General features: G+C 38.7%; 3 protein-coding genes across 7 annotated transcripts in view; 2 read left to right on the top strand and 1 right to left on the bottom strand.

The window, feature by feature from the left end:
- The window catches only part of GLRA2 (glycine receptor alpha 2), a 130921-nt gene extending 73633 nt beyond the window's left edge, over window positions 1-57288 (top strand). For 4 of the 5 annotated variants that reach the window (XM_035328615.1, XM_035328698.1, XM_035328547.1 and 1 more), the window contains 2 exons: window positions 27328-27477; window positions 55747-57288. In XM_035328615.1, the coding sequence (XP_035184506.1) occupies window positions 27328-27477; window positions 55747-56025 (429 nt within the window). In that variant the 3' untranslated portion in view covers window positions 56026-57288. Of the gene's footprint in view, window positions 1-27327; window positions 27478-29326; window positions 29447-55746 lie in introns of all 5 variants that reach the window. The other variant, XM_035328843.1, reaches the window with a different exon arrangement.
- A 33389-nt stretch (window positions 57289-90677) lies between these two features.
- On the bottom strand, window positions 90678-104743 carry FANCB (FA complementation group B). The gene is made up of 8 exons (XM_035328426.1): window positions 103919-104743; window positions 102747-102899; window positions 102143-102235; window positions 97607-97735; window positions 96556-96722; window positions 94081-94532; window positions 93000-93237; window positions 90678-91900 (listed from the first exon to the last, which is right to left on the bottom strand). Exons 1-8 carry the CDS (start codon window positions 104720-104722, stop codon window positions 91480-91482), a joined length of 2457 nt encoding a protein of 818 aa, XP_035184317.1. The 5' UTR covers window positions 104723-104743; the 3' UTR covers window positions 90678-91479.
- A 329-nt stretch (window positions 104744-105072) lies between these two features.
- On the top strand, window positions 105073-139567 carry MOSPD2 (motile sperm domain containing 2). The gene is made up of 15 exons (XM_035328315.1): window positions 105073-105156; window positions 105312-105375; window positions 113264-113419; window positions 114153-114239; window positions 116669-116823; window positions 120166-120226; window positions 121572-121610; window positions 122658-122782; window positions 127469-127639; window positions 130434-130546; window positions 134043-134139; window positions 134965-135061; window positions 135709-135838; window positions 137054-137156; window positions 137654-139567. The coding sequence occupies exons 1-15, from the start codon at window positions 105148-105150 to the stop codon at window positions 137798-137800; spliced, it is 1554 nt and encodes a 517-aa protein (XP_035184206.1). The 5' UTR covers window positions 105073-105147; the 3' UTR covers window positions 137801-139567.
- Window positions 139568-144179: the final 4612 nt, after the last annotated feature.

The following is a 144179-nucleotide window of genomic DNA, read 5'->3' as shown; positions in this document are numbered from 1 at the left end:
TTTGCATGTACACCTTTCTAGAATCTGTCTGTCTGCAAGGGACTCAGAAATCATGCCAGAAAAAGGCAATGAGCAAAAGTGATAACCAGAAAAATTACAGCAGATTATTATATGCATTTGCTTAGGTTGTTTTATTTTAAATTCAGTATTAGGGTAAAAATGTCATGATTTAAACTAGGATTCCAGCTAGACATGTTTCAGAGAGTAAAAAACCAATGAATCAGACATGTAAAGAGTAAATAAGCTGTTCTTCTCGCCCTTCTCAAGATATGAGTAACTAGTATTGGCCTGTTACTCTTATTTCTGTATGGGGATTATGGAGCTCACATACTCATCCTCTTCCCACAGCTCACCCACATGGAGAACATGGGTCATGCAAAAATACTTACACCAAATGTAATAAACATCTCACAAAGCAATATGCAAATTATGCAGTAATGCCATCACCATTGATCTTATATTCCAGCATGCGTTCCTGTAAAAAAAACTAAAGGAATAGAAGGCCTGCTGTGAATCTTAATGTGATTACCCTTTTGTTAAAGAAACTGGAAGAATGCTTTTATTTTCCCAGTGAACCTTGGTATTTCAGAGGTACTTTAACGTGAATGCTGTAAATTTACAAGACTCTTTTTTAACACTACAGCAAGGGCACTTCTCATTCTATTGTCCTCATAATAACATGATGTTTGCTTCTTCAGGAGAATCCTTCCAAATGTGAGTTTAATGATAGTGACAGAGAAAATTTAAATGAGGAACTGTCTGCTACACTTTCCTCCAGAAAACAAAGTGGCTGATATCACTGATGTGCAAGTTTGTCCTGCAGCACAGAGGAGTAAAAGGGAAGGAATTTTCCAGACTTCCATCATGAACCCACTAAAAAGTATGGATTTTTTTTCTAAAACATTGCTGGATGCAAAGAAGAGTCCCTCAAAATAAATCCCTCTCGGTCAGACATGTGGCACAGAGCAGCAGCTTTGCCCGTTTCCAGCTGACACCATTGCTCTCTGGTTTGCCTGACTGGTTTGGCACTGCCTGAATGGGAAAGGCTGAAAGCTGAGATGGGGCAGCCACAGCTCTCTCTACACACATTAATGTTTGGGTGCTCAGACTAAAGCTCTGTCTTGTCATGAGGGTAAGCACCACAGAACTGTTTTTGGCTTGACATGTTGCTGTGCATCACGCTGATGCAGATGGCAGGGAACTTCCTAGTTTTTCCAGAGAGCTCCCCCCATCACTTCCAGCTATCCCCCCAATAAACTGTTGGCATATTTCCCTGATGTGAAAATGAGGAGGATAAACACAAAACAAATGCGCTTCAAGTATTTTAAAATCACTGTCCCCAAGGGAAAATACAGGTTCCTGAAGCTTGCTAGTGTGATACTGTGACATGGTGTAGGTGCTTGTGCTTGCTACACCAGGCAGACCTGGGCTGGAAGGGGATTTTACAGGCAGTTTGACACACTGCCTTTGCCTGCTACACCTCCAGGGGCTGAAGAGTCTAGAGGATCACAGCTTACAAACAACTTAATTTACTGCCATTTTCTTGAGCTATGTGTCACAGAAAAGAGTCAACAATGTGTTCATAGTCAGTAGCTACTAGTGAGAATGAAATGTTGCTTGTAGCCTTGCATATAAATGGAGGACACTGAGCGTGTAACTGCTCAGACCATGTACCCTGACTACCCTTTCTGCCCAGACAGAACAAACCTGTGTGACAGTAACCTAGTCTGAGGTGCTGACATGTGCTTTCAGTGCATCAGAGCAAATCATTGGATTTCATTTCTGAAGTGAGCAGAAGGCCTTTGAAGATGGGCACAGAGATTCTACTTTACTTGGTTGAGCAAGTTTGGGAATGGCCAAACACCCATCGAGTTAATTTCCCAAGACCAGGTGTTCTCTGTGTCCCCATCCATCTGGGTCTCAGTGCAAGGAGTATAAGGAGGAACAAAGCTTTCTGATAGCCCAGGAGGTCATAATTCATACGAGCATTGTATAATGACTTTGAATGGGACCTGTGGTCCTGGTAAAACACAAAATGTGATTAAGGGGTTTATCATGTACTGATGCTCCACAAATATAAATTAAGAGGGATTCAAACTGATCATAATTTATTTTGGCAGAGTAATTACATATTTTACAAGGAAAATATAATGGTTTGAGGTTACATACATACAATTGTGAAATAAAAATCTCAGAATGTCATTTCTTATTTAAAAAAAAAAAAAAAAGATAAAATAAAACATGGGGAAAACTGTAGTTATGTCCACTTTTTAGAAGTCACCATGCTGGCTCTGTTAGAAATCTCTTCTGTCAGGTACTGAGTACTCCTCCTTTGTCCAGATTTAACCACATGTTTTGTTTTGGAGCTTGTGAACAGTGGAGCTGAAGTCCTGCATTACAGCTGGGCACTGACTCAAGATTTCAGTGAACGTTCATGTGGAAAATGCATGTTACTGGAGACTTCAGTTGGTTCCCATCTGCTGCAGACAAGGAGGCTTCCTAGGGATGCTTCATGTGGTAGGTTACTGTAGCATCAGGCTTTCTCAGATGCCGGGGTAGCATTATATTCTTTCGTTGTCTTGGCAGGACCAAAGAAGTGATGTGCATATTACATTGCATTTGTCCATGCAGGCAATTGTAGTCTGGTATAAAACATTCACTACACACAAATCATGGGTATCATGCCATTACCTAAGAGTATAAATGGAGAGAGGAGATTCTGACATTATTCATGAATGAAGATAAGCCTAAAAATGGCAGTTACTGGAAAACAGAAATAAGGATTGAAAATAGTCTTATTTTGGGACTACTAATATTCTACCCTAGATTCATGACAGACAAGTACTTTTAGAAAGATGGTGTTCGTATTCCTAACATACTGCCAATGTTCCGATTTTGTGTTATTGCTGAACACACCAATAAAAGCAAAGACTAAAAATGATATAAATATTCACGACTACTCCTTGTATGTTTTATTTTAGGAGAATTCAAAATTATGTCATCCTTACTTTCATTCTTTTTTTGCTTCTCTTGAATTTCATACTGATTTCAATATATTTCATCCCAAAGACCACCAAAACCGATTAATTATACCATATAATGGTTTGGATATCCTTGTTTTGAACAACTTAATATGTGAATCTATGACTAGTGGTTCTTAATTTGAAGATAGGAATCGCTAAAGTGGCATGGAAGACTAGGATAAAATTCCTCAAACAGTAAAGCTATTTTCAACTTTAAGTTTTCAGGTGTTTGTTCTGGATCATAGAGTGGCTGGGATTGAAAGGTACTTTAAGGATCATCTAGTTCCACCCCCCTTGCCATGGGCAGGGATACCACCCACTAGACCCAGGGCCTCATCCAACCTGCTCCTCAACACCTCCACAGATGGGGCATCCAAAACTTCTCTGGACAGCCTGTGCCGGCACCTCACCACCCTCTGAGTGAAGAATTTCCTCCTAACATCCATTCTAAACTTCCTCTCTTTTAGTTTAAAACCATTCCCCCTTGTCATGTCACTGTCTGCCCAAGCAAAAACTTGCCCTGCACCTTTTATAGAAGCCACCTTTAAGTATTGAAAAACTGCAATAAGGTCACCTCTGAGCCTTCTCTTCTTCAGGCTGAACATCTCCATCTCTCTCAGCCTTTCTTTATAGGAGAGGTGCTCCAGCCCTCTGAGCACTCTCGTGGCTGTCCTCTGGTCCTGCTTTAGCAGCCCCACATCCTTCTTGTGCTGGGGGTTCCAGACCTGGATGCAGCACTCCAGGTGGGGCTTCACAAGGGCAGAGCAGATGGGGACAATCACCTTCTCGACATGTTGGCCACTCCTCTGGTGATGCAGCCTGGGATGCAGTTAGCCTTCTGGGCTGTGAGTGTGCACTGCTGGCTCATGTCAAGAATCACTGAAAAACATGTGTTCCAAACAACAACAACAACAACAAATAAAAATAAGAATTAGAAGCAGAGAAGACCGTTCTTCCAGTAAGTGGGGAATCATTCACTCATTGTTTGCAACTGTAGAAAAGAAGGGCATGTGTGTAGAGTAATGGAACCACCTATGGAAGGGAAAATCAGAAATTTTCCCAAAGAAGCTTTCTGCCATCTCTCATTCATACCTGTGAAGAAAGACCAGAGAGGCCTCAAGAAAAATTGATCCATTACCAGAAGTCTTAGCAGCACAAAAGTTTGACTGCCTGAGCTCTTTCTGTTGTAGAGCATTTGTAAGTCCTGTGAAGCCTGGTGTTTCTGTGTAGATCTGGAGTGGGAAGAATGTCTTGAAGCTTCGTAAAGTTACATCAACTTTTAGCCACCCTGTCTTGAATTATTATGTATTTATTACTTTTGCATCTTTCCTCATCAGGTTTGATAAGCCAAAGCAAGATCATGCATAAATTAACATCTTAAATTAAGTTTTCAGTGGACTTGAGATTCCCCAGGATAACTATTGGAAAGACCCACAAAAAATGAAGTAAATCATAAATGACTGTGATGGTAGTGGTAGTAGCCAAAGATATCTGCTAGGGAGTGGCATAAATTGGGCTGCTCCACTGTGGAGAACAAGCCAGGGCCAAGAACACTTGCAGCACAGACTGGGCCAGAGTCCCACCAAAAAGACACTGTACCCGGGGACCTGAGCAGAAGTGGGGTAATGATGGCCAGGGCTACCAGGACGTGGAGCCCCTAGGGTCCTGACAGTACTTTTGGTTCCCCGACCATATCTGCTAGCATCCCTATTTAACAAGATGTTTTGCACTGGAAAATTAAATCGACATTCAGATACAACTGAAGTTTAGAATGCAATATGTTATTTGAACTTTTCTGCACTAAACATTATTTCTGCAATAATCAAGGCTAAGTAACAAGAGTATACAAATAGCAGCATAAGCCTTTGCCTCCTTAATGTCACTGAGAATGGCTTGTCACAATTTGATGCTATGGGCTCTCTAGCTGATTAAATAAAGCCTTTCTGGTGTGAGTTCTGCTACTTAAAAAAAATATAAAAAAAATCTAATATAATTCACTGAAAGGATAATGATACAATGCTACAATTACACCAAGAATTATCATTCAAATGAGAAATATGAGGCATGCATGACTGTGGAGTCACGGCATACTGTGCATATCATGGCCCAAGAAACTGAATAATATTTGACGTTTTCCTACCCATATCTTTACCTTTTCTCCTTTTCATGTGCTTTTGGTTGGATTTATTGTAAGTCAGGTCTTTCTTTCAGTGTCCAGAATGAATCATTAGAGCAGAAAAATACTGATGTAGTTTTGCTTTCGATAGCAATTACTCCATATCTAGGAATAAACTGCATTACAATGAGTGCAACATCTGAGGAAGTATTGTATTTCAAAATGTTACATTTGAGTGTATGTGTGGGAGGTGGCTTTGAAATTCAGACTGCTCCAGTAGAACAAAAAGTCTGAGTAATGCTACTTGCATTCATGCTATTTCATTTTATTTTTGTCTTTCTTTTTTACCACCGTCTTTATATTGCAGGGAAATTTATATGAAGGGACCAAATTCAATCTTGGTGTGCAAATGTGATTAGGTTCTACCTGTGGAACCATTTAAATTAGTTGTGGAGGGTGGACTGAAATACAACACTATTAAAACAGAAGGAAATTGTGCAGGTCTCACGTCCAAAGTTAATAACAAGTCCTGTCAAACTAAAGCATATCTGAGCCTTGCTAATAGTTTTTAGCCTGACAAATATTCCAGCTTTAAATTTAGAAAACATTTGCCATTTGAACAACATTATTTTGGTTGTTAGGATTTATTTAAGTGAAAATTAGAGGCTAACGAGGTTCATTTCAAAGGGGAAAATCAGTGGAATAGATGACACTAACATGCAACTGCAATCTGGTGCATAAAACTGTATTAAACATTTTTGCAATGGAAAGTCATAGGCCTGGAACAGCTCAGCTTTCTAAGCTGATAACATTTTAGTGAGAAAATAACTTTAATAATCCCCCCAAACATCCTATGCATGCACAAATTTTTAGATTAGGCTGTCCTAGTTATTTGGTTATTATGAAGCTTCTACAGGAATCACACCCAAGCTACAGGAAAACACTGGTTAAAAAATCCCAAAGCCTAAACATATCATAATTACCACAGAGAAATTGGTGATTAAAAAATAATGTTTAAAATAAATGGCAGTGTTGAACATTTTTTTCTAAACTGCATTTTAATCGTGTTTATCTCTGTCAAGCCTTGAAGTTAAATATACATATCAGTTTAAAACAAGGGAATGACTCTTCCAATTAGGAGACTGCATCGAGAAAGAGGATGGAATGTCAGGGAACCCTATGCCTTTGCAGTTTCTAAATTAAACTCCAAATTAATATCATTAGATTTTTCTATACTATATTTCTAGCTTCCTACCTCACGCCAGAATGCTGAATGTGGCTTTTCAGATCGATTTGGCCAGTGGGTGTTCTTTATCTTAGTTCCCTCTTCAGTGGATGAAAACTGATACCTCCAGAGAGAAAGTTCATTCCTATGGCCAGTAAACAGCTAAAGCAGATGGGATGAAGTTTACCCAGGAGCTGCTTATCTGTTCTGATGGTAAGCTGAATCCTGCCCCTATCATTCATATAGCTGAGGATGTTTCCTCGGACAGTAACAGTACCATAATTTCAAATTGGATAGAGAGAATAGCTTACCAACCACATAAGGCACTTCTTTATAGCCAGTGAATGACAACATACCAGAGGCATCTAACTGATAGCTCCTTTTCTCCTCTTCATTGCTACTAAATCCACGAATCTTGCTTTCCTTTCTATGCAGCAGAATAGCTCTTATTTGAGCTTTAAAGACCCTTCTCCTCCCAGTCCAGCCCACAGCCTGATATAGATATCATAGGAAGTAGAAGAGATGCACTGGTATCCTCTCAGGCTTGGGAAGGTATTGAGGATGTATTTCCCTCTTCCTTGGTGAGGGCTGGTAACACAAAGCTTCCTATGGAGATACTGGCATGACTTTATTTTAAAACTTCCACAACCACCAAGGGTTGTTTTTATTATTATTATTATTATTATTTTGTTTTGTTTTGTTTTTGAGATTCTGAGTGGTGTTAGGTGGTCTCTGAATAAGCGCCCTGTGCACTGTCACAGAATGTTCTCGCTGCAGCTTCTGAATCACGTTTGGACCCAGGCAGGAGCTAGATATCTCCCTGCACATACCAGGAGCTATTCTGGCCATGAGCAGAACTCAGCTGCCCAGAAGACTTCGAAGTCAAATTAAGAAGAACCTAATGAATTTTGGTTATCTCCAGAGTTAAGCAGCAGCTGAATGAACGGAAAGTGTTTGAACTTATTATTGGACTTAAGTGCTGTTGTGGTTTAACCTGGCTGGCAGCTAAACACCACACAGCCGTTCACTCACCCTGCCCCCTCCCTCTCTGGGATGGGGGAGAGAAACGGGAAAGTGAAGCCTGTGAGTTGAGATAAAGACAGTTTATTAAGATAGAAAATAATAATAATAATATGTACAAACAAGTGATGCACAATGCAATTGCTCACCACCCGCTGACCGATGCCCAGCCCAACCCCGAGCAGCTGGCCCCCCACCCTGGCTAGCCACCCCTATATATTGTTCAGCATGCCGTCAGATGGTATGGAATACCCCTTTGGCCAGTTTGGGTCAGCTGTCCTGGGTCTGTCCCCTCCCAGCTCTTGCTGCACCCCCAGCCTGCCCGTTGGCAGGACAGAGCGAGGAGCTGAAAAGTCCTTGGCTTGGTGTAAGCACTGCTCTGCAACAAGTAAAACATCAGCATGTTATCAGCACTCTTCTCATCGTAATCCAAAACATAGCACCCTACCAGCTACTAGGAGGAAAAATAACTCTGTCCTAACTGAAACCAGGACAAGCACCCATATAATTTGCCATATTATGGGATCAATGGGATACTGGACTGAGAGGAAAGATGAATTAAACATTCCCCATTAGCTAATTGTTCTTCCTTTTCACAGCCATCAGGTAGAAAAGAGTAAAAACTTTGGAGAACTGATGGTGATGTTTTTTTTGTTGTTGTTGTTTGTTTGTTTTTTTTTTGTATTTTTTTTTTTGGTTGCTTGTTTTGTTTTGTTTTGTTTTTCTTGAGAAAGGCCAAGAAGGGAACATTGCTTGAGTTGAAACAAAGACTATAGTATGAGATATCAAATTCACAGAAAATCAGACCTCATGCAGTTTCAAAAAGGCACTTGTCCTGTGCAAAGGGGATGTTTTCATTAGGAATGAGATTGTGAACATTTATTGTAGCAATGGAAAATCCATGTCACTGTACTTGCTGCGTTACAAGTGTCAATAGGAACACTTCCTGTAGATATGTACTCTAAAAATAACAGCCCTCAGATTAAAATCATGGAATCACAGACTGGTTTGGTTTGGAAGTGACCTTAAAGATCACCTAGTTCCAGCCCCCCTGCCATGGGCAGTGACACCTCCCACCAGACCAGGTTGGCCACGGCCCCATCCAGCCTGGCCTCGAACACCTCCAGGGATGGGGCATCCACAGCTTCTCTGGGCAACCCGGTCCAGTGCCCCACCACCCTCTGAATAAAGAATTTCTTCCTTATTTCTAATCTAAATCTACTCTTTTTTACTTTAAAACCATTACCTCTTGTCCTATCACTACACTCCCTGACAAAGGGTCCGTCCCCAGATTTTCTGCAGGCCCCCACTTTCCTGTAGGCTAAGAGTGCAAAGGGCTCTCCAAGAGCTCAGCAGATCCTCTTTAGAGACCACCCAGAGCAGAAGAAGCTGCTGACAAACATGCTGGGGAGCTCTGAAGGTATTCACTAAAAACAATAATCTTTTGGTTAAGGTTGCTGTGTGCACCTCTCCCTGTGGTAAAGGCATATTAGTATCAGTTAGTTGGCAATGATGGTGTTTGGTGGGATGTGCATAAAAAGGATATTGTGAGCATGTTTGTTGGAGAACCAGGTCTTGCTTGTGGCTTTTTCTGTGATCTTCTGCAGTTTCTTGGCAGCTATGGGTGTTAAACAGATGTGGCTTTGTTAGAAACAGAAGGCTTTGGGAGGCTCTTTTCCTTTGCTTGCCTCCCACATTAACACCACTTAATTTAATGCTTGTGCCTATGATGTGGGAGTATGGCTGAAAGGCTGTGCCCCCCTTCATCCCTGCTGCCCTCAGATTTCAGACTGGGGTTGGGGCTGCCCTGGCAACAAAGAAGCATGTTAAAGAAGCAGCCTTTACATTTTAATTTCCATACTTTAAAGTGATTTTGTGTAGGAGTTTTCTGTACTTAAGCTTCCTATGTGCAATCAATCAAAGTCATGGCTGCTGGAATAACATGAGGTACCCTTTAGGCAGCATAAGTGTTGCAAACTTGACAAACATGTTTACAAAATAAACATTGTATTAGAAACTTAAGCAAAATCTCTCTTGCAGCTTCATATGCTGGGAAAAAAAAAAAAAAAAAAAAAAAAAAGCCACTTAACCATGAGGATAACCTATACTGAAAAAAAAAAAAAAAAAGAGAACAAAACAAACAAGCAAACAAAAACCAACAAAAACTTCAAATCTTTTTCAATTTTTCTTCATTGTTTCTTATCTCAAAAACATAGTAATCAACAGGTAAGGAGTAGGTATTTTTAATCCACATTTTCTTCCTGTCACTTTCCCATTCTCTTGCTGATGTACCTGACAGTGATATGAATAGGCATCTTTTGCAAAACTCCATGGTGAGTGATGGTGATGCCCAGTCATCCACAGAAAGTTCCCATGGATTTAGGCATATCTGTGGAATTGCCAGAAGTGTGGACCCTCTCAAAGCCAGGTGGGAAGGATGATATAGACTGTAAAACATGGTTGTGGTGGCCAAAGATTTGTTCACAGCTCTGCCACTGTCTCCTACTGTAGCCCTGGGAAGTGTGGTTGCTCTGTGCACACCTTAATTTCCCTGTTTATAAAAGGGATCTGGTAATATTTCCTTGTATTGTACATACTCTTTGGGAAAACAGTGGATGAGCTTCTTTGAGACTCTTCATTAAGCTCTTTCAGGGAAAACAAACAAACAAACAAACAAACAAACCAGAAATACTGCAAGCTATTTTTCAGTCTTTTAGTCTTATTATGTACAATCTACTCTCTACTAACATGTACTGCTCCATGCAGAATATTTCTCTGATTTTTCTGTTTTTTTTGTTTTCTTTTTCATCTCAAACCCAATGACAAGTGAGAAAATGTCAGTTCATATGAGAAACATTTACCAGGGTTCACCAGCCAGGCAAGTACTTCTCCACAGCCCTAATTAATAATGATAGAGCAAGTGTTACTGAAATTTCTGACATCTATTAATAACTTATCAGACATAAAGATAGCTCTTAAATATAATATGAAGTGTGTCTCTTTGTATTTCTAGCCATGTGTCACTCTTCTCAGCAACTTGCTAGCAGGGTCAGAGAGAAGGACTTTTCAAAAGCTACAAGTATTAAAGTTGAATGAAAATGCTGTGTAACAGGGCAGCACAATCTGGGCTTCTATACAGGACTATTGGGCTCTTATTTTGACCTAATAGGAGTCAAAACTGTATATTAAATACTAATTCTGCTGAGCCATAATGGAAATGGAGCTTGTAATAACCATGTGGGTATAAAGAATGTAGGTGTGTGCTCCTGGTGTAGTCATTTATGTTAGCAGCAGAAAAAGACTCATGTTGCAAGAATCTGTAGCATTGGAAAGAAAGCTGAAGGTGGATATTACTATCTTAGACTTATCAGTAAGGCAGATGACTACAAAACAATTTAAAGAAGGTATCTGTTCATTCCTAATTATGCAAATATAATTACTTACCTAGGCTGCTGCCAATTTATTAAAATCTCCTGAAAGAGTTATAATTTGACCTGATCTTCCTGATTTAAAATTATGCCAATGTGTTTTCTGAGCTTCCTTATGGCATTCAGAGAGAGAGAGAGACAGAGAGAGAGAGAGAGGGAGTTAGCACGACTTGCTTCAAAGCTTTGTTCATCTCTACCCGGTTATGGAACTGACAGGGGTAAAGTTATATAGGTTGTTATTTATATATAGGTTGTCTGCTCTTGCTTAAGCTGGTTCAGTTTTGCAGCCTCTTTTAAGTGATAGCATGGCAAATGACTTATCTGAGGAGTTCAGAATTGCCCCAAGACCAGAAAAACTGTTTTTCTTCTTTCCTGCCTTTGACATGTGCTCTGTGCGACCTGTAAAACTTTGGCTTGTGCAGTGCTCATATCAGATGGCCCCGCTGTCAGAAGGAAACAGAAAACACGCTCTGTGGCATTCAGGTCTGTGACTTCTGCAAGAGGAACAATCCCTGGAAGAGCCCCTTGAGCTGCTTGGCAATTCCTTTACGGGGACATTGTGGGGCAGCAGCAAATTATGCTCTTGGTGAACAAGCTGGCTTTTGCTTCTTGCTCTGAAGCCCTGGGAGTGCAGAGAGGAGTATCAAAGGAAACACTCTCTAACTCAGTGCCTGACACGTGAAAGGCTGGGCAGTCTGCTGAAAGGTGCTGAGTGTCCTTGTTTTCCGAAATGGTGCCTGTGTCAAGACCTTGAATCAGCCAGAGCTTTGAGGTGGATGTGCCTGTATCTTCTCCTCATAATTAGATGCCTCACAAGATTAAAAGTTTTTCTGTAATTAAGAATTCCCCATGTTTCATTAACCATGTTTCATGAATAGATCAGGAGAAGATAACTTTTTATTATTTTTATTTTATTTTATTTTATTTTATATTTTATTTTATTTTATTTTATTTTATTTTATTAGCAAATAAAGCTCAAAGCAACTAGGTAAGACTGAGCAGAAATTCAAAAGTCCATACACAGCTCTCCTCCTGCCTCCGGTGTCCTCGATTTCAGCCATCTCAATGACTGAGTAGCAGAAAACTCAGTTTGGTCCCCTCTGAGTGTTAGAAAATTATTCTGTCCATCACCTCTGAGGCGTGTCTGGCTTTTCCACAGTGCAGTTGTTCCAGACCCCACATCATTAAGCCTTTCAAAGCTTCTCTCTTTGAACAGGATCCCTGAGGATGCAGCAGCCTCCTCTCCTTGCAGGTAGTCCTAGCTCTCCTATTCACTATTTTACAGACTTAGCATGTGATACAAACCAGAAACACACAAAGCCAACAAGTAAAGCAGCCAGTATCACCTATTATGGTGCCACGCTTTCAGGAATAACTCCATACACCTTATGGAAAAGCTTAACAAATAGCAGATAGAAATTAAAGAACCAGAAATGATATTTTCCCTACTTCCTTCAAAGATGAATGTTCTTCACTGTGAATATTCACTGAGCAGTGGTGATATGCTCAGTGGATATGGAATTGCTAGCTCCCTCCAGGATTTCTCCAGCCTGTTTGTAAGGTAAGCATTTGTCTGTCAGTACCACGAAGTCATCCTGCAAGCAGCCAGCAAGCTTTATCTTGCTATGGGGCAACAGACTTCAACAGCTTTTGAGAGAGTGGCATCAGAGTGACATGACAACCATTCCCCTCACTTGTGCTGCAGTGCTTTGAACCTCCAGGGCTGATGGCTGCCTTTCTGAGAGGTGTCTGCATGATCCTGCATATAGCTCTCCTTCTGTACTCTAGGCTGCTTCAGTCACTACTACTGAGGGTGTTGTGGGCATTTCCAGTGCTCAGCTGTGTGCAGCTCTGATTTCCTATTCCTCAGAGAGTATCTGAATGCTTTAACTGTAGCTGCAGACACTCCAGAACAAATGCACCTACTCTGGCATTAGAAAATGGATGAGGAGCAAAGAGGTTTTCCTAAGAGCAAACAATGCATTTTAGGGTAAACAATCAAATAACCTTTAGAAAAAGGTCTCATCTGTTATGAAATTCCAGTACTTTGGCTCAAAACTAAGCTGCAAAGAGAAAATAGATGTGCCGCAAATACAAGAATGCCCAGCTAGAAGGCTTTTGCACAAACATTTTTCAGTGAGAAGTAATGATGTTCCTAGCTTTTGTTTTTTATATATATATATACGTTTGCACTAGATTTCTAACTGTGATATATATTATGGCTGAAAATGACTTCACTCAGCCTCACTGCATGATGGCAAAGTTCTGAACAAAACTCTTAATGTTGCAGTTCTGGAGACAATCTAACATTACAGTATGATTCAGAAAGTACTTGGATTTGCAGCTCAAGTGAAAATGAAATTCTATGAAAAACACAATAGCTGCAAACAAAACACAACTCTTGGAAGCAACGTCTTAGAATTTGGAGGCCTGAGTGTTACTATAAATCAACAGATTATCTTGTCTCTTGAATTGCTGAGGAGACAATTGCATTCTGAGTTGCAATGTTATCAACAGATCTTCAGTAAGCTATTACACATAATCAGGATCTGCAGCAGACAGTGAGCATGAAAGATGAGATGGTCTCTTCTGACGCTTGACAGGCTGCAGAGGTGGGCTGACAAGAACCTCATGAAGTCCAACAAGAAGTGCAAAGTCTTGCACGTGGGCAGAAACACCCCCAGGCACCAGCGCATGCTGGAGGGCACCCAGCTGGAAAGCAGCTCTGCAGGAAAGGACCTGTGGGTCCTGGTGGACACCAAGTTGAACATGAGCCAATAATATGCTCTGCTGCTAAGAAGGCTAACAGTATTCTTGGCTGTATTAGGCAAAGTATTTCCAGCAGGTCAAGAGAGGTGATCCTTTGCCTCTACACAGCACTGGTGAGACCACATTTGCAGGAATATGCCCAGTTCAGGGCCCCTCCGTATCAGAAGAGACGTGGACATACTGGAAAAAGTCCAAGTGGTCCAAATGGGGCCACCAAGATGATCAAGGGACTAGAGCACCTTTCCTATGAGGAAAGGCTGGGAGAGCTGAGACTGCTCAGCCTGGAGAAGAGGAGGCTCAGAGGGGTCTCATGCATGTCAATAAATACCTAAAGGGGGAATGCAAAGAAGACAGAGCCAGACTCTTTTCCACAGTGCCCAGTGACAGGACAAGAGGCAATGGGCACAAACTTGAACATGAGGTTCTGATCATCAGGAAGCATTTCTGTGGTGAGACACAAGTGTTCCCAGTGGTTCTAGAGGGACACTAAAGGGAACATACAATGATGGTTCTTGTGCTGTTTCTTCCTGCCTTTTCATTCCATGTGTGGTCTACACAACTGGATCAAAAGTGTAATTCAGTTAACTGGAGGTAATTGGTCAGACACCTCAGACTGAAAAGGACAAGTAGATCTTCATTTGTAAAGTGAACTAAAGGATTACTAAATTCCAAAGAACGTGAACAGGGAAAACAGGAAATGAGGTACTTGTCAGGAGGTATTTCACACCTGCTGTGTGGGCTGATTCTACCACAAAACATGGTGCAATATAAGCCCTCAGCCTTTTTCTTCTGAAGAGGTGGTGCATGTTGCCTGGAGCACCCCTGTCAGTCTGGAGATGGTTGGTCAGACCTACATTGTGAGTCAGATGGGTCATCCCTTGGAGGAGTCCATGGGACAGGACCTGGCTAAAATTTAGAAAAATAAAATAAATTAAAATCATTGTATGAAAGTTGCTAAATACTGCTGTTCAAACCCAGTTATTTGAATTCCTTATTCTCTCCCTTGACTTGCCTTCTTTTTCCCATTTTTTTCTCTCCATTTATTAACATTCAGACCATCAATTTCCTTCTGCATACATTTTCACCAGTATTCTACTATTCCCATTGTACATCTTCTTTCAATTCTGCTTTTCCTAAAGTGCTTTACTGTACGTGAAATATGACTCACTACCACTTGCAATTGCAATTGGGCTGTGTTATCCCTCTTGAGCCTATGTTTTCTTCGACGTCAGCTTTTGAATCTTTTTTAAGGAGACTTATTTTAATTTAGAATCATTTTTTCTTAAAAAGAAATAAAAAGAAAGAAAGAAAGAAAGAAAAAAAGAAAATGAATAGAAAAAGCAATAGAAGGTGAATTCTTTGATGGACTGTATATACAGATTGTTTTATTGCACCATTATTACTAGTCACATATTGCTTAAACTATCCACATACACACAAACGTATTTTTTCTCCCTTCCAGTCAAATCAAATTAAAGTAGCAATGCAGAATACAGAGCCAGAAGAATCATTAAGAATGATATGTGGCTCAGGAACAGTAACTAATCAAGTGATCATCAAGAAAGAATCATATGTAGATACTGAGTAATGTAATGTAATGAACCATCCCATTCTCAGTTGTTTTACTCGTATGTATTTAGAGTGGGTAAGTCAATTTTCTCTAACTAAAGGTTTTGTTTAATTTACCCATCTCTAATCTAGAGAGACTGACAGTCACAAAAATCAACTCTATTCACAAAAATAAACAAATGCCTTTTTCCACCAGATTAAACTGCTCAAAGTCCTAAGAAATACAGAATTTAGGAGTAGAATCTTAGGGAAGAATTCGAAAAATCAACTCTCCTCAGCAAAGACCAAGAGTTAAAGAAAAAAGGCATATTGCCCTAGGCATCATTTTTCTAATTTTAGGTATTTGTTGTTTTGTTCAATGAATTGGATAACTTTTAATGATTCACTTAGTTGTGACTATTATAGGAAATACAGCATGGAGAGGATGTTGTACAATGTTCTGCAGTCACCTAAGCATTAGCCCAGTTTTATTGATATCATATTAAAAAATAAATATATATATACCTAAAAATGTACGTATAGGTGCAAATGTACTTGGTATTAATCACAGCAGCTACACTGCTGCCCACCAGTTTTGTGGTTCTTACATGGTTGATGTGAAAGGAAGGGATTTGTTGCTATTGCTACAAAAATAATATTGTGAGTATTATTTGATAACAGTCAGGCACTGAGTCAGTTAACTCTTCAAAGGTCAAAGAATAATGGAATTTAGTGCAATTCTTCCTAACTGGGTGACAGGTGTAATGACTGCATCCAGAATGGATGTGGCTGAGCTGAATGATGATTACTTTTTACTCAGGGTGACTTCGACAGTTTGGGATCTACAGAGGAAACAGAAAGGGTTTTTTGAACCTAAGTTAATGCGCTGTTTGAAAAAAAAATAATAATAATTAAAAAAAAAATCAGAAAACTGTAATCACAGCAGAGAACCTGGCATTCCAAAAGTAAGCGTTTGGGCTGTATTCAGATACATACCACAGTGGTTTCTTATTTCAACTGAATCTGAAATATAAATTCTCCTTTGGTAAGTATCAGTATTTTACTCTGTTAATGAATTTAATGACATTGTCTCAAAATTCTGCCAGCAGCTCTTGCCAGCAATCATACAGTCATGGTTTTGTGGCTCCACTTTAATCTTCCTCATGTTTTTTTCCTTGGTGATTGTTTTTATCCACAATTTTATGCACTGAGGAATTTACCACTTAGAGTCCAAGTAGATAAGTGAGCATTTAATGACATTAGAGAAATATTATCTAGATTTCACTAGGAAGGAAGACTCAGAAACTTTTATTGTAAATGATAACTGAGACATTGTCATGTATCTGCAAAGGCTGCCCTTATGTGTATTTGCCCATGTCTTAAAGCAGCCACACATAATTCTCAATTTGCACTGATCCGGCTGGATATGGGGGTGTTTCTGAGTGATAAATGTCTTTCAATTACTTAGAAATGAGAAGCTGCTTCTTTGTAGCAGGGACATCAATCCTTATTTGTCACCTTCATAAACTGAACGCCACTGCTCTGCTGATCTGTTGATTAGTTTCTTTAGTCCATACAGAAGAAATGTCACAAATACTGGTATTTTATTTCTTCCAAAATGAGATTGCTCTTATGACTTTCTTTATTCACAAACCAAATCTGAAGGATTAATTGATGGGGAACTGAGATGTTGTAGCAGCCTGTGGGTAGTTCACAGTTGCAGAGTCCTAGATTTTTGGTGAGGGCAGGAAGATTGTTTTTCCTTTTGAGTGTAGAAAGCTTTATTAGAAATCTGGTTGCTTTTGAAGGAAAAAGAAGACAGTCAAATGGCTGTGAGTTCTTATTCAATACTGATTTCTTGAAGACCGAAGAAGACAAAATGAGATCAAGGTAAAGAACAGAGATGTGTGGATTATATATGGAGAGAGCTTATGCTTGGTGTTGGAGGTCTGATTCAGAGTTCTTCACGTATCCTTATGTGGATCTGCTCACTCCTAGTCCCACTCTGCCCTTGTTTAGGAGGCATGAACTCAACACACAGCTCTTGGGCAGGGTCACCAGGACCTCATATTTTCAGATAACTCACTATTTCCCTTCTTTACCTTTTTGTTAACCATTTCTGTAGTGGTCTGAACTAGATTCAGCTCCATGCCTTGATAAGAGACATTTCCATTTTATTGTAATCTTAGTGAAAAATGAGGCAACACACAACTGACTAAATTTTTGCAAAGCTGGGCTTTTGACCGTGGATACAATTTCAGTAAGAGTGTCACTTCATCCCAGTAGGAGAGGCCAGCCAGTCCCTGCATTATTACTGCATAATAAAACCACTGGGTTTGCTCCCAGACTGACTATCAACACTGTTACCTGTCTAAATCCCAGGATTTTTCTCAGCTGCAAAATGTTTGGTTAGAAAAACTACCACAAGTTATTGCTCATTTTCTTTTCTTTCTCATTAACAATAATCACACTATTTTCAAAGAATTCAAGGGCCATTGAAGTGGTGGCAGTGCATCTTGTTTAAACTTCCTGAACAGAAATAATGAATTGTCAGGAAGGGGAGATTGTATTGGGTTTACAAGGAAAGGTTTTGGTAGTGGAGGCTACAGGGGTGGCCTCTGTGAGAAGAGCCCAGAAGCTGCCCCATGTCAGTTAAGGGCCAGTTTCAACTGGCTCCAAAAGTGACCCAGCTGTTCGCCACAGCTGAGCCAATACACAATGCTGTTTGAAACTCTATGAGGGCAGATTTAAAGAAGGGGAAAAAAACTGCTGTGTAACAGCAGCTGGGAGAGAGAGAGGAGTGAAAAGCAGCCCTGCAGCCCCCCAGGTCAGTGCAGCAGGAGGGCAGGAGGTGCTCCAGGCAGGCAGCAGCAGTTCCCCTGCGGGCTGTGGAGAGGCCCCTGGTGGAGCAGGCTGTCCCCCTGCAGCCCATGGGTCCCAAACGGAGCAGATCTCCACGCTGCAGCCCGTGGAGGAGCCCCCGGTGGAGCAGGTGGACGTGGCCTGGAGGAGGCTGCGGCCCATGGAGAGCCCCCGCAGGAGCAGGCCCCGGGCCGGAGCTGCAGCCCGTGGAGAGGAGCCCACGCAGGAGCAGGGGTCTGGGGGGAGCTGCCGCCCGTGGGGGACCCGTGCTGGAGCAGTTTGTTCCTGGGGGACGGACCCCGTGGTACGGAGCCGTGTGGGAGCAGTGCTTGAAGAGCTGCTGCCTGTGGGCTCAGTTGGGGAAGGACGGCATCCGTGGAAGGGACCCCACGGGGAGCAGGGGCAGGGAGGGACCGTGAGGGAGTGGTGGAGACAAAGTGTCAGGGACTGACCACAGTGCCCATTGCCCGTTCCCCTGCACCACTCATGGGGAGGTAGAAGACGTTGTATGGGGGTAAGGTGTTTTTAGTTTGCTTTCAGTTATCACTGCTCTAGTCTGTTATCAGTAGTCAATAAATTACGTTAATCTCCCTATGCAGAGTGTGTTTTGCCCATGCTGATAATTGTTGAGTGACCTCCCTATCCTTATGTCAACCCTTGAGCCCATTTAATCATATTTTCTTCCATTTTCCTTTGAGGATGGTGAGTGAGAGAGCAGTAGCGGCAGAGCTCAGGTGCCCTGCTGAGTAAACCCACCACAGAAATACAAGGCAACTACACCATATGATCACAGAAAATGACACATGATGAATATGCCAATACTTCAAATGCCCTTGGGAAGGAAAAACAGTCTTCTGGCTTCACCAGCCTGATAACTGATTCTGTATTTATGGGATTACATTTTTTAGAAGTGTAAATATGCTGTTTGAGAAGAAAGATCATAAAATACATACAGACACAGCTCATGCTAAAAAGAAATATATGTATGTATATATTTGCTTCTCTAGAATAGCTTTCCTTTACCTGGTGCACTTGTTTATTTTTTGTAATACATCATGCGGAATAGAATTACACACTTTAAAGAAATAGGGGTCTCCAGTGTGAAGTAACTTTTCTGTGCTCCCTTTATCACTTGCTGCTGATACACTGCACTATAACACAATCCTGTGTCATCTGAATCAGGTCTCAACCATGTGTTGCACAGGTTCACAAACTGTTGGGTACTTGTGGTTTCTCAGCAGCCAGTTTCACTCTGACTAAATGTGGGGAGCATCTTGTTCTCCCTCTTACAGGGGAGTAGGACTGAACAGTTACAGTGGTGGCAGTCAGCACTTACAAATACTTACTGCATCTGCAGCATTTGGGGATGGTTAGCAACACTAAAATCACTATTAGCCGTATTACTGAATTTTGTTATACACCTCTGGCCCCTGCCCAGCATCTTTGTATATACTTTAACTCCCTTACCATCTTTAAAGAATATAAGAAGATACTCTTCATCTTTGAAGGAAAAATAAATCCATAAGTGTTTTCCATACTTTTTCTGGCTTGAATACAGTCAGCATTTAGTTCTGCATCAGTGGTGGGTGGGAGGCTTAGCATCTCATGACTTAGCAGAACCTGTGATACAAATAGACCAAAAAAAAAGAAATCGGATGAATAGTTTATTCACTAAAAAAGGCATTTCTGGGTGACTGGAACAACTTGTGAATCCCTGATGATTTGGTGGATAGTTTCAAATAATGGAGGGAGGTTAGGATAGTTCTTTTCACCATTTTTAAATTAAATATTTTTCTCTTGTTTATTATTTTGTTTTGAAAATGTTCCACGTTTCATTAAAAAATAGAATACAAAACAGATGTTTCTGGGAAAAAAAACAAAACAAAACAAAACAAAACAAGATATTTTAGTCAAATTGAAAAAGTAAAGTTGCTTTATTAAAATAACTGGGGAAAGTGTGTTTCACATTCACCAGTTATTGCTGTTTTTCCATTAATCCAACGAGCCAACCAAACTAGTTATGTGAGCATAAAGTAAACATTTTACTTTGAGGATAGTGGAGCTCTGGAGTGGAACATCTGGGACTTGATTTTAACCCCATTTAACCTCAAAAGGAAAGAAGGTCACCAGCCATGCTATTATCTTCCCAACCTGCCTAACAATGAAGTAAGTGAGCTGGTGAAGGACAGTGCTGTTGTGTAGCCATGGTCGGCAGCTAAGCTCCATGCAGCTGCTCATTCACTCCCCTGCCCCAGTGGGATTAGGGGCAGAAATAAAAGGTCAACAATTAGAAAACTCGTGAGTTGAAGTAAAGAGTTTAATAAGTAAAATTTAAATAATAATAAAAACATAAAAAAGAAACAAATAAAAAAAAATCCAAAGAAAAAAAAAAAAAAAGTGATGCAAAACCCAATTGCTCATGACCATCTGACAGCCACCAAGCCAGTCCCCAAGCAATGGCAGCTCTGAAAACTTCTCCCCCAGCATTTATGGCTGAGCATGACCTCATATGGTATGGCACATCCCTTTGGTCACTAGGGGTTAGCTGTCCTCAGCAGGGGTCAGCTGTCCTGGCTGTGTCCCCTCCCAGCTCCTGGTGCACCCCAGCCTCTTCGTTGGCAGGGCAGCATGACAAGCTGAAAAGTCCTTGACTCAGGATAAGCTCTGCTCTGCAATAACTAAGATATCAGTGCATTATCAACACTGTTTTCATCACAAATCCAAGACACAGCACCATATGAGCTAGTGGGAAGAAAATTAACTCTATCCCAGCCAAAATCGGCACAGGCACATACAACTTCCACATGATTCAGTCACCAGTGAACCATCTCCTGTTACAATCAGGCCATAGTACAAGTGCTTATTTTCCAGTAACAGAATAATAGTTTTGATAGCTTAAACCTTTTCATTACAAATATATAAGTGAAAGCATGTGAACAATGGAGTCGTGAAGATGCAAACAAACATTTGCCACAGTCTCAGTCTGGGAGATGACAGCTTTTGTTATCATTCCCTCCTTTTTCATCCTTCACACTGAACTTCTGGAGTATGACAATATTCCTTTCTGTAATAGACCTTGTCATTACTTTGGTTGTTGATTAGTGTGTTGTAGTCTGTGTGCTAAATACATCACAAAGATGGCCTCACCATCCCAAGGCTCTTAACTTTACTCTTCTTTCAAAGATTTCTGTTCCTGTTTATAAGACTGATTTTGAACTCGTCTCTGTGAGCATGTTAACACGTATTGAAAGCTTCTTGTCCTTGGCAGTAAAATATTCGTTAGCTCTAAGTACTAGAATTACCAAACTGTGGACCTCTAGGGGCCTCCTTTCCCTGCCTGTTCTCACCTTCTTCCATATTTTTTTTATGATGTAGAAGGGGCCAAGCAACTTCTGCAGCTTGTCTACTCACTTCCAAGCCCAAACAAAGCTCCAGCTCCTAACCCAAGGTATTCTCTGGGCCGGGGCCAAGGACCGAGCAAGTCAAGGCAAGAAAAAATGACTTAGTTTCTCCCTTTCTCTGCCCACATGGTTGTTCCACAGAAAAAGTAAAAGATATGAAGGCAGAGTATTTTGGCCTAGAGGACTTTTTCTGTATTTCCAGGGATGCTTGTGTAAAAGAGTGAGATCCCAGCAGTTAGAACTGGTACTGATCAGCCCTCTTACTGTCCTGCAAAACCATTGCCCTTCGAGAACAGGTCACAGAGCCAGCTGCGATGGGCGGTTGCTTTACTTATCTTACTTGAATGCTTCATGAAGATTTTCTCACCAATCAATCCAATTGATTTTAAAGTTGGTGCTGTCACTTTCTCTCTCTCTCTCTCTCTTTTTCTTTCTTTCTTTTTCTTTTTTTTTTTTTTTTCCCCAGTAAGCTAGAAAGTCTTGCTGAGCTGACCAGTCAAGGTATTGCACTGTGATTGTGACTGTCTAAAATTGCAGAACATGAAGGATGATTAACAGGAAAGCATTGCAACAACAGAATAGTATAAAATGCCTGAAAGTTTAGGACTGAAAAAGTAATTTGCATTTTCTGATAAGAATTTGTTTTAGCACGATGATATTTCATGGCAGTGAAACACTTGGGTGAAAAGAGAGGTCCAGAATAATGGTGAAACAAAAAGAAGATACAGACAACATGTTCTTCATTCAGAACCATTTCTGTCTGGAAAATGCAGTGAAACTAGGGCTGGTGCTTCCAGTTTCAACTATGTACAGCTGATATGAATGAAAGAGCTATCAGTTTCTTTATGAATTCAGATTTTATGATGACAAAAATTCATGCAAGTGCTTTGATATAAAAAGTAAAATTAAATTTAATGCAACATCAATTCCTAGTACAGGAAGGCAGTTTTACTTAACTTTGATTTCAGTTTTGAGTTAAAATGTTACTTTCTTCTATTTCTATATTTCCAATCTGAAAAATTCTGACTTTTTTTCCCCGAGAGATTCTTAGACTGCATAAGAGACTTTTATTTCCAAATTGTACATTTCCCAGTAGCTGAAGGTTTGCTTCTTTGAAAATTCTTGCCTAGAATGTAGCATTGTACAAAATAAAGGATTTGGGCTTCATAACTCAAGTCATTAATTTTTTTAATGAGATCTTATCAACAAAAGTAAGTGAATATATGAATTCTGAGATCTTTACACTGCTTATTGAAATTATTTTCACAATGTAGAATACTGTGAGAAAATGGAAGTGTCTTTATTCCCATTTTACACCTGTTAGACTGGATCAGAGAGTTAAAGCAGTTGTCTCAAGAGGCTTGTGCTGTAACAGAAATAGAGCTGGCCCTAAAATGTTTGCAGAGTATCTGAATAATTGATATAATTTATTGTTTTATTAGTAGGAACCATTAAGTACTACCACCACCACCCCCCCAAGAAAAAAAAAAAAAAGAAAAAGAAAAAAAGCTGTTCAACAGACAGTACAAACAGAGCAGCTATTTAAAGAAAGAAAAGAGCAAAAAAAAATCTTAATGTGCTTTCTGAACGTGATAATGCTGAATGACACAGAGTTTCCAGACAACTACTTCTAAAAGTACTGCAAAGTAAATGGAGCCAGTGTACTCTCAGGGTTATGGGCTTTTCACAGAATGCTTTACAAAGTCTACCTTTAAAAAAACAACAACCAGTACTACTTTTTCATTTTATGCTTGGCAGCTTGATAATGTAAACTCTGAATTGGCAGTGTTACTGTACGCCTTGTCTTCTGTCCTGTATGGGAAATCATGAGAAAGCTGCTAGATACTAAGGTAACACTACATAGTACATAGGCTGCTGTGGAGTAACAAGACACCAGCTAACAACAATGACTCACAGGCTTTATCTTAGCATCACAGGCCTATATCAAGCAGATATCTGTACCTGAAATAGTCATCCAAAACTCCAGACTTGGTCAAAAATGAGAGACTGTCATTTTTAGAGTACAGTTCTTTTGACTATGGTGTTGATGTCTATGCTCCACTTAGATGCATTTTGCACACCCATTATTATTTCTTAACATTAACTTGAAAACAAAAACAAACAAAAATGTACATAACTTTTTTTTTTTTTTTTGGTTAGGTGCAAGGAAACCTTCTCCAAAAACATGTACCCACTAATGACTATGTTTCAATGTATTTGGACACAGTAGTTAAGGAAGCTGGAGATAAAGTATTGTTTGATGAGGTCCTTACTGAAGCAAGTGCTGTTAGCCTTTTGGTTGGGCAGACACATCAGTTTTCATGCTAGACTGAAATCTGGGAAAAAAAAGAAAAAAAAAAAAGAACAACAACAACAACAACAAAAAGATAGCTGCTAACAGTGTGCTAAGTCTTTTGGGTTTGGTGGAAGAATCGGCCAAAGCAAGGAGTGTGTCTATGTTATCACAAAGTACTGAGTTTTGCAGACCCCAGCTCCTAAGAGTGTGTCACTCAGAAGTATTTTTAACTGAAAATTAGATGTGAAAAGTTCCCTGTACAGTGTAAAGGAGAAATAAGCATTTAGGAATGAGATACATCATAGAGCCTGCTGAGTGGAGAGTTTCCTGTGGAGCTAACTGGGAAATGCTGAGGAGCTTCTACAAAAGGGCATTTCATTGACATGTGAGATACCACAGTGAGAAGCTGAAGCATATGGTAGGCAAGGGGTTATAGCATTCACCTGGAATGTGTAGATCAAATTCACAACCTTTCTGCGTTCATGTCCCTGAGGAAATTGTTCATCCACCTTGAAATACTCTGTGATACAGCCCTCTCAATCACTTCATGTATTTATGACACAGGCAGGGGATGAATTCATTCCACAGGTTATCATTTACATCTGGAAAGAGGAGACTGTTCCCAGTCCCCAAGCCAATGTATTTTTATGTGTTTTCATAGAAAGTGGAACAGCTTCAGTAGGGGTGGCTGGGAGGGGCTCACTTCAGAGCAGTCTGTGATCTGGTAGCAGTGACCCAATTAAAGGAAGATATAGACAAAAAGTCACCTAAAGCAGGAGGAGACCCTAAAGTCCATAGATTTTTTTTCTTTGTGTATGCTTTACAGCACACACCAAGTGGTGATCTAAAAACTGGTCACCCACCTTAAAACTTCCCTGGAAATGTGTACCAGATGAGGACCTGCTAGTCTTGGTGTAAGAGACTCGCATAGTTTTCCAGGCGTAGGGATGGCTAGAAAAAAGTCTGGCTTCAGAAAATTGCATAGGCTTTTAGATTTATAGCAACAGGGATAGATACGCAGAAAAAATGATATAAAGTGATTTGAAAGGAGGGGGTCACATTTCACTTATTGTAGCACTTTTCCACATATTTACTTTGAAAGTGTTTTGGAAGCAGTTGCTCTCTGTTTGCACCTTTAAATCTGTGCCATGGTGTGGCAATGACTAAATGATAAAACAAGCTGCGTACCTGCCAAGTATATTGTGATCCTCTGATCCCAGCACAGCAGCCTGGATCTAAAATAATCCAGCTGGCTCAGCAACTGTGTGGATGCCATTTATGGCAGCACTGTGTCAGTGGCAGGAAGGTGAACTCGGAGTTTTCTTTATTATTTTGCCCTCACTGCTTTAAGCCCACCAGGACAGGATTTGCACAGTCAGAAATGTTGATTCCTGTGACTTCAGCTCCCTGCATTGTGCCGTCTCTGGCAGCACAGTCCAGCTGTTTATGCATGTCTAATACGTCTCCTAAGGGCATTTATAAAGCAAAACAAGCTGCCCCTTCGAGGAAGGTAACAAACAACCTAAACTCAGCCGCATTTTACAGAAATTACAGTGACTTGATTCCGACTGCGCTTCAGCCTGTGCCACAGAGCGTCTGGGACATTGCAGAGTTTTCACTGGGTTTCACAGTTGCTCAGCAAAGATGTCACTTGTAAGATTTTTCTGTCTGTGAGAGAGAAATGCATACCTGTGTGGTATCTAACCAAAAGGCACAGATTCACACTATCAGCTTTGCCTGCTGAATGGTCCTCTTCCATCCCAGCCTGGGCATGCTGTACTGTGAGCACTACAGTGGGCGCTGCAGTGTGGAGCTGGACTATAGCCTCAGCTGCAGAAACGTGTGTTTTCCTGATGCAGGCTAAATAGCAGTACTTGGCTCCTCCAAAAAGACCTTCTCAGTGATCAGGATCTGCAAAATGGAGTTCTGTATCTTTTCTGCCGTGCTTTAAATGCTAGTTCCTCCTCTTGTATTGCTTGCTGGAACACATAGTGCCGTATATTCTGTTTGATGTTAACAGAAAGTGTTCTACAGGCTTTGAAAAATAATGCTATTTAAGCACATGGTGAACAGGAGCAAAATCTACAGAGATAGGCATGCTTTCCTTTGTCATGAAATGGTAGCCATGAGCATAAGAGCCAGGACAATTTGAATATCTCAGGGTAAGAGAAGAGTCTCCTGAGGTGGAGATTGGGTCTACTAAGCATTAGATTGTTAGATGCACAACACATTCTTTTCTGCTCTTTTTTTCAGTCTACTGCATGTTTTGACTGCATTGAATTGCTTAACCTGACATTAAATGCGCGTTGATTATAATTTTACAGAGTTTGGGTACAATCCATTGTTCTTAGCTTAATTCAGTTGTGTGTTGGTGCCATTTGGGATGCTTTTGGGTTTCTGAGACATCTCCAGAGGACCAGCTATCATGATACTGGAGATTTGTGCTGTCCTGGATTAGCAAGTGGAGGCTAAATACCTATGATGGTAGTATGCAATGCTTTTATTTAGACAACTGTATAAAGTCCCATGCATCTATGCTGAGATCATGTGGTTCTAAGCTCCTATACACAGACATGAAGACAAAAAAAAAAAAAAAAAAAAAAAAAAAAAAGCACTGCTAGCACTGCTAGGGTGTTATTCATCTCATCCTAAAGTAGACATCTAAAACAGCTCAGATGTATTGCATCCTAGAAATGCCTGTTCTTCACTCCTTGATTCGTTTATATCAAAGGAGTTTAGGCAACTAGCTCACATATATTTTACAGACATTAAAAGTCAGATGATTATAATTCCACCCTGGATGTAATATCTGATAAACAGTAGAGACATCCTGCTGTTGCTTAATCATAAGATCTTTGCTTAAAAACTCTAAGACTACAAAGAAAGGCAGAGACCAAATACAGCTATGGAGGACAATGTACCTTTGATATAGATAGTGTGCAGCTCATTAATTGGCTACTATTTGGCCTGCTGTGTGGGTAATATGATAAAAATCTTGTGACATTACTGTGCTAAATACATCTGATCGTATTGTGGACCTGTCAACTCAAATCAGAATAGGCTTTTGCTAGAATAAAGGCGTCTGGTATTTGGGTATTTCCAACCATTAGGATACAGTACCCTGAGTTTACTTTCAGTTTATAGATATCAAACACAGACATAGACAAACATAGACATAGACAAATATAGACATTTAATCAATATGCTTTCATATTAGTTCATAGAAGAGAAAAAAAGGTGAAAAATAAAACCTTTCTAGGATTTTTTTTCAATATGTATTGTGTTCATATTCATTCTAATAATCTGGGATTTTGAGTTTTAAACACAATTGTATTTTGTTATGCTTATCTTGATTCTTTTGCTCAAGGCTGTGGCTCATAATTTTTGTGTTCCTTGTGAACACACATATGCATGAATATCTGGATTATTTTTTTATAAACCAACAAGGCAACAAACCAAACCCAACCCAAACAAACAAACAAACAAAAACAAAACAAAAACAAAAACAAACAAACAAAAAACACCTAATCAAGCAACTGGAATTCATGCTGTGCAGAATTGTGTTTACTTTTTCATGTCAATATCTTCATCTTATGAAGAAGTTTGAAACATAATATGCTATTTCCTTTTTCTTTCTAGGTCTCCTACGTAAAAGCTATTGACATCTGGATGGCCGTGTGCCTTCTCTTTGTCTTTGCTGCATTGCTAGAATATGCAGCAGTCAACTTTGTTTCACGGCAACACAAGGAGTTTCTGAGGCTTCGAAGAAGGCAAAGGAGACAAAACAAGGTACAGCTTTGCCCTTTACTCAGGACGATTGACTTTGCCCTGACAGCATTCTTGACATACAGGTTGATTTCTCACTTCAGTTTTTGCCCTTGCAGGAAAGACTTATTCTAAAGTTTCCTTTTGAGTGCTTTACGTGTTGAGAAAGAGCTGAAAATTGGCTGGTGGGGTCATTTGCAGTTCATGAAGATATCAATAAATGTCAATAGACTGGTCACTGATTCCAAGAATTTTATTCTCTTCTTGCAATTGCTGAAGCAGCTATATCTTTACACATAAATTTATTAGCTATTCCAATTTGGACTGGCATTAGATTTTATTCTAATCCCCAAATGTTATTCTGTTATGTGGTACCAACTAGCAGATAAGGAACAGTTGGAAGCAGTGACAGAGATAGTGTACCAATATTATTTCTTTGACATCATCCAGATGTGCTGACATCAGCATCTGCTTGAGACTTATCTTTTACCACCAATGCTCAAAACCAGTAAAGTTGACCACCCAGAAAAAGGGAAGGATTAGGACAATTTCCTTTCTATATTCTATCATTTCACAGTTTATTACTGATACTAATTTCACTTTTTTTTTTTTTTTTTTTTTAACAAAGAAATGCTTTTTGAGTATTATGATTATATCATTTTATTCCAGTAACTAAAATGCAGAAGGGAGGCTTGTTCTTAACTTAGATGTCAGTCTAAAAATATTTTTAGGAAGTCTGTCAATCTTTCCTGTTTTTTGTTGTTGCTGTTTTTTGTTTGTTTTTGTTTTTCCCTTTGGTAAATGAAAAGGCAAGAATATATATTAAACTGAATTTTAGTCCAGTTATGATGATCCCTATAACTATAACATCTTTATTCTTCCTGTATATGTGCCACTGTTATCTTAGTATCAGTAGAAACTCTTAGGTTTGCTGCTGCACAGGAACATTTGCTAGGCAGAGTAAATATTCACATAAGCTGCACAAGTGTTTCAAGCTAGAGATAACGGTTTCCTTATAAGAGGGATGACAACAATGGCAAAGGGCATTTGTGTTTTGACAGGTCTGTCTAATAATTATTCTTTAGCTAATGTAATATTTGATGGATGCTCTAGGAAGCAATCCAGTGCTGTCCTCTGGTTTAATGCTATTGTCAGATGGTTTGAGATTCCCATTAATATTAGATTACGGGAGAGAACAGAAATGCTTGCTCATCTGCAGGCACACAGGCCAGAGGTACTGCCACTGAAAACCTTTGTTTCCAAAAACTGCACAGCAGCAGCGGAAGCTGCTGAATTGGGTCTGTAATTTCAGTTTGGGGTATGATGTCTTCATTAGGGGTGAACTAGTTGGAAAGCAGCCACCACTGGTAACACTGTGACAGTGACATCGCTCAAAAATTATGAAGTTTTGGTCCTTGGCAGTCATCATTCATTTGCTCTGGGAAGGATTATTTTGGTGGTTATTAGGAGAAAGGTATTTAAAATCTAATCTCCAGAAGATACCGCCTAAGCAAGTCAGTTGATTCTATGAAAAATGGGCAATGTCATAATTAAATACCGTGAAATATTCTGTTGGAGTAAGAAACATCCATTTGCACAGGCTTGATATCACCTTTCCTATGAATCTGTTTGCACAAATTTCAAAATAGATAATAGTGATGCTGAACCCATCTCTTTATGAGGCATTTTCTGCATCTTTTTACCTGAGTTTGTCTCTCACAATGTTCTCAGTTTATTTTGCCTTGCAAGTGGTTCATGTTGTTTTGCATGATGGTCTTCTCTAACTGAACCATTCTTCTCTTTGCGTGTTGTGTACGTATGTCATTGTGTTGCCACTGTGCTGTTCTCATTCTTGCTGACAATCTGGGGGCAGGCACAGACTATGACTGTTGGGAATGAAAGCGTCGAGTCCGTGAGGCGCGTGAATGGCTTGCGGAGAAAAGAGTCATCAGCTTGCGGGACAGTGAATCAGATCGGCAATTCAAGTTTGAGGGTAAAACAGTAGTGAGAAAGAGAAAGCAAGAGAGAGTTTTCGTATGCACAGCGATGTCATAAATCAGCAGAATGGATGATTTTCATGGCATCACTAGTAGCCTCTTGTGTTCTCTTTGCTAAATGTCCCCACAAGATGCTTAGTACTGTCCCCAGCATGAACAGCAGTTTCATGTTGCACGTTCATGTGGCCCTTCCCTATGCTTGCTTTTTTTTCCATGGTTGGGTTGTGCAATTCCCTTTCCAAACCTAAGCAAAGTGCATGTATATTCTGAAAGCTAACCCTGTTTAACCTGGGAGGGAGAGGAGCTGTGGGGTGGGGAGGGAGGGAGACCATGAAGCAGGAGCATAAGGAATGCCTTGAGACAGAAAACCCCACACTGTGTCATCTTTCAGATGAGTGCAGTCCAACCAAACTAGGTATGTATAATGAAATACACTTTTACTGGTGCGGTATTTATTCCTGAACTGTCAGCCTGCACTGTTCCTTCTCATCTTGTCCTAAACCTTGTTTAGTGGAGTATGAATAGCTGTGAACCAAAAAATGTATTTCATTGGCTTCTTTTTACTTGTTTGGAGAAGAGCCATGGGGCTGAAATCTTTTACACGGTGTGATGTGTAGCAGATCTGAAGCAATACAATACCAGCTGATAGATCCAGATTACGGGTGAGTTGTGGAAGTAATAAAATCAGTGATGGAGAGAGAAATGAGCTTAGTGTGCAGCTCACTGCTTGCTACTGGTTCATTCGTTTAAATAAAATGGGTCTAGAATTTAAATCTTTCAGGACCTGGTTTTCCAAAACAAACAAACAAAATCATTGCCTGAACAGCTTTTAAGCTGTAATGGGCCTCTTACTTTGATCAAGGTCCGTAAAGTTATTTGATTATAAGATGCATATGATTTCAGTGGATTTTGTACACTGTAAAGGGAATTACTAGTTTTCCAAATCAAAACAAAAAACATAGCTCCTGTTACACAGCAAAATTAGGGTAGAGGGCTTGCAAAGCAATAAATTGTTCTCTTAAGGAGCTGCAATATCAAACAGTAGAAGAGAGCCTTTGTTTCTGCATTATTTGTGCTGTAGAAATAGTCATATTTACACCCATACAGAAATGAAGAGAAAAAGACTTTTTTAGTGTCTGCTAGAAGATATGATCAGTATTACTGTGCTGCCAGTTGAAAGCTGGTGTCATACATCTACAAAAACAGTCCAAGTAAGTACGCAGTGCTGTATATTTTATCAGTCACTTAGTGCAAGTAGCCCAGCTAAAGTTCATGTAAGACACAGATACCCTCTGCCTAAGGGTAGCTTGCAGAAATCTCTCTCTCTCTCTCTCTTTTTTTTTTTTTTTTTTTTTTTTTAATATTGGTGTTATATATACATCCAGGGCTGTACAAATATGGACTATATATCTCTATTTTTAATCTAATTTAATTTATTTATTTTTGCTGTAAAGCCCTAAGAGCTGGAGCTGTATTCGAGTTGATTTGCCCTAGAGAACTCCCAACACAGAGGTGTTTTGCTCTATCGGGGTGAACACAGGAAACACATCAAGATGGAGGTTTCTGGAGCAGTGCTGCCATAGGTGCAGCTCCTTACTTTTCTGCTCAAGAAAATGACACTTACATGAACAGGGGAACATAGCCACAAGAAACCTCACAAGCAGGGAGCTTGGCTCGCTGAGTTATTGCTCGCTGAACTAAGAGCTTATGGTGAATGCAAACGTAAAACTCACAGGCAAGTGACTGTGACATAGTCAAGAAGAGAGAGTGGAAAAGAGGGGAGATTGAATATTTATACTGCACCATTCAGTGCTAATTTGAAAAAATAAGGACCAAGCCATGCCTGAGCAAGATTCCTAGATTAAGCAGCTAGATCTACAGAACAAGACTGTTCCCAGTTTTGTAAGCCTACACCTCTACCGCTGCTTTTGTTATTGCTACTTCTGTGTCTTGTTCCTCTTAGTGCTGCAACCCTCAGAGCATTGCACAAAAGCACAACAAACCTGAGCCTGTCAAATCTCTGAAACCAGAAGTCAGGCTGGTAACGTTTCTCTAGGAAATCTTAGGCTGCATTGTTGATGTATAAGAAACTATTTACAGCTGAACCACCGTCCTGTCACTGTATTAGAAAAGATTGCACTGTCAGGACTGGTTGCCACCTTCCATACAGAATAAAACCCTATGTCCTCAGCTACTGAGACCTGCAGCCTGTCTGTGCCCCCCGTGCAGTTTCTGTTGGAGGAAATATTCAATGTTTATCCTAAAGATTTGTGTAGTCTTCCTGCTCGCAGTGAAATATATCCAACAGTAACTATATTTTACTTTTATTTACTATGTACGACACCACTTTTTGTATATATAGTGTAGAGGCTACAGAGGCCATGAGTCTGATGGCACTGAAGATCTAGTACAGTTTAATTACATTAAAATCTGAATATTATTAGTGCCAGACCACCTGAAAGAAAACAACTTATTTGTAAAATATGATTTGTAATAATCACACAAGATTTGCTTATTTTCCAAAATGATGGGTTTCCAGAAAAGCAGAACTCTGTTTACATGGGCTCAATCATTCCTTTTTGAAAACTATAATTATTATGTTATATGTTCAGTAGTAAAAATGAGTCACAGTACACTAGTATTCATACCAGCATCTCAGAGATGACTTCTTAAATTATACCATGGCCATGAGTAGGGGTTAAGTCTGGGACTGTTAGTGTTAAAATCAATACTTTGTAGCTTGAACAAAAAACTGTGCAGCTGGAGGCTGTGACAGACTTTAATCCCATGTGCAGGGAACACAGAGCAATACAAATAACAGTGCTGCAGCCAGCGGGGCTCAGATGCATGCAGATTAGCAGAGGGAGGCACAAATGGTGTTTTCGAATGACAGAGCTGGGACTGAGACTCAGTGGTTACAGCAGCAAAGGATAACTCCGCTAAGCAGAGGTGGCAGCAGCTGGCCGAGTGGTCCAGAGAACTGCGGATCTCTGGATGGAGCTGCCAGTGGGCAGGCAGGTACCCTGAACAAAACCATTGCAACTGTTAAGGTGATCAAATGTTTCCATCTTCAAAGAGGAGAAGCACACACTGAGCAGCAAAGACCATCTCTGCCATTTTAATAGTATTGAAATCCCTCCATCAGACCCCCAGTAAATTTTCTAAGCTTTCCTAGACTTGCCGGTCGAAAAAAATCACTGCCTTTATCCTGACTTTGCCTTTAAAGCACTTTTTACTATTGTCCCCAATGGAAATTTTTGTCCACTAGCATCTGTGTGTACAGCACTCGGTGGGATAACGTGCAGGGTTTGCCTTATGTAAGATGCCGCATCATGTGAATAATGGAAGTGCTCAAGGAAAGCCCTCTTTGCTGTGCTATTTTTGGTACTCACAGAGCGAGCTCTAGCACATGAGCTTCATTGTGAAAAATAGGAATCTGAGTCTGAATGGCTTTTTCTCTCTCTGACATCTTGCTTACTTAGCGGATTAAAGAGTGGGAAGCTCCTGCTGTAGATAAACACACTCAAGATATTGTGGTTATTTTCCTTCTCCAGGGCAATTGCATTAGCACTTTAATGTAATTGTGCAGAAAAATTCTAGCAGAAGATAAATACACCAAAATGATCATTATCTTGAAGTAGCAGTCCCATATACAACCACACAGAGCCAGTTAAACAATAAGCACAATACATGTCAACACGTTGCTGTTTCCCCTTGCAACTTCATCTGAATGTCCTTGTTTATGATTGTTTGTGAGCATGAATAGACTAGCATCGGCCCTAGTTAACCTCAAAGTATCTTTATTATTTATTAAATGGGCTTACTATAGTGAGTTTAAACACTTAAATAAAAGCGTTGTTTCAAACTAGAAAAATATCTTTACATAAATTCTTAGTCTAACTCTAGACAGAAGCCTGAAGAGTGCAAGAGTCCTAAAAGGCAGAGTAACATGGAGGAAAAGAAGACGTTTAGCCAGGGGTGGTATACAAGCCACAGATCAAAAAATTTAGTAACACCAATGTGTTCAGAAGATTTTCCAGTGAAAAGCAAGCATAGACAAAGAAACAGTGGAAGAGAGAATTAGAGATTTTTTTTTATATATAAGGGGATGTTTACAAATGTTGTAAAAATGGTATTAAAGTTTTTGTTGCAATATTGTAAGAAGAGAGAAGCTAGGAAAACAAAATAAGTGAATATCTGTGATTAATGTGTATTATAGCTTCAAACACTATGTGATGATGGATTTTTTTATATATTTCATTTGAAACTAAGAAACAGAAGTGAAAAAAAGGACAGTTATATTTCCAAGGAGAGAACTCTGAAGCCCAAATAATAATAAAAGAGGACACATTAACCATTCTGTAATTAAAGGCAGACTAATTTATGGAATGCATAATACCAATTTCTGAGAAACATCTCCTCTCAAGGCTCTGCAGGAGGATCTGGATAGGCTGCACCGATGGGCTGAGGTCAATTGCATGAAGTTTAACAAGGCCAAGTGCCGGGTCCTGCACCTGGGGCGTAATAACCCCAAGCAGAGCTACAGGCTGGGAGATGAGTGGTTGGAGAGCTGCCAGGCGGAGAAGGACCTGGGAGTGATAGTGGACAGTCGGCTGAATATGAGCCAGCAGTGTACTCAGGTGGCCAAGAAGGCCAACGGCATCCTGGCTTGTATCAGAAATAGTGTGACCAGCAGGGCTAGGGAGGTGATCGTCCCCCTGTACTCGGCTCTGGTGAGGCCGCCCCTCGAGTACTGTGTTCAGTTTTGGGCCCCTCGCTACAAGAAGGACATCGAGGTGCTTGAGCGGGTCCAAAGAAGGGCGACGAAGCTGGTGAGGGGCCTGGAGAACAAGTCCTACGAGGAGAGGCTGAAGGAGCTGGGCTTATTCAGCCTGGAGAAGAGGAGGCTCAGGGGCGACCTTATCGCTCTCTACAGATACCTTAAAGGAGGCTGTAGAGAGGTGGGGGTTGGCCTGTTCTCCCACGTGCCTGGTGACAGGACGAGGGGGAATGGGCTAAAGTTGCGCCAGGGGAGTTTTAGGTTAGATGTTAGGAAGAGCTTCTTTACTGAAAGGGTTGTGAGGCATTGGAACAGGCTGCCCAGGGAGGTGGTGGAGTCACCATCCCTGGAAGTCTTCAAAAGACGTTTTGATGTAGAGCTTAGGGATATGGTTTAGTGGGGACTGTTAGTGTTAGGTTAGAGGTTGGACTCGATGATCTTGAGGTCTCTTCCAACCTAGAAATTCTGTGATTCTGTGAAGTATCAAGTCACAAATATCTAAGCATTTATAAAAGCTGGTAGAGTTTGAATATACAAGCTGAAGTAATGTAACCAAGTACCAGAGCAGAGGCGGAGCCAAGAGGACAAAATCAGGAGAACAAAATCCATAGTTCTGTGAAAAATGTAAGTGAAAAGGAGGACTGGAAAAAAAAATGCCTAGTATAGAGGTAGTGAAATCCAGAGAAGTAGAGAACTGATGGGAAGCTAGTAAGACTGCAAAATGGTAAATATTATCAGAAAGGTGCAACACGGAGTACCCTATAGGAGCAGGAGCCAGATAATCACACCGTAGGGACTAGGCTCTGCTCCAAAACGCCAGCCAGGACACAATACAGAATAATGAATCATGTCGGCCAGCTTGCAAGTACCCTGGCGCATTAATCCTTAGCATTAAGTAAGATATGAACAGGATGTAACTGTCACAGAACATAGAAGCTTAAAGGGGCTGTGGAACAATAAAACCCACAATATTTCAGATCTGGGGCTATGAAACAGCAGTATGCTGTGCCACCTGGGAAAGGTAGGACTGGAAAAGCCTGAAGGTGTACCTGATAGAGATTTTTTGTTTGCTCAGTAGTGTTACTCTTGCTTTAGAAGCTCTGAGTCCTCTCTTGTACCTACCCAACATGCAGTGGCTGAAAGGATCAGCTCTGAACCGACAAGCCTTGAGGACTGAAGTTTGCACTTCACTTGAGCGAGTTTGTCCTGGTAGTTACTCATGAACAGCAGGGAATACACCAGAAATGAACTCTGCAGTTTTCCAGCTCATGAAAGGTACTCTCCAGCTGGGTGCAAATGTCTCATTTTTTATTATACCTAGGGGAGAGTGCAAACTGAAAATAGGGCAGAGAAAGCTAAAAAGAGACAGGAAACAGTGTTCTTATTTTTGATGCTTTAAAGCACACAGAAAATAGCTTTTCAAGAACCACCTGACACAGGCACAAACTTGTATTTTCCAGATTATTTTAGGAAAGGTTGTTCTTTCATTGGATGCATTCTGACCTATCTTATTTAATAAAAAATCCAGTGGGAAAAAAATGTTGAATACACATTTCATGATCAAAAATGAAGAAGGAAGGCTTCAGGAGGAGTACGCTTAACCTAAATTGTCCCTGACCAAGTGTCCAAAAGGGAATGAAAATACATTGCAGTCTCAAGACTTTGGCTTAGGCTGCACAAGGTGTCAAGGAGAGAACTTTGTCCCACATTGGCTCCTTTGTTTATCTCATTGTCAGTAGCTTATGTTTACTCTTTTCCTGCCCAGAATCAGGATCCAACAAGGCCCTGATCTCAGGGCTTCTCACCACAGGTGAGAAATGGGAGGGTGAAGACACCTGGGAGGAGAACAGTTTCTGATCCCATGTTGATCACAACACTTCTTATCAGTTCTGAGTTCTGTCCTAAGCTTTATATCCAACAGACGAGTATTTCAGCATGAATAAGCACAGACTAGTGTTTCTGCAAGAGAATGAAAGTGTGACGCTGTTACAGCCCAGGCATAATACAGGCTAAGAATATCAGCATTGTTGTATCAGTGTATTTCTACCCAGACTTGCAACTGTGCTTGCTCTGCCCATCTCCAGAGGATAGCACACCAGTTGTATCAAATTACATGGTAAATTGGTGAGATGGGCAAGTGTTCAGTAAGATCCATGAAACGCATATTTACATCTGACCCAATTAATCCCGTTCTCCACAGGGGATAGAAGCTGTTATTTGAATGTAATTAATTGTGAAGCATTCTGTAATGATGTTGTCCAAACGACATTGTGCAAAACCAAATTGTATTAACTAGACTCTTGAAACCTTGTTGTGTCTCAAGGTCTGAAAAACTTCATGGGTTCCAGTAAAATCCAGTTTGTATAGTACTTTTAAAAAAGCAGTGTTGCAGTAATTTCTCTCTTTCTTTCTTTCTTTTTTTTTTTTTTTTTCCAAAGGGAAAACAGCACTGTTTTGTAATTCCTTTTCATATTACTAAGCATTGTTTATAACAAACTGATTGGTCAGAGAGTGATTCTTGACACCTTTAGTTTGATTTAATGATCAGAGATGTTTATTTCACCTGATCCACTGCTAGAGGAAGATGTTAGTTTAAATACGGTGTAAATATGGATTTCTTTTTTTTAATTTTATTTATTATTATTGGTAATAGCAAATTGGCAATTGGCCAGCTGGGAGTAGGTTGTAGGGAATGAGATTTTTTTTTCTACAACAGGAGGAAGGGGCTAGAACGAGTTACACTTGGAGGAATGAACACCTTGAAGCTCCACATATTCTGAGTATTTGCTATTGAGTCTTCCCAAAGTCCTCACCCATTTCAAATTGGAAGCATCTGAAAACTTGCCAAGGCCAGCCACAGGTTACTAACCTACTTCCATTCTCTGTCACTGGGCCCTTCTCATGGCATCTCGGGGCTGGCGTAGCCCGGGGTCTGCTCATGAAACACTTGTGTACTCCAACAGGATCAATGCCAAGAAGGACTGGTAGTGTTCTTACTATTGGTAAGCTCAGTTTCCAGTGGTTGGTTGGGTGTTACTGGCAGAATAAGTATGCCAGAGTGTTTTTAGCTCTTGGATAAACAGATTGGAAAGGTCAGAAAACACTGCTGTGGTTACCTAAACATGTGGACTAAGAGAAACCCAGAATCATGCCTGTGAATTTCTGCATCAAGCTTGTAACTTCTGCTTGAGGTGTTGCATAGCTTTCTGAATCATTAAACTTCTAACCCGTGTGTATAATTTCTCACACAGACACTGTGTGTGCATTTGTACACGCACACATATAATCCACTTGCATAAGTGCAGGTTATTCTAGTGAGGTGCCAAGGTTTTGATTTCTCCATGATATTATGACAAGACTCTAAAGTGACAGGAAATATTTATTTTGAGGCCTCACCTCACTTTCTTCAACTGGTTCTACATAAAGCTGTCTGAGGTAATTCTTTCTGCTCGTCACGTGGAAGTGCTCTGCTTGGGACTGACTCATTCATTTTTCTGTTAAGCCTTCCCAAACCTGCTGGTGGTGGAGACTTGCCTTCAGGTGCTCTGTAATCCTCATCTGCCAAAAGAATAGCTAATTAAGAGTGGGGATCATAAACCCTGTTCATTAAGGATTATCTGAGTTGCACAAATGTGAGCTCTTATACTCCATTATAGGAAAGCAAGTTGTACATTGCCTCTTCAGGATGCAGCCTAACATTGGTACCGGCATGGAGCAGCCCTGATACTCTCTAACACAAACTCTGCAAAAAGTGTATCTATGTGTTGTCTGTTAACTTATGTTGGCTTCCTTTTTCACTGCCACGGAGGTCTCACTCTTCTAATATGTTTTGTCTTGGTTGTCAAATTGACAGGCAAGAGCTGTGCAACAGATATTTCTGCAAAAACCAGGGTTTTGGCACATTCACAGTCTTGATGTTTTGCAAAGCATTTTGTAAAATCAAACACTAAGTCTCCTTGTTTGCTCCATCTGCAGAATTGTAGGCTTTTTTTTTTTCTGTTCTGAGCATGGAAGGCAAGTGAAATTATAGAAAGTCTAATTGAGTGTGATGCCGTTACAGGCTGATGAAATGAAGACAACTTGTCCTTCACAAGACGCTCTTTTACAGCCTTTGGTACCTTCTATTCAGAAGACATACTGCTAGGTCCTAACACTATTTTCTTTTTCATTGTAACATACCTAGTTAGATTAATTAGGATGTATTTGGTTGTTACCACTTGTTTCACTGCATGTGCAGCATGGGCGCTAATACTACACAAGTAGTCTGTACAGACTATGACAGGTTGATGACCTTGCCACTGTCACAGGAATTCCCATGTGAAACTCAGGGGGACATTCTTGTGTCCACAGATATTTACATCAGTGAGTGGGTACTCAAGTCTTCAGAAAATTACTTTGTGCTCTTGCTCATTATTTTTTCAGTCCTATCAGCAGGCTATGTAGTTATTTCCTATAAACTTCCAGTGGCTCTCAGAAAAGACAATTACCTTTCTTGTAAGTTTTGCAAGCCCTTGCCCCATCCTTTATAGAGCGGCAGTGGCAAATTAAGCAGCTATTTAACTGCAGTTTGCTTATTAGACCATAAAGTCAGCCAATATTCTAGCAGACAGGTCATTCCATGGGCATTTGTGTGTGTAAGTGTTCATGTCTAAGGTGAAAAAGCAGAGGAGGCATAACATATTTTCGACATTATTCTCCCTACATTACCTTTTCATTGTGATTCCCAGAGAGGTCACCAGATCTCATTTGTGCTTGTCTGCCTAGTAATTGTCAGTTTCCCCCAGGCCCTCACATACTGGCATGTCCTGCCATGCCTGGGCTTCAGGTTTTCTGAATTTATTAATTCTAGTTCTCTTTCTGAGCCTTTTATGTTTGGATATCATGCTTCTCACTCCAGGTGGCCTCACCAATATTTCTAGTAATGATTTGCCTAGCAAAACTAAAGGGGATTAGTCATTTCTTGAATTTCATGCTGTCTTCAGAATTATCACTCTATACCACGAGTTAGTTTAGTTGCTCTTCCTGCCCAGTTTGCAAATAGGCTTTCTGCCTTTTCAGCATATTCAGCGTGTTCTTCGTTGTAGCATTTGTTTTCAGCTTAAACTTTCTACCTGGCAATAGTCAAGTCTCTCATCACAGATGCCATAGAAGTGGATTTCCTCTCAGTTTTCTGAATGAGATTCATAGATTATTGAAACACTTTTTGTAAACTTGCTCTGAGATGTTCATATCAGCTCCTCAGCATTTGTGCAACTAGGAGTGCAAGTGCTCTTTGGAGCAGCCAGAATTGTGTGGAGTGAAAAGGGTGTCAGCAGTGGAGAAGGATCTTGTACAAGGTTATTGAAGGAATAGAAATAACCAAAGCCATGTATTAGATGAAAGCAAACAGGATGACTAATGACTTTGCAAATTGTAATGCATATTCAGAGGGTACATTTGGCGTTCATCATGAAAAAAGTAAGGTTGAGTTCAGTGACTGTGTCTGCAAGGAGAACAGGGTTGAAAGAAAAAGGAGGAGAGCTAGTTTTGTGAGGCATTTTTGGTGTTTGTATTTTCTTTCTTCATCCGATGTATTTATGTTTGTACAATGATGCGAATAAAAGCAGGAACGTTTTAACACACTTAAGGAGTTCAGCATAAGCTAGCTTCATCCTGCTATCCTGCATTTCTTAGATGGTGGTTGGGGGGCTATTTGTCATCCTTCACCAATCCGAAGGAGTAAGCAAAAACAATGGGGAAAAACAAGATCATTTATTTCCATAATTAAAATATATATATATATAATAATAATATGTCATGTAACACTAAGCCAGTTCTGCTGTACTATATCTTCACCTTTTAGGTTGGCTTCAGATCCTACAGAAAAACAATTGATTAGCTAGCTGCTGCAGTTCTTTTTTAAAATGTTTTTGAGTACTGTCATTTTGTTCCTTATTTTGGAGATGTCCTAGATTTGTCTGTCATGAACTACAGTGGAGTCAGTTCTGTATTTGCTGCTAATGTGTTAGTCTTTTATTATTCTGCCCTTACTGTTACCTGTGCTGGTGCTCATGTGGAGGATGTATAAACTGTACTTTTTCATATGGAACCACACAGGAGTGTGAAAGAGAATAATAAAAAGTCGAAAAAGGGTTGCTTTTTGCAGGCACAGAAAATGTTGTCTTGCTCCCTAGCTGTAAATAAAGACTCTTTTTTCCCAAGTTTACATGAAGGTTTTTTTTTTTTTTTTTTTTTTTTTTTTTTTTTTTTTTTTTTTTTTTTCGCAAGTACACAACAGCTCTTTTAAGATGCTCTGGTGCTGAATGCTCCTGTTCTTTTATTACTTCTAGATACTGGTGATGCCTGCTTGTCTTGTCTGGTTCTTACTTGCTCTTTGATCTTTGTTCACTTCCCTTGTAGCTTATGTTGTGTTATTTTGTTGTAAATATATATATATATATATATAACTGACATATGCAGACTGATGATTTCATCACACTTTGTTCAGTTATTGCTTTTCCCCTGTTTTTGATGAGTTATCTTGTGGACGTTTATAGCTAGGATTGAATATCAGAGTTGTATCATGACATGATTGTTTTTATCTTACACTGGTTTTGAGCTTAAAAGCTGTTATTTCGTGAATATTTTCCCAACCCCGTATGATGCTAATAGATGGTTTTATTGCATGTGGAATCTCAGCCAGCGCTCTCAGTCTCCCCTTTTTCCTGTCACTGCCTATGCAGTATGTTTCTTGCTGCCCATCCCAACTCTCATGAGTCTGTCAAATACCTCCTTCCTTCAGCTCAGAATCAAGAACCGAGCTCTCCTGTGGTATTATTCAGCAGAGGGGAGATAGAAAAGCATTTTAGGGGGCATACCATTCCTTACCTCTTGTGCAAACTGTGGGCTGCCTTAGCCCGAGGCAGATACCTGTAATCCCAAGGTGGGTTATCTCAGGGTGATTGGCAGGCTGTGGTGCAATGTGAATTTTTACTTTTCTTTCCCACAAGTCCTCCTCTCTTGTCTTACATATCAAAGTGAAGATGTCTTAGGAACTGGTACCAGATTCATATGAACCCAGGGATCTTTTTTACTAGCAGCTTTTGAAGCAAAGAGGCTTAGGCTTTAGCCTCTTTGCATGTTTTAAATATGCAAACAACATTACAATGTAGAGGAAGCTGCCTGTCCTGGCCAGTTATTGATTCATTTTCATTTCCTCATATTACAAACACAGAATCAGAGGCTCACAGAAGACAGGACCAGAAGGGTCCTTGAGAGCCAGCTGGCACTGCCAGCACCAGGCAGCACACTGGGAGATTTACAGTGGCTGATAATATTAATCTGTGCTCTTAAACAGTTCCTTCTGTAACGTGCCCAATATATCAGGAGGGATTTTAAGAGAGATTTGTGAGGGATTGCTCCTCAGGGAGACTGTGAGCTGAATTATGTCTCTTTGTGGATGTGCTGACCTGTAGCTGAGTATTTCTGATTTACACCCTGTAATTCTCCTTGACTCACAAGCACTCCTGGAACAAAGGTCAGTAAAAAGGACTCTGAACAATTATTTACCCTTCTGGACAGGAATAGCAATAGGCTTTTTCTGTCCCAAGGCTCTGCAGTTCTCCTTCCTCGGCAGCAGCCCAGCTACACAGCTGCAGATATGCTGCTGAAATACAGCTACATGAGTTCATATTCTGTAACTTGTGCTAATCTCCTGCTAAACTGCCTGCTTTCTGAGTCTCTGCTCTCCTCATTTCTTGACTCTGAGAACTGCCCTTCATCCTCTAGCCCCCTTTAAAGGTCACTCCTAATTTTAACTTCTGCCTGGACAGAGGAAACAATTTTTCAAAATACATACAAAAAGAGAAAAGATTTATTTAATACTTATTTTGATTGTGATATAAAACTAATAAATGCATGATGCAGTCTAAAAGCAACTTGCCTGTGCAATTAGCTTAGTAATCAGACATTGAAAAACCATGGAAGAAGAGCAGAGCTATGGATTAAGGTGCATAGCAATTTTCTTTATTTAACAGAAAAGCATACAGAATTTTAATTAAGATCAGGAGATTTTACATTTACTGCAAGTACTCGTGGATTGCTAACGTGACAACTAGGCTTCGACAAGGAAGGACCATACAAGCCAAGACCTGAAAACTGGCAGGTAGGAATACAATGACTATTTCCTTTTAGGCCTGGCAAGAGAACATGTGTCAGAAATGAATATATGACAAGTGGGGAGTATTGGATTTCTGTATGAGGAGTTGACAAGTCAGAGAAACAGCAGCCATATATTATCTGTGATGGCAAAAAGATCACATCATTTATGACCTTTGAAGCAACAGGAAAACCGAATGCAACATCATCTTTTAATGATCTAAGAGAAAGCTGTCTTTCTTTTTTTCTCCCTGGTTATATATAGCTGTTAGAGAGGGCCCCACTGAGCAGAAAATGGAACATACGATCAAGGGCAGTCCAGTGAGTCAATTTACTGACTAATACTGTAGATTATCATGTCAAATATATAGCAACAGCATTATGAACAATAACAAAGCCTAGATTATTTCTTTCCCTGTAAATTGAAATGAAGATGTGATTGGAATTGTCACACCTTGGATATATGAGCCAGATTCTCTTAATCATCCAAAACAAATTTCCTTATTCGTTATATTGATGTTTATTTTAGGAGCCATTCCAAGACTGGCAAGCTGAAACCATCTATTTAAATGTGGCAAATGCGTTTAAAAAATATCCTCTAGACAATTGTCCCCTCAGGTGGTAGTTCAGTGGTCTTGCACTTTGAAATGCCTGCTTCCCTTGTACCCAGAGAGGGATAAACCAGCCTTTCATCTGATGGGGAGAAATCACTCAGCACAATGTCATGCAGAGATGCTGCAAATGGGCTAGCTATGGGATCTTCAGTAAACCATCCTACCACAATGCTGGTGGGGCAGGAGTCTTGTAGAAACCCCAGATGACTGTCAGATTGAGCCTTTTGTAGCCCTGCCTTCTGTCTTCCCATGCTTCAGAGTTTCAGTGACCAAGCTTGAGGAGAGAGATATTGCCAATATTGTGCAGACTCCATGGCCTTGTTCTATTATTTTTGTTTCTTTCCATAATACAGGGAGAACATGCCCACGTGTTTTGTAGGTTTGTTTACTGTGTTGATCAATAAGGTGGCATTTTCTGTAGCATCAAATTGAATGCCTCCTGAAGAGAAAGTACAGTTAACAATGAGCTTTCTTGCACAGTAGAATGTCCAAAAGGTATAGGAGTGGTTCATTTAATTATATAATTTAAAATACAGCTAAAATACAGGGTTCTCTTATTGTCCTGGTGTCTGGACTCTGGGTGGAAGTCTGACCACCTTTCAGTCTGTCAAACATTCTCAAAATTCTACCCAGATCTGAACGAGCAACAATTTAGGGAAATAACACTTGAATTGTGAGTCACTGCCACACCTTCAGGAATAAAAAAGGACAATCAATGTTAGTGATCTCTAGCCTCCTTTCTCTAAAATGAGAGCTTAAAGTAATTGGAGAGACATTTACTAACTGTTTGCTAAAGATAAACAACAAAGCCCAAATATTGCTTATCTGTTGAATATAATTTCCTGTAGGTGGTGTGTAAACTAATATAGAAATTAGCACAGCACTATAAATTTAGCACATATAAGGAAAAGCAGATGGTACTGCTGTGATTGGACACGTCAGTGGAGTATTCTAGAGCATGCCAAGTCTTTAATCTGTTACTATATGCACACATTACCCCACTACCAAGCTCTCAGTAGACTGGAACATGTAAAATGCACAAATGATAACTCTCTTTGCTGGGGTTTAAACTGGGAACAAAAGCAAAATCCCACTTGAAGGTTTTGTTTTTTGCACTTATTGTGTTCATTTTCCAAAGCCTCCAAGTGGATCTGGTTGCAAGCTTTGGGCAGTCAGAACAAAGGCACAGGAGGTCCCGTGGGCCAACAACGCACTTGGCAATCTCCAGCTTTCCGCACTGGTAGCAGGGCTTGCGATATATCATGAACAGTAGTACAAAGGCATAATGATGCATTTCAAAATGCTTTGTCATACTGGAAACTAAGCAATTAGGAGCTCTATGGTTATGCAGAAGTGGAAGTAGGCTTTTCACTAAAAAATTAAACCTTTCCTGATTATTCTTAAAAGGTCAAATAACACCACTCAGATCAGAAGTGGTCTTGGCGAGGTGTAGCTCTACTTTAATGATTTGTCTTCTCTCTGGAGGAAGAGAATTTAGCTGTAGGGACCAGAAAGGGGCAAGAGCACGCAGGGGTTGACGAAGGAACTGAATTTTACAAGCAGAATGTGGAGGTCGTGTGTTTGGAAATGAGCAAGGGTGAAAGCATCAAAGAGGAGGTAGGCAAGAGCAGAACTGAGAATTAATGAGGCAAAACGTATAGTGGAAAAAAATGGAAAAGCAATCACGAAGAGAAGAGACAGCTGCAGAAGGAAGGAGACAGCCTGAGAGTGGCTATTGAATGCCATTTCCTAATTGATTTGCTTGTATTTCTCATTAGTGATTTCAAGACACCATTCATGTTTTCAGCTCAGAGGACAAGCAAACCAGGTTAATGTCCACTCGTTGTGAATGCACAATGTGTGGTATGCCGCTGTGCACTCACAAAACAGGTTGCTCACCCAAAAAAAGGTTGCTCCCAAAGACATCACATTGCTTGACCTTGGCAGAACATTTCTGCCTGTTACTTGTGAGGCTGTTGGAGGTCCAGTGATGTAGAAATCCATGCTAGGTCTCTCCCTTGGTCCAGGAGGGCTCCTACACCACTTCGTACACTGACTTAGGGGCACATTTGCTGAACAAAATCAAATGTTAGTCCCATCAAAAGCAAAGTCCCAAAATCAAAATAAAATGTTATTCCTTCCCAGAAATAACACCGCAAGATCAGGTGGTCTTAGGCCCTCAAAGTGAGTCCTGATCTCCTCAGTACTCCCAAAGATAGGCTTTTCCAGAGCTCCAGAACTGGGAACACTGATTTGGAACTTATTGTTCCAGAACACATAAAAGATGAAGCATACACTATACACATTTTGGGAAGGCTGCTGGAGTAACAGCTTTTTGGCATGGGGTGTTCTCATGCTCTCTCCTCTAGATAAATCAAATGGACAATTCTTCTCCCATTTTTCTTAATCATCTTGAACAAGCTTTGAGATCAGATGAACCTCTGAGCTCCTCTCTCAAGAATACCTCTTCTACTGCTATAGTCATTCTTCCACGTTTGGTCTGCCTGTGCCTTTTATGCACTATTAAATCTATTGTTTCAGTTTATCCTTTAATCAGTTTTGCCAAGTAATAAAAGTCCACCACAAGGTGATCTATTGCTTAGCTACTGGTCTGGGCAGATGGTCTTTCTGGAGAGGTGCCAGCACCCCACCAAAGAGCCTGTTCATGGGCAGAGAGGATTGGGAATGTTTAATGACCCTTGCTTGTGCATTCTGTATCCCTGCTCCTCAGAACTGCAGTCCCATCTGAAGGGGAAAAGCAAGCAGAAAAGCTAGCAAAATGGAGGTTGTAGTTTGAGAAATGCTCCAGAGAGAGCTCCAAATATTATGCTGGAATATAGCAAATCTATCTCTGCATTTCTCACTAATAGATACCTTTACCGAATACAAAAGGCATTAGATTACTAAATTAAATAGATGCATACATACATATATATGTACAACAACTACATATGTGGGTGTATACAGACTGTGTGAGTGTGTATATGTCTTTGTGTTTAATACACTAGAAGAAAAACTATCAAACTCATTTAAAATGAAATCTTATTTCATTTCTATTGTATGCATATTTCCAATGACCTTGTAGGATTTGGGGATTTATTACTTACCAGATAAAGAAAAAAAAAAAAAAAAAAAAAAAAAAAAAAAAAAATAAAAAAAAAAAAAAAAAAAAAAAAAAAAAAGGAAAAAAAAAAAAAAAGCATCTGTGTAAAGATTACACTATCAAGTTGCTATAGCATTGAGTGCCATTGATTTTTACCCCATGATAAATGTTTATTTTGCCGTGAATAAATAATATCAGACCTTTATGGAACAACCCTCATAAAAACAAATCAAGATGAAAATAAGGAAGTGGATTTGTGTAGTAAATTTCTAATATATTCGAACAGTCAAGATGTTTGTAAGAAGCCACAATTTAATTTCAGAAACCAAGTCTGAAGTGCAGATAGCTGGCAAATAGTTTGTTTAACCCAATCACGCTTCAGAGCAATGTAAAAACAGCTAGAGAAATGCAGATAGAGATCTTGGCTAACAGGAAGTAAATGATATGCAAAGCCAGAAAGGATAATTTGTATAATAGAAGATAAGAAAAGAAAACCAACCCCAAAACATTATTTATTGGGAGTCCATATTAATAACTGATAACTGGGAAAGGGAGGCATTGATTTATCAGTTGGCTTGTCTCCTCAGGAAAAAAAAAAATAACAAAACTTATAAAATTTGCATGTGAACACTTCAAGATGTTGCAGATATTCCTGACTATTTTTAGCTGCACAATTTAAATTATTAATATAATTTGCAATATTTAATTCGTTTTGTGCAGTATTTGCATAAATTAAATGCATGAAGTCTGTCTGAGAAAGCTCTGGCAATCCCTTTCTGTGTTTACTGGGTTTTGTGCTGGATACTGTTTAGCAAAAGGCTTGAAGGAAAGAATCCTTCCACAGAAAGAGAAAAAAAGCCTGTTCCTCCCCCTTCCCCTTCCCCTGAGCAGGGCTACAGAGGTGCAGGGGAAGCCTCTCTCCTCCCTTCTCCTCAAACCTTCCCACAGATGCTCCCCACTGTCAGCATGCACTGGGTGGGATGCTGCCAGTCCTCAGTGGTGGGCACGGATGTCTCAGGTCACAGCGCTGCATCACTAGTGCCTGGCCCAGGCAGGGAGGATGGTGTACGCTGTTCCTGGGCTGTCACAGCCCCAGTTGCCTGGCCCCAAAAACTGGGGAGCTGCGGGAACTGAAACCCAAGTCTGAAAAACTGGCTAGCAATGTATTGTTCTGGAGGATAATCTGCATAAATCAAATCACGTGTGTCATTTCTGGGCTTTGTACACAGACATACACCCTTTTCTTTTTTTTTTTTTTTTTTTTCCTTTTTTTTAAAAAAAAAAAAAATGGCTGTTTGACAAATGAGATACTCTGAGATGCTGAGGTCAGGGCAATGGGGTACTCTAAAAAAGCAATCTAAAATGATTACAGCTGAGGCAGAGAGCAGCGGAAAATTTCCCAGAGGCATGATAAAAACCATCTTCTTCCCCAAAATATTTAAATCTGCTTGGATAAAAGCACCAGAGAACCTTTTGGGAAGACCTCTGGGGGGCAGGCACTCAGGACCCCCCCTCCCCCCCCCCCCCCCCCCATCGCTGGGGGCCGCAAGCTCAGGTCTCCTGCATGTTGTGGTAAAAAAGGCAGTGGCAGTTTCCCTGCTGAATGTCACAAAGGGGGCCTGTGTGACAGGATATGTCCCAGGACAGGACTTTCTGGGCAGACAGCAGGTGTCAGGGCAAGGGGGAGCTGCAGTCTGAGGATGGGGGGTTAAGTGCTGCCAGCTCTGGGTGGGTGAGAGTCTGCTTGTGGTGCAGCTCATCTGTCCTGAGGCAGACGTTTTGCAGAGAGTAAGAGGAAGCAGCAAAGGTGGGGTTTAAGTAAGTTTCCATTGGTGTTTTTGGTTTTGGGCTCCTTAAATTATTTTGCATTTGTTCAGGTTGTAGACAGGTTAAGTGTGGGCACTGGAGGTGCTTTAGCTGTGTGCTGCACGACCCTCTCTGATGCACTGGCTGCTCATTTAACAAGAGCAGAAGAAATCCACAGCTATGTTCCCTGTCAAACTGCAGCCACAGTGTCTCAGTGCTCATGTTTTTCCCCATCCCCTATGACCTGCTGTCCTCCCCTGGGTGTGTTGATGGGCACAGGAGCCACCATCTCACAGGCTAGGTAAAATATCAGAATAGCCCCACGTTTAAACTCTAGCTTTGCAGTTTATTCAGCTTCACACGCAGACAGGATGAAGAGAAACTAGTCACCCCATATCCACCAGACTTCTGGTCAGAGCAGATTATACTTCAAATCTGGATCATTAATGTGCATTTCTCTGATGTATAACAGGCTGCTGTGCCATTCCCACTGATAAACTGGCAAAATGAGTCTGTATGACAATCGCAGATCACTGAGCCTGGGCATTGTCATTTAAAACAAATGGAAACTGAGGCAGAGTTCTTCTGTGCTGGAAGTAGGTCTGCTCTTCTTTAGGATCTATAACTGTCTATCATAACATTTACGGTGCTTTGTAAAACAGCATTTCATCTCTTTCTCCCTCCCTCCCCCCCAGAAAAATTGAAATATTAATCATATTATATATAAAACATGAGATTGAATAATAAATTTATATTAAGTGCATTTAAGAATTTGAGAGAAACGAGTCCTGCTTTACTAAAGGACTTTTTTTTTTTTTTTTCTTTTTTACCATAATAAACCAATCACCCTTACTAACTGTGTAATCTCTATTATTAAAGATTTTCTTGAAAAATTTAGGTACCACTTAAAGATATTTCAAGGCAGGAAAATATTTTTGCTTCCCAACATGTTTAAATTATGTTACTCTTTCAGTTGGATAATGCTCAATTCCTACTCAACGAGGGCAAAGCCACATTAACTACCATTTCATTATTGTATTAACAGTTCACTTGCTGTACTTACAGAAACAGTAAGTAAATCAGTTATGCTTCAAAGATTCTTCTGCTGTTTATTGGAGATAAGAGGTATTATTAAACACAGCTTTCTAAAACAAGCTTAGATTTGTCCATTGGAAACCCTTACTGAAGACAGCAATGACTGATTTCTCTTCCATTAATTAAAATGCCGATGCTGTGTATAATACAAGGTCTGTTTCACTTAGATTTTATAAGGCATGGGTGTCCAAGTAAGAGAAAAACAAACCTCACTGAGCAGAAAAAAATGTGTTAAGAGAGGTAGAAAAGGGACAAAACCACTGTTGCACACAGAGTGGTGCATCCTGACAAAGCACTATCACTCAGTACGATCAGTGAAAGATTTATTATGTTTTTGATGAAAGACCTAGGTGAATATTTAGGAAAAAAAAAAAATACTTAGGGCAAGTTTGGGGCCCTTCTTGATCAATACTTTAGGACAAATTGTGGTGAGAAAGTGATGTTTTACATTATCTTCTGCTCCTAAGCCTGGATTGAGGAGAGGAAATGGCATCTGGTGGAGGTGAGCTAAGATCTATGTCAGGAAGGAACAAACCAGAGAACAGATTCCTGAGATCAGGTTCAAGAAGGAAAAAAACAGAGAAGTCTGTTAATGACCAAATAGGTTTGCTGTGTGAGAGTCATCACTTTCTGCATCCGCAGGAATTAGCCTCAAGGCAGAGCTGTGTGAAGAGAGGTAAAAAAAAAAAAAAAAAAAAAAAAAAAAAAAAAAAGACACTCAAAGTACCAAAAATTAGTGGAAATGCAGAGCATTTCAATACTAGCTCCAGCTCCCAGCATATTAACAAGAGATGGAAGGTCTGAGTTCTCATAAGACATGACACATTGGGTGGAAAGTGGTTTGGCATGGATGTTGAGAAAAAAATGTATTTAAAACCTCCAGGTTCTTTCAGAAGGACTTTTCTGTATTCTGAAAACAAGAAGCTAAAGGTGTACTTTTTCATGACCTAAGGTTGCACATTCAATAGCCACACATAGGTGTATATTTCCTGAATCTGTGCCATTGTTCTATTTTCATCCTCTAAAATGTTCTCACACAATGATTTACATGGGTAAATGAAAGATAATTTCCTCCTAAAAAAATAATTTTTCCCTTTCTTCCTCCTTGTGTCATTGCGTTTTATCCCGTTTCCTGCATTGGGGAAAAAACCTATAACCTATTCATTTTTCCTCCATTAATTAATTTTCACTCTGATTTTATGATATCTGTAATATTCCCCTGTCCTTCAAACACAGCTTTTCTAAGCTGAAGAGATTTCATCTACTTTCAATCCCTGCATGCATAAAAAGTCTTTTATAATTGTTTCTGCTCCTCTTTGTACTTTATATCATTCTGCTATGTCTTTCCTGACTTTGTATGACCAGAAATGCTACTCATGTTCAAAAACTGATCACACTTTAAGTGGTGAAAGCATCAGAAAGACATTTTCTGATTTGTTTGCCTGACTTCTATTTAGTAGTAGACTAATGTTTTCAGTCATCTACATGGTAATTCCCACAATTCTCACCTAAGAAAGAACCAATTTGAGCCAATCACTGCCTATGTCTAGTCAGGGTTACCTTTTGCAATGTGCTTTAGCTTGCATTTCACCTACCGCCATTTCATTACTCAGTCACTCAGTATTTAGAGATTCTTCTGCTTGGTTGAGATTTGTCCATTCTGGATAACCTTTTTCTCCTGTGTACCTTCACTTGGCAACCTTTTCCCCAGATCATTTATAAATCTCTTCCTTGTTGCTGGTTCCAGTGCTGATGCTTGGGGGATCCCCTCCAGCAAATCCTTCGGTTATAAGACTGATCTTTTATTCCTAAAATCCGTTACTGTCTTTTAAACAGTTAGCCTATGAAAAGTCTATGAAAGAACCTTTTCTCTGACAATTCACCTGACAATTTAACTTTCTGAGGGCCTTCTGTGGGGAACCAACAATGTTTTGAAAATCCAACCATGCTTCTTGGCTGAACTACTTTCATCCACTTATTCACTGACTCCTGAGAACAGAAATCATGTGAGCATGAGTGTCTTTGCAAAACCACACTGTGAATTATGTAAGGTACTGAAAGTTGGGAGTTGTTTCAAAATCATAATGATTTAGGAATGAAGTCCCCGAAGTTATTTTGCTGTCTAATTCTTATCGATTCCATTTTGCATTCAAGTCTAAATTTATTGTGGTTTTCTAACTTTGTGCTTATGAATGCCAAAAGGAAAATTTCCCTGACGTTCTCTACCCTATAGCTAAAATTAATTTCCTATGTCCTTGAAATTTAATTAAACTAGATAGTCTTTTAAATCGTTTGCCCACCATATGTTGGAAAAAGAGTAGCAAAATTAAATGAATAAATCACATCAGAGAGTAAATTAAATACACTGTTTGAAGCCAGCCTCTCTCTCATTTTCCTCATTGTTAAAACTGAGTCAGTTCTGACAATAAGCATTTAAAAGTGTTCTGGACAAAGAAATTCAGAATGCATTGTATAGAAAGCTGTGCAAGTAAGGCAGAGAATGGACCGATTTTCTAAAGTGTTTTCCCTGCTCATGGTTGCTTTGGCATGAAGTTGATAGTATGAGTTACATTCCAAACCTGACAGAGTAGAAAATAAAGCTTTTCAAAGATGGAAGAAGAAGAAAGAAAACCATGTCAAAAATATGATCCTTCTGATTTAGATGTTGTCTATTGTAAAGCAAGGACAAGAGAATCTAATGCCATTATTTTGCAAAGCAAATAAAAATTTTGTATTCGTAAACGGAATTAAAAATTGAAAAAACAAACAAACAAACAAAAAACACGTCTTTCTTGATGAAAATTTGTTAAAGTCAATATCTAAATAAGTTTGGTACGACACCATAAGATAATACATGAAAATCTATTTAGAAAATTATGTGGTGTTGAAAATGTATCTGCAGAAACCATTTGCCCAACTCTCAGGAAACGTATTTTGTTTTCAGTGGATAATTCTAAAATTCTCAGGAGTGTGAACATCTGAGATAAAAACAGCAAAAGAACACTTTCATCTTGCTATTTAGTTATGTGAGGTTGTAGGTTATGTGAGATTGTACAAACTGAATATGATGTTGGGAGCGAAGAGGAATTCTGCAGCCATGTCAGAGGGTACCCTAGGTAGTTTGCCCAGTAGTTCTTCAAGCCTTCAGGTGAAAGGAAAATATGCACTATGTCAAGAGAAGGTACTTGAGGTGAATTCATCTCAAATACTGGAACATGAAAAAAGGGTTCTCTTTGTCAAAGGATCTATATTTGGTATCTTATCTCCATGACTCTTCCCCAAAGTCCTTTATGTATAACAGAATGTTGAAAGATACTCTGAAACATCAAATTATGTCTTTTCAGTATCACTACGGTGTTTTAAAGACAATCTCTTTAACCATGTCTGTATTGCTAAAATAAAGTACATGGGGGATTTTATTGTTCCTAAGGCCATGAGGTGTCACCACATGGCTTATGACCACAGAGTCTAATGCTAGGCTCCAGTGGACCAGGTGTATCTTGAGGAAAGCTTGTCCATGTTGTCCACACCGGAGTAAGGTAAGCAACATGGACCCTGAAGTTCCAGTTCTATAGTTTACCCTCTGGGTCCTTTTTGTTCAACAGCAGAAAGAAAGCCTTTCTTTGCCTGCTGTTTCATTCTGGGTGGAGCATGTTCTAGGGCTCAGGGAACCAACAGGACACACACCTTACTGCATTCTCACTGGAAGTCCACAGACATGTGGCTCTTGATCTCCACAGGGTTTTGTTTTTAGTTTTCAACCTTATTGACCTGTTTCATGAAAGAGGGCAGAGACGTCACCACCTTGAGGTCTTTCAGATTATGTCAGGTCAGGTGGGAGAGCTCTGATGGTGTTGGGACTTGCCAGTGAGACTTCAGGTGCAGGCAGTGTTTACAGGGCTGGTGGGTGCCAGACTGCAAAGCCACTTTGATTCTTCGTGGCTTTTACCACCGGAAACAATATGGTGGAGAAGGAGCTGAGAGCTATCTGTGGGTTGAAAGGACTGTGGCTTTGCTTGCTTATAGAGGCACTTTGATCAGAGAATCACAGAGTAGTTGAGGTTGGAAGGGACCTCTGGAGGGCCAACCCCTCTGCCAAGCAGAGCCTTAGATGATCACAACAACTACAATCCTTAGGTGTCAGTAATATTAAGTTTTTGTAAGAGTGAAATATCAAAACAAATAGCAGGGTGGAAACAAAGTGCCAAAGTGCCATTCTCTTCATTAGTTATTTAGGCTTTGAAAAGAGTTTTTCTGGTATTAAAAAAAAAAAAAAAAAAGGAAAGAAAGAAAGAAAAAAAAAAGCTACATAACTGCTCACTTTTTACAAGCAGCAAAGATCTCCATGTTGGAAGAGCAGGTAACAAGCCAACAAGCTGATACAAACTTTGATCAGGGAGAAGGAGATTCAAATCTACTCAAGCAGAGAAAGCAACTGAGTGCATACTCCTCATATCCCAGAAAAATGCTGTACCTCTTGTATTCAGTGTAAACTGAATTTAGGATTGAAGTCCTAAATAAAAAGCTAGCATGGGAACTGGGCACACTTTCCTCTGGGTTTTGTAAAAAAGAAGTGGTGCAGCCAACTGTCTGCAGTGGAAAATACAGGGCTCTGAATGCTTTTGGGAAACAGGTGGCTCCTAACAACTAACGGCTGGGTGCTGAAGGCCTGGAAGAATGCAGTTTAAAGGTCCATGTCCCTAATCTTAGGTGGCTTCTCGCTGGAATTAAAACAGTGTAAGCTCAGAAAAAAATGCTATAACATTGAGGATGAGTTGCTCAGCCCCATGGCATGGAAGTCTGGGCTTTCTAAGTCCTGCACATACATTTTATTCCACCCCCTTGCCCCCACTTCTCCCCCCAGCTCCCTCACAAATAACCAAAATTAAACTTAAAAAAAAAAAAAAAAAAATGAAGCACATATGGTAACACAGCTGTTGAAAATCTGTTACCCTTTTAAATCACCTTTTATGTCCTGGACAGACATTTTATCCTTCAAACTCAGTAAAAGGGAAAGTGCTGCAAGGAAAGCAGCATCCTGTATTATTGGAGGACTGTGCGATATTATTGAGTTACACAAGAGGAGTCTTGCATAGGACTACCCACAACTTAGGTCTCAATGGATTTATCTTTAAATAGTCTACACATTTATAATCACTAGGACAAACAGAACTTTGGATTTTTCACAGAGGAACTGCAAACTATAAATAAATAAAATGGAAAAAGGAAAGGACAAAGCTTCTTTGTCTTAATGATGATGAGCTTTGGAGTTGGAAGGGAAATAAACCCTGGAGAGGTGCTCAAACAGTCTTACAATAAAGTAATTATCCACCTGTTAATGGGTACACTGTAGAATAGTCCTCAGCCTGAAGTGACAGGAGCTCAAAAGCACTGTTTATTGCCTATCCTCCTTCCATAAGCACTTGCATCACCTCAGAGTGACTATTTCTAATTTGGTAGCCTTGGATTCCACTATTGGTTATTCATATTTGCATGTCAGCTCCAAGGTAAGGAGAGAAAGCAAGGTAATATATTCAATTCCGATGCTGAAGACAAGGAGAGAGCAATGTAATTATGAAAAGATTTGCTTCTGCGAAGGAGCAGTGATTCGCATCCTGACTTGGTGTAAGTTGTCCTCCGTCCCTACCCCAAGTTCAGCAAACTTCAATATTCAGTATCTTGCTGCTCTGATGTTTTTTCTTGCAGTCTCTGATTCTCTGTTAAGATCAGAAGGCTGTGTATTAGCAAGAGATATGAGGGAGTATTCCCTGTGAGTGAGTGGGCTGCTTGTGAACCCAAGAAGAGGTCATTTAAAGTAAACAATTAAGTATTTGTTGGTCAAAGAGAAGGTCTTTAACTAGGGCAAGCTGCTGGAACTACATTTCATCACTGCTGGAATGAAAAAGTATAGAGTTGCTTGTTTGCTTGTTTTGTATCCTTTGTGGAGGGCTGCCAGTAATTGTTAACTCATATATCACTGTGCTATCAGACAGGAGAAGTGAGAATTTACCAGCACAAACAGACACAAACCTTTCATCTCGTGGTCATGATGATAGAGTTAAGTTACTCGCCTTTCCAAAAACAAATATTACCCACTCAGACAAGAGAAAAAAATGGATTTCTGCAAGATGGTGCTATGTTAGCTTGCAATATTGCACCTCTTACCACTAAATCCAAGTGTTCAGTGAATTTTGAAGTATTGATTCTAGGAGCATCCCTACAAGCACAGGGGTGGGGAAGGATATGATCAACCCTTGTTTTGCAAATCAAGGATGGAGGTCCAAGGCTGCAGCTTGACTGAGCCAAGGGTATTCTTTACCAGGATCTTGGACCCCTGGATCCCCGGGTCATTTGAATCAACATGGCCAGAGCAGATTCTTTGCTACCAACATGACTAGGTTCCTTTCCTGCAGTAAGCCCAAGGAGGGCAATGAGAGTCTGTGAAGTCAGATCTGTTCCTATGGGGTAGGAAGAAATGGGCTGTATCCCTTCCTCTTCTGTGGGGTTGGGATACTGCTGTTTCCTCTGTTGGTTTAGTCAGAGAGAAAGTAAGGCAGTCACTGAATTTCCATGTCTTTTCTTGTGAGTCTTAATTTCTCGCTTGTCTTTTAAATCTGTATTTTGTATCGTAGCTTAACCAGCTAATTCGCTTAGGTGCTTTGGAGGGGTGCACCTCAACTATTCAGGTATATGGCATGCTCGATAGACAGGTGATTGTGTCCTACTGTCTTCTTTGACTTATTTGTCTTCTTTATCTCCCAGGAAGATGAAGTTGCTCGTGACAGTCGATTCAATTTCAGTGGCTATGGCATGGGTCACTGTCTCCAAGTCAAAGATGGCACAGCGGTCAAAGCTGCTCCACCTAACCCGCCGCCGGCACCACCAAAGGATTCAGATTCTATCAAAAAGAAGTTTGTTGACCGTGCAAAAAGGATTGATACAATATCCCGTGCTGCATTCCCACTCGCCTTCCTCATTTTCAACATCTTTTACTGGATTACATACAAAATTATACGACATGAGGACATTCACAAGAAATAGGCAACTCTGGTTTGCCAGGACTACTCAGCCAAAGTGATCCACATGTAAATAAACAGTGAAATGTCTTTCTGTCATTTGGATTAAAGGTTTCTTTTTCCCCTCAGGACTTTGAAGAGATTATGAAAGAGGAAAACCATTATAGAAGGAAAAGTTGATTGCATGAAACAATATGCCTGAGATCAGTCAATAAGGGGTCCCTTTATGTACTCTCAGTGTTCTTCTTCCAGATTCAGCATTAATCAGACATCTGTAAATGGGGCCAAATTTTACCCTACTTTATCACCAAGATGTTATTGTTTGAAACATAAGAGAATCAGAAAACAAACAATCCTCCTAAAGCATCTACCAAGAGACTGTGGTGGCTACAGTACAGTGAGTTATAAGAGGACCAAACTTTTTCAGGATAATGTTGCCTTTCTATTTGAAACAAGTCTACTGAGCTACATTCCATGACCATGTCTGTAGTTAGTGGTTTCACCAAGGAGTCCTTCTTTTGTGGGTTGTAAATTATTTCTACTGACGGGGAGAGAAGAAAAAGAAAAAGAAAAGAAAACAAAGCAAAACAAACAAACAACAACAAACAGATTTGTACTTTACTATCCTTGTGGGTGTGCATTTTAATATTATCTTGCTTTACTAGAATTGTAATTTTGGGGTTGAACTTGTGTGTCGTGTGATTTATTTGATAGCTGACACTCCAAAACCAGTGAAACTGCCCAGTTTATTTTTGTTGGAATACAGTGCACTTACTTCATTTTATTTCTGCTGATTTTACATGCAACTTGAGGTGCCAAACTGTATTTTACCTATTGTGCTACCCTGTACCACACTACTTAGTAAGAACTTGTTTCCTCAAAGGTGTAGCTCAGTTTAGCATTGAGTTTCTATTATTGCTCTCATTGTAGCTGCGATCAATAGCTCTATAGGTAAACACAACTTGTTTACAGACCTCTAATTTATATCAAAGTGGCTATCATTTTAAATATCATCAATTAACCTAAGAATTTTAAAACTGTACTGTGATTTTCAGAACCTGTTACCTTTTGGTGCCGGATCTGCGTTATTCAAATCCTTGCTACATGTTTTAAAGTAGAAAATAAAAGAAAATAATAATAAAAAGATGGTATTTTTGCTTACACAGAAGAAGACAACCTGTAACATAAAATGAATCAAACATTAAAATTTTACACTTGATGTAAAAGGGTTTATTAAAAAAAATAAAGGTTATTTGTTCAATTTCAATAAAGCTAAATGTGCTATTAACATTTCCTTCACTCCTTTTTTTTCTTATGCAGCTGAGTTGTTCACACCAAGGCCCAGATCTTCCACTGTGCCACTGCTCAGTCAAGAGAAAGAAGGTGAAAAGCAAACTTCTGTTGATCATGCCAATTTTTTCTATCTATTCTGTGGTAAAGGGGATGTTGCCACCCCTGGGAGTATGTCAAGCAGTTTGTCAGAAATGCAGTTAGGGTGTGACATATTCCAAAAGTCCTGCAGAGCTGCACCACCCTGGTGCACCACCCTCTCCCATGACCAGGGAGGGAATTTAGAGATCTTGACAAGGCCAGTTCCCAAGCAGTTATGGAAGTCAATGGCAGAAAGCTAGCTGTGTGTGTTATTTCCCCATACCCTCCTCAGATCTGTAAACGCTCTTGTTACTTACCCCTGAGACTGAATTGGTGATAGTCTGCTTCATCTCTTTGAGGCTGTGGATCACTGTCTTCTTGACAGTGCCAGAAGGAGCAACCAGAAGTTAAAGGGAGAACTCAAGACAACTATTCAAACTATTAGGCTTTTCAAAATGAGCTTTTGATTCAAATTTAGTTATCAAAATATCTAATTTTCATAATGTAAGATTTGCTTTTATTCATTTTTACAACAGAACAGTATTCGATTAGTGGGTAATGCAGTTGAGAAAAACCCCAGTGCAATCCTGGTTCCATGAGCTCTGGTGGGGTGAAGATCCCCATTTGTCAGCGGGATTTGTATGGTATGGAAAGTTAGGAGCCTTCACTGGTGCATAAACATTCAGAGCTCGCTTTTTACCTGTCCCTCATTCCAGAAATTCTGCTTTAAATTACGGTGTAATGCCAGGATTAATGTTTATCCTCAGTGCCCAGATGTGTTGCTAATGTGCCGCCCACTGACGCCCACTCGCCCATTGCAGCCCATTGCAGTGGAGTTGCAAAACTGTTCCCAGCTGATGGATGTTTGCTAGTCTCTCTTCAAGGTGAAGACAACATGCCTCTAGCACCCACGCTGCAAAGTCACCTGCACACTTTAAAGCGCTTGGCTTTAAACATTGACTAAACAGCTTGCTAAAACATATTCTGCTAATCAAGTCTGAGGTATGTCGACAGCATGCATGGAAAGATTACTCAGTTCTTGACTTTTATAAAAACTTAGGTCCAATAATGGGAGTATTCTGCGCACAAAATCCTTACAGGTCTCTAATTTCTGAAGACAGACTGAATTTATAGCTAAACAGCAATTAGTTATGAATCTTGAAAACATCTGACTAAATTTTGGACATAAATAATGCATGTAAATGGGCAAAGCCCACCGAGCATGACAACTGGGAATGGCCACATAATACATAAGACTCCTCGATATACCAGTTGATGGCCTTGTGAAGTGTCTTACTCAGAGATGGTTTGATACCAGGCTGGTATCAGAGAACCTTTCCTCAAAGAACATGGCTGGCACCAGGAAGATGTATACTTGCTGAGAAACTACCTGCAGATAAAAAGTCAAATAACAAGGGTAGCAGACATTACAGGAGGACATGACTTTCCTAAATGAATGCTCAGTAGGGTTACCAGAGAAACAAGACTCAAAACCCACTCACTTCACACTCAGAGAAGTAGTAGAATAAAATAGTGAAGCAGTTTTATTTCAAGACACTAATTTAAGGAGAAAAAGAATGGCTTAGAAAATAAGTCCCAGACAAATAGCCTTTGTGAAGTAGGAGACACAGCAGGATAGAAGGAAAGAGACCCAGGATTAATTCTAAAGAGCATCCAGTAGTATTGGAAAAACTGCAGGTTACAATTCTAGCTAGTAAGACAAAATGAAGCCCTAGGACATTTAAACTACTTGCATTTAGCTATAAAGCAATTATACTGACTTCTAATTTATCAAGTAAGCTTTAAATGCTTTAAGCATGTCTTTAAAGGATGTGGCATCAGATCAGGTCTTTGGCATCCTGTTGTGACTGGCTGGACCTGAGTGGTTCAGCACTTGAAGAGAAAGGTTTAGTCAGCTCTCACTGGACAGATGTTGTCATGCACTATGATGAAGCCAAATCAATAAAAATGATCTTTTAAAAAAACCTTGTTGCAATATGATGAAAATGAGAAAAAAAGTGCAATATGAGATGAAGGATCTCCTTTTGTTCCTCTATCCTGCTTCTTTTTCTCCATACTTTTTTGCAGGCTACAGAGCCATCACTTATGATACTCTGAATCATAGGTGATAGGTGTTATAACATGTTATAACAATAGAGGCTTTTGGAGTCTCACATGAGTTAGTGACAACTCATTTTGGCGGGGGGGGGGGGGGGGGGGGGGGGGGGGGGTTGGATCTCCAGGGATGCATGATTCCTCTGGAGACAGATGTTTATTCTTCTGCTGCAGAGGTGAGGGGTGAAGGCCAACCTCACTCCTCCACAGGCGCTGTGACTTTCTCGTTCTGCTTCTCTTCTTCCCCAGCATGAGATGCAGTAGTAAATAGGCAACAGGAAAGAGCTGATGGGAAAATTATGTTTAGTTACTGCAGGCTGAACAGCTACAGCCCTTCATCTTTGTTCAAACCTGTTATTGACATTGGTGGCCCAGGAACTACTAACCAAAGATGAGGCAGTAACCAAAACCTACAGCCGTAAATAGAACACGTTATGAAAAACATTCTGGAGGAATCTGGAACTAATATTTGAGATTACTGGCATGAGCATTTCCTTCAGAGGGCTCTCACTGGGATGAACTGGTGTCTTTATCTAAGCAAGAGAATCCTGCATCACCTGGAAGTCACATTTAATGAATGCAATCAAGAGATCTGACACAGTATGATGTTGACATTTCTATGTTTAGAAATAGATTTCTAAATACAGAAATAAATAATTTTAATGTGTGGTCCTAAAGCACATATGCACAGCTTTATGATCTTTATTCCTTTAAAATTAGAACATGGCAAGGAACAAAGAACAAAACAACAACAACAACAAAACAATAGGATGACATTGCATTACACAAAGTAGTATGAAAATATTTTAATAAATCTATTCTTTTTTAATATATATATAAATAATATGGTATCTTGAAAAATAGCAGCTTATTCCAGACTTTCAAGATAATTTACTCTAATTTATTTTATTTTAATGTTTTTTTTGACATAAATGTTCATATCTTACACTGTTTTGGAACATTAGAAAACCAAAACCAAGGCTTCCTAGAGGAACTCTTACCTAGGAGAATGTTTTGAGTAAAGTCATGCTTTCTCCATAAATGTCCCTTACAGATTTTACTTTAAAAATTAATCTTCTCTGACTTGACAGGAAAAGAAAAAGAAGATATTTTGCTATTTGAAGATACTTTTCCTACTTTTGCATGGAAAATATGAAATGTCAACACATTTAGGGCTAAGCTGCAGAACAAGAGCAGTTTCACCAGTTCCAAACAAATTCATCTAATCAATTTGCTTCCAATTCCAATGCAGTACTCACTGAAATCAAAAGGGGTGAAGGAAAAAAAAAAAAAAAAAAAAAAAAAAGTGTTTCATTGACTTCAATAGCTTCCAGTTCAGTCCCTAATGAAAGATAAGTTTCCAATGCTAAGCAGCAGAAATAATCTGGGAAGGAAAATATTCATAGTGGATTAGCTCTCTTCAATATCCCCTAAGGGGGAATAGAAACTTCAGTCAAAATAAGCATCTCAGATAATAATTAGGAAAACTGACTTTGTGAAATGCATACACTCAGTTCTGCAAGGTCCTAGTGAAACAAACATGCTCAATTAATATTCTCGCTATGGATAAAACTTGTGAGTCAGTATTAATGAAAAAGAAATGAATTCTGGTATCTTGACAGCATTTTACTTGTGCTAAACACTATGTTTTTACTGGGACAAATTATATAAAATGCTCTCTAGTCATCTGAAGAGCTATAGAACTGATTCAATAAACAGCTTTTTCAGCTTACTAACTATCTGAATCTGATTTTTAGCAAAGTGGCTTCCTGTTGCTGGGAACAGCAGGCAGTGTGTGCCATGCTAGGAAGATGGCAGCTGGAGGCATTGCTCCTTTCCGCTATCATTGAAAAACTGCAAGAAACCTGAGGGTCCCCAGGGGGAATATGTTCCTTAGAAGCACTTAGGGACAATACATTGACACAAATAGGTTGAAGGTTTCAGAAATTTCAGCTTTACCTTAGCTTTGGCACTAATCAGTTTTCCCTAAGGTGATTCAGATCACTAACCTTGACATCACTGCAACAGGATCAGTCCCATCTTTACTCCTTGGGTCCTGGAGAATTCCCTCCTAAAATGCAAGTCTTGTTTGTCTGTCTTGCACGGTCTCTGGGACAAAGCAGTCAGGATATGTCCTTGAAAAACAACTTTGATGGTCATTACACAGCACACCAGGGCTCCAGAGTGGGGAGGCAAGAGAAGGAAAGGGAGGATGCACCACCAGTGGTTGCTGTAGGACAAGGACCACATGTGCAAGTGTGATTCTCCTGGCACCTCAGAGAGCCCAAACCTGGGATATGTTGTCCAGAAGGTCTTCTGAGGCCTGAAGCATGTCCTGAGTCTAAACATGTTGTGGGGGACTGTTCAGAAATCACTTTACCAGCACATTTGTCCTGTCCGACCCCCAGATATTCAACAGGGATGCAGCTGTGGCCATGGAAATAGTTTGAGAGACACTACAGCACTCAAAAAAACATCTTCCTTGTTTTTCTTTTACTCAGAAAAGAGAAAAGAGAGACATCAATGCAAGCAACTCAAGCTAAATCCAGTGGTATTGGTATTCTCAGCAGCATTCATGTGAGGACATGAGTCAGCTGCTGCAGGCATGTTTCTCTTCGGCTGACCCACAATGCATCAAAACCCGAGCTGCATCTTTTCAGCTCATTGGCCCACAGGAGTGGTGAAGGCTTTCCCTGACTCCTGTACCAGGAGAGTACAGCCAGGGATTTCAGGAAAACCAGCATGGTGCAAGAGGAACAGAGGGAGCTAGCTCAAGGGTGTTGGCAGTGGGGAGATGGGGAAATGAGCCAGCCAATTCACACATCTTCTTGATACAGGGCTTATGAGCAAGGTCAGTCAAGGGGAGTGGGAGAAAGGGGACCCCCTGGGATGGGAAGTGATCAAGAAATGGCCACATAGCAGGGCAGTGGTAGGGCCAGGAGCAGAACCCACTCCAGATTAGACTAATGGGAAGGGGAAAAATTCATCAGAGAAGGGCCATGCAAAAAATATGTATTTTCAGAACACTTTCACTCTTGTCTACTGGGTAAATCCTGCTAATAAAAATGAAAGTCCTACTGCAATATGCCTGATAGGACACATGCTCCAAATAAGAAGAAATAATACTGTTGCATCTGGATCTGGAAAGAGTCTTTAGAAGGAATTCCATTGAGAGAATGAGAGCTCCAGTCATTTATTTCACACTGGAGACACTACATCCTCCTCTCTCTGCATTGTTAGGCAGAAATGTCATGAAGAGTGTTGAGAGTCTGGAAGAAGACTGGTGCTGTGTGGGTAAAGATGTTCTCTAAGACATTGCTTGGAGCATGAAGGAGAGAGGTATATTGCTGCTTTTGGAGGACACCAACAAGAACAGCATGGACAAATGTCTGTAATGAGCTGATTAACCTTTAGAAAAGGAGAGTGAGTGTATTTTTGATGCAAATAAGCTAGTGAGGCTCATCCTCTGGGAGAAATGGGGGACATTCTTGGTGTACCTCCTAAACAGGTTTGCCAAAGATGGTCTTCAGAGGAGGGATGAGGAGAAGGGATACTACCAAGCCATTAGCTTAAAAAGCAAGAGCTGAAAGGAAAATTGGGTTCTCCTTTCGTGTGTATGACCTTCATTGTCACGGGGTCCTGAAAGCATGGTCTCTGCTTGGAAGAGTGGAAGAGCATCAGAATCTTCCAAGAAATAAAATCAGAACCTTCCATGAAAAGAGCAAAGCAAAACCAAACCAAACCAAACCAAACCAAAACAAAAAAAAGGTATCTCTTTATTTTTATCTCTTGATTTTTTCTTAAAGTAGCTTGAGAAAAAAAAAAAAAAAAAAAAAAAAAAAGGAAGCTTTTTTACTCACCTCAGATGTAATACTAGCCATTACAAGTTGATAGTGAAAAATCCTTTAGAAAGCTTCATTGTAGGCAAGATAACCTGCATCTCAGACATCCACTGTTACAGCACATTCACTTTGGAGTCTGGTGACTTTGGTTCCTTGAATTACTGTAATGAGACGTTTCACCACTTGCCCTCTGGTGTTGAGGAATCTGTGTGTAGAGTAATGCTTCAGAGCCCTTTTCCAAGGGGCATTGGTAGAGGCTAAAGAGCTTTTTAATGTTTCCTTTAATTTATTAACATTAGCTCAATTTTTAATTTGCAGAAAAGTGTCCCACTAATACCCACAGACACATTTTATGTTAGACACCCTAAATGTGACCTATTCCATTTTCAGAGGAACTAATTCCCCTGTGTTTGCTGACTATATTCCAGGCATTACTGGGCCTCAAAACTAATGGGTTTTCCTTGGTTTTGAACATCTGTGTTGTTATTCTAGCTGTAGCTTTCTGTATTAATATCAGTGGGCAGGACTGGTTTTATAACACTAAGGAAATAGAGGAGGATATTTTAGCATAAAGCAAATTTGCATATTCCCTGCTATAACAGCAGAGAAAATTTCAGTGGAAGTTAATGGCTTCTGCAAATTGAAAAGCTCACATCACATTTATGCGCACACATGCAGATACACACACACCATTCACTTTGCTTTCCTTAATCTTATTACAGTATCTCTTTGGCTTGATGTCCCTGAAAATTTCACCTGCTACCCAGTGCTTGCTTGCGTTGTGGCACATGACAATCTACCTTATTTATCTCTGACCTAGTTGTGGAAAAGGTCCAAAACTTACCTTCCGCCTGATTAATCTAAGCCTGATCTGCTAATGTACTGCCATGGATTAAATATATATGTCATCTGAAGTAGCTGAGGCACTGTTCAGACATCCTGCAAATGGCAGCCTTCAGATAATGTCTGCGGTGAGTTTTGCTAAGCAGGCACTCTGCCCGGTGCACTCTGATAAGGTTTCTGGGTCACATCTGAAAAGCCTAGCAGAAAATGTCATTGTGGGTACTACTAAGATACATCTTTTCTGTAAATTAAAATCTGAGCTGATATTAATAAAACAGAAGGGAAACATGAATTAAGAGGCCTGGAGAGAGCTCTTCAACCTCTCCCTGCACCTCGTGCTGGTAGAGGACGCACAATGACATGGACAGGCTCCAAAAGCCCCAGCTGTGGCTAAGGAGGTTTCTTGTGGCACCTATGCTTGGAAAGCCACCCAACTTCCTAGGCATTGCATGGGGCACTGTGGGTCTTGCCTTGCAGTGATGCACATGTCCAGAAGCATCTAGATTAAGCTACAAGCAATGATGGTCCTTGGAGTAGTTCAAGATCAGGCTATGTTACAGATGTTTGAATCTTCTCATGGTAGCTTGGACAAATTATCTTTTAGAGGTTGCTGGATCCCCTTTGTTCACACTGGTGCTTTCAAACTGTGGTTAAATGGCCACATGGCTATGCACTAGTATCTTATGTGACTGACCTCCTCAGGTAAATCTCATCTCAGGCCACTGCAACCTGATGGGTTTTCTAGCTGCCCTCCCACCTTCACAAGTGATTCTTCCTTCAGTCTGGATGGAAAAAAGTGAGCTAGACCTTTTGACAGATAGAGAAAAACCCACTCACCAGCACTGAGCTGCACACAGCGCTGTTCCCCAGCTCAGCCACACAGGCTCTGGAGGCTTCCTACAAACTAACACAAGGATGAGAGGGGGAATTTGTTTGCAGTGCTGTGTGTGCATACATAGTATAACTGGGAAATAAAGGGAAGCAGGCTTTGGAGAGAAGTCAAAAAGAGCAGAGACATCAGGAAAGTGCTAATAACAAAAGGAAAACTGAAAACAGAGCATGGACCTTCTCTTGCTCATCCTGGTCATTCTCTGAAGAAGACAAGCAGGACTCCACCAATGATATTGTACTGTGCTTCTGTCACCAATAGCTCTTTTTAATGGAAATCACCTGGCAGATCGCCAGTATCAGATACTCATTCACAGGGGTATTTCTATTATTAGGACAGTTAGCTGGGAGAATGGCCAAGGCTTATATTAGCTCCATTACCAGCTAGCTTTAATGGGTACTGGAGAGCATCTCTGAATTTGGAAGTATAACTGCATCTGCTGGACACTCCTCCAATGTTCCTCTCCTTTAAGAGGTCAGCCTCCTCCTTCCCTCACTAACAAATCAAAAACAAACAAAGGAAAGAAGTTTGGGCTGAAAGAGTGGAAATTCAAAGTGGGGATGACTTCAAGAGATCATGTAGCCTCCATGGCCCCAAAAAGGCTAGGCTGGAGAGGGAACACTAGGTGTATATCAGTGAGTGGGGTGGTTGGAAGGGGTCGGTGAAGGGATTTTGGGGAACCATGTGAGGTTTTATCTGTTTGTCTTTTCCTTGTCTCCAGGATGCTGCTCATGGTAGGCACTGGGATTGTGCAGCCATGAGAGCTTCCCCCACTCTCCCCCAGGTCCTCCTCTTATTTCTGCTCCATCTTGTTCTTCAGTCAAGAGGACATCATGCCCCAGGACAACTGTCTGGTGATGGAAAAGCAGATGGGACAGGGAGAGAAATAAAGAGGTAAGCATCAACAGACAACCTGATAGAAAACTTTCTGTCATGCACAGTATTTTCTGGTTTATACATCCTACCACTTGTGAGAAAAGTTTGGTTTCTCCCCACAGATTTTGCAGCTTCATTAGTACCCTTTGAGTAAACCCTCTCATGGGATTTTACAAAAGCAGGTATTCAATTTTAAATCAGTAAGATAGTTCAGCAAAGAAACAGTTTGCTACAGAGAGCACCCTTCAACCTTTTAGTGTTGAATGTATAGGTGTTTACCTAAGCTATATGGCATCCTCATTTGAAGATTTCCTGAGAACCCGTTGCTCCTGTTAATTCTCAGAATTGTTATTTTCTAAACTACTGTGCTCCTGTTCCAAGGAGCTGGCTTATTGGGATTTTTTCTTTTTCTTTCTTTATTTTTTTAATTATACCTTTGCAACTCTGCTCACTGGGCTTCAAGGACACAGGATTTTTTATTATTATTTTCATGCATCATTGGAGCACCTAAGCAGTCTCCTACAGATTCAAAAAATCAGGCTGCCCATAGTGAATAAATCCTTCAAAAAACAGTGATATTATTAGCTCTTCTGTGTCATTGAACAGACAAGCTAAATGCTAAAACCAGAAATTTCATTAAAGATTAAAGAAATATCATTTCACGTTTCACCTGCTCCATTAATATCAAATAGGAATTCCATTTTTTATGACACAACTGAAGTGCAGTGTAAGATTTCAGATACACTATTATTTAATCTCTCTTTCAGAGAAGGAAAAAAAAAATGTTCAAAATCCTTGAAGAGCTGTGTCTCAGCATGACAATATGTTTTGTCTGACCATTTTAAGTCACTAAAGAACATCTTGGCCTTGTGATTTTCAATAGCTCCCTTTCTTCATGCACCACTTGAAATATGTTAACGGAGACATAATTTCAGGAAATGCCAAGCACTTATTCTCTGAACATAAGGCCTATAAGATTTCTCCAGTGGAATACCCAAGAAGTGAGGCACTCAAAATTATTAAGTGCTTTTGGAAATCTCAGCCTTAAATATTATAGCCAGAGCAACTCTTTGGCCTGAAGTTTTACCTGTTCATTGATTAATAAATCCCTCCATTTTTTTTTCCAAGGAGTAGTTTCTGAGCACAACTCTGGCCTTTTAACCAGGGCATGAGGCCCCTGGGAACACAATAGGCTGCACCTTGTGTCTCTGTAATGGGAAACTTTTAAAGGACCTTATAAGTCACCTTAACAGGAAGAACAATAAAAAGAAAGAACAACAACAAAAAATAAAAGAAAGGGAAAATGGTGGATATTTTTCTAAAGGAGTGTCGAAATGAAAGAGCAAACCCAGCAGTGTTTCCATCATGATAACATTACTTACATATCTCAGAGCTAAAAGATTAAAAGAGGACGCTCAGATCTTCCCATACAACACAGCTCTTCTTCATTGATCCTGTATTGTTTTCAACAGAGGCTTTCATATGACCATCAATATCCAAACAAGTAACTGCCACGTACTGGGATGTAGATCTTGGTTATGTCTTACGTTAGCAGTTATGCACGTCCAGAAGCTTTTATTGCATCATTTCCAGCATCCTCTATCAGGGACCATGAGGTGTTGTGTCATGATTCTCTGCATTCCCTATGTGGGGGTAATGGCAACATCCCCATTTTACTCCAAGCTTCCCTGGGCCCAGACAGGGCTGAGCTCACAGGACCTGCTTTTCCTATACATTTTGACTTTCCTTTGCAAGGTGGGTGCACGGACCCCTTGGCCACTGCTGTTCCCTGCTGCTCCCCCTCCCCAAGTCCGGGCAGCCCCCTGGGGCAGGGGCAAGCTGTCCCTATGTGCTCTCAGCTGCCCTGGCCATGCAGCTCGCAGATGTTGGGGCAGTCCAGGCAGTGCTGCCAAACCCACGCTGATAGGTCATTGGGTCCTGAAGAGCATTAACGTGGTGTGCACTGCTTGCCTTGGCATGCCACATGGGCTGCAAGCTGTTTCCTCTTGGCTGAAAGCTCCGAGGGAGGTGACCCGTGCTTCCTGGCCAGCTGGGACATCTTCCCCAGCCTTAGACCAAGCAGAGCAGTAGCATGAATTTCCTTTCATTTGCAGAGAAGTCTCCATAGAGATCACATCACCTTTATCGCAGCTCCTCACAGGAATCTATGTCCTGCAAACATAACGTCATGGTTTTCAGAGGGAAAAGATCTCAAACATGCAGCCATAGGCGTTGAGAAAACACAGATCCCAGCCTCCTGACTTTGCAAGGAGCACTGGGTTTGTCAGACAGTCCTGAATCAATACAAACCCTTCCTTAGCAGCTAATAATCCCCATACCCTGACATTTGCCCCCAGTCTAATTCTCCTGGCCAGCCTTCAAATCCTTGCCCAAACACTCCTGATCTTCTCACTGCTCTGCCAAAAAGATTGCTGAGCTTGGTGAAGGTCAGGCAAACTAAGCACAAAGAGAAGAACAAGTACAGCTGGGTTCCTCACCTGCCTCATGTTACTTCTGACCCCATTAATTGCTCTGCTGTGCAAACCAGTAGAAAAGAGCCTCTAATGGAGGGAGGACTTCCAACACACCTAAATTATTTGGGAAAGAACACCCTTCAGAGACCCCCAGTTTCCTGACAGAAAGAAAGATTAACAGTTTGTAATGAAAGGAAAGGGTCCTATCATGATTACTGCACTGAGACTGCAGTAATTTGGAAACATTAATTTGAGGTTATCCTAAAGCTGTTTTACAATCCTGTACGTAATCTTTCAAATCTTCCTACAAACCTAATGCTATTCTTCAGGAATGTAGCAGCAAAAGACTTTTATTTGATCAGTATTGAAATCTTTTAGAAGTAATAAATTTAACCTTCAGGAGTACTACGGTGTTCATTATAGAAATTGAAATTAGTATGTTAGTAGTGCAAAAAGTACAATAGAAACTTTTGATTTAAAACTTTTAACGTGATGATCTGACGATATCACCTCACAGGAAACTGTTGATGGGAGCAGCTTTGTCAAAGCACGCTTCCCAAGGACCTGGTTGATTCCTGGTTGTGTACCTGGGAAACCCCAGCTGTTCTCAGGGGTCACCTCCTTCTTGGGCAACAAGCAAGAATCATTCAAACAATCACAATTTAAAAAGTGATCCTCGTTTTCTGGTGTCAGTGTCAGAGACTTTGTCCTTCTCTGCTTCAAGGTTTGAGGCTGCTGGAGATGCTTCCAGGAGTGACCCTCCCTTGCGAGCCTCCTTAGAAGACTCTTGTCCTTCTACTGGTGTTCATATTGGGCTGTAGAGGAAAAAAACAGACCCTGGGATGGGAAGAGTGCAGTCAGAAAGGTAAAAAATTCATTTATAAGGCAGACACACATTTCAGCTTGAGACCTAATCTGACCTCTTTTTCACTCAAAGAGCATCACTCTGGTCAATATTTCAATAAGATACCATGTTGGAAAGGTCCTAGAAAGTAACTGACATTCTCTGTTCTCTGGAGGATGGCTAGTAGGACAGACACTCTCAGTCACTTCTGGACATCTTTGGAACCACTGTCAAAGAATGCATTTCCTTCATCAGTCTAGGAGACCAAGTTCCTTCTTTTACTGTCTGAATCCATATAATCCTCTGTAAATCTGGCCAAATTCAGCTTTGGTAATTACATTTTCCAGAAGCAGAATAGACTTAAATCAATAATTAAACAAAATCAGTTAACACTTTTTATTTGAATTGTATTTTTGAACATAGACTTACTGAAAGCCAACATAATTTATAGACATCTCCTTCAAGCATGTTCAGTCTAAACTGTAATTTAAATGAACTGGAAAAAAAAATACTTCTCTAAGTCAAATCAATATGTCATGAATTGACATACTGCATTAAGCAGGGCAAATAAAATTGGATAGAGCAATTATACATCCTAGACTACAAGGTGACTGCTGAGTTCTCTGAATCTCAACATTTGCAGCTTAATGAGTGCTAAAGAGCCGAAAGGGTCTTGGTAACTCAGTGGTCTGCCTATACTTTCTGAAATGAAAAAGCATCCTTATTTTGTATCCCTGCTGTCTAGGTCTGGGATGCTCTGATTAATTTTATATTAAAAAATACAACACAGATTCTCTCCAGAGAAATATTGAGTTTTCATGGGACAGGACATTTTCCCTGTTTCAGAGGAATATTATTAATTTATTTTTGTTTTAAACCAGAGAAAGTTACTTCATACTCAATAGCTCTAATGAACTTTGTAAAATAATAACATAGACTCCTCAATTTTTTTCACATAGTTGTATTTTACTGAGATCTGTCACTTAGCTGTACCTGAGGAAATCAAATCCCAATTTGTGTAATTGATTAGCAGTGTTCACATTTGATTTGTAATAGTCATAATCAGGGGCAGGCAAACAGATATACTGTATTCTTAAATCATGCTGTTGCTTACGTCCATGATAATATGCAAGGAATGCACCGTAGTGCACAAATGAGCCAACTTTACTTCAGTTGACAGGTATGATAATAACAATGCATCTGATGTCTTCCAGCTGTCCAAGTCTCCCAGCCCCTGGCTGCCCAGGGAACTTCACGGAGATGAAGGCTGTGGTGTTGTATTGTCACTGCTGTTGTTTCTGTGATTGAGCATGTAGTGTTATTGAGCTGCTTGAGTTTACTATTGTTATTGAATTAGTGGGGTTAAGCCTGTTCAGATATGACAACATGTACAGCAATTACATTTCTGACTGCTGTGTAGACATTATATTTGTGGGTTCAGCAGTAATAATAAGCAAGGATTTTTCCTCTGAATGATGTGCACATGGCCACTTTCTTAGTCTGAAGGTGGATCCCTTTCTATACCTGCCAAGCCGGGCAAGCCCTGCATGCTCTGCACAGCATGGACTGTCCACTCTTCATTTCTATCCTTCTCCTAGACAGCAACAAAATTTCTCAGAAGCCTGGTGGTAAATGATGACTGGGAAGTCCACCTGCCATGGAGGGTGCCAGCATGCATCAGGATGGAGGGAAAGTTCCTGATGAAGGTCCATTAAAAGAGAAATCTGCAGGCAGGAGCCAATTTCTGTAAAGAGGTTGTTGGGATCAGTGCAGCCCTGTCCTGCTGGAAAAGAGCAAAGTTATTTTAGAGTGCAGCAGCAGAGGGTGAGGAAAGAGGTGGCTGGAAGTATCTGAGAGTTAACAAGGGTGTGAACTCAGGGGCGTGAGCAAGTTCTCACTAACCATGTATATCCTGTGAGCTAGGATAGCTGCAAGGAAGAATTCAACTCCACACCTAGCCTCCAGTTTCTGCTCCTGAGCCTAGATTTCATTTTCTGAGGGGGATTTTAAAATATATTTAGAAGAAAGTAATCAGAGACTGCTGTGTAATATGCACTTTGGATCATAGATAAAACCTAAATGCTGGTATTTTCTAACTTTCTTGTGATTGAATTATCACCCTTATAACATCCTCTTGATATGGTTAGTGAATGTAATTAGATTGCAGAGGCTGGCTTAAAACATCATCACAACTGCATCACAAGTAGCAATGCTCAGCTTAATGGCCCCTAATTACATCTCTCTCTATATTTCAGCCAGGCGTGCTTTAATTCAGGATCTCTCTATACTACCCACTGTTGACCCAATCAGTTTTCTGAGAGGTAGCTCTGATGTTCTTCTACTGACAGCAAAAATGGTAATGTTAATACATTATTTTGCCAGCAATAGGGAAATGTCACAAGAAAAAGTGGAAGGCACAAGACAAAATGCAGTAGGGTGAAGAGGAAAAGGTAGAAGCCTCTTGCAGACCCTCATTGCATTCTCACTTTCCTTCTTAGGGAAGCTTGATCAAATACTTAGCTAAGCAGGTAGGACAGAAAAATAAATAAATAAATAAGAAAGTCTGGAGTCTAAACATGTACAAGACTGAAGTAGAATGAGGTAGCTCTCACCAGTGAGAGCTATCTTCTCCCACCAAGATACATTTGAACTTCACATGCATAAAACACTCTAGGCTAAGATGGGCCAGTTCACCATGATTCATCAGCTCAATCACAATCTTGTACCTGAAAAGACTGAAATGCAAGTTATTTGTATTTTTTTGCATTGCTTGCAAAGTATGAAGAAGTCACTTGTTATAAGAGACTGGGTGTATTGCATGTAGGACACAGAGTAACCATCTCCTTGTCTTCCATGTCTATACAGAACACTAACTCCTGTATGCTCCTATAAGCGAGTAGATGAGTGATCTTTGAAGAAATCTGAGTCACAGTAGAAAAAAAAAAAAAAAAAACATCCCTAGTTCACCTCCTGGATATTTTTTAGCTTGTTGTCCTAAGAAAAGAGTGCTTGTGAATCACCACCTTTGAGCTCACTGGCTAATTGAAAACAGATGTGAAGGTAAGGTACACGTTCAAAATACCCTGCAGGATATATAAAAGCCAGGATTTCAGAAGTTAAAATATATATATATATATAAATATATATATATATATAATAAAATAAATTAATCCCTTCATCAATCCCTTCATCTCCCTAACAGATAGGCAGATTTCATGTGTTACAATTTTTTATTTTTTATTTTTTTTCCTTTTTTAAGAAATGCTGGCTGGTGGATCAGTGCATTTATGTACTGGCATGTAAGTTGCCCTCAGAAAGAGGTGTCACAGGGGCTAGACAAGGCAATGGGATTACTACAACTTGGGGGGATGTAACAACATAAGGCTTTATTCCTCCTCCTACTTCTGGTGGAATAATTGATTTTTCCTCTCATAAACTGAAGTCTCCTAACAATTGCACAATTTTGAGAACAAAGGGTAAAAAAGGGTCCATCTCGACTCCCGTTTAACAAAGAGGCAATCACTTTAAGTAAGCCTGTGTTGTTCTCCCTGTGCTTTGGCCACCTGACATGCCAGGTAATGTGTCAGGCAGTTCTGACTGCCTTTTGGATTCAAGACATGCACAGAAAACTGTAAGATTCACAGAAAGATATTTCAGCGGGATGCTAGTGCAAGTAGCAGCCCTAGTGCAGAGGTGAGAATGACAGGTGGTATGGATCAACATTTCTCTAGTACTAGCAAGAGAGCTGCTTTTGAATGGGCTTAAACCCAATGTTGTAGCCATTCATATCTATTCCCAGGGGAACTATACAATGATGGGGAAAAGATGAAAATGTGAAGAAGGGTAACTTAACTTACATTACTGAGATGCTGCATTACCTTCAAAGGATGCATTGTCTACCCCAAGGTGTTGGTAGTTAAGGTCGCATTTCAAAGGAAGCCAAATGATTTTAGGAATGAAAATATAAAGCTGGAGCTTGTAAATAGCCTTAAGTCTACCCTGCAGTGACACCTTGAGGGGAAAACATTAAAAATAAATAACCAGAACATGCGTTTCAAATCAGTGCTAAAGAAATGGGAACTACAAGACAACCTGGAAAGACAACTGTCTGGCTTCCTGGAGCAAACCAAGACAGTGCAGGGTTTTATAGCATCATTCCTGCCAAACAGCTTTCTGCTAAGCCTTACCACCTCTACGTTTTTCCTGAACACATCCCAAGCATCTAGAGACTCATTTTCCCTCCCTTTTTCTTTTCCTTTGAAGGAGATACAGGAAGTATCTTATGATTTTCAAATAATGTTTTGGATCAACACCAATTTTTGTTATTATTTCTGCATTTGAAAACGGCCTTCCAACAAGAATCTGGTATTCTTCTGGAAGAGGCAACCTCTCATTCCTTGTGCCATTAGAAGTAATTGCTGAGACTCCTGGAGATCAAGGAAAGGCTCCCAGGTAATGCAGGGATGGCATCACCATGAGAGTCTGTTCTGACAGATTTTGATGTGGGGTCAGTGCAGTGGTTGCAGCCACAGCAGGTGGATTGGCTCTCTAAAGGTTGGTCTTACCTACAAGTTCTTACAGAGGATTTATTCAGTCATGACTCAGGAATGGCAGCTGAGATGTGCTCTTGGAAGCAGCCAACATTTAGGGCTGCATACCCTCATCTCTGCTGAGAGCAAAGGCAGCCTTTTGTGGAAATGCCCTCTGTGGAGCTCTTCTAACAAACTAAGGTGAAACAACATCTCTGGTGTAAAAGCGATAGTCTGTATGAGATAGAGTAGCTGCAGGTGACCACTACTCCTTTGAAAGGACACGCATATAGGAAAATACCACTTGCATAAGGCTTCCACAGGTTTGAAGTCTATTGGAAAACCTTCTGTGCTGTGCAGCCAAATAACAGGTTGGCATACACCATTCTTCTCAGGAAGAGCAGTCAGGCATTGGGACGGGTTGTCCAGGGAGGCGGTGGTGTCACCATCCCTGGGGGTGTTCAAGGAAAGATTGGACGTGGTGCTTAGGGAATGGCCTAGTGGGTGACATTGGTGGTAGGGGGATGGCTGGACCAAACAATCTTGGAGGGCTTTTCCAGCCTCAATGATTCTGTGATTTTATGATTCTTTATAACCCCTCTAGCAGGGCTTTGGTTCAATGTTTAAGAGCCCAGGTGTTGCAGTTTAGCCCTAGCAGGCAGCTCAGCACCACACAAATGCCCAATCACTCTCCCCAGGTGGGATGGTGGAGAAAATCAGAAAGGTAAAAGTGCAAAAACTCATGGGTTGAGATACGGACAGTTTACTAGGTAAAGCAAAACTGCACATGCAAGCAAAACAAAATAAGGAATTCATTCACTGCTTCCCATCAGCAGGAAGGTGTTCAGCCACTCCCAGGGCAGCAGGGCTCATCATGCATGATGGTTTCTTGGGAAGACAAATGCCATCACTCCAAACATTCCCCCCGAGCATGACCTCATATGCTATGGGACATCACTCTGGCCAGCCTGGGTCAGCTGTCCTGGCTGTGTCCCCTCCCAGCTCCTGCTGCACCCCCAGCCACCTCGCTGGCAGGGCAGCCTGAGGAGCAGAAAACTCCTTGGCTGTATGCAAACACTGCTCTGCAACAACTGAAAACTTCACTGTGTTATCACCACTGTTTTCAACAACAAAAACAAAACAAAACAAACAAACAAAAAAATCACCTTATGAGCCTCTACAAAGAAAATTATCTCTACCCCAGTCAAAACCGTGAGACCAGGTAATGCAGAAATGTTTGTGCAGCTCACAGCCCTCATGTTTTGTGAGTATATGGGATCCTTTTAGGTTCCCGTGGGGAGAAGGGGAAGGTGGAGGTCTTTCATAATGTTACTGCCACATACAAAGCAAGAGATAACACTGCGTACTTCTGCTAAGGAGATAAAGGACACGAAAAAGATCTTATACATTGGATGTTATGTGCTCTGGCATACTAATATGGATTAATTTTAATTTCTAATCAGTGCGTTTAATTTGTAAAGCCTTAGAAAATGCAATTGATATCATTTGGGAAGAGCACATACTAAGAAAATGAATCTGAGGTTTAAGTTCAAAATTCATTTTAACCCTGCCTGTGGAGCTCCTAACCTTTATAATTAAGCTACCTCAGATGTCCAAAAATATCTTAAAACATAACTAAAAGGAAAGCTTGTGACCTCTGCCAAACACTGTATTCAGCACATTGTTTACTGCTGCATGTATGAAACGCACATTAAGTTTAATTCAAGACAGATGGTGTCACTGCAGCAGTCATGTGTGTCCCATATGTGCTGGCAGCAGGGGAACAGGAAATATTTTTTCTATTCACTGCAACATTAGTCTCAATTACCTTGAAATTAATCTAAAATAAATAAATAAATGCATATTTTATTGGTTTCCGCTTTCCAAACATAAGAAAAAAAAAAACTCTGTATGGGATTAATCAATATTTACAAACCACTGTAGGATTCAGCAAGCCAACAGGTTGCTGACAGCCCCCTCAAGGAAACCCTACGGGCTTATCAGCCCACTCTAAAGTTTTACAGGAGGACATTTTATTTCATCCCAAATTAACCATCTCTTGGCATTGGTGATGGCAGAGACTGCCTCCATCACAGGCAGCTCACGTGGAGCCAGGTTCATTAAGTACAAACATGACTATGTCATTTCCAAGGTTGCCTGGGAAACAGTTACGCTGCTTCAGCTTGGTGTGCAGCCCAGACCCAACCTGCCAAACCCAAGCTCATCCCAATCTCCACAGCTGGGTAAAGCATCACAGAGACAGCCCACCCCGATCTGGCTTGCCTGGCAGGCAGCTTAAGTTATTACTCCTGGCCAGGTGTGTGTTTGGGTGGAACAGTGGGACAAAATTCAGTGTAAGATATTATGGAAGGAGGAAGTGATGTTTCTTTATTAACAGCTCTGAGAAATTCCATTCTACTTGTTAACAACCATTCTCTCATATATTTTTTTCACCCATTCTCTTACATCACTTACGAGCACCAAGATACCTGCGCTCAGGTCTGGCTTAGATCACTTGTATACAATCAAGAACAAGGGACACCAGCTGTCATGTCAAGTCCTTCATTTTCCACTGGGGTTCATCCTGCAAGTCTGGGGGGGGGGGGGGGGGGGCCCCCAAGAAAACAAACAAACAACAAAACCATTTTGGACAAACCTCTCATATCCTTTGAGAACCATCAGCTCTTCAGGACTCTTCCCTAACTAACCTGAGTATCAAGCTGACTTCAGGTTGGCTTGATGGAGTTCAATTACAATTCTTAGGCCAGGTCGTCACCCATTACCCATTTTTCCTTGTTTAGAAGATAGTGGAGTTGAACTCAATGATTCTTGTGAGTCCCTTCAGACTCAGGATATTCTTTGTCTGTGTTCCTCATGGTCTGACAGGGAAAGGCATGTGTGATGTGCTGTATGGGATATGTTGCCAGGCTGGTGCCATCCTCCTGTTGCAAAGTGTGCTGGAGTCAGCTGGGCTGGGGTTTTCTAATAGTGCAGGTTGTCTTGGCTTGGTAAAACAACCTGTGCCTCCACTTTACTGCTGGGTGAGGTGGGTAAGGTTTCTTGATAACCAAGAAATTCCCTCACTGCCTCCTTTCCAGGGGAGAAGCTGGCCCTGGAATCTACACAGCTGCCCTTGCTCTTGCAAACCTACGCTGCTGGCTGCTCCCCAGCTCTCTCTGCACATGGCCAGGGTGGTCACTTTTCAGTCATTTTTATGTCTTGCATGGAGCAAGCTCACAGTAATCCATCTTGGGCTAAGTGCCGATGTTCACTGTAAGGGAACAGGCTGAATGAAGCCTGGAGCATGTTTTGGTGTGGCCTGGTTTGGAGAGAGGAAAGATGTGACCCTTCAACACCATTTGTTTCTATCCAAATGGCTTTTATGCATGTGCATGCTACCCGCTAACTCCACAAATCTGTAACACCTGTGGTGCCCACAGCACTGCTACACATCCTCAGAGAACCGATGGTTTTCACTGCACAGTTCAGCTGTGCATTATTGGGTAGATGGAGCTCCAGCCCAGAGTAGCTATCATTTACAATTCTCCTTTGAGTAAAGACTACTGGGTAGGCCTTTTAAAAAGGGGTGAAAAACAGCCTTGAATTGTACAAATTGGAAGAAATAGCTGCTATCTGTATGTGTGCCAGTTTGTGCCACAGGGAAGACGGGTATTATAAATGCTCTGGGATTCCATTTCATCCTCTTACTGTAGCTTTCTCCACAACTGCATCCTCTCTAGTAATGGTATTAAATAATGCATATGTAATTTTGTTGTTTTATGCTGTGTTTTGCTTCTAACACTGGCCTGGGACCATGTTTCCCTCCCTTCCCTGAAATACACCGTAGAGGATATGGAGATTCTTCCACTTGTTTCTGCTGCTTTTGAAGAACTAAAAAATATTGTCTGGAGCTCACATCCCTTCTTCATTAGTATCTCCTGACTCGATCAGATGGTCAGACACAACATGCCATCTGTAGTAAGCCCTGCAGCTTGACATGCCATGCCAAGAGAATTTGGTTGACAGCCTTTATTCATCAGATGATTCTGTAGGCAGCTCATTACCAAATGATGAACTTTCCTGTCTCTGGTTAATTATCAGTTTTCAAAGTCTATTGGGTGAGATCAGCTAACCTACAAATGACTAATGGTTCATTTCTGTTTTATTTTTTTTTTTCCCTTGGAATTTTTACTAAATTGTTAAAGAATACACCAAAATTTCAGAAACTTTCAGAACATCTTTTGGATAGATATCCTCACAAAAAATAATAATAATAAAAAAAAAATTGGCAAAGACCAGATAAATAAATAAATGTGTAATTTAAAAGTTAACTTTGACACATTGTGCTCTAATGCATAAACACTCTTAACATGAAATCATGAAAGGCCAAAACATTTCCTCCTGCAACTCTGCTGATATCAGAAAAAAAATGCACAGAGAATTTAGTGATAATAATCTAAAAAATACATATTTTCTTTTTCTTTTTTTTTCTTCTGTGTGAATGTAATTATGTAAATATATAAATTACTTTGAAAAATTAATGTCTTTCTCTGTTGAAAGCTGTGCTGTTTACCTGAGGAGTTTATGTCTTTCAGATCAGGCACTGTTTTATTCTGCAGCTGAAGACAACTTGTTGCATTCTGGGTGCCAGTTTATTTTCAGAAGCTATTAGTTTTGTTTACGATCTTACCATTCAGAGCTGAATTTCATACAAAGGTGGATGAACAATTCCCTTTCTCAACACCTTTCTGTGGGTCAGCGCAAGAGAAATGAGTGCAGAGCAATAGGAAATTATATTGGGAACTGTGTTGCATTGAGAGAGACCAAGCAAGCGAAGATTCAGGAGCCACAAGCTACAGTTCATAAAAATAAATCTCATGCAAAACCAGGATTAAGGATGGTATTTTATGCCTGGAGAGGCACTGGATTTGCTCGTGTCGCATCAGTTGCACCAAGCACATGAAATTTGTATTCCAGGTTGGGTCAGGGCAAGCATCGGGTCATGACCAGTAAAGCGTTATAGAAAGCTATGTAACGGAGGAAGGATTACATTATCTGTCTCACCAACACTGCATACTGACAGGTGCCTTTCCCAAGGAGAGGCTCAGCACCCTGCAGGCAGTCTGTCCAGCTCCCACGCTGCTCCTTGTGCTGCTGAGGATCCCTACCAAGGGCCATGGGGATGAGCTCTGCAGGACATGCTCCTAGCCAGGCATGTGGGTAGCATCAAGAAGGGGAAAAACAACTGTGAAAATGCAGGGCTTAAGGGTGAGGTAGCCTGCATGTAGAGAGCTGCTGGAATGAAATCGTACCAGGGAAAGCAAAGCAATTCATCTCCATAAAGCAGTTTCTGCTTTTACATTCCCTCTGCACACAGAATGAACAATACTGGAAAAAATGTATTTTTAAAACACAAAAATAACCAAGAAGTATACCAACAGAAATGTTATGGTCTTGCACAAAAATGTCTATGTGGATTTTCAGGAGTGGTAAATGTGACTTATGAAGGAGGTAAAACAGATGCATCATGCTATCCAGCTGGCCCTCCATCCTGTCTATGGCCATGCATCAATTGAGAGGTATCCTGGGAAACACTCACTACATATATATTATGCATATAAACCACAGCTAAAACTGAATGGGAAATATTGTCTTTGGGAAAACGCATCTCATTACAATTAACTGATGTTTTGCAGCTGTATAGTACTCTAATTAGGAGATTAAAAATTGATTTACTCATAGTTCACATAGATAAAACTTTTATAACAGGCGTCTCTAAACACAATGATAAATTTGCTATTTTTAAGAGCTATTCTAGCTGCCAGTTTCGATCTCCAGCAGCATGAAGTGATTAAGTGCAATTCCCGATTGAACCACTAGGCGGCGTTGGGCAGTGGTGGAAGAGTTCAATTTTGGACGTCATATGGAATGTAGCACCGCGTCTTGCACACGGCAGTGAGATACCAGCTGAGTGCTTGCTGTATGTTCATAAAAGTTCTATAATAAATACACAAAATATGTCATCAAAATACTTTAAAATTTCCGTTCGGTGCATAACGAGGCAAAGTCTTAAGGCCGACCTCTGGTTAAGCTTATTATTGACAGTCTTAGGGCTGTCACCAAATCCAGCAAGATCAAATCAAACAGGTCCCAGTACTTAGACATCAGCCAGGTAGCAGGTTCCTCTCTTCTCTTGTGAACAAATCTATGCAAAAAGTATTTTTGAAAGAAAGACTACATTTTATCTGCCCTTTGGAAATAAGAAAACTGATTATGAACTCTCTTTTTCACTTTACTGTTGGTTTTCCAGAGTCTTATGCCATAGTCAGGGTCTAATTACCCCTACAATAGTTTCCATATACGTGAACTACTTACAGATATTTACTACCTAGCCATGTATGGGGGGCTGAAAAGTTTTGTTTTGTTTTGTTTTGTGTTGTTTTTTAATGCAGGGTTGGCAATGTTCTTTATGCTAATATTGTGAATATTGTGCTTTATGATAATATTGTGAAACAGTAGAGAAAAAGAACCAGGAAAATAAAATGCTATGAGGGAAATAAACATTTCATGCATGCAGATGAGATGAACCCATCCCTCATCTCCAATATGGAAGCCTCTTGACTTTTGCTAAGCAGCAAAGTACTAGCAAAGACATAAAAGTGCAAAGCTCACACCAGTTATTTTCCCATGCAGTCAGCTGTTGACATACAACTGTTGATATGCCCCTTTGATGTTCCCTTTATTTGAAAAAATAAAAAATACATTTTAAAAAAGCAAATAGACAAACTAGTGCGTGTAAACAATATAAGTCACTGTGTTTATTTGTTTATTCACCTGAGCAAGTACTAGACTTTATTAGTGTGCTTTAAGTGAGCAGCCTCTCAGTTGGTTTCCATCAGAAATACTATCTCCATAATGTGCATGGTATAAAGGAGTACATGTTATACCCGATGAGGAGGCAGCTTCTTGGCAGAAGTCCAGAGAACAAGTTTTTATTGAGGAATATATTTCCTCTGCCCCCTTTAACATTGCACCCCATGAAGGCTCACAAACACCATTAGGACCATGAACATTAATTGTTGATGTAACAAAGTTGCAGAATCAAAGTAATTTGCCACATTCTGCTTTATCTCCTTCATGCCGGCTTCTTTTAGAGATCACTGGCAGGAAGCAAGAACTGAAACATGAGGACCCTCTAAAGGTGAGACAGCTGCTCGAATTGAATGCATTAACCTATTCTCCACAAATTACTCCTCACCTGCATCCTCACTGTCACACACACACAGCCAAGCTCCAGCTACACAGTGACAGAAATCATCCCTTCCCCATGTGTTTGCTCTTCAGCCAGCCATCTGCCGCCAGCCACCAACAGCAGAGCACTTTGGGGAACATCTCTGTCAATTTGTGCTGGGGGCAGGGTCAGACATCTTGTGTTAAAGCCGGGTACGGAGATGTTTGTTTTGCAGCATGGCAAAGTGACATCTAACTGCCTGCCTCATAAAAAATGATTTTGCTTCAGCTTTGAACTCTCTTAGCAAGATCATCCCTAGCTTGACAGCAGCTGGAAAGTGAGACCATGGCAGGGGACCTGGCCTTGTGTTCCCCAGCCCCCAGTGTACACATATGAATACAACTTTCACTCTGGGTCACCAGTGAAGTGCTCCCAAACTAGGATCTGCCCATTAACTCAGCAAGCGTCTTTGGTAGTTGTCACTGCAAGCAAGTAACTGAGATGGATAGAGGAAAACAATGATTTTTATGAATTAGATTGCCTGCAGGGGTAGAAAGAAACAAATAACTCACCACATAAACCTGAAGTTTTGTTACCAAACCCATGGAGCTTCCAGACACGTAAATAAACCAACAGCATCGTGCCCTGCCACCCTCATTTTAGCAGTGCATGGAGATATTTACGTAGGCCTTCCCTGCAGTCTGGGGACATGGAGGCACCTGAGGCCATTGCAGCTTCCAGCCACTGCTGAGGGAAGGCCTGCTGATAAACTGGGTCGTAAAAGCCCATCTTAGAGATCGTCCATGCAGCCTTCAGTGAGACATCCATTACAGGAGGTCTCAAAGCATCACGGGCTACTTCACGTGGCAGCCAAGGGCAGCTGCAGCCAGGTGCACCTTCAGCACGCAACATTTCAGTCTGCCATGGATTATTAATCAGTAGATCTGCTGTATGCTAACCACAAGTACAGGTCACACAGACATTTAAACATGACTTTATTTCTTCCAAGATTATTTGAACTGACATATTTAGCTGACCTCAAATTAAATACCAAAGTCACTTCTCAGTTTTGGAAAAAAAAAAAAAAAAATCTTTTATTTTTCAGGTATCAAGTGAAGTTCTCTATTCTTCTTTCAGTGATACAATCTTGCTTTTCAAGATAATAGAGGAGTAAATTCAAGCCTGATTTTTCTTTCCTCCTGTGGCAAATATAAATTTGTAAATGGCTTTGTAATTGCAGTATGTTGCAAGCAGAGAAGCTCAGCAACCTTATCTTGTGAGTTAAGATTTGCTCTGCTTCAGAATAGATTGATAAGGGATTCCAGCACAAAGGTGAGGTAAATCAATGCACATCACCTGCAATAAGAATAAGACTTGTAAATTGACAGGGGAAAAGATAAAACCTGTTATGAGGATCAGCTAAGGAATCTATTTACTTATTTTATTTATTTATTTATTCTGGAAGTGATATAAGGTAACAGTGTTGTTTAGCACCTATGGATGCCTTTGAAGCAATGTATCAGCATTGGTTATCTTGTAGAAGCTTCTAAGGTAAATGAAATATTTTGTGCTAATGCTGATATCTGCACAAGTCCACAGGGGTATATGAAGAACATTAAAAAAAAAAAAAAAAAAAAAAAAAAAAAAAAGCCACTTCCCAAATTGTAGTCTCACAAGTCACCAAAATCACCTCAGAGAACCCCACATCCTCAGAGCTGCCTGCATCCATGTTACAGGAGGACTGCTCCTCCTGCTCTTCTTCTTTCTGAACTCACAGGAGAAGCAGCCTAGCTGCATTAGTTGTTTGAGTATCACTTTTCCATTTAACAGCACCTGTCACAAGGAGATTGAGCTCCTTGTTTTGAGGGGCACACCGAAAACAATTTAATAATTCCTTCTGGAGTTCCCCTGGAATGGTGTTCTACTGTCCTGAAATGTAATTTTAACAATTTCTCACAGCTTATGACTGAAGTCTGGTTTTCTTTTCCAGCCCACCTATGGTATTCAAAGCACATGCTCATTCAGCTCTCAATTTGAGCAATTTGACGTGAAGATTTACATCCCAAAATATCATTAGCAATTACTAAAACAAGATGTACTATTACATTGTTGAATATGGGCATATTATTGGTCAGCTTTATTACAAACAATTTCAAATTAAATTGAAGCATCACATCTGTTGTCAGAGTAAATAAAAGAGTAAGAACAGAGACTCAGAAACAAACAATAATTAACTGCAAAACAAATTCAGGTCTGAATTTATTGCTGGGTATATTATTTGTTACTCTCTGCTTTTAACTTGGGACATTCAGCCAAGTTCTGCCTACTCAAAAATTACACTAACAGCTGATGAAAGCTTGGGCAAAGGAGCAGAATATTTTTGGATCTGGGCCTGTGGAATCCCCCCCAGTCAAGCACTGAACTTTGAGCTGAGATCAAAAGCAGGTTCCACATCACCACATGGATGTCCAACGATGGAAGCCCTTAGAAATCTTTGCTGTCATCTTGGATGAGGACAGAATTTAACCCAAAGGTTTCACCAGGCCTAGAAAGCAGATCAGAACAGGGAAACGGGAAGCAGCAGAGAAGAAAGATTGCAATGGATCCCAAAAGACTTAAAAATCAACATTCAAAGTGGAAGAATGTTTACAGTTGTGTACAGAAAAATAGCCACTTCCCAGCTCTATGAAAAAATGCTGACATCTTTTTTTTTTTTTTTTTTTTTTTTTTATGATTTCAAAAGCAGAAATTCTTAATTTTAAGCATACAGCAAAAATTAAATTCCACAGGTGAAAGGGAGGTATGTGGGACAGGGTTAACAACCAATATAAGAGGACTTTATAAATATCACTGGGCAAGATGATGGCACATGAATGGCACATGGCTTAAAAGTGAGTTTTCCCCAGATTAGGTGTGTCACTGGGGTAGATTTACATGCATATGAGCTGTCTAATATGCCACAAATTCTAGTAAATTAAAAAAAAAAAAAAAAAAAAAAAAATCCCACATCACCACACACACACACAAAAAAAATCAAAACCACAAAAAAAATCAAATGGTGTTAAGGTAATCATTATTATAACCTCAGGCTATCCTTGGTCACATAAAACATTCAAATTCTAGATCTTCAGACACACTACTAATTAGAGGGTTAATGTGGATTTTTAAGGAATTTAATTCACTCCAAGAATTTTCAAGAACCAGTAAGAAAAAATACTTCGGTCAGAAGGACTCCATGTCAAAATGGCAGGACTCTTCTACTATTTATCTTCATTTTGTCTACAAAATGTCAATTTATCCAGAAAATACACTAGTTTGCACAAATTTATATCACTTCAGTGGAAAAACAAAGGAGGGATTTATTTCTTCTGTAAGCCTTTTCAGTTTTTTTGTTTGTTTGTTTGTTTGTTTTTCTTTATCCATAGAACCTGATATATTTTATGGTAGTTCAGTGGATTATTTACATATAACTTCAGAAGACAATATATTGAAATTTTGGGAAAATACAGTAAACAGCTATCATTGCTCATCTGCTTTGAGTATTTCTGCCAGTTCTATTTCTTTGTTATGGTTATAACAAAGAAAAGTTTTTAAATTAGCTATTTCTTTCAGAGGTAAAACATCCTGGTAATATAGTATGTTATTTTTTCCAGCCTCTGAAACATATCAGTCATAGCAAGACATATATCAGAGCACGCTTTTCAATGAAATTCATTTCTTTTACAAGGGTGAAACTAATATTATTTCCATAAAATTATTAAATGCTGATCTCTATTTTAAAAATACCATTTTTACTAAGAAAGTGCTGTGTACTAGTGAGGCACTTCGCATAGGAATAGTTCACTTAGTTTTGCAGTGAGATGGAAACACTAAGAAATTACGCAGGAATATAATGGCTCATTCCTGCGTTTATGCGGGCACTTCTCTGAACAAGCAGTGGGTAAATTATGCCACAACGTGCATGACTTGAGACCACATGGAATGAACAAATTTTAGATTATTGTTTTAGTTAATTAACCACAGCTGAGATACAGTGTTTGACTAAATAAATATGAATCGTGCTTTGAGAAAGTTAAGGACATCACTAGGAAAAAAAAATATATATATATATATAATAATCTCATAATAATCACCAGCATTAGGAGGTTGATGATTGTCTCCCACTGTAACTTCAGGTTTCTCCAGCTCACCTGCTGAAGTGAGAATAATTGTTATTCATAGGATGGCTTTTGTATTCATCATCCTGTCATGGACAGCTTTTTGAGGGAATAGTGAAAGACAATACTCTTATGTACAACATGGTCATTACACTGACTGAACAGCATGAGGAAGAGCTTACAATCTATTGAAGGAGAGGAAAAGACAGGCTGATGATTGGACTTGATCATCCTAAAGGTCTCTGCCAACCTGTGTGATTCTATGGAATATGAATTGATTCTTACTCATGCTGAACAAATCTTCAAATCCAACAAATGCTCTTAGTGATTAGGTGGTGGTTTTCAAAAAGCTGACAAAGAGTGAAGAATACTGAACTGGTTTGTCTGTCTCTTGTTGCTTCTCATTGCGCTGAAGTACGTATTCCTACAATTTTACAACTTCGTCCCATTTCTCTAATGTAACTTCATCTTTCTCAACTGATTTGGGATCATTAAAGAAGCTATTATGTTATCGACATTTGGACACACCTGGCTGATTTGATCATTAAGTTTCATACTTGGAAAAATAAAGGCAAAAATTCTGTCAACGCCTCCCAGATTCAATCCCTCTTTGAATTTCTACGAAGCTTAAGTATTAATCTACATTTAGATTCTTTAGATTCTTTTTTTTTTTTTTTTTTTTTAAATTGTAGTAGTATGGCAATACATTTAGTGACTGCTTAAATGAGGTTAAGAGGCAAATTCAAAGAAAAGACTGAAATGAGTAGCAGTAAGATCAACTTCCAGTAGGTACAGTTGAATTAAGAATCCTTAATTACAGAAAGTTAAAAAAAAAAAAAAAAAAAAAAAAAAACTCAACACCTTATATCCCCCAAATTAGTCATCAAGTACTCAGCTAGGGGTGGTGGTAGTGGTCAGGGTTGTGGAGAAGAAATGCTTTTTCTGTGTTACAGAATTACTTGTTTGAATCTTCCAGACACCTGAAAGCTTTATGAAGGTGTGCTTTGCATCAGGGATGTGACTTTTATCCACAGATTATCTGATTTAGCAGATATATCTGTTGGAAAGGAAAATATAGCTGTTCCCAATGTGATAAAGCTAGGCAAAGTTAATTTTAAAAGTGACCATCTTTCTGATCCTCAGCATTTGATCACTGGGGTGTGAGGGGGAGGAAAGCATGAAGGCTCTCAAAGCACGGTGTTGGTGGAGCCTATAGGGGGGGAACAGTACAGGCTGTGCAGAAACAGCAAAGTCCCATCATCCAGGTATTTGGGAAGATTTTGCAGCTTCTGTTTCTCCCCTCGTGCTTGAGAACATTTCAAAGGCAGGATCATAAAAGACATCACATGTTCAGTTCAAAATTGTAACTAGGGCTCTGAGAAGAGGGAAGGGGGTGAGTACAGAGGCAGCAGACATGGTTTTGAAGAACTCTTTACAAAGCACTTTTCTTTATACCTCTCTGCAGAGGTAAGGATTGCAGCTGGGCAGATGATTCACCACCTCTCCACTTAAACAATGAGGAGGAGGATTAGTTAACCTGAGACTCTTTATGAACCCACGGACCTGACCTAAATACCACAGTTAAGCAAGAGGTTTTTGTGAGTGTGGGATTTCAAGCAGGAACTGGACTAATGGGGACCTGACACCCCACCAGGCTTTGCTCTAACCAAGTTATAAACACGCAACTGCCATCCTGCACTTATGAATTATGAATTTCTCAATGCATTAAAGGGGTAAGGTTGCCACATACCAGAAACCTGAGGTCACAAAAGACCAAAGTAGTATCACCTTCTGGAAGCAATAATTAATAAGACTAAAGAGCAGTATGAAACCTCCTACTCTTTGCCTTTCCCCTGGGAGCATTTGATACAGATTTTCTCTTGGCTAGAAACTTGTACTGAATCAAGATGTTCACCTTGTTCCTTCCCAGCCGCATGCCTAGAATACAGAGCAGGGAGCATTTGGGGAAAAAAAAATATAACATCAAATCAAAATAAATAAATAAATAAAAAGATTGAAACCTAAAACAAACAAAACAAAAAACAACCCACCTGCGCTTATGCCTTTATGCCGATTCAAAATTTTAAATCCTTGCATCGACTCTTACTTACCACTGTCAAACTGCAGCTCTTCCAGGAAAGTAGGGAAGAGAGGAAAAAAAAAAAAAAAAAAAAAAAACAACTACCATTATTTGGGTATTCCTTTTGCTGACCCTGTCATCTTTGTTAATAGTATTTAATGAGTAACTCAGTCATGGATAAACATGCTAGCATTATTATTTTGTCATCTTAGCAGTCAGCATGGTTCAAAACAGTCACAAGACAGTCACAGTTCCCAAATTACCAAAAGCTGTGGGAAAACAATTAATTAGTAGCTGAGAGAGAAGGCTTAGCTGTTACTACCACGAATAATCCAGCAGCCTTTTGGTTGATCTGAAATGTATAAATACATACATACACATACTTGAAAAATAAATATGGCCATCCAACAGAGAATGCTTTAATGCAGACAGGTTTTCCCTGTCTGAGAGGTAGGAGAACAGAGAAAATCACTATAACAACCAATTTTATTTATTATACCATCTTGGCTGGAAAAACAGTCCTTTGACACAATGCCTCATCTTACAGTCTTAAATCATGCAGTCTTTAAAAGTGTTAAGACAGATGTAAGAGTGCATTTAGGCATGACGACTCATACTTCCTTTGCCAGGCTTCTATTTACAGCCAAGTTTTTTCCAACAGCTGGTAATAGAGCCATAGCAAGGTACGTATCTACATGTTACTGGACAGAAAACTATAGCTGTCTATCAGAAGTCACTGACGTTTGCTGGTTTTCAGAAATCAAAAACTACATTTTCTTGACTCTTTGGGGTCAAGACAAGTTGGCTCTGGGTATAATTTGACTACCACCCACACTTGTTCCAACTGCAGATTGCATAACTTGGGCCAGGTACAAGCAGGTAGCAGTTGCTATATGAAGACAAAAACATTGCAGGGTCATACGCATGCACCTGATAAAGCAAAGGACCCTTCGAGGAATTCTCTGAACTACCAGCCTAGAAGTCCGAGCTCTGAGGAGTTGGGATTGGCCTCCCAGTATTTGTTCCTAGTATGTAATTACAAATAAGCAAATGCATTGTGTGAATTTACCTATTAGCAAGAGCTTTATTAACAAAAAGCATTCTTTTGGCTGTGATCTGCATCTTTCCCAACATGATCCACTATTAGGGAAAAGCAAATTTACAGAGTCAGGCATCCAAATATTTCATCAGGTATTTCTTGGCAATACCGATCCCCACCTAACAAGGACTGTGGCTACCAGGAACCAATTTCATTTCTCAAGAGACTTGCTTAAAGAAAAGCCACCTGTGTTCAGAACAGCTCCGTTTTCTGCATGATTCCTGGCTCAGAACACACACCCGCAGAAACTTTCCAAGAATTTTGCCACATTAAAGAATCTCCCATGCATATACAGTGCTTCTACCAATTGCATCACTCACTACCAATGAAAGTTGTGCAATACTCTCATGCATTACCAGTCTCTTGGAAAACTACTCTCAGGAGTGTCAGAGGTCTTAGGAAAGCTTATCATGACCTCATCGGAGGACCTGCAAACTAGGCATTCGTGCCTCCGGAAGAACTCTGTAGTAGAAACATGTTGTATCAGTTGTTCTACTCTAAGGGAGGGTCACGTAATTATGTGATTTCACTGCTGCTTTTCAGCTTTTAAATAATAACAGGTAACAATTTCATGGAATTAGAAACTGGCAACTTCTGTCCTTTGGAAGCTTCTCTTTATTTGTTCAATTCAGGAAAGGGACTGATGAGAACACAAATGGAGGTTTCTTTTTAGATCCAGAGACACACATACTAAGGTTAGTTACTACATAACACCATGCGGCTACAATAAAAAGCAATTACTGGACTGTTTCCACTGCTTTGCATAAATTCCTTCAAGTACCTTGTGATGAATAACAACTTTGTTGCTCTGAAAGTTCCTGCCCAGCTGGTTTACCAAGGCATCTTCTTTAACTGTAAACCACAGGGTTGCATTTTTTTTTATTTTTTTTTAAAGTGCTTATAACTAGATATTTTCTTCTGGGAATTCCAGATTGCCAAGCCCTGACAACGAGCTCTTAGCTTGGACTGTAGGCTGAACTGAATTGTGGCTTAACAACAAGGGCTTTTTCTCTCTGTGGGTGGTTTTAATATTTCCTTCTCATCCAGTAAATACAGAGTATCTGTTCTTAAGGCATCCTTGACAACTTCATGAAAATTTTCCTTGTCTATATCCCAAAATAAAGACATTCATTACTTGTCACAGTGTCACAGAAGGGAAACTACCTCACTAAACAAAACTGAACTTTGGAAGCACAAAAGTGTTTTCTTATTTACTGTTTTTCTATCTAGTGTTTTGTCTTTAGATGTGCACTACTTGAACTCTGGTTGCCAGCATGATATGACATCTTGCACTGAAAAACATCACCTTTTGAAAATAAATTCTTGGCATCTCTAATGCTTCTGGAGAACATACATAGAACTTTTTGGTGCACAAAAGATACAGTATTCTTCTGAAATGTTCTTTTAGGTTAATAAATCTTTCATTCTTCCCACCTAGCTCTTACTGTCAGAGCGTGTGCTGAAATTAACTATTAAAACTATGTTTACAGAAGAACTGAAAAGCAAAAAAGTTTTGACAACTTTAGAAAAATGGTGACAAACAATGGTTTTTTTGCTTACATAAGGCACTGAAAAAAGGAAGCAAATTATTACCATTTGGGATTTTCAAACGCCTTTGCCACTTACAAAACTAAAAAAAAAAAAAAAAAAATTGATTAAGAGTAATAACTGCAAGTAGTACACAGGCAGCTCTCTTTTGGGATGCACAGGTATTACAGACTGCACCTTGAGTACTGTGTTCAGCTTTGGGCCCCTCACTACAAAAGTAGACCAAGGCCTTGGAGGCCCTGGATGGAGCGTGTCCAGAGAAGGGCTACGAGGCTGGTAAAGGGCCTGGAGCACAAGTCCTGTGAGGAGTGGCTGAGGGAACTGGGGTTGTTTAGTCTGGGGAATTGGAGGCTCAGGGGAGACCTTATTGTTCTCTACAGCTACCTGAAAGGAAGGTGTGGGGAGCTGGGGGTCGGCCTCTTCCTGCAGGTAAGTAGTGATAGGACTAGAGGGAATGGCCTCAAGTTGTACGAGGGGAGGTTCAGTTTGGAAATGAGGAGACATTTCTTCTCAGAAAGAGCATTCAGGCATTGGGATGGGTTACCCAGGGAGGTGGTGGCATCACCATCTCTGGGGGAATACAAGGAAAGGTTGGACATGGTGCTGAGAGAGATGGTTTAATGGGTGATAGTGGTGGTAGGGTGATGGCTGGACCAGATGATCCTGGAGGTCTTTTCCAACCTTAATGATTCTATGATCTTCAAACGAGAAGCAACTCCATAGACAAGGAGTTGTTTATTACTTAAAATATTTGAGATAAGACAAAACCACTGAGCAGCTAGTATCAGCAGATAATCATTTACAACTGAGGGAACAAGCAAACCAATCTTGTATCTTTGAAACTGGACTAAGATCCAAGGAAGGACAATTTCATCTAGGATTTACCACCAAATTAGCCCTATGACAGACTTCTGGATGGGAATGGACCTCTCAAATCTAAAAGCATTTTATTACAGGGTGAATATTCAGGATTACTTGAAATTTTGTAGAAGGCCTGATCTAGTTTCTCCAGCTCAAATAAGTTCTCCAAACTGTCTCAGATCTAATGGTGGCCTCTTGAAAAATTGGTCTGCAAGATACGGTCAGAGATTTCTTCCTTAAGAGCTATCACTAAATCGAAGTTATTTAAAAGACTGGATCTATCATGAAAATAGGCTGTTGCTGTTTTGAATTTGTCAAAACCCATACTCAAATTATGAATTGTTTGCTTAACTTAGATCTATCTATAGATTAGTCTTAATATTTCTAAAAAGCTTAGCATTGTCTGTATAAGCAGTCATCTTATAAGTTTAATAGGATTATTTTAAACAGTACTTGGTTGCTATTTTTTTCTAATGTATTTCAAGATCAAGAATCACAACTTTGAAATAGCATTTATTAGAAAATACCTTAATGTATTTTAGAAATCTGTAATAAAATGACTCTTGAATATTCATTTTTGCTGAACTAGAAGTCACCAACCAAATTAACTTATCTCTAGAAATAACTATAGAATAAAAAACAATATGAATACGTATCTATGAAAATATAAATATTTAATATTATATTTTTAATTAAAACTTTGTTCAAAATAAATAGTTTCTAGGACTTGCTCAGTCTCCACACAATCATATCAGAACTGAGCTGAGCTTCTGCTATCTTCAAAGCCATTTCCTGGTAAAGGGTACCACTCATTGTTTGAGTCATATTTAGCACACTCTCTTCCCGTTCCTTCTGAAGCTTCATTCTGAATTGCTGAACTTTGTCCTCACTGTCCAGTAAAGAAGTCACAGGAGCGTCACTGATATTTTTGCAAGGCTCATTCTGCCTCGTCAAACTGTTTTCAGCTTTACTTTCTTTTGAGGAGAGAAAAGTCCACGAGGTGAGCATTTCTTTTTCCAAAGCCAGCGCTAACTGCTCAGTAAGTACACCTTTGCATCCAGATTTCAGGAGTTTTACATCACAGCTTGGTGGGAGAACTCTAGTAAGGCTATGAAGGCACTGGAATAAGACTGTCAGACTTCTGTAAAATAAGAGTGTTATTATTAACCTACTTTGTATGTTCAAAATTCTATAGTGGTAACTACAGAAAAGCTACTTTAAGTTAAGCAGGGAAAAAACTTTGGATGATTATGGTTTTAAGTACAGTGTATATAACATACACCGACTGTAAGCAAAGACTTTCTAATGGAGTGCACACTTAAAGTACATCAGAAGAACTGTTGCTTCACCAACATTAATTTTACATATGCACAGTTACATGAGCATCCTTCTTTCTTTAAGTAATTCATTGTTATGTAAAGACCACATGGAACAACACAAAGAAATGTGTTTCCTGGTCTGCATGCAGGGGCAAAATAAACAAACAAAAAAGTCAGTCATTGATAGGTTGTTGCTGTCAGTAGATATGCACTGAACAGCTGTTTGGTGGCTCACCACTTGTCTATTTTGAATAGTCACTAGTAAGAAAGTGTTACACTTAGATTCATATATTCAAAATTAGTAAGAACCCAGGATAAAACAGTGTTGGTGTTCATCAGGGAACTGACTTCCCTGGACACCTGTATAGCATATATGATACAGTGACAGATCAACACTCATTCTAAGAGGAATGAAGAGGTTTTCAAAATTGTCTTACTTCCTGTGTTTGGCCAGATGTCTTTTTATAAAGAATAATTTAAGAAATTTCAGAAAAAAAGACAAACAAAAAGCATACACAAGCATCTCTAAGTAGCTCATTTTCTCACACCGATCAGAAAGACATTTCTATTTGTAGTTCATTTTCAATTCAACTGGTTTTTTTTTAACATTCTCTTAAAATTTTTCTTAGAAAATCAACTTGTGCTGATAAAATGTTTATAGTATTCTAAGAATAATGAATATAAAATGATGATACACTGAAATGAAAAAAAGAAATAGTACCAAGCGCATATTAAAGGAGAATATTTGGAATCCAATGTACTACCAAAGACAAAATTAAATATTACAATTCATGCTCAGACATAGTTCTGATATGAAAATAATTCTATGTGGCTATAGCAAACCAGTAGGAAACAACATAAAGATGATTTAAAGCATATATGTAGGATAAATATACTGCACACTTTTTGACCAATTTTTACCTGCAAAATAGCGTTAGAACTCCTTCAAATGGACTTTTCAGGGTCCAGTTAAAAACTGTACCGTATACGTTTCCTGTTTTATGACAGAATATATGGTCATGGCATTCTTTAAATGGCGTGCACTCCATTTCTCCAAGTAACCATGAATTTACTGAAGTCAACGTGAAGTCAGAAGACTGAATCTGAAAGGAAAATCTCATAGATGCTGCAAGGACAGCAAGTATGTCTTCCATGGAACCTTCAAGAAAATACAGTAAAAAGATATCTGACCTAAATATTTTGATCAGGTTGCATGCAGTAAATGTGAATAGATTTTTGCTTCACATTCCTAGTGTTACTTGAAGAGTCTGCACCTGTATTCGAGTGTTCTCTGGAAATTTTCTTCTCACCTAAATTCTTACACCTACTTCTGTCAAGCAAAATGGTTACCTGATTAACAGAGCCTTATCTGTATAATAAGAAGGCTCTAAAGATGAGCACCACCTTGCCAAAAGAATACTATTAATAGCCTCCTGTGATAGTGAGATGACATGCTGGTGTTAGCTGATGATATAGCATTACAGGAAAAAAATAAAATTCATTGAAAATGATCAGAAGACATTTCACTACATTAGTAAAAGCTCAGTTCAAAATCAGTTGAATCAGGAACATGAAAAGAAAAAAAAAACATTAATTTAATAGCTGTGAAGATGAGGAAAAGGTTCAATTACTTTAGTATTATTTGAAAAACAGTAAGACTAAGACAGAAAAAAGTGTGTCTAATCAATAGTAAATATCTTAAGAGGAAAAAAAAGCAGGATGCAGCTTTCCATGTTCAGACTTATCTTTAAAGTTAACCTTTCTAGACGCACTTCAGCACCAATACTAGCTATCACAAAACCTTATACAATCAATGTAATGCATTTTTCCATTTTGAAAAGTTTCTTCTGCCTTGTATTTCACCCAGTTCTAAATTCAAAAATCTATGCAGTTTGTGTTCAAAGAGAGAGACATAATTACACCCTGAAAACTTAGCCTCATCTACAATAAACAGAAGAATCAACCATATATTTATGAATCCAAATCATATCAAGCCATTTACCTGTACAGTAGCTATTGTCCCTTAGCACCTTTACTGAATATCTTCCATTTGAGATATCTTCCAGACTTAACAAAATTTTCCCACAGAGTAAAGTGATCTTTTTGCTCATCTGTAAGCCATCATTCTGATGTTTTTTCTTTGCATGTAGTAGAACTACACAACATACACAATGAAATGCCAATAACGGTGAAAGGCTGGTAACAGCAGTGACTGTCTTCGCTCCTTCCAGATGAATCTTTGAACATTTCTTATGAACCTCTTTTTTCAGATCATTCTTGCTATGCAAGTCCAATTTCATCTTCTTCGGTGGAGGCTCAATTTGACACGAGGAAACAGATAATGCTGAGAAGGCTTTGTTCAGCTTAATGATTTTATTCTGACACTCAATAATTGGACAAATTGAAGAGAAGTCTTGATCCACCACTAAAGATAAACTGACATCACTCAGTGACCTGTAAAAATCCATGTAAGATGACTGCACCCACAGAATACATTTTGCCTTCTGAGAAATAACCAAAACTTTTCAGACATATACAGACTTCTAAAACTACCAAACTCCAATATCATTCCAAATTGATTCAGAGAATGCACAGAGAGTGTACTTTGAATGACTATTTCTTCTACGCTTGGTATTAAGAGCTTCTAGGACTTCAGTGCCTCACTTTAACTCAAATAATTTGGGCACTTCATTCCCCCAGAATATGTTGAAAACTCTGCATAACTCTTTCAGATATTCTACAGCATTTGTAATCTATTTTTAAAATCCAAATCTTCTTCTAATAAAAAAATACAGAAAATATAAACTCTGCTGTCTTTGAGGACTAAAAGCTATTCTAGTATTATATATTGCTTTTTAGGTATTCAAACAAAAGTGTGTGTAGAGTAAAATAAAAGATTCAAAGTACTATTTCCTTAAACATCTAGTAATTTCCTGAAATGTGTGAAGTGCTTTGTTCACTCAACACAGGGTTCTTTCATGAAATCCTAATAGTACTGTTTCTGATCTTCTCTTAATGAAGATTTTTTTTCTGTCAATCAACTCAGTCTCAAGACACTTGAAAGTCTTATAAATGTCTAATTTTCTTCACAGAGAAGTGTCATCACCCCACAGCACAATCTAAAATATCACTACAATCTTGCATTAGTAGGAAGCCCAAAAAATAATCAGCAAAGACTTACAGCTTTGGGATAGAGAGAAGGAAAGCCCTTTTACCTGGAACCACAGGCTATTGTATAGTACTGAACTGGACACCAGAAGACCTAGATTCTGCTGATAGCCTATCAGGTAACCTTTGAGAAATGACATCAACTTCACAGATCTTTTCTCAACTGTAAAAATGGGGGACAGGGCAATATTGCTGCTGATTTTAAAAGAAAAGTTACAAATCTTGAGGGCTTCTGAACCTATACAGGGATTAGGTATTTCAATTTCAAAACCAAATTGTCATCAAAGCTAAAAGAATATGCACTGGAAAAGCAAAACCAATCTTTTGCCTCGGTGGCTCTTAACAGGCTGTCAAGAAGACAAGGTCAACTTTCCTGTAAAGTTATAGCAACCTGGCAGTTGAGAAATAATATACCCACAGCTCCAGCAGAACAGCCAAAGGGCCTAATAGGTCAGCTCCCTCACAGCCACCAGAATTATTTTCAGTGGTATCAACACTCTTTAAGCTTACCCTAATACAGTCTCAACTACACTGCATGTGGGAATATAGGTCAAAAGGCAAGTTCTGTCTCCACCAAAGTAAGTTTAATGTAATGCTGCTTTTTTAAAAGCATGCTCCAAATTAGCTCCCTCCATCTAAGACGGAAATGACATCAGCAGTAATTACTACCAGTACTAAGCAATCGGAATGTACAAAATAAACAAATCATTATAAAACAATAAGAATAAACAAACAGTTTTGAAACTTTAAGTATTGAATGCAGTCCACGTGATCTACATAATAAATTAGCTTAGCAAATACTTTATTTGATTGGATATCTGACTTTAGCATAGCTGAATACTATTAAGTTGATCAGAGAATTTAAAATGTTTTCTGCATTTCTTTTTAAGCAAATCACACTCTAGGAATGGCAAGATATTAACACTAAGGCAGCAGGAACAGTATAGCTAAGACAGAGCTAAATCTACACTACGTGCTGACGTCAGTATACCTTACTAGGTATACCTTGATAATAGGGACTATAAAGAACCATAATTGTTGTCAAAGAAAGCTCTGCTATAAAAAGTCTCCAGTAATGATATAGTTATATTGATGCAACTAATTTTTGGCTATCTAACGCATTTTTTGCACAGTGATAGAGAGAGACAAGCTGCAGCAACAATACTGGTAAGACACACACATGAAACAATTTATGTACACAATGAGAAAAGTCAAATCTCAAAAATCCGCTCTTGCTACTGCAGGGCTTAACTTGTAATCTCAATTTCTATGAAACTACAGAATGAAGTTATTAGATTCATGTACTTACAGGGAAAATGATTCAGTTAGTTTTACTCCAACTACCAAGCTTTCACCCACAACACGCTGCCACAACTTCTCTACAAAGTGGTCTGGAACTTTCGATGTCAATGATGCCTCTTTACTAAGAGAATGAGGAGGATTTTCTACATCATCCCAGAGAGAGACAAGACCTTCCTTACAGAAAAATGTTTGTTTAGATAAATTAAGTGCATATACTTGTTCTTTTCATATTGCATTATTTCGTGTTTTACCAGAAGTGATCCTTGGAAGTGCTTTTAAGATACATAAAATGAAATCTATATAAACTAGTTTATTCTCTAGAATAAATTTAAAATATATAATTGACTTTTCTTAAAACACAAGCTGTCATGACAAAAGCAGCTCATTCTCTCCTAAGCAGCATAAGTATAAATCCTGTACTGTAATATAACTAATTGTCCAAAAAAGACTTAGGGTATTAGAAGTTATATTATATTATTGCATTAATTGCTTAAAATTTGCCGTCTAAACCTGGCTGAGGGGACCTGAAGGGGACAACAACATTAACTGAAAGATCAAGTGCATTTCAGGTAAGTTAGGATGTTTATTTAAAGAAACATACTAAAATAACATTTGTACAAACCCCATCACCTTTTTAGCTTGCAGTTCACTCTGCCCCTGTTATAAAATCAATATTGCTTACACAAATCTATCACAGCTCATTTTTCATATCAAATAACTGTCCATGATCTAACATGTTATCTAGGCAACTGTGCCAATTAGGACTGTACACTCCCCCTGCTGTTTGTCACTAACTCTTTGTTAGAGCTTACACCTCCTTCCAACCTAGTTGTCAGGAGGTACTGTGTAAATCAATTTCAAGGAAAAGCAATTACATTTACTCTTACCTACATACACTGACAGGTTAAGAGAATGAACCAGACTTTACTTAGAGCAAATTAACAAGTTTTGATAGTGGCAATCCCCACTGGTAAAAGTAACAAGTGGCTGAGGGAAGCACCCTCTACAAATGGCTCAGCAGAACTCAGAAGTGGTCTATGCTCCCTTCTACTTTTTACCTTTTTTGCAGTTGGGAGAATATGGCTTCTTTCTTCAACAAGATCTATTAATGCTCTGCATGATTCAATAAGAACCCTCTTTTTGAGGCCCAAATGTTGCTGTAGCTCTCGAACTGAAGTAAGACCAGCCTGTAAAAGATAAAAATGATCATCAGACTTAGGCTTTAGCCTACAGCAAATAAGAATTGGTATTGAAGCTACCAAGATATCCTTTAACTTTCCATTTTACGCTAGTATCACAACCTGTTGTTTCCCAAAAGGGCTTCTAAAAATTGTCTGGGTCAGCTTACTCTGCTGCCAAAATATGAATCTAAGAGTCCTGGCCTCTTAATATTAAAGCTTGAGTTGAACTTTATCTACATGACTTGAGAATATTTACTTTAGAAGTTTATCTCTTTCATTATTGCTCCTACTTTTGTAATGACATCAATTTTGATTTTTTGTCAGGACTTGTATTGATTATTTTTCAAGTAAATATAGTGAAGAGTCAACAGTTTAACAGACAAACATGTAAGCTAATTCTCAGTTTAAAAAAAAAAAAAGCATGCCTGCACTAGATTATTAGTTTAAGAAAACTCCTCAAAACTCTCCTCCGGAAAACAAGATCCCAATAAGTCTGCTACTGTCAAAAAAAGACATGAGAACAAAGCTTATTATTGGAACTGAAAACCAGCCTCTAAACTAATAAAGAAATAAAAAGACATCAAGATAAGTCATCACCAACTGGCAGGACTGAATAAAAAGCACTTCAAATAACATCAATGATGCCATTTGCTCAAGCTGCAACAGCAAAGATCATTTAGAGCAAGTAGTACCCATCATAAAACAAAATATTTCACCACCTATCAAACCACGTGTCCAAAGTACCAGATTCCACAAAATACTCCAGCGACAGATTTGGGGTGGGGAAAGGAAAGGAAGAATTAAGAAGAAAGGTATTTCTACAATCTCTTCCTAATGGCAGTCATCAAAAAAACATTACTCAGTTCCACTGGTGAGTGACTCCTGAGTGAGCAACTGAGATACAGAAAACAAACAGGGAAGCACAGAATAAGAAAAAGTCAAAACCGTCAAGGATTCCCTCATCTGTGTTTGCTGACCCATCTAAATTTTGCAAGTCCTCCTTCCCCTCACAAAGCAACACAAGAACGAGAACTGAAATTTATCACATGGCAAAACTACTCTAACACTTGGCTACCGTTGTCTCTGGAAGAAGTGAAATGCACATGCTTTGACTCATAACCTTTGTGCTGTGGAACTGAGAAAAGAAGAGTGCATCACTTTAAAACAGAAGATAAACACCAACATAAAACCATTGCAGTGCAGAGCTGAATACAACAGAGCTAAGAGAAAATCCAGCATAAACAGCAGAACAGATGAATCACTGTCTGAAACAAAACAAGTTAAGGCAGAGACTTAGTGTCAAGTAAAACAGCCAGTGCTTTGACACGCTGCAATTAAAGTTACAATATTCATAAATAAATCAATAAATAACAAAGCTAAAACTACCAAGAAATGTGGCCTTTTTGCAAAGAAATGAAAAGGAAGATTCATTATAAGACCGCAAGACTTAAAACACTGTGAAAAGTAAAGGTGAAACAGAAGAAGTAGACAAAGTCAAAGTGAAACAATTTAGAGGCCTAGAGCCTTAACCTGTTGCTACAGTAAGTAACAGGCTCTGTGGTTTTCTACTGACTAAAATCCATCATGAAAAAAACAAACAGAAAAAAAGGATTGATTTACAGCAAAGACAGAGAAATAACTACTGAAAGTTCAGACTAAACATAGTAATAAGAATTAGTTGTACATAACATTTCTTGAATAACTTCCCACCCACTACCAAATCAACATTACTAGAACAGGAACAGAAACAATTAGACATTGTAGCAATCCAAAAAATCAGAAGGATGTGAGAAGAAAAAAAACAACAGCCACCAAACCTGCCCCGAAACAGGCAAGCCAAGTTGAAGGAAGCAATTTTATCACAGTTAAATGAACATGGCATTATAATCCTTACAAAATTGTTCAGTAGCTGGAGGTAGAACGGGCCAGTACTCCTGCCAGAACAGCCAACTAAAATCATCAGAAACCCTGTAACCATGCCTGTTGTAGCGTAGCTGCACTACTCTGCCAAAGGAAGTTTTCTTCAGAAGATTACTGTAATGACTGTTAAGGAAGAACGAAGGAAGAATGAATGCATGAGAAACCTAGAACAGTTCCAAAAATACAGACTTACATATTTTTCAATTTTACCATCTGTAAAATGCAGCTTACACGTATTACTGTGTATAACGTAAATGCAGCCTGTTTCTATGCAGCGGAGCACAACTGAGTCCTTCCAAAGTTTTCACATGGCTAGAAAACAGCTGCATGACTGTAAAATATTTAGGGGTAACAACAGAGGTATGAAAAAGGGCTGCATTTGCTATTTCACTTTTTCCTAACATAGGAGATACCACAAAGACTGCCAAAGCATGATTAGATTGCAGATTTCTACAAAACCCGAATTTTGATATCAGAGCCCCCACTTGAAGGCTAAATAACCTTTGGAAATTTCCAACCTAAGCAGAATCCATACACTATGGCATCAAAACAATCATCCTTGAAATTCAGATATAGCAACAAAACAGCAACAGCACTTTACTATTCAGGGAAACACACAGAACAGCGGAGATCTCAACAGGGAAGCAATACCAAGGCACCTACGTCCAAATTCATCACCATGGCAATGGCAAAGATTTACAGCATTAAAACATAAGAGGATTTTTGACTCACTGGTAGTGCTTGTGCTAGCATGTGGCTTTGAAAGTTAGAGATCTACTACTTAAAAAAAAAAAAAGCCTTATGAAGGATTCAGTGTCTCTGTCAGAAGGACCGTATCAGCAGATGATACATGAAAACTTTAGCCCATGGCTTGCTTCTACCAGAACCATTAGAATGTTTAAAAACAGAGTATTCATTTGATCCTAACACAGATCCACCAAGATGTAAAACAGAAAACCAGCTGGCATTTGAAGAGAACAATGTCAAAAGACAAGTTACATAAAACATTTCACAGTCAGTGGCAGGGCAGATGATCTTCATGACCAAACTGGAAGGATCAACAAACAAGATGGAAAACTAATGTCTGTCTGGTAGAGGGAGAAACTAAATTAATGAGCAAGGACAGACTATAGGAGCAAATAATTCAATTTTAAAATATCTGACCACCAAGAGTCTAAAAAGAGAAAGTAGTGTGTTGTGAAGGAAACATGCACTTTTGTATGTGAAAGCCAATAGGCCTCTAATGCGCAAAGCAAAGAGCTGTAAAAATCTAGGGTTGGAAGGGACCTCCTGAGGTCTTTGGAATTAATCAAACTACTTTCTTCTGCCTTGCAGGGAAGACAAATCCATTGTTCAGTGTTTTCCAAACAGTTCTTATCTTTTGAAAGACACACCTCTAAACACCTCTAACGTCATTAAAAAAAAACAGAAAAATCTTCTTGTTCAGTCTTTTCCTAACGGATCAGATTCTTGCTTTTCTTTCAGTCCTAAATTTTTCCCAGTCAACTTGTTTCATTTTTTAAGGCTGGTGATCCATCTGCCACAACACTGAATTTTTCACTAATTCTCAAATGAACAGAATAATTACCTCCTCTCTTGTACTTAAAGCACTCTCAAACTAACAACATTCTTAAATCAATGTCTCACTTGAAATTTATACTATCTCCTAAAATTGCTGGGTTTTGTTGTTGTTTTTAATTTTCCTGTTTGGTCAATTACTAGCTGTTTACTTAAGACCAAGGTAACTACAAACAATCCCGAAAAAGAACATTTTGGAGAGCATGCTGGAAGTTTACTAACAGAATGAAAGTTAGAAAGTTGTATTTTCATATTTCACTAGCAGCCAACAATATATTCCCACTATTACTTATACTCCAGCAAGTTTTCCCCAGCTTGTTTTATAAATTAAGCTAATTAAAAAGATACATTTTAACTTCACTCACTCTACTTTGCAGTATTAGCCTAAGAAAGCTGCTAATAACTGGAAGAAAGCTGTCAGCATGTGATGAAATAACCATGGTCACTAAGTAGGGCAAAAGTCCCAGTTGAGTTGACTGAAGTCCACAGACGGAGGAAAAGCTGATTCTTTCAGGATTAGCTGCTGCTCATTGGCACTCTTCTGGGAACCTGACACTATGCTGTCTCAAAGCACATAATGCTGAGCAAAGTAAGTAGCCATTCTGATTTTATAAAACTGGCTGTTCAATATCTAACAGTAAAATGACTGTTACAAAGCCTTTAAAAGATGGCTTCAGCATTATCAAAGTTTTAATTAAAATTAAATTAGACCCTTCTGATTCCACATATGATTTATAACTGAGAGAACTGAAACAGACTACCACCAATTGAAGAATGGACACCAAATAACATTGTTTCCTCCATTAATCACTTCTCCAATAAAAACAGTATCAGTATCATTAACCTCACCCTTTGGATGATGTAATGATAACATAATGCAAATAAAATACGTAGGCAGAACTATGAAGTACAAACCTGTAATCTTTTCTCAAGAGCTTGGATGGTAAGCAAACCATTCTCTTGCAATCCTTCTGCAGCAGGAACATCATCTTTGTAATTAATACCACTCTAAAAAAAAAAAAAAAGTAAAAAAGTAAAAAGCTGAAAGGTAGAAAGGTACAGGCTATTACATCCTACTAAAATAAAGGGAAGGGGGGTGACATCAGACACCGTAAGAGTAACCATATGCATTCTAAAAGAAAGGTCTTATCTTCTAAAAGCAATTAGGATTTAATAGTACATAACAGAAAGACCAATTTATGAGAAGATAATTGACAGGTAACTTACCTTAATTTTCTTAGCTAAGAGCTAAGCATTGTAGCAAACCTGTTGCACATCTGAAGCACTTTCAACCACTTTATTCGAAATTCTTGAAAGAATTCTGATGCTACCCAGGAAGTAAAACGATCTCCTCAGATAACTTACATTGCAATTCAGACAGTGTTGTATTCAAATTTCAGGGCATTTCACAACACACATCCAATTTCACTTTGCCCCAGTACCTTAATAATTTCTTGAGTTTTTTTTTTAATTTAGCGAGCACAGGCTGAGCAGCTGAGAAAAGGCAAACTGAACTTACTTCATAGTTGACTTTTCCCAAATCCGTTATTTTGAATGTATTTAACAAGTCTGCATTGGAGTCATCCTCAAAAAGCAGCAACAGTTGCTCAGTTCCAGAGCCAACAAAATCATCTACCAGAACAGACTTCACCTTCTGCCACTTGGAAGCAACCTACAGTAGAAGTTTCAAAATACATATATTGGAATAAAACTTGTATGTGAGATGTTTTGATGAAGCTTGCTTTTTAGAATGAGGCACCCTAATCAAATGTCTGGAATACAGTCTTTTCAGAAGTTTCAAGATCTGTCTTAACCCATCATTTGGAGCCTCTGTAACACTGGGAAAGTTTAGCCACTCCTCTTTGGAGACCACTTTCCAGAACACAGGTGGCAAAGATTGCACTTTTTCTGTGTACTCAGATGAATAGCTGAATGCTGTACAAGTTATTTAGAACTCATAATACTTTCAGATCACTTACAGATTTTATACCATTTCCGTTCAGAAATACGTGTAACTATATGCAACTAAGATAACTGAGATGTAAAGCCAAAGTTGTACAGTAACAGTATCTATAAAATGCTGAGGACCAGACACTTTCATTTCCTGAGCTGTGTCTTCTTGACACAGTATTACAAAACCCTAGCAGTGTTGTAACTGCTGACTTCAGGAAAGAAAAGTGAGGTTGGACTTACGTGATCTTTGTGGTCCCTTCTAACACAAGCCATTCTACGATTTCTTAGGAGCAGTGTTTTTTTTTTTTTTTTTTTTTTTTTTGTGACTGGTGAGACTTAAAAACTTCTCAGTTTCAAGAAGTTTATGCTTTACAATGATACAAATTTACTATCACTTTAACCTAAATTACATAAACCCATTCATAACTATCTTACAACTTTAAATCCTCATACTATGGAAGTTTTTCATTATCAACAGAAGTTTTGGCCTAGGCTTATAAAATGCATTATTAAATACTAGAATCCAGGATTTGTTTTCAAATACATAAAAAAAAGGAAAGTTTATCATGACTCCTACTTAAAACTGGTTCTTTTAACAAAATTAACAACAACAACAAAAAAACTATAGAACTTGAACATGTAGGTTTTCACTTGCAGAAGCTTGAGATAAGACAAAAAAAATATATACAAAAAAAGAAGATAGAATAGTAAGAGGGAGCTATTGAAGGCCACAAATACCTGTAAGTTCTCTCTCCGTACAACACATACATTCCCAGAGGCAAAAGACACAATAAATAGCAAGTGATTGCCACTGGTTACAGCTGTTTTTATTGCACGTGGTTTCTCATAAGGAAGCTCACAAACACCTTTGGGGCGACCATCTTGGAACCAGATGAGTTGATTCTTGTGGGTGACGGCAACGACTGATGTTCTGAGCTGTTTTTTCAGTACCTCGCTCTTACAGACGTGGACAGAGGATACCACTCTGCTGTACGCGTGGGGCATGAAGCACGTGCTAGCCAGCATTTTTTGCGCTTCGATCGCGTATCCAAAGAACTCAGTGCCCCAGATGGCTCTGTCCGAAGTGGAGAACTCATCCTCAGCCTCGCCCTCTTGGAGGCGAGCGGTTCTTACCCCTAAGACTACAGTGCCTTCCCCTTCAATTTCACCTGCCCACACAACAGAAGAAAGTTGGACGGGAGCGCTTAGCACCGCGCGGGTGCCGGGGGCGATGTAGAAGAGCCTGTCGGCGTGCCTCCACAGCACCGAGGGGCCGCCGAACAGCCTGACGTCCTCCTTCAGCTCGTAGTCCAGCTCGAACTGACAGGACAGCTCGAACCGGTTGGAGCCGTGGAGCGCCAGGAGCAGGTACTTGATAACACCGGTTCTTTTTCTCCTCCTCAGCAGCACGCAGGGAAGGATGACCCCCGTCGGGGAATGCGTGGCGCAGCCGCAGCAGACGATGGCGGCGTCGCGGCGCCTGCCCCTCACGCCGAAGGCCCCGCTCGACTTGTGGGCCAAGCGCCCGCTGCCCAGCGCCATCCTCCTGACGCGCAGCTCCGCCGCTGCCTCCGCCCGCCCCGCTCCCGCTGCCGCCAGCCACAGCACCAGCACCTCGCCGCCGTAGGGCAGGGCGTGCTCCTCGTCGCCCGGGGGCACCGCGGCCATCCTGGGCCCCGCCGGCAGCTCCTGTGGAGACCCGGCCCGGGAGGGAGGGGGGGGCGCAGCGGGGCCGCGGAGCCCTCAGGGACTAACGGGAGGTGGAGGGGGGGGAGGGGAGGGGAAGCAGCGCGCACCCGTCCGAAACTCCCGCCGCGCGCGGGGCACGATGGGAGGGGGAGTGGGGCGGGAGAGGGCGCGGCCTCCGCTCGCCAGCCCCGCCCCTTTCCCCTCGTTTCCCCGCCCCTCCCGCGGGGTCACGCGGCTGCGAGCCCCGCCCCTGCCCATTCCTCCCTGCCCCCTGGAGCATGGCTGACGTGAGTGGGCTCGCGCCTCTCCCCCCCCCCCCCCCTTCCCTCCCTCACGGCGGGCGGTCGGGGGCGGTTGGTGACGGTTGGGGGGTGCCGCGGGCCCTCCTCACGTCTCCCCTCTTTCTCTCTCCCTCTCCCCCTTTGTCGTTCGCCCTCAGCAGCGGCGGGACAAGGCGGCGCTGGTCAGCGAGACGAGGCGGCGGTTCGAGGCCGAGTACCTGCCAGGTGAGCTCCGTCCCGAGATGGCGGCCGCCGAACCGGTGCTCGCTGCTTTGGCCCTGCTTTGCCTCAGGGGTTTCTCTCTGGGCTTTCTCAGCTTGGCTGCTCGTGGTGCTGGGCTCGGTGCTTCTCGGCCCTAGGGGAAAAACGTCCTGCCCTCGGCCGGCTTGTGTGGGGAAGGAGCTGGTTTTCCGGAGCATCTCGAGCCTTAACTTCATGCTGATCCTCATTAAAGCTGTGCTGCGTGCCCGGCTTTTGGCTTCGGAAGCGTTTGGGCTGGTGAATGAAGGGCAGGGGGAGCCCCGGGGGAGAGGGAACCCAGGGAAGCCCACGGGGCTTTTTGCTCAATCCGAAGCTGCTTTGCATCGCTTAGGGTAGGAGGCAGTACAGCAGGTAGGGCAGTTTGCTAACAGCTGCAGGAAGCAGAGCTATGACTGTGTAAAGGCTCTCTCTTACATTCTCCTGCCCAATTTTGAATGCAAATACAGCAAGAGCCCAGTAGCGTGGGAGTTGCATTCATCTCCTATAAGTCCAAATCCTGCAAGCACGCGCTCTGCATTGAGGTACCTGATCAGAACTATTGAAGTTTCTTACCACTTTTTCATAAGGCTTCCCCACCTCTGTAACTTCTTTGTGATTAGCACTTAAAGCACTTATCTTTATAAATTCTGGGGGATCTTGAATGTGGTGTGACGTTGTTTCATATGCTTACCCTTCGCATAGTCATAAAGAAATACTTTGGCCCATGTTTAGCCATGGCGTGTATTTCTAGCATAAAAATAAAATTATCAGAATAACATCTTGAAGGGGAGAGAGTTTATTTTACCTTCTGATTTGTGAATGAAGTTCTTTAGGAGCCTTGAAACTCAGGAGAATGAAGAATCTTCAACTATAAATTCTTTTGGCTGCTCATGTTTTCAATTATTGTATTGTTTTCCTATGATAGATGCATCTGTTATCCTAGAGCTACACTTGCTGTTCAAAAACAACCCCCAAAACAAAACTTTAAACTGCTTTGAGACCAGTTGCTGCTCAGAGAGAGTATTACCTTTTCACCTGAACGGTCCATTAGAATCCTGTAACTCCACAAACTACTTTCGTTGTAGTGAAGCCGCTGTTGGGCTGGTTGTCATAGTCTCTAAAATAATTCAACACAGTTGCAAGGTGAGCTCTAATCCTGCCTGCAGTATTTGGAACACACGCTTTCTGAGTAAGCTCCCTTTTTGGGTTGTGGTTTAGGGCTCTCAGCCCTTTCAAGAAAATCGGATTAGGGTTTTTTTTGAGTTTACATCCTTACCTTAGATTTAGAAATGCCACAAGCAAATTAATGTTGTCCCATCCAGTTCAACTGTGAAAAACACAAAGTTTTAGTGTGACTGTGGTCCTTCTGCCTTTACTGTACATATTCTAAAATATTCTTCTACCCTTTCTTATTTGAAAAGGGATGCAGAGGGGCACAGATACAAACACCCCCAAACCGGTGACTTTTTGAGTTGTAAAGGTACAAATGATTGCTTAATATTCAGCAACTTTCGCCTGCTTGAGAAAGTAAGGTCACTGCCAAGGAACACTGGGAAACTGATGCTTTCATAGAAAGTTAATTGTGGTTGTAGAATTGTCAGCCTCCACAGAATGATCCTAATTCCATTTACAAGTGAGCTGTAAGTGGTAATAGTTGAATAAAACTTCCAGGCGGCTTTTATTTCTGGGGAGTTGCAGCTGCTGCTGTTTCATTTTCAGTCTGAAGAAAACAGTGGTAGTGATTATTGTAGACACTTGGTGTTTGTGTTAAAATGTCAAAGAGTCACTTTGTGGAACTCACAGTTACTGGATTTCCTCCCCCCATGCAGGATGATTTGCTAATGGCCACATATGCTGTGGTGGTCATGCAGTAGCGTTTACTTTTGTAGTGAAATGAAAACGTAAAGGTTCTTTGGAAATCTTTATTTTGGTTGAAATTATTTATTGGCACAATACAATGTCTTAGATTAAAGCAGAACATGTAAAATATCTTAAAGTATATCTGACTGAGAAAAGTCTCATGTTAAACTTCCACATTTAATACTGCATGTTGGAATGTCTCACGTAGAAGTTATAATCAAATTATATGCTACAGTCTTGACAATTTTCAAGGTAAAATGGGGACAGTCATTTTCATATAAAAGCACGAGAAATCTTTTTCTGAATTTAATGGCTGTTTCATTTATATGACTAAGTCAAAGAATGGTTTTAATAGTTAGATACAGTTTGGAAAATAGTGTTGGAGAACCTTACTGGCTCATTTCCCTGAAGTTTGCATGAGAATTTTCTTGCTGAAGTTGTTGAACTCATGTGGCCCTGGAGGGGCTTTAGAAGGAAAACTTAACTATTGTGAGATCTTATCAGCAAAACAGTGCTTCCTGATAACTGTTATCTTGTGTTTTTTTTTTTTCCCCTTCACAGTAAATTTTCAAGCTGTATTTGGAAGACAAAACTTCAGTGCTTGTGAAGAATGTATATCCCTAGTAATTAAATCTCTTCCTTTTCGGTATTGGAAGTATGCCTTTGAAAAGTATCTTCTTAGTGCTGTCTGATATGGTAGCTGGACAAGACATTGTCCCAGCAGTTTGGTGCCTGATTTCTGTTTGCCTGTTTGGATTCTTTGTGAGAGCTGGTGATGTAAGTGGTCTGTGTGGTGACAGGAACAACAAAAACAAAAGATTATTTTCCAGTACTGACTGGTACTAGCAGTGTTTTCTAGCAAACAGTCTTTTCTCATTCATTGGTGGATTTCGCTCATTAGAGGATTTCTGAAACTAGTTTTTATTCCCGGACTATTAACTTCCATTTTCATGTTGCAATAGAATTTATTTATAATTCTTAGTGGATTTTAGATTTATAAATCTATGTAGGTTTTTCCATTCAAGAAGTCTGTTTTCCATGTTTCCTTTTGCACATTTACCTTTCTTTTCTGTATTCCTTGTTCCTCCTCATTTGCATCCTCTTGCGTTTTCCTTCAGGGAAAGCTTAATTTTCACAAAAAAAAACTTTGCAAGAGAGGTTTCCCACAGCAATTTACAGATTAAATTTCATCATGACTTCAAGCCAGTGGCAAAATGTATTTTTTTAATTATATGGGACAGTTGCAAATACGGTTTTAGACATTTGGGGCATCCTCAAGAAAGCACAGTGATATGACTGTCATAGAAAACTCTTAAGGTAGTGTTTTGAATAGCTGCTTTTTTTTTGCTTATGCTCCAAAAAAATCTGTTTTTTCAGATTCATGGCTTGAAGGCTGAGAAGTCTTGTGAGGACAAGATAGGAAACGTATGGGTGGGATAGCAGACATACTTTTGCAGATAGCTATGTGATACTAATGCTTGCCCTTTCCATTCAAAGTAGCTTTTATCATCACCAATAGTGTATGTTTTTGCTGAAAGTTTTAATTTATTACCTCTCATTGGAGGCACATATTTTATTTGTATCTTGCAGTTTTATTTCTATTGGAACAACTCCTTATTCGGTGGAAATGGTTTTGTTTTCACCTCCCAGTCTGTGTATGGCTACTGACATTCCTAAATTGCTTTCAGTCCTGTCAGTTTCCTTGCTTAACAATTGAAGGCACGTATCTAAGTGGTTATAAGTGGTTATCTTTGCATGTTAGAAGTCAAGAGTCAATTACAGTGGGTTTCCTCTTTCTAAGGCTGGAGGAGTAATTATAACTGTTTCAGACTAAAGATTTCTTGACTGACATATCTTTTAGAAAAACATTAGTTAAACTGAAAGTCTTTGTTTAATGGGAAATGTTACATGATCTGATAAGTTGCTTATTCCAATTCATTTGTACAATAAAGTATTTATTTTTTTAATTATTATTTGGAGGCATGTAGGTTGCTATTCCTATTTCTTAGCTTTGTGTGTGATTCTTATTCAGTATCATCTTTCTACCGGGAGTACAAGACTGGAGAAGAGGCAGTATAGTTTGTTTCTATCTTCATACGATCATAAAATATCCCAAGTTGGAAGGAACTTGTTGGATTGCATCAAATATCTATTACTTCTCCTAAAGTATGAATTCCAGAAGAAAACACAGCAGTGCAGCTTCAGTCTGCTGTTAATGTAGATGGCACTGACACACACACACACACACACACACACACACACACAAAAAGAAAGGATGTCTCAATTTGTGCATTAATGAATTTCATGAATTCTTCCAGAAGTGTTGCAGTGAAACTCATGTTTGTTTAGTTTTGCATGATTGTGGAGTTTACTAAAAAAGAACAACTCTAAAATATAGAGTCCACTGTCTTGAAAGATGGTAGCTGAGCCGTGGTTTTCACCTTAAGCTTCTTAGCTTAAAGACAACTACAACTAATAGGGCAACACATGTCCATAACAAATAACTCCTCACTTAGACAAGAAGAAAGGAAGCTGAGTAATTGGAAGAAGTGATTGTTCAAACTGAACTTTTCTTTGTCTTCTAGTCTTTTCTCCCTTTATCCCCCATGTACAATGAGAAGATGGAAGTAACTTGGAAGTATCTATCTTCTTGTTTTTTCAAATTTTCCTTCAGATTTTTCAAGGCTTATTATCTGTGAGAATGAAGAGAAGTAGTTTTGGACTCCTCTCCTTGCTGTTGTGACTACTATTCCCTCAGATAAAACATAGAATTTGGCTTTAGTAATCTCTGGCCAATTTGCTAAGCACTGTATGCTCTCTTTCTTTTCTGGATCTGAGTTTGATTAGTTTCTACACAGCCTGTCAGATCAACAGAAGAGTCTTGCTGCATCCCAGCTGTGTGTCTTCCACTGGTTGTGGCACTCCTCTGGATGAACAAGAGGGCATGAATCTCTTGGGCTGAAGGATGAACCAGGCTTCTGAGCTTCTGAGCAGTTGTCTTACCTATGAAATGTGTCACAAAAAACTAGTACTGCAGTTCCATTTGCAGCTTTTGCTTGCTCTTTCTGAACAGGAGTAGCTGTGAATGCTGTTCCTCGTATTTAATCTCAGGGCAGGTGGGTAGCATTCCAAGTACCTTAGGAAGAGTTGGTTATGTACTAAGTGATAGAGGTGCCCATCTCCCTCAGCAAAGGGTGACTGAACTCATTGTCTTAGCATCTTTGTGGTAGTTCTGCAGGTGTTAGGAAATGAGCATAACATTCTAGTGGAGAAAAACAAACAAAAATATAAATAGGTGTTCCTGCGTGTCTAAAGTGGTTAGGCTTAGAGATTTTGTCTGAGGTAAGATGCTTTGTTTTGTCCTATCAACTGTTACGCAGGATGTTTAAATTATATGTTGAGACCTAGAAAAGTCTATTTTCTTTTAACTAATTCTGTTAGAAAACTCCAGAAATTCCTAATAATCCAGTAGCTACAGTTAAATTTGCATGAGTAACCTCAAATGAGAAACTTTCTGATTATTTTACAGCATTTTTTGAAAATAAGTTTCCAAATGTTTGTAGAGTTATGGGCAGCGCATGGATTTGAAGAGGAGTTCCTCCTTTGAATTGACATACTGAATTGACAATAACTTCAGTATTGGAAAGACTGCAGCAATCTCTTTTCAATGTTTTATTTGTGTAAGATACAATTGTATTTCGGGTTTACAATCTCATTCTAAATTTTATTTATTTTGTAGCAAGAATTGGATAAATCAGGTAAGGTTAAAATAGTAATCAGTACTCAAGCTGTTCGATCAGTCTTGCTGAGCTTACCTGATTGAAATTCTTCAAGTGCATGTGGAAGCAGAATTTGACATGTTTGACATGTTTGAGTGCTGCATATACATAAATTTAGATTGTCACTTTGTAGAGAGCTTAGTTGCTGAAGGAGGGGTGGGAATGCATTTTTCTGCTTTCCTTACCTATCAACCCATCTTGCTTTACATTGTGACGTTGAAAGTCAGTTTAAAATGCTTTCTCAGTTTCTCTTTCACTTCCATTTTTGTAAAACATAAAGTTAAATTTCTATTTTTCAATATTATCTAAGTTCACACTTTGGGGAAAAAATTGTCACTGGCCCAGAAATATGTATTGAGGCATGTTTTACGTAATACATGGACAATTTCAAATTATTACTTGATACAAGACGCACTATTCTGTCATTCTGTTGGCTTGTCCGTAATGAGAACAGAAAGAGTTACAGAAAACAGTTTGAATCCTTTTAGTTTCTGCCTGGTGGTATGTTATTTTTCTTTAATTACACTGTACTCAAATCCCTTTCACAACCAGGGTATACACGGAACAGATCTTGGAAAAATGTTTTGCTTATTAACTTCAGTCATCCTTAACTGTAAGCTAATGCATGTTAGGTGCTGTTAAACCAAGTTACATAGCTCAGGTACTAGACATGTAATGCTGATATTAACTCACTCTTTGGTTTTGCAAAGCTCTAGCTTTCTGTGGCTTTGAGTAGTCAAAAATGGCCTGAGTAACCAAAATGCCCTATTGAATAGTCCACAGCATAGGGATAGCTAATACTCCATGACTAACAGAAGGCAGTGGTTCTCTTATTTTACCTCCAAGCAGATGTGCCAGCTTAGTTACTGTATGTCACAGTATCTTCGAAGGGGATTTGAATTGGAATGCATGTTACACGAGGAGAGGTGGTGGAATTTTCTACCCTTTTACTTTTCAAGACCGGAGTTAGAAAGGTAGCTAGTTGCCTGTTTGAACTGGTAAATTAGTCATGCTGAGAGCAGAAATCCTCTCTGGTGCGTGTTTTGTTTTTGTTTGTTTGTTGTTTTGTTTCCACTAACAGTTATAAATACTTCATTTTGATTGTGATGGCCCTCCCTGAAAGCTTTTACTTTGAATTTCTTGCTGCTGAGAGAGGAACGGTAGTTCCAGTGCATGAAAATTAACATCTATTTTAAGAACAGTCTTACATTTTCTCAAGCTAACCATAGTCAAGTCACTAACCAGTTTAAGTGAATAATTAAAAGAGCTTACATTTTTTTGGTGGTCAGCAGAGGTGCTTATTGGTGTTTGTTGCTTTCAGAAGCTTGTTTCTATTGCTCTTTCTTGATTTACATTCCAGTGATGCAGATTGTTCAGAGAAAGGGGGACATTGATCTTAAAAACTGAGCTGTCCTTTAAGCATGTTTACAATGAAAGTAGGTTGCCTTAGGCATTTGTATTTTACAAACTTTCCCATTTAAAGAAACGAACACCTGAAAAAACAACAACAACTAAAAAAGCTATTTATTAATAATAAAGCAAAGGGTAGCAGCAACTCCTGTTTCATCATAAGTACTTCCTAAAAGTGTGTTAACCTGTTGTCTTGTTAACATGATAGAAGAAGAGAATGAGGCTTGGAGGATTTGTACTATACTAGAGTAGCACATATTTTGTGTTCAGAAAGGTAACAATCTATAGCAAGTATAGATTTTTAAAGGAAAAATCTATAATTCCCTTTTTAAATGAAATAATTGTTGAATGTAATGATACATAAAGCACAGTCAGAACTAGTAATTTTTATACCACACTTTGTGGTCTGTCATGCTGATGTCTAGAGAGCTCAAGCTTAAGTTACTAATTCTTAATACATACACATCTGTTAGTATGCAGATTCTTAGACTATACACCTTTTTGTGTTAACTACAAAAATCTGTTTTTGTGTATGGAGAATTATACCTCCCCACCCCTCAACACACACACCTTGATTTCTAATGTTTTTTCTTTGAATAAGAAATTACTCTTTCTAGTGAGAGTAATCCAGTAGTGTTTGTAATATATCTTCACAGTAGATAGATGGCATGGGTAAGAAAATTAATAGAAAACTTTTGTCTCCTTAAGTATGAGACTGCAAAAGAAATCCTATACATTTAGTAAATGCCTATTGAAACTGGACACATCTTTTTCCATTTTCATTGCAAATGCTATATTCTTACAATAATTGATTTATTTGCTAGATAAATCAGATAAATATGATTCCAGAGATGTGGAAAGACTTCAGCAAGATGACAAATGGGTTGAAAATTACCTGATTTGGCGTCAAGATGTTGTGGATGATACATTAAAGATGATTGATCAAAGTTTTCAGTGGAGGAAAGAATATACTGTTAATGGTAAGCTATGTTATGTAATTCTTGTGGTGGTGAGTGTTGCTTTCCTGTTGAACCACATCTAACCTCTGTGCTTAATTTCATTACATTTCTTGCTCTCAAAGGTTGTGAAAATACCACAGAGTACTAAGCAAGAACTTTTCTACTCAGTTAAAAAAAAAATGCTTCTTATATAAACCAGTACCGTAACATTGTACTTCTATATGTCTATTACAAGGTTGTTTAAGGGAAAGAAGGGAAAATGTTTTGTGTTTGTGTGCTAAGATGGGGTCCTAATAAATAAATGAAATTCAGATCTCTGATGTTGTGATACAAGTTTATCACACTAGCATTGGCCTGTCACCCCAGGTAGAATAGATCTGATTTGTTTTTTCTCTGAGCGTTTTGAAAATGATCTTCATCTACAAGACTTCACAATCTGAAGTAAGAAAGGATAGAGCAAGAAGGGCTGTAGATCTAAGCAAAAAATAAACATTTGCAACATTTTTTTCTTCCCTCGGAATTTTATACTTCTGTCTTCCTAAACAGATCCAATCATGCAGCCTGAGAGGAAGAAGATGATAAAACTCTCAGATGAGCTCAATTTTTGCATTAATTTCCAAAGTGACATGGGACTTGGTTTATGAAAACATTTTTAAATTTTGTTGTTAGACTTCTGCGTTTTTAGTGACTTCTGTTAAGTTGAAATGTGATTATTAATGTGATGGCTGAAATAATTTTTCCCTTGGCTTTGCAGACTTGACTGAATCTGTCCTTCCAAAATCATTATTTGAAAATGGCGCTCTCTTTCTGCATGGATATGATAAAGAAGGCTATAAATTATGTAAGTTACACAAAACATAATATTCAGTCATCCTTCATTACTTTTTGTTTCCAGCATTTCAGTAGCAAGCATCTGTTTTGAAAAATAAATGTTTTAAAAATAAAAGTATGTATTAGCAACTGCCTGTATTGTGAGAAATTGGTAACTTCCATTATCACTTTGGATCGCAGAAGTGAATAATTAATTTCATCATCAATTTTCAAAAATCATAAACCTTCAATTGTAATTGTCAATGGGTTTGTTATCTTTCCTGTTGAAGTGCATTATTTCTGTATCTACTATCTTGAGTATATAAGTAGAAGAAATGTACATTATTGCAGTGCATTGCCATTACTTTTCTAGCAGCCCACGTTCTTACATACCTGCGGGGGTTCGCTGGTTTTTGTATTGTTTTCTTACGGCATTGGAATGGTCAATAATAATAGCATGAGCAGCTGAAAATTGGTGGAGAATGAACTCCCAAATTGTGTGATTAACTTAGCAATAAGGAGTAAGTCTTGTAGAGAAACAGTAAATATTTCCTAAAGTACTCTTGGGTTTGAGTGTGTAGTAGATGGGCAGTATTATTTTCTATGAACGAATTTGGTATAACATCTGACAAAAATAACCTTAAAGCCTATAAAATCAAAGAGTCTTTTAAAACAAATCACCTGATAGACTATCCAGGCAATAATCTTGAGTGATGGGGAGGGTAGGGAGAGGGGAAAAGCTTTAAGTCTGCAATTGTACCTTTCTCCTTTTACTAAGGCCAGGTTGTACGTCCAGAAATGCATTAACAATCCAGTCTCTTACAGAAATGACTGTTTTAAACACTAATATGCTAGTTTTCCAATAAAATAATGACCAGAAAAATACAGCCTATATTCCATGGCTGTATTTTGTCAAATTTTGCCTTTTCTTACTAGTGTAAGATATAAGTGCTTTATGAAAAGTTGGTGCATTTTTAAGCTTCATGATTTTCTTATAGCCTCCAAGGTAAGTAATCAAGGCTAAGCGGTGATGATACATTTTTATAGCACTTATTTATAAAGCTGAACATGATTATACTGAGTGGTTCAATTTGAGATTGAAGAGGGTGGAGAAGTGAAGTAGGAAGATGTAGTACTTTTGCACTGGTGGTCAGACTCAACACTTCTGTTGTTTGATAGGAATATGCAAGTCAGATGGTTGAATAACAATTTCTGATTTTATTGTCACTGAATGGTAACCAATGTTTCAATTTCCCATCCCCAAAGTGTTTCTTCTGTGAATATTACTGGGTTAGAATATCTCAGTATGCAAATTGAGATTGTGTTGTAGTTTAAAGTTACAGGTTAGTGAGCATTTCAGAAATATTTGTTGGGCCACACACTCCATTTTAAATATTATGTGAAATAGACCTTTTAAGCTATAAAGAAATTCTTCAAGAATTGGTTGCTTTCAAGAGTCCTGTGTTCAAGTAGGATATCTTTCTGAAATTCTGCATTTACAGAATCCAGTTAATATGCTGCAGTTAAAAATAAATAGATAAATAAAAAACCTGTCTCTACACAAGCTGAAAAGCTTGGAAAACTTCCACTGAATTCATACAATGAACTTGTGATAAGGAAGTAAAAGACTGAGGGGAAAAAATCATAATTTTAAGTAAAACTTCTTGACATTTCAAGGTGAAAAATATTAGCGCATCTACTGCTATTTTCGAGTCTTGTCTATTTTTTCTGTTGTAGATGTACCACAAATGAAGGCAGCTCTTGATGTTGGACCCCTGAATAATTATTTTATCACTTAATTGTATAGTCAGTCATTTGGTTGCAGGCATATTTATGAAGTCTGTCTTTGAAATACACTACTTACATGAGAAACTTGTCTCTGCATGACTCATTTCTTATTCCAGTAGGATATATATCAGGCTCTCATTTAAGTAATGTTGTTCATCTTCTGAACTTCTTCGTTTTATTTTAGGAAGGTCTGTTGCTTTTTATATAATTCATAATAACTTGTGTATAAATAGTTTTTTTCAGGACATGACAACTACAAGAACATAGAAAATTTAAGCAGAAAAAGAAATGTAAATGTCATAATGACAACAGTCTTCAGAACACAATAGCAGAGGACTGCATGCATTTAGTTAGAAATTATTGAATACTACTCTTAATAAGTAGTAGAAGTCTTTAAATACATGAAAAGTATTTTTCTTCTCTACTGTCCCGTATTTGCTGTAATTTGTAACATTTTCAAATTAAAAAAAAAAATGCATGAAAGAAAAAGCAAAAAGTATCCAGTTGTTCTGACTGTTCAGTGTGACCACAAAATCAGTAAAGATGTAGAATACAAACAAAGAGGGATTGGTAAATTTCACAGTGCATCCTGTATGGTTATGAAAATGTTTCCTGCCAACTTGCATCTGTTGTTTCAATTTCTGTGTGTTTTTCTTCCTTTATTCTCCCAAGTTTGGTTTAGAGTGAAACTTCATGTAAGAGATCAAAAACAGCAACTTGATAAAAAGAAACTGGTAGCTTTTTGGTTAGAACACTATGCCAAGAGAGATCATGGAAAGCCCTTAACAGTGGTATTTGACATGGCCGAAACTGGAATCAGTCACATAGTAAGTATGTTTATTTTTTCTGATTGTTTTCTGAATTATTTAGTCTACGTCCTCTTCTCCCCAGAAGAGGATTCTTGTGCAGTCATTTAAACTAAAGTAACTTAACAGTAACAGCAGGGATATGTAGGGCTTGTTGCTAAGACATAAACAGTTTCAGAAATCCATTGTTACATATTAAACTGTTTCTGAGACTTGTAGAGCACACTGAAAACTTCCTTTTAATTTGGTAAGTGGTGGAGCCAAATGGACTCTATACAGTAGTTGCTCACAAGCTTGGTTTGTCAGTTGTTACGGATGATGATAGTGGAACTTATTGCCTTATGAGTAATTAAAAATTAAGTTGAGACCTCTTATTGTGAATATAGTTGCTACCTCTTCCTTAACAGTTCAAATTTCATTGTTGTCTTTTCTTTCAACAAATCAAAGTCTCTCAAGAGCGAAGGATGGAAAAATGGGGTAATGGTGAAGTATTCAGACCTTAGATGCGATAGCTGAGATCTTAGAGAATTACGAGCTATTCTGAGAAGTCAGCATGTTCATTTGACAATTCTGATCCTGTTCCTGTCTCTCCATCCTGCATGCCGTGTGTGTTTCCCCCTGTACGTTTAGATTGTGTGTTTCTGAAGACCCTGCATGCATCTTCATTTACCGAATTTTCTTGTGAAGTTAGCTTGAATGCATAAGAACAATTTATCAAGTAGGCATTGCTTTTTTACTCATCTTTACGAATGCAGCCCAAGTCTGTTTTATTTGTGATCCATGTTAGATACGAGTCTGCTTCTATGCACCTTTTTTGCAGTTGTTGTGAATGCAGGCTGAATGAGACGCTACTACAGTTAGTAGAACTGATTAGTAATGGTACAGAATGAAACAATGGGTCTGTTCGAACTTTGAAATTATAACATTTAGGAAGCGAAAATGCTTTTTTTCTATTTATATAGATTTAGGAGGGAATGTATGTTATACCTCTTACTTTAGGTGTGTTTTATTTTTTACCTGTTAGTGTCTTTATATGGAAAGCATAAATACATATCCATAGTTTGTTGCAGGCATCTTCTTTAAGAATTTCTTTGTAGAAACTTATTTAGAGGAATAGAACATTGTCACTGCCTACATCTTTACCAATCCTAAACTTATCACTGAAATCATGATATTTTGGGGGGTAAGGGGATGTGGGAGAGGAAGGGATGTTTGAGTAAATATCTGCAGTTCTGTGGGTCATTCTCTTCAGCTGAATTGGGCAGAGAAGTCCATTTTTAGAATCTGCTTTCAGGAGCAGAATCTAAACTGTTTAAGATTGTAAGGTGGAGCTCTTGCCTATCATTAGACTGAATCTATAGATACTCAATAACTAGAAATCTCAGTGACTGGGTAAAATCATTGGATTTTTTTCTTACATAATGCCACACTATCCTCTTAGTGGCTAGAACATGTCTTACATTTTGTTTATATGGTGGAAATGCCTTTTAAAAATGAGCAAAACCCAGTGTTGTGTTAAGACCTTGCAGCCATGCAATACAGGGCTATAAGCTTTTGAGAAGACATTTTTACAAATAAGTGTGGGCCAATCCCAACTTGCAAAACTGAATTGGAGTTCTTACCTGTTAGTTGAGAGCTTCCTATCTATCTTCCTAAGATATGAAGCAATGGTTTTTATATAATAAAAAGCAATGGTTTTTATATAATAAAAATGAAATACTAGAATATAATTGCCTTCATGGTTGAAAACAAACAAACAAAAAAACCATGCTACGTGTTTCCATTTCCATTGTGTTTGAGGCTCCCAGAGACAGTCTTTCCAAGTGCTGTTCTTAGTTCTTCATTGCACAGTCTCATTTTGCTAGGAGTATTTTTTATGGCTGTTTGTAGCCATGTAATTGATAAAAGTTATCCTGAAAGAATTTAGGGTTTTGAGTTCTTTCCCAGAGCATGTTTTTGTTCCATTGTTAATATTGTCTCATCTGCTACGTCAGCTTCTCTCATTGGCGTGCAGTCAGATAATTCTGATAGTTCATGCCTTGTTAAGGCATTTCAGGTAACTAGAATTAATGCAGTTATTGAATGGTCTGCTCAAATCTAAACTCTTATTTCCAGACTTTCATCAAAATAATGGATTCAACCTCCTTATTTCTGATAGTGTTGCTTTTGGCTAGACAGCAGAAATAAGATCAGTGTGCTTGCTAATGCATAGGAGATGCTAATCATTACTTGAAAATCTATCACTGTTTATACTGTTAAGTAGGAGATACTGTTTTGGTACAAGCAACTGCTAGTTGAGATAAATGCTTCTGCAAAATGCTATCTTCTTCCTCTAATGATAGCCAAGCTTTCAGTTAGTTGATAATTACTGAAGCTCCTAATGAAGCTTTCAGGTCATGGGTAATCCTGTTCATACAGCTTTTCTTTATCACTTTATCTGCAAATGTAATAATAGTGTGTTTACATCACTTTAGGAGCTGGTTCCCTGTAGCACTTTACTGTTCTTATGACAGGCTTTGAGGGATCCTCTATCAGTAATATGTTTTGTCCTGCCTCTGAAAGCCTCCTTGTTAGGTAATTTTCTGTTAGAAGGGCTGGGGAAAATAAGTGCTCATGGCAGGGTTCCCACCTAACCAAAGTAATTTATTGTGATATGGTAACTCTTACTGTATTGTCTATATCTGTTTCATAAAATGCCTTTTTCGCTCTTTATTGTGTAGGCCCATTATAGCAAGATTTTGCAGTGGAGATTCAGTTGTGCTGTATCTGTCCTGCTGCTCATTGGATAGGAGCACCCCTACAGTGGTATGCAGGCAGTTTTGTTGGGTGCTGCCTCTGCCTATAATTTGTCAACATAGCACTAACTAATGCCAACAACAAAAATTCTCTTAAAATGAAATTTCCTTTTTCCTTCTGGTAGATTCTGAATGAAGTTGTCTTGTATGCCTTTTGCTATATGAGTTATTCAATTGAAATTTCTCTGTGTTTAAAGCCTTGTAAGTCAGCTACCAGTAATCTGTCAGGTTCCCTAGAGCGAAAGCTTTATTTTTCCTTTATGTGTTTCCTGTACAGCTTAAATTTTGTTGTTGTCGGTAGTTACTTTATTACCTAATATATTGTGTTGATAATAAGTCCGTTAACTTCTGTTATATCATAAAGCTAAGCCTGTCTGACCACAATTCTGCAGCAATTTAATGAAACGAAAAGCATTATACAGATTTGGATAATGTTTGTAATGTCTAAGGTTAGGAATACAGATGACTACAAGTTACTTACCTTGTACTATTCGATAAATGTTTTATCTTAACTGAGCTTGTATTTTAATGTTTGGTTTACATTTTATTTACTCTGTTCTTATTTTAGGACTTGGATTTTGTTCGGTTTATTGTCAACTGTTTTACAGATTATTATCCAAACTTTCTTAGTAAGTATTGTATATAAAGCACAATAGACTTGCTTAGCAGAAGCATTTAATAATATTGCAAATGATGGAGGAGACTTTTTTTGAAGTCTTTTTGCATGCTCTTTATGTGGTCTTTAGAAATAAGTGGAAGGCTTGTCCTTGGAATTTAGTGTTCTGTCTATAAGGTAAGTTTGATTTTTAGATAAAGCCTAAGTGGACGGAACACTTTGACATTGTAGATTCAGAATATTTTTGCATTCTTAAGAATCAGCACAATTTTGAATATAAAGCTTATTTACGATATATCCAAAATGAGCTGACTTCAAGACATTCGAATAATTTGCTTTGTATTTATCAGTTTTCAATCAGCATGTTTTTGCAGATTGAAAATCACTATATATACCTAACAGAATTGAATTAGTCTTTTTATCTTTTGCTCTAATCTGGGGTGAAGCTTTGGAAACTTATATGACGATTGGTATCCTTTAGGAGTCTTTAGGGAACAAAAGAATACTGGCTATAGAAAGTCTTCAGTAGCCGTGGTCTGATTCCTCAGAAGAGGATTAAGGCGTGTTGGTATGTGAACTTTGAAAAAAATTGCGTAGTTGCCTGCTATTTTTTTTATGAATAGATGAAAATTGAATCACTTGCCAGCTTGTTGTACGTGAGTGAAAGCATCTGAATTTTGGAGCTCTGTAACAGCAGTTGCTTGAACTCTCAAAATGAGATTTCAGTTTACTGACAAAAGTTTTGAACTTTGGTCAAAGATTGAACTTAAATAGAAGTGCAGCAATGTTTTTGTTTTAATTTTGAGAAAAATGTTTGGGGACATTTGAGTCAAGGCACTAACTTTTCAGGCTTCTTTCCTAAAACAAAACAACAACAAAAAAATGAGAACAAGTGTAGATTTACAAAGACTATCTGTTTGGGAAGAAGAGGTGCTGAATATACCTGTTAGCCTTCTTTCACAAATGTTCACATACCAACATGCCTTAATCCTCTTCTGAGGAATCAGACCACGGCTACTGAAGACTTTCTATAGCCAGTATTCTTTTGTTCCCTAAAGACTCCTAAAGGATACCAATCGTCATATAAGTTTCCAAAGCTTCACCCCAGATTAAAAAAGAGCAAAATTACTTATTAGTAACAATATGTCAGAAAAGCAGTAAGCCAGAGAGATCTGTAAACAGTTTCCACATAAATACTTATTGCTTTAATATCATAATAGAAATAGGCTTATACATGCTATAAACTAATTTCTTCTACAAGGAAGTAAGTATGTCAGTTTCAAAAAATGAAGTATTACCTTTATTGCTGTACTCCCTGTTAAACAGAAACACCTAACGTTGTTTCCTTTTCTTTTCAGCAAAGATAGTGATCTTTGAAATGCCATGGATAATGAATGGTAAGTCATTTTTTTGGTTTGTTTTCTTAAGATCATGATGACTTTTTAAAATTAGAGTGAATAAGAAGCATCTTTCATCTTTTTCTCTACATACAGTTAAATGGATTTGTTAAATGGTCATCTTTAAATCAACAGATTGATGTGTAGGCTGCACATTGATGTTTTTCTGTCTAACATTGTATTTTGGGTTACACTTTTAAATGGAATAAAAATTCGTCCTGTTACCTTTAAAACTTGGGAGGCTTTGGTAAATTGTCTATTCCATGAACGTTTCCAACTGTAATTCTTTAAAGTTGGATGAGTTCATGATTCAAGAATACTGTCATCAACATTGAACACTAACAACCAGCCAAAAACTAGGTTGTACAATTTAAGGCAGATGCCTGCCTGACAATGGACATGGCAATTGTTATATGCATGTATTCTGGTGTGTATTTCAATATTTATCCTTAGTTATAATGTATATGATAAGCAGGTTATTCCAGTATCTATGCCACTTAAAATACATACTTTTATGTTAGCTCTGTATATTTAAGTTTTACCACCAGTAAAATAACTATGGTGTTTGAAAAATCTAAACCAGAGCAATTTAAAGCTGCAAAATGTTTAAAATGGGAGGAGTGTATATATAACTTTCTCAACGTCCCTCATACAGATTTGGAAATACAATTGCTTTACAACTCTTCCCATGTGTCACTGCAATCCCCCACTTTCTCCAGAACTTGCTAGTTTAAATTTCAAGACAAGGGGATCATCATTAAATTGAAGACCCTCTTCCCTTGAAGTCTGTGATAGGTCTGCATTCTGCTATAGAAAAACATAGTCCATAAAATGTTTTCTGTGTAAATAATATTTTTTTTCTTTGCATCATGTCCCCACATTATAACAGATGTTTTCAGAACAGGCCCATATTTATGGGGCATAGCTCACTAGAAGTAGTTTATAGTGTGTTTATAAAGTAGACTTCATAAAGTCTACTGATACACTGTGAAAAAAACCTTCTTGACATCTTATGTATGCTTTTTTTTTTTTTTTCCCATGATAAAGCTGCTTTTAAAATTGTTAAGGGTTGGCTTGGTCCAGATGCAATAAGCATGTTAAAGTTCACAAACAAGAGTGATGTACAGGAATACATCAATGGAGAGTATCTGCCACCTCACATGGGTGGAACTGTAAGTATATTAACACTTCATAATCCTTTTGTGATAGGTTGAGCCATGCTTACTTAAATAACATACATGGTGTTGCAACTTGGCACTTCTTGGATGTGAAATTTCTTGAGATTGTTCTGTCAAAATGGTATTTTCTAAATCACATTAGTAGAAAATGGATTAATTTTATAAGAATTTGGTATCTTGCAGTCTTAAACGCATAAATCAATTTTGTGAATGATTTTAATCATTCATTTTCAAGTCATAAGAAATTTAGTTTTCAGACCTTCAACAGCAAAAAATATCCATCCATTTAAAATGCCTTTTTCCACTTTTCTTTTCCCCTACCTGATGAATTCAAGAGGGATTGTGTTGGTTTATGATACAGGTTCTGCAAACAGAAAATAAATTTCATGGCCCTCTGAAAATTCATCCTGCTCCAAAGCCATGGTTGAGTAAAGAAAGTATTGCAATTATTTTTCCTTTGTTGTCCCTAGGGCTGCATTTTCTAAGACTCTATAGAAGACTTTTTAAAGAGTATGTTAGAGAGCATACTCCAAAGTATTTTACAATCCAGTATTGCTTTGACAGAAGCTGGATCCTATTCTAGTATGATCTAAATGGCAAAACAGCACAAGGCTCTTGTGCAACAAGCTTCATTTTTTGTAAAGCTAGTAAATAATTTTGTATAATTTTTGTGACAGAATCTGCAGAAAAACTTTTGCAAACAGTTTATGTTAACGGAATAAACCCACTGTAGTAATCTTTACCTGTTTTGTTTTTTGTTTTTTTTTTTTCATTTTTACTTTTTCTCCTGAATGTTTTTGATGTTAAACAGTAACTATATGGAGAACAGGAAGATTCTGCTTCAGCCAAAATAGGAGAAGCTTGTCCCTTAGTATTTAAGCTCAAAGCCGAGTGCTGGTAGCCAGAACATTGTGCAAAACCGTTCTATGAAAGTACATGGTGTTACTCTGGTTTTATTCAATTGAAAGTAGCACCCTGTAAAAAGCACTTTTAAAATGACACTCCTGTCACAAAACACCTGAAAAGATGGTATCCTTCTCCATAGAAAATTGCTGCCTAAACTCCACAGTCTTGTGTAAGAACTTGCTCATGTTAGAGAAAGTTGAAATCTTTGAACTTCAGTAGCGGACACTGAGAGAAGGACAGATGGTGTCTTAACTGGCTTCAGTAAAGATTTGAACAGCAATGGCTCTTTCTGGGCTTAACTTCCAAGTTGTTGTTCTACTGTTGCAATAGCAGGGAAAGTTCTCTTCGCTCTTAGACCTCAGTATCTCCTGTCTGCTTTATACTGTTGTACCTGATAGCTAATTCCCTTTTCAAAGACAGAAGCTTGTTGCTTTGCTAAATATCCTTTTATATCCTCTGTCCCCTTATATTGAGCACACAGAGTTAGTTTTCCTTTATCTCACCTTTGTCCTGAAAGTTCTCAGTGCTTGCTAGTGATAGTGACCAAGCTGGCCCCATGTTGGCCAGCCTACTTAGCTGTGGTGTTAAGTTGTAGTGACAGTAATAAACTGGTAGAGCAGGGATACATCTGTTTGACAAGGACTCCTTAAGTGTGATTGTTTCAGAAAAAAATGTATTGCTGCTTATTAAGTCCCGTATTTTGAACCAGCAGATGTTTTATCTAACTATTGAGTCTCTTCAGTATTTAAACACTAAATAGGTGTTCTGAACTTTTTACCTCAGAACTGTCACCATCTGGAAGTGTTGCTAGCAATAATTTCTCCTGAGACAACTCGAGTCTGTAGAGGAAGTGCATCTACTAGTATTAGTGTTGACAGGCTTGTTGGGTTTTTGTTCACTTTTTTAAGGTATCTGATGTGGACAAAGTAATTTCTCCCACTTTCCACTGAAGTATTTTTCCCCATATCAAATTCCTTATTTAATGATTTCCAGTCATTTAAGAACAGATAATCAGCTTTGCAACAAGCACAGTGAAGGTGAAAGAGCAAAATGTATCTGTTCTTTGTTTGTACTCAACACTCTAGCCATCAATAGACTCTCCTTTCTGCTATGTTCCCTACTAGAATCCATCCTGTAGTTAGGTTTTGCAAGATGTAAACAGCTAGTGGAGTAGGTCGTTTGTATGTTTACTCTGGGGAAAGTGTGTGCTATGGAATCCATGTGTCCAAAAAGAATGTTTTTAGAGATCACTTTTGGAATTAAATAAAAAATAGCCTGTTTTGGTAATACAGCATGAATTGTTGACCTTGGAGTCACCAATTGCTCTGCTTAATCAAGGGAACTGTTCTGTGTCTCCATCTGTCAGGTTGTCTTTAAGTATGTTTTGGTTTTTGCTGTGACATGGGTCACTCGCAGGATAAATATGAGGCTTCCCTTAGCATGAAAATCCTTCAATCAACTGTCACCCAGCTGAGAAAGGAGGAAAATGACCTAATTGTTTTCAGACAACTCGTGGATAAAGGTGTCTTCAGGGTATCCAAAGCATTAATACTAAATGGAAAACAGAAACGTGTTTTTTTTTTCAGGAATTTGCACATCTAGTTAGCAAGTTATATCTGAGTTCCCATCAATATCTGTTGCCTGTCACTATTTCCGTGCTGCTAATCAAAGAGGGGCTATGTACCATGTACCTGGTTTTGAGTGTTCCTTGTCTCTGCTGCATAGGTGTCCCTCTCTTTATAAGGGGTGTGTGTGTCTTGAAGAACTTGTTGAAATTGCCCAAAACAGATTTAGGAACAAGTTAGTGATAAGCAGATTGTGAAATTGGGTCACGTGCACAAAAACACTCCCTAATACTTTGCATATAATAGTAAATGTATTCAAAACTTGTTTTCCTAGATTCACAATCCTTTATAGTCTACAAGTCACATTCTACAAGAACGGTTCCAGCTCTTGTTAGACACGTTTCTATCTGGCCAGGGGAATTTGTTGCCTCTTCAATAACATTATGTACAGGATCGAGTATGTGCACATTTCATAGGATTATTAAGCGTGTTTATTTGCTCAGTTTTCCTTTGTCAGAGGTGAGCAGTTCACCCCTGTTAAATTCAAGGTTCCCTCCACTGGTGCCAGCATTGAACAGTGTGTGCGACTAGAATGCTGCTCTACTCACCTGTCTGAACTGACTGCCCATATCATAGTTTTTCTTGGAAGGACCTTTTATAGGTCAGTGGCCTGAAGTTTAAGATATTAGTGGTCTGTTTGCATGTGATTTCATGGCCATTGTGTACATGCAGTCTTAGAAAATACCACTACCATGATTAAAACCTCTACCATTACTGACAAACATAGCTGTGTAAAGTCTGTGTTCCCCTTAAAAGAAAGCCGTCATTCTGTGGAATGGATGTATTGAGCATTGGATAAATCTGTCTTGTTTACCTGTCTGAGGCCTCAGCCTTGTTAGTAGGTAAGCCCGTGTTACTGAAACTGATGGCTTTGGATTGGGCAGTGTGGGACTTTGAGTTGTCATAGTGATGAGATTCACATCAGCTGATGACATTACCCAGCATCGTGGATTAATGTGGTGAAGTGAAATGTGCAGCAAACATAGCATCTCTTTTTTTTTGCCTAACATCACATTATTGTCTCTGTTTTGAGAAGACAAAACTTTTATTTTTTTGGTTTCAACTCTGCTGGTGGCATAGTTTGGGAACTGTGGGCATGACTCGAGTCTGCCTCACAGAAGTCAAAGCTTTGATATTTTCTTTTTCCACTGGAAAAGCTGACCAACCAACTCAGTTTACTTGGGGTTTAAAACTGAAATTGCAGTAGAAACAGAATGCCCAAAACAATTTAGACATTGTTTATAACATTAAAAATTAACGTAAGAATATAAAAAGCAGTTCTAATTAACAAAATCTAGCTTCTACTTGTCATGTAGTAGGAAAGATATCTTCACTGTGGAAGCTTTGAAAATGTCAGTATGCTGCTTCCACATTACTCAGTTCTCTGGAAGATGGTCTTCGAATGGCTTTGGCATGCCAAAGTTTGAGCTGTCCACACAGTGGATGAAACTTGAAGGACTGATACATTTCTTTTAAACTGTGAATATTATGCAGCTTAAAATACAAAGTTCTGAAGGTTTTTTGATCACTTAGAACATTCTTTAGAAACATACAATCATCAAGGATGGAAAAGACCTTTAAGATCACTGAGTCCAACCATCAACATAACCTTACAGAATTCCACCACTAAGCCACGTCCCTTAGTGCCATGTCCACATGTCTCTTAAACACTTCCAGGGATGGGGATTTCGCCATTGCCCTGGGCAGCCTATTTCAATGCTTGACCACTCTGTCCATGAAGAAGTTCTTCCTAATGTCCAATCTAATTCACTCTGGTACACCTTGAGACTGTTTTTTCATGTCCTAAGGTGTCATAGTTGTAGGAAACATGGTTTAAAACCTAACAGAAAAAAAAAAAAAAAAAAGAGCACTAAGGCTTTGAATCCTGATCCTTGACAGACTTAATACTATGGTTCTGTGTGGCTGTATAAATAACAGTTGATAAAATGTAGTGGCTTTATTAGGAGCTTTATTAATGATGATAAAATCAAATCTATTTGTAGTATCAACTTTCTGCACAGGGTTCCAATATAAAATAGATAAATGAAACTTGCAAGTTTCAAGTCACCACCACCACCAACAAAAAAACACTACCGAAGGTACTTCTCATCATGCTAAATGGTCTTTTATAAATCTCCTTATGTTTTAGGATTCTTTCAAGTACAGTTATCCTCCGCTGGTTGATGATGATTTTCAAACACCTTTATGTGAAAATGGGCCCATTACTAGTGAAGATGAGCATGAAAGTAAAGAAGAGATAGATGCAGATGCCAAAGAAACTGTGGATCTGAATGAAGAACAAAATCTTAATCAGAAAAAGGTATCTAACTGAAGGCTGAGGCAGAACTAATTATATGTTTACAAAGTAAGATAGGAGTCATGTAATTTTTTTTTCTGCTCAGGCTTTTGCTTTTTGTTTGTTTGTTTGTTTTTTAATAAGTACACAGTAAAACTGAAAAATATAATGGCAGGTTCAACCTTGCTTCTTAGTTTGAACAGATTTGACTGTTAAGACCAGCTTTGTGCTTCTGAATGAGTAAAGTCTGTACTAAATACTTAATATCTCTGGAATTTAGTGAATTGCACAGTAAAATTTAAAAGGTCTGTGTACTGTTTTGGAAGCTTGTCTTTCTAGCGAGTAGATTTTTAAGCTTGGGTTATTTTGTGGCAGACATTTTAAAATACATCTATTGTTCTCTGATGCTTAAATCAGTACACATGTGAGAAAATAAGTTAAATATTTATGTTTTACTAAATTCTAACTTTTTAAAATTATTGATAAAACTTAAACATATGAAAGTAATCACTTAGTCTTAGGAGAAATTTTATCGCTAATCTATCAGTTCTGTGCTGACAATACAGTCTTCCTGCAGTGTTGTTTATCCACAAATATGAGGCATTATTTTATATAAGTACATGAAGTTGTACTTCAGAATATGCAGTCATAGTCAGTGGGATTATTGTTTTTAAAAATGGCAGGAAAAAAACAGAGAAATCTGAAATTCATTTACCAGTGCCATAATTAATATTGGAATATGAATAGTAAAACTTCTATTTAATGGAGTGGAACACTTAAATATTTTATTAATATTAATTTTGGTTTCATTTACCGTTTTAATTTTTTGTCAGAATCACTTGAAGCACACAGCTAACTTTATACTGTTCAATTTTTTGCAACTTGGCATTCCATTCAAAATAAAAAGATTATTTCACTTAATTTAAGGTCAAAAGGAAGCAATATGTAACTATTGTGGCTTCATGACCACTGGGCTCTAGCTTGTTTTGGTTATAGCACATCTCCTAAGATCTGGTTGTCAGATATGGAAACATAAGTAATTCCTGCTTAGTCTGAGAGTTGGCTTTGGTGCTTAACAGACTCAGTATTTCTATTTAATTACTATCTGATTTGCTTGGTTCATTTCAGTTTTATACTTATGGTATTTCTGTCTATTGCAGTGTTAAAATAATGGTTTGGTTTATGGTATCTTCTATTTTTGTACAGTATAATCAAGGTGCTACTCGTTTTTTTTTTTTTGAATTAGTTAAGCAGACTGATATTTTTACTCATTATCAATTAACTTTGAGGCATGTTTAAGGCCTCACCTTTAACATACTTTAAAAATTTTGGATTATAGATCTTACTGTTCCTGTTCTGAAAAAACACAAAAAGTGAATTTTCTTCAATTTGCTGTTCTGTTCACATATTTAAGGATAATACTTTATATTTCTTACACAGCAAGTATGTCATTGTTTGCCACTTCAATATTTCATCCTGTTCCAAAATGTTTTCCGAAACAGTCCCTTATATTGTGAATTATTGGTATTTCTTAGTCCTAAGTTATTTTGTACTTGTCTGTTTTAAATATAAATAATTAACTATTTTTGAATAAGGCCAGCTGCCGAAGTGACAGGTTTCAAGTGATATTTGAGAATTTTTTGTCATTATTGCTTACTGCGGTACCAATGTTTATCTGCAGTTTTTTGTCATCATTAAGAATTCGTCTGATTTATTTTTTAAATGTATGCCTCCTGTCATCCCATATAAATCCCTAGTTCTTTCACAAAGGGGAGGGAGCCATGAGTGATAAACTTAATTGTAAGTGCCTTTCCTACCAACACCGACATTTGGAAATAGATTCTACATCTAAAGTACACTACAGTAGCACTTTTTCTGGTAATTTAAATCAGAGGTATTTAGAATAAATTCAAACACGTGACCAGTGCAGTATATTTACACAATATAACCTTCTTATATAACTACAACTATTAAAAAAAATGCTGTGTGTTTTTATGTTTATTTTCTATAAAACTATTTCTTTAATTCCCATACTCAAATTTACATTATCTGGATTCTCTTCTGTCAGTATTTCAAGTGGAATAAACACTAGGCTAAGCAAACTGCTTAGCTAGGTAGCTGATCTTCATCATACCACTAATGCTTCTGATTCTCTGTTTTTTCCCTGTTTTGCACTTTTTTGAAAATAAAGAACACTAAAATTATGATGTGGACATCCAAACCTGTTGACATGTATATAGTTTCTTAATATATTGAGGAAAAACCTTGGAACCTAAGGTATCTCTGCAGTTTCCTATGTACTACTAGTTCCATCATTGTTATTTCCTTTAAGTCCAGTACTTCAGATTTCCATTTAAAAATAATGAAGATTTGTTTAGCATCTCTTAAATGCAACGAAGTGTGGATCTGTTGCTGTGTTTGCTGTTCAGTGTTGCAGTGATTGTACTGAGGTGTCTGCTTTGAGTTTTTCAGTGGAAGAGTAACATCAGTGCTTGGTAACCTGATATTTGACGTACTGCAACTTATATGTCTGGCATTTTCAAAAATAATCAACTTAGGCATCAGGAAAAAATACTCAAGGGTGGGGAAGAAAGTCAAAAAAGCTTCATCATTCATGTTTAATATATAAAGTAACTTCTAATATGCATTTTTTAAATGCTGTGGACATTCATCATCCTTAAAGAATGAATGCACATTAAGCTTGGTCTGTAATATGTAAATTGAAATAAGCCTCATGTTCCTTGACATACGTGCATGAATCTGTAGTGTGTGTAACCCAGTCTTCTAGTTAATCACTGTAACTATGATTTTTACTTAGATGAATTCTATAGAACAAAATTCCAAATCAGAGGAAAGTGACAAAACAGAGTTCAAACCAAAAAATGCAAAGAAAGCACTAACCACTTTTAAAGGACCTTTATTACATATCAGGTAATATTAATTTTCTTTAATTTTTTCAACAATGTGCCTTGGACACTTGAGCAGTGAATTTTTAAAATTGTTTTTAGACTATTAAACAACACAGTAGTTGTAAACAAACATATTTTTACATTTTTTCTGGTTTTATGTGAATCTTCAGTGAATCTTGGCTTAACCATTGGCGTGCCTTTTGTGCTAATTAATAGGTGCATATTTCATTTCTGTTGGGAAACTCATTGGCTTTAAATTTGTGAATATCTGTAATAAGAACAGTTAATGGTTTGATACTAATTTCGTAAGCCAATGAAATCATAGCATTTGAGAAAACAGCTTATACTGTTAAATTTTGCTTTGTTTTAACTTAAGATGTATAAACATCTACACTAGTAGTTAGAACCGATTCAAATGAATGGGTACAAAACTCTTTCTGTGGGAAGTGCTGTGTATAAATGGTATATCTGCTTAGAAGATTTTGTCATCCAGGATTCTTAGGTCTCACAGTTAATGTGCTTCTTATCAGGAAAGTTTAAGAAAAAACAATCAGGAAATCTTATTATTTTTCTTTTCACCACCTTTCAGGTTGAGGTGCTTGTTTAGAAAATGATTTAGACATTAACTTTTATTTTCATTTCCAGTTTGCTATTAGATTAATGAAGAAAATAATATATAGGTATTCCTTAGCTAATTTCATAAATGCTACATTTAATTAGATTTGAAATGAATTTGAATAATGACACGTTTATTAGCATCTAAACATTTTGTATATGTCAAATTTTCCATGTGTTTGAAATGAAAATTAGTTATTTGCAAAAAAATCTATTTATAGCCCTAGTTTCTTGTATAGCTGTACAAAGACATAGACTGCAGAGTCGTTATCTTAAAAGAATTTCTGAAATCCATGGACATCTACTTAGTTTTTCTGTGAAGAGAATTCAGATGAAATATTTTCCTTTCTCTCCATGTGACAAAAGAAGCTGCGTCCTTCCATCTATTTAAAAAAATAATTAAAAAATAAAGAAAGTGCCTTTTTTCTCTTAATCTTTGAAGTTTTGCTGTTGGAATAGAGGTGTTGGAGATCATGTAAATTTCAAGAAGAATAAACTTAGTCAATTACAGTGGTGCTAATACTTGCTGTCATGGAAAAATAAAATACTGGTTTCTTTATTGTTTTTGCTGTTTGTTCCTTGAGTAAACTCTTGAAGGAGTACGCACAGTTGTTGTTCTTTATTGATGCTGTCACTTTGTAGAAGCTAGACCTAGTTTTGATTTCCTTGGAGTCTTTCTCAGGGCATTGACTTGACATTATATATTTTACTTTATAACCAAATCACCAGCACATTTTCACTCACAAGCATCTATATCACAGATGAGGCATGAATGGAATCTCTGCCAGTAAATGTAGCTTATGTTTGCTGATAACCAGCATTACCCTGTCAAGGAAGCCCCATAGAGACTGAAGAGGGAGCTGAGGCATAGTGGTGCTTGTACTGTGAAGTCACTAACAACCAGTAGTCTTTTTGTGCCCAAGTGCTGCTGCAAAGCACCCCCTGCACAGATACTTCTTAACCTATGTCTGTTTACTACCTGGTGGCTTTGGTGTACGGCCAAAGCTGAATAACCAAGCAGAACTGGCAAACTTGGCCTCTTCTGTTTGCTCATGCATAGTTGTGGTCACAAGTGATTCATCTCTTCCTGGTTTAGATTACTATTGCATTTGCCTTGCATTTCTTCCTAGGGAAGATAGATCTCTCTTGGCCTTTCTGATGAATAAATGAACACGTTTCGTAAGGCAAAACAAACAAAAAAAATATGCAGTCATTCACTTGCACGTTCTGGCAGAAGACTAGCTTCTGTTGTAGTATGTTTAGAGACTGGAATTTGTAGTATGATCTGAACTGTTTTATTCCCACACACATCAGCTAGTAAAGAAAGTAGTATTTCTCTAAAAATGAAAAAACTTGGATGTTCATTTAAAATACCACCCCCATCCCATACTGTGCAACTGTTTGACTTGACAGTCAACAAACGTTCAGAGTTGGCCCTTAAGTGTGTTTTATTTATTTTTTGTCAGTTGCCACAGTTGTTGGTAGGAAAATAAATAAATCAGGCTACTGCACACTATTATTTTCCTCCAGCTAGTTTCTTTGCCTATTTTGACACTAGTTAATGCTTTCCACTGCCATTTATGATTTATCTTGCAACTTCTGTAATGTTCACAGCTGCAGTAACGTGGTATTAAGATAAATGAAATTTCTTCATTCTTTTTCGTTACTGCTGTTGGTTATTTAAGCTGATAATTTGGGAACAGGAATAAAAGAGCTGAGGGGAGGAGATAGGTATCCTATTAGTCCGTTTTTACACATCAGTTTCTTGCTTTCTGCCTTCCTTACCACAATTCCTTCCTCACCACCAAGAATGTGAACTGCCTAATGCATTGCAAAACATAGGCACCTTCCTCCCACACACAATCACCTTTGGACTCCTGTTCTAGCATAGCAGTTCAGGCTTGCCATCCAGCACCAAGGATTTTTCTTCTTAGCTAATACACTTGTATGTTTAAATGAGAGAGAAGAAAGCATTGCCTTTATGAAAGGAGATCATTTGAGGAAGAGGTCAAATGTGAAACTGACATTCTAAAAAGGGGGGGGGGGGGAGCAGAAGTAAAGTAACATTCATTTTTGCAAAAGGCTTTCTGTCAAAGAATATCCAGTTCTGTAGTACTGCCTACTGTGGGAGTTCTTTGCAAATTCCTAACGTGGCATATTTAAAGAAAACAAGTTTTTCATTTGTTTCTAGTTTCCTCTCGTAGTATACGAGCATGCCCTGCTTTTTTGGTCTATGTGTTCATTTGAATGCTTAATCCAGAATAAATAGTGGTAGTTTGACATGGTGTTTGACATTATGCATGACTCGTAATTTCACAAGACTTTTAAAATAAGCAAAGCCCTTAGATTTTTTTATGCATGCATCTTCGGAGGTATGTGAAGACTGACAAATAAGTACGAGTCAATTTAGCAGTAGTGGTTGAGATGTATGCCACTCACAGATACCTGCCTGCTCCTCTTACGCATGCACGATGGCCATTTCCGAGGGTAGACGTACAAGGTAGAAATTGCTAGTAGGCTGTAACAGCTTATAGCCTTTCATATTAGCATTAATTGAAACTAATTATGTTTTCCCTTAGCATACCATTATAAAATGCAGAGTGAAGTGACTATATAAATGTCCGCCAACCCTGCTGTTGCAGATGGTCATGCTCTTCCAGATGGAAGCAGTCAAGGGCAGTAGTCAACTCAACTGATGCAGCTAGGTCCACCCACATGTGGACACTGAGTCAGCCCTAAGCTTCACTACAAAATCTTTGCATTTTTTTTTCACAACTTTTTTTTATGTAAAGTTTTATAGTGACTGTAGCTGAAAGGTTGGAAGTATTTTATTTTCTTTTTATTACAATGATATATGGTAAAGATGATTTGAATAAAACATTTCTTTTATTATTTCTTATTAGCCCTGCAGAAGAATTATATTTTGGATCCAAAGAAACTGGAGAAAAAAAGTGTTTGATAGTTCTGACAAACGTCACTAAAAACGTAGTAGCTTTTAAGGTAAATATCTTAAGCGTGACCTGGTTTAGTTTATGAAACGTGTAACTTTTTGCATAGTTCGGGGTAAGGAGGTGGAAATAATATTAAGCCACTTTTCCAGTCTAAATTTTTATTCTGTTGGGGTATTTGAAGCAGATCAAAGAATTTTTTTGGCTGAATTTGCTCATATGGTGTACCATGCCAAAGGGGATAATCAGCGATAGAAATCTTTGGAGCATTGACAGAAAAACAGCTATTGCGATTGTTAGTTCTTCAGTGGTAGTCTAATACTTTACTTTAAAAAAAATGCTTAGAGCTTGGAAAAAAGATATTTTTTATAACTTTTTGCCATTTTAAATCTGGGCTGGAAACAAGTTCATAATGCTCAATAACGATGCAGCTCCGTCTGCAAACGTCACCATCAAAGGAATGAATGCAGTTACGTTTGCTTCAAAAATTCTGAGTTGACTTGCACCTTGACTTGGTTTTCCACCACATCTTTTGTGTTCTCTTCACACAAAAATAACTGCAGTTTCCATAATCCTGTTAAGGATTTTGACAGATAGTCCATTGGTTATTGGTGGCTTTATTTATGCATGTAAGAGAGACAACAATAGAATAAGACTGTAATAGGATATCAGGAAAGAATAAACGCAGTTGAGAGAAAAAATGAAATAATATGATCATTCCTATACAGTACGATAATTTAAAGACCATGTGCATCACTGTGTCTTAAACTATGTTTTACAGTTTTGGTATTTTTAGTCGTTGCAGAATTAGGTCATGAAATGGTCATAGTTTGTATGTGTATTTAATATATGCCTACTTGTTACTTTTTGTATTTAGGTGAGAACAACTGCTCCTGAAAAATACAGAGTTAAACCCAGTAACAGTAGCTGTGAACCTGGCACGTCATTAGACATAATAGTCTCTCTTCATGGTGGTAAGTAAAATCTTAGTGTAGAACTTTTACAAAGCCTGGAGGGTTAACAGGCTAGCTACTTTGGATACAAACCTTTGTTTGGTAGTAAGGCTGACTAAAACTCCTGTCTACCTGACTGAAATATGACATTGTTACTACTTGTTACAGTCAGACAGCATTTGAGTGACTGGCTCATACTGGTTTACTACAGCTAGCCATAAGCAGAGGTTGACTGCAACTGATTCTGTTTCTTGTCTTAAAAAAAAAAAAAAAAAAAAAAAAAAAAAGTTAGGGGCAGCTGGCTCACTCTCTTACAGTGAACGTTTATGTGTAGTAAATCAAATTTTCTAAATTGTTGCAAGAGCAGGTGAATTTGCTGGAGAATGTTTTTATTACAAAATTGTGGGTTGCCATTGAATCATTCAACATGAAACTGTTAAAAAGCAACTTCATCGTTTTGGAAAAAATGCAGTGAAAATTGTTGAGCATAAGAGAATTATTTCATCATTTCTATTTCTCGTAAGTCAGTGTCCAATGTCCTGCCCTAAACAAGCTCTTATTTCAAAAGATTTCTGTTCAAAAATGCTCCATGTGTTTTGTCATACTGTTACTTTATCCAAGCACCCTTATTGCTTATTTTTATTTTTACTTTTTTACTTTGAGGGCAGGTTTTGCAGCTTCTCTGCAGGATCGTTTCCTTATAATGGCTGCAGAAATGGACCAGTCTTCTGGATCAGGTGTACAAGATCTGTCTCAGTTTTGGAAAGAAGTTCCTAGGACCAAAGTGATGGAACATAGGTGAGCACTGGATTTTCAGTTGACAGTTTTTTTTAGCCATCGTTTATCTGATTTGTAGCATTTGCATATATGCTGCAAATTTGCATATATGCTGCAAATCATTTATCTGATTTGTAGCATTTGCGTATATGCACATGCTACCATAAAGTGAAGGATTCTACAAACTCCAGTTGTGCGCTTGCTGGCTGAAGTGTATCACTGTGACTTCCTCTCTGTTTCAAGTGATCAGAGGAGTTTTTTAACATGTTTTTTATATCATGGTGTTCTGCACATGCTTTTCTTTACATTGTTGCTTTTTTGGGCTGCTTAAAAATTAAGTGGAAACAGTGTCAGTGGACGGGAATAATACACCTGTACAGTAGATACGTATTTTTAATAAGAATATGCCCCTTTAGTTTTCTAAAAAGAAACATGCAAGGAAGGAATTAACAGTGCAAAAATATTTTCTAGGAAATATTAGAAAATAATCCCTAAATGCTTAGGAAAAATAATTGTAGAGAAGATCTCTGTAAAATCCATCCATGTTAATAAGTATGTTCTCCTTGGAGAACATGGTGGAAAAATAAATGGTGGAAAAATACCACTAGGAAAATTAGTATCCCAATATAGTGTTTTAAATATGCCTGTTACTCCTTTCTCACATCTGTTCACATCTAGTGATGTCACTGCACATCTTTAGGAAAAGTATGCATGTTATATGGGGAACTTCTGCTGTATTTATAAATTGTGTTGGATTCCACTGTCTTTCATAATGGCATGAAATTCTGTTCCTGCATATTCAACTGCAGGGGAGGCGGAGTACGTGAAAAGCATTGTTGCTAGAGTTGAAAATGGAAGGAAAACCTTTGGTTTTTGTTTGCTGTTTAATAACTTGTTGCATCTCCGGTAATATGTTTTTGGCTAAATAATCCAATGGATCCTGAATTACAAATTTTAAATGAAGAAGGTATATTTTACCTGAGCTTACAGGTTATTATGGTCTGTCTTTGTATATGAAAAACTGTCTAAATCTGTCTAAATGTAATTGGTGGACTGAGGAAGCCTTTTCAGACTATTGTTACAATGGCTATTTATAAAATTCATCAAGCAGAACAGATGATAAAGTACATGTAACTAACAGTTGTTTGGACCGTTTACTTTCCCTATTAATTTTTCAAGGTTACATTAAACGTAGTGTTTCACATGTCTTTTTTTTTTTTTTAACCCTTTAAACAGGCTCAGGTGTCATGTAATAGAAAGTAGTAAGCCTTCTACTCTTACATTAAAAGAGAATGCATTTAATATTCCAGCAAAAACCAATGAAGATTTACATATGCAGGTAAAAGTATATTCCTTTGTGCTGAATAAACTTAAAATATGATACAGATAAAAATAATTTTTTGTACTAAACTTCTTCGGTACTTTGTAGGTTAGACTGTTTGAAAAACTTTAGTACTTGAGAGTAACTAAACCAGTGATAGTAATTTCTTTTATTTTTTTTTACTTTGAGTGCTAATGATTTAATAAGATACCTTTTCAATGCATTTTATTCATTTTTCTTTTTTGTATGATCTCAGGTATGAATGAAACTCAGCAGTAGCATAAAGATGTCACCTGCTCGATACAAGCAATATAAATTATTTGTAACTCTTAAAGGTTCTAAGGTTTTTTAGGAGAAGAGTCTCCTGAAGTATTTTGTGATAGAAAATGTATCACTAAGAGAAGTTGTTTTTATATTTTTAATGTGCTTAAAGTTATTGTGGCTAAATAGCTCTAAATCATCAAATACTTTCATTTGTAGTAATTTTAAATTAATGAAACGGTTTCTCATTTCAGCTAACTCATTTACTGCAAATTAATAGAAGACTTCAAGAACAGATTGATCGCTGCCTCTGGTTCCAGCAGTTGTCAGTCGTTTTATCATCATTATCAATTACTGTAGTTGCCTTCTGCTTCTATTTGGTGTATACCCAGAGAGGCTGAAAAGAACTGCTTTGCTCTGAAGGTGCTGCTTATCATGTTGGACTTGAGTGGAAAAGGTTTCAGTACTGCTCTTAGGTTATGGAACTGCCAAAATGAGGTTTGTGAGCCCACAGCAATGAGTGGTGATAAAATTTTCTGAAAAAAGGAATGAATGACCGGCAAAGGAAATTACTGAAACTTGACACTTAAAACAGTTCATGAAGATGTTAGAGCTTGGAGTTATTTTCACTGTACAACTTAATACTACTGAACTGGAAGGAGGAAACCAAATACAACAATATAATTTAAAACTTTATTTTTCCTCTATTCTATTCAATACTTTAAATACAGTATTTAACTTCTTTTCATCATATTCTTACATTCAGAATTACTCTAATAGAAGGTGTAAGCAGTCTGCTTAGTGTACTCTAAAGGTTAACTTGTTCGTTCAGGAAAATTTACAGAAATTATGTAGGACAGGCAGATTTTTTGTATAATCCATGTACATTCACGTATAAAGGAAGGTATTTGTTCTTAGTAATTATTTTGGTACTTCAGGGTCATTGCTTTCATTAGTTAAATTCCTTATTTTTGTGCTTTTCCTGAATGCAAACATACTGTAAATATTTCCTAAACAAATAACATTCACACAGCCATATTGACCAGGAAAATAATCCTTGTTCAATTCCAAAGATCCTAGTCAAATTGCAGAAGGAGTGTAACATTTGACTTCTGATGAGCTAGTTATGGTTCCTAAAAAGGCTAATAAATAGTTTAAGGATTTACTCTGAGATGTGCAATATGCTTAAATCACAGATGAATTCATGAAAAAAGACAGCCGAGTCAGGAAGATTAAATGTTATTGAAGGCAACATAAAAGGGTTATATCCGCCATTTCTCTGAAACTGCTGCAGAAATGGTGTATGAAGCTAGTGTGAATTTACTCTAACAAGGATTCTTTGTATTCGTGGCTGTAAATATGTATATTAAAATGCTAAACACCTTAAAGGAGACTGATGGTATCTTTCATACATTTATTTTTTTCACTCTAGATGAAGTCTAAAATTTTAAAATAATTTCTTTACTATAATTAGTTTTTGCTACAAATTTACTTTGTAATAGATGGTTTAGTTTTGATTTGTTGACTTCAATAGACAAGAAGAGATTACTGGGGAAAAATAAAGGTAATACTCTGCCACTGTCTTTTTGCTGACAGTATCTCTCCAATGTGTTTTAGATGTAGTACCATTTCTAGGAAATAGAAACAGGCAGTTTAGAAAATGTGCTAGTAAACTGATTAACTAATAAAGCAGCAATGATTTAATATGATTACTGAAAAGCTACTATGTAAAAGGCAAGTCTTCAGAATTGTTTAGTGCATGGTCTTCTGTCCTTTCTTACTTTATACAGTTTTACTATATCTGCATTTTCTTAGTTTTTCACTAACCTAATTTCTGTACATTTTGCTTCTCAACATTTGGTTTTCTTAATGAATTGGCAACTTACATTGTTCGCTGCTTACTATGAAACTTTTGTGTAAATTATTTTCACGTGCACAACATTCAAATGCTTGCTTTGAGCAAAATGGATTGTTGTCTTGTTGAGAAAGGTAACTAATTTGTAATTTCCAGATAATACTTGCTAACCATGCTATTAAAATGATTCCTTAATTTAGTGGATTGAATAGCACTTTACTGTAAAATTGCAAGAAATATATTCTTAGAGTCTTTGCCAATATGAATATTTTAATGTTTTGGTGCTTTCATAAATATTTTCAGTATTTTATTACTATGTTGGTATTTTCTTTGTATGATGAATCAGATGAACATTTTTTTCTATTTTAATATGTTTCAGAAAAATGCAGTTACAAAATAAAATTGGGGAAATACATAGTCTTGAATGTTTAGTGTTTTTAAAGTAGCTCGACCTTTGGGTTTGGTTCTCATTAGTCTACTTAACGTGAAGTAGGGGTCAATATGGTAATGACCCATAGTCTGTTGCATAATAGAAGTTTTGATGATATTTACCACACAAAAGTAAAATAGATGACTTTAATTTCTTAGGCAGAGTAAGATAAATAGATATCACATGATAATGCAATGGCAGAAGTAATGCAAATCCACAAATCTGTGTATATTGGTAAACATAACTGTGGTTTAAATATTAATAATAGAACAAATTTAAATTTGTCCATACAGCACTGTTCAACAAAATGCATTACAGGTAAGAACTCACTGCTTTACATCCTATAGTAGTTTCACAAGATACTGTGCCTGAGCCATGAAGTCTGTATTTCCAGTATATGCATTAGTTTTGGAAAAAGTAATTAGTTCTAATTAGCCAAGAGGAACATGTTGTGGGCTCTTCTGTGAGACAAAAAAAATTTAAATGAGTTTCTGGAGTAGTGTGGCTCATTTGTTCCCTGGAATGTGGGTCACTGAGAAGTAACTGACTCAGTGTTGTGTCAGTTGCTCCATTGCCATAATCGGTGGAACAAAGGTAAGCAATTATAAGTTAGTGTTTCAAGCTAACTTTTTTTCAGTGTAACCTTTGGAATACTCATGCCTATTTCTCAGGCACTTTCCAGCATTGACAGCTTCTGGGTTTGTGTTTCCTGCAGCTGGTGAGAAGCATAGCCTCCCATTTTCAGTTTTCTAAATCATTTCAGTCTTGCTTTTCAATTCAAACTTCACAAATCTTGGTTTTGCCACTTTTATGGTAAATGCATACAGTATTACACATAGAGACTACTTAGAAAATAAAGTGAATAAAATCTACCTCCCAAGAAGCATGGCTCTAGTGAGGTTTTTCCTTCTTCACAAAGCAGATGAGTGCAGTTCCGTGTGCTGGCCTTGGCTGAGACTGATTCAGATGACTGATTCAGATTGTTTCCTAGTCAAGCTCTGCAATTACTACCTTGCTACTTTGGAGTAGAAGTACTGAAATACCTGAGTTGCATGAGCAAAGAGTGAGCAGCTTACCAGATTTTTACCAGTAGCTATCTTTAACTCCTGATTTACTTAATTTGCCAGACCGATGCATCAAACTACCTACTTTACATGCTCTAAGTCACTTCTGTTTTCCTAAAAATTGAAAGAAATGCTGGGCTAACAGCTGGAGAGCGTTCAGTTACTGCTGGGTGATTGCAGCTAATAGCACTTGTGTATTTTTGGTTGGTTGTTTTTTAAATTGCAGTAGACGATTCATTCTCATGGTATAGCTGAAGTTAATAATGAAATCCAAACACAAAGCCCTTTTTGTGGGGGCACAACACAAAACCCTATCAGTTGCCAGTCGTTGTAGTCTTCAGCACAGTACAAAGTATAGCGGTAGCCCACTCAAAGGGCTGTTAAGTTCTTCATTATGCCAATGGGTCTCTTGATTTATTAGTAGTACTTCCTCTGTCCAATTTTAATTCTCATATCAGTTGCATGGGAACTGTGCTGGAGTTGGTTGAAATTTAGAAAAACTTGAATATTAAAAAAAAAAAAAAAAACCTGTAACTTCTGTTTTTTTTTTATTTTCCACAGTAGAATGTATTTATTATTTTACTGACACTTTTTTTTTTTTTTTTCACAAAATATTTTGGAGGTTTTTGCCTCTTGCAAAAAATACTTTCTTAGAAGAATGGTAAATTATGCATTTTGCTCATCTTGATGAGCCCGTGGGATATGCCAGGATGCGATTCAGCCAGAAACAGTGAGTGCCTTGAAATATTCTTCAAAAACATTAAGTTGCTGTGCCTGTTTCCTTTAGTCTCAAGGTCTGAACAAGACCTTGCCCCTGAAATAAATGTGCCTGCACAAACTTATTTTAGGAAGGAGCAAAAAGACTTAACCTGTTAGAACTCACCAGAAAGAACAGATAGTGCAATATGTACTTTGTGTTGCAGAGCAAAGTATAAATAATGGGTTACACGTTATTCCAGTACATGTGTACATGCCAGTACAGTAGCCAAAACTAGCACTGCTGCTTGAAGAGAAAGAAAGTGGTAGAGATCAACCCATGTATCAATTTAATCTAGAAAGCCAGGAGTGCAAGGCGGATCAATGCTGTACAATGTGTTCTTACAGACCAAGTGGTCTCCCTAGAGCAAGTGTTCTCCTAGGCAGGAGCCCAGGAGAAGGAATAAAAGCAATTTGGATAGTTTTGTTTCCAATCCAACATGGTTTCCTTAGATTTGCAAAGAAACACTTCAGACACAAGAACTCAAATCCAAGTTTCCTGTATCAGTCCCACGAGGATCACCGTCTCGTTTCGTGTTTATGATGAAATCTGAATTAAGATGTCCTTTGGGTAATGACGATGCAGTTTAACAAACCCTGTGTGGTGGTTAATTTTTCAGAGTTACAACTTTCTTCTATTTCCTTAGCCCCGTATCAGTTAACCATTGCCAGTTTCATTTTTGACAGCTTGGAGCTATATCTGAACACCTGTTCTTCAAGCTCCAGGGAAAGTGTCAGAAATGAGGAGCATCATTTAAATAAATATAGATGACAACGGTAGTGTGAAAAAGAAGCATAAACAGAATTTGTTAAGCTTTTATTGTCTAGAGTGCTACAATTGATAAATTGCTGAAAGGAAAGTAAATCTGGGCAACCACCACAGATGCTTCATTAATCTGGTGCAACTAACATTTACAGATTGTGATGCTTAACCTACTGGCAGGAGTGAACGACTATAATCCCCATACCGTGAAGTGCATTTTCATGTACACAAGTAGCATTTACCACATTTTCCTTTTTCTTATTTTTTTCCCTACATTTAAGCATGCAGCTGATGGTGGTGGCTCAAGATTCTGTAGTGCCTTTTAAAGGAAAATGGCATTTTCTGGAGTTTGCAGCTAGACAAGTTTTGTTCTGCAAAGAAGTTGTAGAAACGTGGGTTCTCCGTCTAGTCTGGAAATCGGTGGGAAGCCTTAGAAAAGCAATGTTCATTTATGTCAGTCCATTGCATTATTCTATAAGAGAACATTTTTTAAAATGCTATCTTGAATAAATTATGTTGGCATGTATGTAATCCCAGATACTGCTTTATTAGCAGACACTATGACTGATGTGATGCTTCTTCCTATCCCTCACGGTGGATGCCTGTGGGGGTTTGGAGCAGGTGTTAAGAAATTTATTTGCAGCCTGTGCAGTGAGTCCATCCCAGTGTTCCTGTACTGTTACATGGATGAGGAATATGGGGAGCAGGTACAGTCATTCTGTTCTGGGAGCCTTCAGAGAGAGCATCCATTTACTCCAGCAGGTTCCCAGCTTGAGGAGAAATTGCAAAAAAAATCTGAGGACAGGTATCTATTTCTTTCCCGTTTTGGTTTGGTACAACTGCTGGAAACCTTGAGAAGTATTACCCAAGAAAGAAATGATGAGGTAGTCAAGAAAGAAGCAGTATCTTGGTTTTGTCCACTCCAAGTTGCTCTCTGGAAAACCACAGTAGGCAGGTAGGTTTGTGCTCCCTTCCTTTCCAGTGAGATTTACTTCCTTAACCATTTAAATTTAGAAATATATCTGAAGTCCCTTAGTCACATGGATGTCATCTTGTAGCAGTCTGTAACTGAAATTTAAATATTGTTTTTGTTAATCCTTGGAAGACTCAAGGATGTGGAAAATCTACCCTGTGTTTGCAGATTTACAGAGGAGAAGAAACTTGTTTATTCTGTAATGTTTCCTCAGCTCTGTCCCTGTTTGTCCTCACTGCTGTCCTTGTGCTGTTTGAGCACGTGACTTTCTTCTCATATTTTACAGGATTTCTGTTATGATAGATATAAGTTGGTTCTATTGCCATTAAAGACAGAAAACTAAGGTCCAAAATGATCAAATTTGCCACTCTAATTATGATTGTGATTGTTTTCTTAAAAATAAATAAATAAATAAATAAATTGAAATTACACATCAAAAGTTTGCCAGCTTTTTGGACCATGCAGAGTTACTTATTTTAACATATAGATCAAAGTGGAGCTGGGACAAATTGGTAGAGAAGCAAGAAGCTTTACTCTTTGTAACAAAACAAGGCCATTTGTAACTCAGAAGCAGTTTTTCTCCTCAAATGTCACTTTGAATAAGTCAGAGAGGATAATGAGCTGGGGAACATGTGATGTGGTGCCTTTTCCTCTGCTTCAAAGCGAGTTACGGTTGCGTAGAGCTGAGAAGCTTCAGTACATAGCAAGGCACAAGCTGTATTTCAGGTGATATTTGTGAGTTTTAGTATAGGTTGCCATGTTTGACTTACGCAATAAGTACCATTTTATTTATATTTTAAATAAGATTTCTGGTGTGTTTTAAGAAATGGAGCTCAGGTCTTTGGGATCACTCTAAAAGGTTAAGTTCTGTATCAGTGTTGCAAAGGAATGTTCACTTCTTAAAAACTTTGAAAGGAAATACGTAATTCCTGCTAACAT

This window comes from Oxyura jamaicensis, chromosome 1, assembly GCF_011077185.1.
Source record: "Oxyura jamaicensis isolate SHBP4307 breed ruddy duck chromosome 1, BPBGC_Ojam_1.0, whole genome shotgun sequence".
Classification (NCBI taxonomy): domain Eukaryota; kingdom Metazoa; phylum Chordata; class Aves; order Anseriformes; family Anatidae; genus Oxyura; species Oxyura jamaicensis.
This window is presented reverse-complemented; position numbering and strand designations above follow the sequence as displayed.

Bases quoted from the DNA above. Each gene is read 5' to 3' on its own strand.
- FANCB (XM_035328426.1), bottom strand. From the start codon at position 104,722: ATGGCGCTGGGCAGCGGGCGCTTGGCCCACAAGTCGAGCGGGGCCTTC. The intron at 102,236-102,746 runs GTAAGTTCAGTT...TTTTTTTTTTAG, and splicing joins TGGGAAAAGTCAACTATGAA to AGTGGTATTAATTACAAAGA. The intron at 94,533-96,555 runs GTAAGTACATGA...GGATTTTTACAG, and splicing joins CTAACTGAATCATTTTCCCT to GTCACTGAGTGATGTCAGTT.
- MOSPD2 (XM_035328315.1), top strand. The intron at 114,240-116,668 runs GTAAGTTACACA...TATTCTCCCAAG, and splicing joins TAAAGAAGGCTATAAATTAT to TTTGGTTTAGAGTGAAACTT. The intron at 121,611-122,657 runs GTAAGTCATTTT...CCCATGATAAAG, and splicing joins AATGCCATGGATAATGAATG to CTGCTTTTAAAATTGTTAAG.